Here is a 138,073-nt window from a genome sequence, read left to right as displayed (position 1 = left end):
TAAAAGCACACACAAAAACAGGAAAATATAGTAATAATGTTTGACTGAATAAATAGAATTAAAAATTGTTTGACAAATACTGTTCATTATCTGCATATCAGAAAAAAAAGATATTTATAACCATTCCATACACACACCCGATTCAACAAGATTAAAGTAAATGCAGCTGTTAAAGTACCGTATTTGACGGACTACAAGCCGCGACTTTTTTTCAAAAAAAATCACATTGCGGCTTATAAAAAGATGCGGCTAAAACGTTACCTAAACTTGAATAGCATTCACCTAATGGAAGTCGCCGCGGATTTTCATTTCGCTCGATTAGCGATAACCGGTACTTTATTAGCTCTCTTCTCAAGACTCGGCGCTTTTCTATTTCTTTCGCGAATCTTCGTTTGTCAACAAGTCGTCGTGACAAGATAGCGTACAGAGAAACACCGGATGTATCAGGATCTCGCGCGCGCGAGATTTCGGTTTTTTGTGTCTCGCGAAAGTTGGAGGAGCGAGAGCCGCCATGTTGTGTTTTCGTCTGCTCGAAATGTGCGCAAAAGTCGTAAATCATCCCAAAAAAGCTTATTCCGGGCGGGACTACATGTGTGTGTTGGTTACAAATTGTGTGTGTGATATTTTTCTTCAAACTTTTTTCACTTTTCTTCTTTGTTTCACTTGTTTATTCTCGGAGCCGATTTCGCCAAATACCGTACTTTCGTTTGCCTGGTTGTTTTGATTGATTGACATGATCTGATATTTTTTTCGACGGCGGCTAATATAGTGACGCGGCGTATACGTGGCTCGTCCCAATTTTTTTTTAAAAGTCAGGGGTGCGGCTTATAAAACGGTGCGTCTTGTAATCCGTCAAATACAGTACCTAATACAAAATAAGAGATTATATTAAATGCAGCTCTTCTCAAGAAACTTTAACCAAATAAAGTGATCACTTAGGTTTAAAGTACATAATTGAAATATCTGCCCATTAAAATCAACAAATTGAGGATAAAATTTACAAAAATCTGAATTAAGCCAAAGAAAAATTTACAAAAATAAACACTAAAATACCATGTAGCTGACGGGCATTGATCCCATTCATACATTTGAATGCCAAAAGATTTGTGCATGTTTGCAAGAATAAGCTTTCTCATTCAAGTCAAATTTTGAAAGCGTTTTTTTGACTCTTATTTGCTTTAATCAACAGAACCTAAACCAGGAAGGTCACTTGAAAGAGCTGACAATGTTAAAGGCACAGTAAGGCTCCCGTAAACCATCACAGATACGGTCAGGCTTTTACACACAGTTCAAACACCCTTTCATTTAAACACCCACCGCTTGAGAACATCCTAGGTGCCCTCTGTAAAGAGCGAACAATTTTCAAAGAATTTATTTTTGCGTGGTTTATCTTTTCCACAATGTAGTCGTCAGTTAGTAATTTGAATGCGACTCGATGTGAGCTTATCTGCAATAGCACGTTTTTATGCACGAAACAAACGGCTTTGCTTCACAAGAACTCTAGCGATGGCTTTTGACTGTTGAGAGGAACTGGCGATATGCATAAACCGTCGTCTGCTACGACCCTTGCGTGACCCTGCTTCCGGGCTTTTCTTTTTTTAAACTTTCACAACTTTGAATTGTACTGATCTTGTCTTGATGAAAAAAGAATTATTTTATGATTAAAGAATGTTTGTGTAACAAGCTGTCAATTTATTATTTAGATTTTAAAAGTTAGGTCTAGCGCAAAAACGCACCACGGTCCAAAAACATTCTTCGGTCCACGGCTATCGCCAGTTTAGAATGAGACCCGAAGGGAAGTAACTCATTTTTTACCTGAGTTCAGGATGGGTCCAAAAAGTGTCCGAGACAATCTGCAAAATTAATTCTTTGAAAATTGCTCGCTCTTTACGTAGGGCACCTAGGATGTTCCCGTTTGGTGAGCGTTCAAATGGAAGGGTGTTTGTACTGTGTGTAAAAGCCTGACAGTATCTGTGATGGTTTACGGGAGGCTTACTGTGCCTTTAACATTTCAAAATACTATTGGTTGGCACTACCGTCTTGAATTCCAAGCGGAAGAACTTGAATGTCTTTCTTCTTTGAAGAGGCCCATCAAAGATTATTCTGCATCCAGTCAAAGGAATATTCATACACCAAAAGCATTATGGCACCACCTGCACAATTTAAACAAAAAATAAATAAATAAAATTCAGTGCTGAGTCCAAAGGTCAACACAAAATATAAGAACACATTTGAACATGTCCATAATATGTATGTAAATATGCACAATTTTAATTAAAACACAAAGTAGAAGAGAAAAAAAGCTAACATTTCATACATGTGTTTGTAATTATGCACAATTTCAATTAAAGACTTTTAGGTGATGTGTGCAATTGTCATCACACAAAAAAGATTTTTTTTTAACTTTTCCTACATTAGTTTGTAAATACACAGAAAAACTGTGTCTCTTCATCACTATACCTATAGCGGTAACAGAAAGTTGTGCCAGAAACAAAATGGCAATTACTTCACTCAATGTACCTTCAATGTGAAATCTGAACACTTACCAGGACCTAGCCGAAGAATCTTTGGTAGCAAACCTTTGTACAATGCGAAGTACCTGAAAGTTAGAATTTCAAGAGAAAATTTTAATTAAAAAAAAAAAGTTTAAAAAAAACTTCACAACGCATCCTTTTCTATTCATTCATACACAGATATTTGGGGACACACACACACACACAACACACACACACACACACACACACACACACACACACACACACACACACACACACACAACATGACCCTCAGGAAGAAAAATCACACAACACACTTGACCCTCATACTTCCAGAAACTAGTCATCTCAAACTCACCCTTCTTCTTTGTAGACCAATGACAAAGTCTGAAAACAAGTTCTGTATTTGATTCCCTCTGGAGGTTGCGGTCCCTGTATCCTGCTCTTCGCCACATCAAAAGGGATGTTCACTACAGATGACAGCGTGCCAGCACACAGACCAATCAAGAACCGCCTGAAGAAATCCATAGTTGGATCCTGCAAAATCAAAGGAAAATCTGAGTCAACATTAAATAAATCCAAAAACAAAGAGACTGCCAACGTTCCAAAATTCAGAATAAAAAAACAAGAAAGGTTTAAGTTGTTGGAACGTTTGTTATTGACAAAACAATACGTTACAGTCATACATAGTCGATATATTTTGTAACGTATTGTTTTGAGTCAACAAAAGTTTAGTGTGGCAACATACCATCTAAGCAAGCCTGCTCACAGTTAGCTCAACAATAAATTGGGTTACGACTTTGTATGCAACCTATATTGCCAAAGCAGAAAACAAACTGAGCCTGTTCTGTTGGAAGATTAAAGAAAGAAATCACAGCACCAAAACGGGGGTAGCTTTACCATAGTTTTAGATAAGAAAAGGCACAACATATCTAGTCAGAACTAAATTTAACAAAACACAATCTAAATCTGCGTTGCACTAGAAAACAGGAATGACAAAGTAACAACATTCTCCAATACAAAATTTAAATAATCTTTTTTGAGGAATACATTTACAGGGATCGCGTTAACGCATGTTTTTTGCGTATTTGACGCGTTTTAAAATCCGCCCACGCATTTTCCCGGCGCTTATGCGTAACGCGTACGCAAAACAACTTCTATTCAAAACGGCATGCTCAGCAGCACATCCCAATACTGAATCAGACTATAGCACAAGCGCGCGAGTTTAGAATCTCTAGTCTGTTCTGAATCAAACATAGCGCGAGTTCAAATCTAAAGTCTGTTTTGGATAAAACAAAATGAGGTGACTCGGCATTAGAGTGCCGCAAGCGACGCAAAGCAACACCGGTCGGTTTTCTGAAACAGAACATACACCCAAAATGCACTGGGCGTGTGGCGCCAAATCTAGGCCGAGAGACGCTTTCAGTTCAAGCCTGTCTTTGATTCATTCAAAACGGCATGCAGCGAAAGTTGTCCTCGTTTTTTCGCACATCGTCATCAAGCCGCAGTGATGATGCGCCGGAGCAGCCTCCGAGTTCTACTCCTGTGCCGTGTGCATCTTCAACATCAGAAGAAACTGATTTAACTGTGTTATAGTAAGACGCAAAATTGGTTCTGCTTTACGCGTTTTTTGGCCGACATTGCGTAAGCTGTACGCAATTTGAAAAATCCTAGCGCGATCCCTGCATTTAACCACCCACACTTCAAAATGTACTGTTCTCCTTCCGCTTTTATGCACACAAAAAATACATCACAGTAGCAACTATTTCTTACAACAAACTAAGTACATACACACAGGAGTATGTTGTTTTGCGTTACGTAGCAGTTAACCAAACGCCGCAATTCATTTCAAATGGTGTAATACTTTGGCGTCAGTTCAGGAGAATTTCCAAACTTTTGAGGAAAGGCGACACCAACGAAAAAGCTAAGTAAAACTTCTATCAACATCCCTGGGGGCCTGGTAGCTTAGTTGTTAGAGCACTTGTCTAACTTGCCATCCTTGCGTCACAGGTTTGAATCCAGGCCGGGATGGACACAGGTCAACTTTATGTGCAGACTCATAGACGGTATCCATCTCCCAACCCTGTGTCATCACAATGACTGGGTGGCCGAGTGCTAACGCACTTGCGCTCGGAAGCGAGAGGTTGCGAGTTCGACCCAGGGTCAGGGCGTTAGCAATTTTCTCCCCCCTTTCCTAACCTAGGTGGTGGGTTCAAGTGCTAGTCTTTCGGATGAGACGAAAAACCGAGGTCCCTTCGTGTACACTACATTGGGGTGTGCACGTTAAAGATCCCACGATTGACAAAAGGGTCTTTCCTGGCAAAATTGTATAGGCATAGATAAAAATGTCCACCAAAAATACCCGTGTGACTTTGAATAATAGGCCGTGAAAAGTAGGATATGCGCCGAAATGGCTGCGATCTGCTGGCCGATGTGAATGCGTGATGTATTGTGTAAAAAATTCCATCTCACACAGCATAAATAAATCCCTGCGCCTTGAATATGTGCGCGATATAAATTGCATAAAATAAAAAAATAAAATAAAATAAAAATAAATCCCTGCGCTTAGAACTGTACCCACGGAATACGCGCGATATAAGCCTCATATTGATTGATTGATTGATAAAAGATCTCAGGGATTCTGCCATAAGTGCAGGTGGCTGATTACACCTAAAACACACACACACCTGGATAGCGCAACTCTTGTTGCTGCTAGCTTTTGCACTGGGACCTGAATTTCCCAGCAATGGGACAATAAAGTAAATGAAGTGCACATACCTTAGCCTCTGGCACTATGCCTTTGACATTGTGGTAGAAACTGAAGTAGATCATGTTGAAGACTCCATGCCGGCCAAGCGTGGATGACAAACCCTTGTTCAAACCCTTCAGTCCCAAACCATCTGCAGCCACTATCTCCCGTGCTGTCTGGAAGGTGCTTTTTTGCTGAAGAGAGAATGTTTGAAATGCATAAAAATCTACAGGTTTCAACACGTTTGGGTAATCATTTGTAAACCACTATCATTTAACATGTTACAGTCAATTCACTTGGGTACAGAACACTGTCAAATGCGCTCAGACAAGGGAGAATACCTGGTTGATCATTCACTACTGTTATTTCCTTTGTTCATTGGTAACATACCAGAAATACCCAACACAATTTCTGGTTTATTTCTACAGACGAACACTCTGCTTTGAGGCCCTCCATGTTAAGACTCCTTCTGTACCTTAAAACCTGTTTTTCTCAGACACAGTGAAGTTATGGTCATTTCAAGACTCCATCTCTGTTAAAACCTTCATTTTACAGATTTTTTTAGGTTTCAAAATAGACATACTGTACTTCTGTACTGGTTTATTTCTCATGCATACCTGTGCAGGGAGGGTCCCAGATAGCCATATCAGTGGAAGCTGCGTTAAAAAACAATGACAAACCTGTGCAATGGATCTCCTTTCTGATTGGAGCCGAACCTTGATCACTTCAAATGGGTTGATGACAATGGCTTCTGTCATCCCTGCGGAAAGCCCAGCAAGTGTCAGCACCTGTAATGAAGACAAAGAACAACAAGTCGCGTAAGGCGAAAATACAATATTTAGTCAAGTAGCTGTCGAACTCACAGAATGAAACTGAACGCAATGCCATTTTACTCGTAGCATCGTCAGGCCACCGCTCATGGCAAAGGCAGTGAAATTGACAAGAAGAGCGGGGTAGTAGTTGCGCTAAGAAGGATAGCACGCTTTTCTGTACCTCTCTTTGTTTTAACTTTCTGAGCGTGTTTTTAATCCAAACATATCATATCTATATGTTTTTGGAATCAGGAACCGACAAGGAATAAGATGAAAGTGTTTTTAAATTGATTTGGACAATTTAATTTTGATAATAATTTTTATATATTTAATTTTCAGAGCTTGTCTTTAATCCGAATATAACATATTTATATGTTTTTGGAATCAGCAAATGATGGAGAATAAGATAAACGTAAATTTGGATCGTTTTATAAATTTTTATTTTTTTTTTACAATTTTCAGATTTTTAATGACCAAAGTCATCAATTAATTTTTAAGCCACCACGCTGAAATGCAATACCGAAGTCCGGGCTTCGTCGAAGATTACTTGACCAAAATTTGAACCAATTTGGTTGAAAAATGAGGGCGTGACAGTGCCGCCTCAACTTTCACGAAAAGCCGGATATGACGTCATCAAAGACATTTATCAAAAAAATGAAAAAAAAGTTCGGGGATTTCATACCCAGGAACTCGAATGTCAAATTTCATAAAGATCAGTCCAGTAGTTTGGTCTGAATCGCTCTACACACACACACACTCACACGCACACACGCACGCACATACACCACGACCCTCGTTTCGATTCCCCCTCGATGTTAAAATATTTAGTCAAAACTTGACTAAATATAAAAACAGCAAACATTACACATCAGTTAGCAAAGGAATCAAACAGGCGTCCCAATGACTTATTTGCATCGGTGCTATGAAAATGAATGCTTACAACAGCTGAAAGATGCAATCTTTACATAATGTTTTGCAACGGGCACTCCCCATGAACTAAAATAACAGGGAAACATGAAATACTTCCATAAGAACCAAAACACGGTTATTTAGGGTGGGTCAGAGGAAGGGGGGGGGGGGGGTTGATCAATAGTACTTTAAACAAAATCAATGAGGATCTGTTAATGAATGATGAAAATACATTGATATCTACCGGTATTAATTGAAAAGCAAGCAAAAACATCCAACTAAAGGGAAACAATCACCTAGAAAAAATCTACTTAGTTTGTGTTATTATCTCCCCTAAATTGTGACTTAATCACAATCATAATTGTCTATTTCAGATTGTTCTGCACAAATGTTTTTTTCTGTTCAACTAGCAACAACAAAAATGAGATGGGGAAAAAAAACTCATGCCAAAAGATCATGTTTTTAGAAGAAAAAATGGCACAAGTTAACAGAATATTTGAATGAAACTATGAAAACATTCCCCTTTATTCTCATAAATATTGCATGGGCAGTTCTAGCTACCTTTGTATCAATATTTGAAAATTAACACATACACACACAATTATGAGACCAAAATACAATTTAATACCAATTATGCATCATTTAAAGCTGTACAATAAATGTACACCAAGTAATAAATAGAAATAAGCAAACATGAACAGCAAGCATTGAAGAAAGGGAAATAACCTTAGCAGAGACATTTCATCCATTCATCATTATTCCCCTTTAACTGCAGCACATGCATCTCTCACTATGTTGTACAAAATGTAATTTGTAGCAAAGATGTTTGGTCACTTCTAGCTTTAGCTGCAACTGAAAAGGCAACAATAAACAAAACAAAATAACAATTATTAGAAGCACTGGTGGAAACAATACATTGTGCCATGTGCATAAAAAATGTCACCATGACAAGAATCATGAAGCACCTACACGCACTAGCACACACACACACCCAGACAAATTGGATAATTCCTAGGCCTAAAACAAGGGACTGGACATCTAAAATCACAAGCATGATCTTTGTAAATGACAATTCTGCAGTGGCTTCATAGCTTTTGCCTTACTGTTTTGCAACAAACAGGCTCACACTATCACAACAAATACAATAATTGCGACAGGTGCACACTCCCAAAAGTGCAACAAAACAAACCAGCAAAAATCTTTTTCTCTTAATACCTGTAGAAATCCAGATTTTATACCCACACCAACTCTAGAAGTGGTACCTGTGATGAAAGGACACCCTTGGGACCAGCCAAAAGTGTCCCTACATTGCAGGTGGCCTGTCCTGACAGGTATACTTTGGTAGAGATAATAGACAAAGGAACGGCAGAAGGTGTCCTTTTAAGGGAGGTGTCCTCTCATCGGATGGGCCTCACATCGCAGGTACCACTGTATAGTCAACAAGTGCATGAGGATACATACCACTGACTGTGGAATGTAGTTCCCATAAGCAAACAAGTTTTTGTAACGTTCAAATGAGAAAAACTTTGTTGCTCTCTTTGGAGTCTCAGCAAGCAAGGGTGGCAGGATCCCTTTGTAGAATGACAGAAGCCTGAAAAATTATAAAAATGTTCACAACAGAAAAGCCACATAAAAAATAGATATATGAACACATACATAAATGCCCTGTCTTCCTCCAGAGAAGCAGCCATACTTTGATGATAATAAGTAACATGATGATGAACAACAAATCTTAACTACATTCATCTTTGTACTCGCCATTATCACCCCCACCCCCAACTGACACAATGCCAAAATCTCCCCATTCCCATCCCCTCAACCCCTTTTCTTTATCCATCAATTTCTACACTCCAAAATTCCCCAGTCAATTGTTACACTCATAGAACCCCTATTCCCACCACCCACACCCCCCCCCCCCCCCCCCTCTCCCCCCACTTTCCTGCCCCATCACCCCATGTCTCTGACCCGTACCCCCACCCAACACAACACCACAAACCCCCTTCATCCCCCATTGGAACAACAGACTTTCTCTGGCTTTTTAACCGATGAACTGAATGTGCCCTCCCTAGCATACTAACCCTTCTTGTCTGTACATCTTTTTGAAGCAGTCTGCGATGGAGCTGTAGTGGTGAGGGTCACTCGGCCCACCCTGAATCTGGAACCTTGTCTTTATTAAGTCCAGTGGGTGCATCATGGACACCTCTATAAATCCTGCACAGGTAAGTCAAATCGTTTTTTCAGTGTGTTATTCTCCATCAATTATTACAGGCAAACCCATATATACAGTAATTTGGCCATGAGGATATAGCAGTTTATTTGAATTTTTACATGTGTTTCACTGCACACGCCTACTCTAACTTAACGCAAACTTCTACTCCTTCCATGTCAGCCTATTGTATGGCTTGAGGGTCAACAAACATAATGGAAAATTTCTAAGTAAATTTTCATTTGATTAATATACTTACCCAATTTTCATAAATGCATTGACTTCAGTCTCACATGCTAGATGTCGAAAAACCACTCAAATTACCTGCCCTTGGAAGGGTGGTAACCAAGCTAAAAAGAGACGCCATAGCCGTTGCTATGTACTGACCTTGCTCGGTTACCCATAACACCCTGCACACCACGTGAGCGTCAGCATCCGGAATAATCATTCGAGACTACTCAAACACCCCAAGGATATAAAGTAGCGGGGATGGATGGGAGGGTATTAACTATGAGAATTGGGTAAGTATATTAATCAAAAGAAAATTTACTTAGAAATTTTCCATTAAATTACATATTCTTACTCCAATTCTCATAAATGCAGATTCCTCCTAAAGGTGGAGGGAACTTACTTATGTCCTTGAAAGAACCTGCCCTGCAGCGATCACCCCATTGACATTAATAGATCTGCCTATCTGCCTCAAAGTAGCAGATATCACTGACCGCCTGACTCTCAAAGAAGAGGCCGAGCTGCCCTGTGCGGACAAGAAAGAGAGGTGATTCGCAACCTGAAGAGAGCGAGGAGCCAAGGCGTTGACCCCAGACTCTCTACACCACTTGGCCCAGGCAGACCAATGCGAGGCATAGACCGAGGAAGTGGAAGACCTATGCGCTTTATGGACTAAATCCAGTGTCAAATCCGAAGCGCCAGATTTACGTAGCTCCGTCCTCACAACCTCCAGCCGTGTAGGCAAAGGGCCTGCGGGGCGTTGTGTGGAATGCCTGTTCTTGGCTGAACGAGCTCTCCCCGCACCAGGTTTAGAGGAATCGGAGGACCTTTGGCCAGAAGCAGCAGATCTGGAAACCAATGCTGCGAAGGCCACATGGGGGCTACCAGCAGAAGATCCGGACGCTCCAGCTCGGCTTTCCGCACCACTCTGCTGAGCAGAGGAAAGGGGGGGGAACGCGTAGGCCTGAAGGCCTACCCACGAGAACTCCATTGCATTGCGTCGCCAAGCCTCCGTGTCCGGAAAGGGGGACACAAAAATCGGAAGCCTCCTGGAGAACCTGGTTGCAAACAGATCGATCATAGGCTTTTCCACCTGAGCCCACAGGCGCTGGAGAGCCCTGTGTGTGATGGTCCACTCCGTGTGCAACACCTGAGAGGACCTGCTGAGCGAGTCCGCCAGTGCATTGAGCCTGCCCGGGAGATATTTCGCGGAGACTATGATCTGGTGCGAGTGGCACCAGATCAGAATCTCGCAGGCTCTGTCTGACAGGGAAAAAGACGGAGCTCCTCCCTGTTTGTTGACATAGGCAGCCACAGTGGTGTTGTCGGTATGCAACCTGACATGCCTGCCCACCACCAGAAGGAGAAAGGCGCGCAGACTGTCAGGGCTACTGCCTCCAACTCCAGGCGATTGATATGCCAAAGGAGCTGCGACTGAGGCCACCGACCCGAGACCGTGTGACCACCGATGTGAGCTCCCCATCCGGCCATAGACGCATCTGTAAAGAGGTCTAAGTCCGGAGGGGGCAGCGCAATGGAAACTCCCTTTCTTTCTTTCTTTCTTTCTTTATTTGGTGTTTAACGTCGTTTTCAACCATTCAAGGTTATATCGCGACGGGGGAACCCCCTGAGAGATCCAATCCAAATCCAGCCACCGACGCGTCGTGTGACTGCGCCATCCCTGGACGGGGACACTCTTGTCCCAATCCTGAGAGGCCGGATCCCAAAGAGACCTGAGAGCAGCCTGAAAAGGCCTCTTGTACACTCTTTCTAAGGGAACCAACGTCGCCATCGATTCCATCTGACCTAGAATCGAGGCAAGCACCCTCACAGACGCCTGCTGTCTGCTCAACACAGCCGAGATAGGAGCGTGAAGTCTCTGAATTCTCTCCTGCGTAGGACGAACCGTCCAAGAGACGGTGTCGAACGCCATTCCAAGGTAAACAAACCTTTGCGAAGGAGTTAACTCCGACTTTGCTTGATTCACTGAGAACCCCAGGACCAAAGCCTGGTCCAACACAACCTGTGTGTGCAAACGGCACGCTGATTGACTCTGATTCAAGATCAACCAGTCGTCGAGGTACGTCCTCAACCGTATTCCTCTCTGCCTGATCAGAGCGGACAACTGTTTGATCACCATCGTAAACACCCATGGCGCCAGAGAAAGTCCAAAGGGCAGAGCCCTGAACTGAAAAATCCGATGACCCCAGCGGAAACGGAGCCACTTCCTGTCTGCTTGATGCATAAGGATGTGAAAGTAAGCATCCGTTAAATCCACCGAGGTCACCCAATCTCCCCGACGAAGAGCCTCCCTGACCGAAGCCGGGGTCTCCATTCAAAACTTGATCTTCCGAAGAAACTTGTTCAGCAATGAAAGATCGAGAACAGGTCTCCAGCGGCCTGAAGCCTTGGGGACTACGAACAGCCGTCCGTAGAACCCGGGAGAGGCAAGATCGACAATCTCCTCTATTGCCTTCTTGGCCAAAAGAGAAATGATCTCTGTCTCTATGACAGTCCTGGCCTCCTGACTGGCCGGGAAACGAAAGGGAGGAGGCTCCCTGGTCAAGGGAGCCTTGTCTTCCTCCCACAAAAGCCGGAATCCCGATCGCACCACCCGCACTATCCACTGGCTGTGCACTGACGCCTGCCAAGCAGATAGAGCCCTGGAGGGGCCCCCTGCCACAACAAGAGTGGGGGGTACAGGGGTGATGTGATCGGGAGCGTCTCATTGGGGGGGGGGGGAGGGCCTTCGCGCCCCCCCCCCCCCTTCCCTTTCCGAATGGGCGAGAGGAGCTGTGCTGCTTCTTGCTCCTGAAAGGCTGAGAAGACTGAGACTTCTTTGGGATTTTAAAGGAAAATCCCACAAGATGTCTGTCTTTAGCCTCCTGAACTTCCTGCTGCCTTGCGTCAAGGGCCACTCTCCCAAGAAGAGAGCCCTCAACGAAAGGAGAGGAACGAAGCGAGTCCACCGTAGACTGGTGTGAGAAACCTGCTTGAGAGAGAAGCAGATCACGCCGGGAAAAGACAGCATGAGCATACAGCTTTGCTGACATGCTCATCCTCTCAGAGTTCACCATCCCCAGAGCAGCAAGCAGTGAGGAGATGTCACTGGCTGAGGCATCTTCTCTGAGCCTAAAAGGCTCCAAAGAAGCTGCAACCGCTCGTGTGAGAGCCCGAAGCAAAGTCTCAGCCATAGAAGCCAACTCAAGATCAAGCCTACCCATCTCCTCAAGTGAGGAGAGAGAAGAATCCAAGAACGAAACTCCCTCCTTTGCGGAGGGTTGTTTTGGCAACAAAGCAACCAACTCAGGCGGAATCGAAAATGTCGCCCTTGGCAAAGCAAAAGTCTGAACAAAGTTCCTAGACTTCACACTCCAGTCCAACTTTTTCTGCACTAACGGAGAAAAAGAAGTGGACTGCGCGCTCGAAGCCAGCCATGGGCCAGCAGAAGGAGGCGCTGGACCATGCGCATGCAACAAAGGAAAGGAAGTAGGCAAAAGACCGCTCCCCTGAGGAGCCGGCCGAGCCAACAGTTGCGACATGTAATAAGCCACGGCTGGAGATTCCACAAAACGAAACGATTGTGATTCATCCCGCGAGGGCCGAAAATCGTCAGCAGCAGAAGGGGGGAAAGAGACACCCTGGCCTGAATCCACCACCCCCTCCGGGAAATAATTCGCTGCCACTGAAGCCGCTCTCCTCATAGCTTGTCTAAACCCAATAGGCAAGGCTACAAACTCCTCTTCTTCCACAGAAGAATCAGAGTCCCCACCATCCAATGTGTTACCACACAAAGGAGGGGAGACAGGAGAATCAAAAGTGTGCTCCGACTCCGCTTGCCAACCACCACCACCCCCTTTCCCCAAAGGGGAAGAAGAGTAGACAGCCAGCACAGCGCACTGCCGAGAAGGAGGGAGGAGGAGGGCGCCGAACAAAGCCGCATCAGGCCCATTGTTCCCCGACTGCTGTGCGGGAGCTTGGCCCCAGCTGACAAAACCGGTCTGGCCAGCTTGAGCTACCCCGCACCCCGCGTGAGGAGGGAGGTGGCCCGTCGCTGCAGCAAACGACCCCTGAGAGGGGTAAGACGGAGTGTGAGACGTGACCGTAAACGGCCGCCCCCACCCATCAACTTGCTATAGTCCTGTAGCCCCACCACCCCCCCATCCCAACTGGGGAGGGGGGCGGCTGCTAGCAGAGGACAATAGCGGTACAGACTGAGATGCCAGTCCGACAGCGCCCACCCGATCCTGCACGTAGGGCGGGAAAGAGTGGGTCGCTACCCCAGCCCCCACCCAATCCCGCCCCGAGGGCGGGAAAAGGTGGGCCGCTGACACAGCCCCCTGCCCCCAATGAGGCAGAGTGGGAACAAGCCCAGGCTGTGACTTACCATGCCCCCCCTCTCCCTCTCCCAAACGGTAAGAGGGCTGACTTCCCGACTCAGCTGTGCTAAAAGCAAGGTGAGCGGGAAGAGACAGACAGGGGGCAGACCCCCTCTCCTTACGGAGAGAGTGTTCCAGAGCGACCGCCGCACTACCAGAGGCAGAGAGGGTTGAACCGAACAGGTCAGGTGCACTAGGCCAGTGCGAAGAAGGAATGGCCGCGCGGCCACCCCCACCATCAGTCGAAGTCGCAGACGACGACAACCCCAGCCGAGCTAGGGAGGAAGGATCCCCTACCGCCGGTGGCAGAGGAGGGACCCCAAAACGGGACGCGAACTGCTGCGAAATAAATTCAAACAATTCAGTCTTTAAGGAGCCTAAGGCTGAAGGCCCAGGCTGATTAACCCCATCAGGGGAAGCGAGCTGAGGAGGACCTGAAACCGCCCTTGGAGGGATAGGAACATCAAAAGAAGTGCTATTCGACGGATCTTGGACCCGCATATGATAGGCAATTCCACGTTCTTAGGTTTACTCTTTGGTTTAGCTTTCTTAACCGGGCTAAGAGCCTTGTCTCCTTCCAGTCTCGCGCTAAGTTTAGCTTTGTTGTCGGCCATTTTAACACCGACGAAAAACAGTCACCCAGAACGAAAAATTCTGCGTGCCTGTTCAAAACAAAAAGCTATCAACCAAACAAAAACAGAAAGATCTCACCAAAAGGTAGATGGACAGGTAGACCCACAAGAAACAGCTAGTCTCACGGACAAGCCGGCATGCGAAGGCCAAAAGTGAGTGACAAAAATCGACACGTCCACCGTGTGCTGTCGAAAGTCGAGAATAATTATTCCGGATGCTGACGCTCACGTGGCGTGCAGGGTGTTATGGGTAACCGAGCAAGGTCAGTACATAGCAACGGCTATGGCGTCTCTTTTTAGCTTGGTTACCACCCTTCTAAGGGCAGGTAATTTGAGTGGTTTTTCGACATCTAGCATGTGAGACTGAAGTCAATGCATTTATGAGAATTGGAGTAAGAATATGTAATTTAACATATAACTGTACAAGGTACAATACCAATTAACTTCTGCGTCTTATGGAAAAAGTGATGCTAGCAGTGCAAAGTGTGCATGCATGGTCGGGGGTCTGTTTGCTTTCATTACATCTTTGACGGAAAGCACATTTTACGTGTGCGCTCTGGTTACTGTTTCCAATGGAAATGCAACAGGGGGATCAAGGTTCAGATTTGGCTTGAACTCGTTAAACTTATTCACTACACCTCTCTTATTACCTGCACAGCCGCCAGCGGCAAACTGCATAGCAGCTAAAGAAGCAGCCGAGAATTCCTTCGGCGGTTTGGCTGTTGGTGTCGCCATCTCAGCTGCTGTAGAGTGTCAAGGTTCTAGGATGAGAAAACGAACACGAGTTCGAGCGTCTGCTATCATGACAGACAACTCTAAACACGCTGGGGAGGGGTCTGACTAAATGCTACGCGACCGCACGCGACCGCACACGGCCTTGCACTACCTTGCGCTACCAAACTAAAGCATGTACATGTACTATTTTTTTTAAATATATATAGTATCTTCACAACATTATCTGACTTTATACCAAGTTTGAAGTCACAGAAATAAAAAAAATAAGGGAGTTATGATGTATTTTGCGACGAGCTATCGAGCGAAAGTGAAAGCATCGCGGTTTAGCGTCCGACCATGTTCGCATTGATCGAAGAACGCAGGCTCAACCTCAAAATAAAGAATGTTCATTTAATATTTTTATATATCTAGAATCTTCACAACATTATCATACTTTGTACCGAGTTTTTAGTCACAGAAAAAAAGGAAGTTATGGTGCATTTTCGAAGAGCTAGCGAGCGAAAGTGCAAGCATCGGATATCTGCGTCCGACCATGTTCGCATTGTTTTTAGAATCGCAGGCAAGACCATAAATTAAAGTACGGTTGTTTAATATTCTTATATATCTTGTATCTTCAGGACATCATCTGCCTTTACACCGAGTTTTAAGTCACAGAAAAAAAAAAAAATAAGGGAGTTATGATGCATTTTGGAAGATCTAGCGAGGAGGATCATACACACACACACACACACACACACATACACACACACACACACACACACACACAAGCACACAAGCACACATGACATTGACTTGATGTTGTTGTTGTTGTTGTTGTTGTTGTTGTTGTTGTTGTTGTTGTTGTTGTTGTTGTTGTACGTGCTGGCCGCTCACGCACACACACACAGACACACACACACACACACACACACCCACATATGACACACATACACACACACACAACCACACACACACACACACACACACACACACACACACACACACACACACACACAAACACGCATATATATACTAATTTAGATATATAAAAAAAAAAAAACATTTACATGCATCATAACTCCCTTCATTTTCATTTCTATGCAAAATTCGATACAAAATCAGGTAATGTTATGGATATACTAGATCTATACGAATATTGCATGAACATACATGGGTGGCCGAGTGGTAACGCACTTGCGCTCGGAAGCGAGAGGTTGCGAGTTCGACCCTGGGTCCGGCAGGGCGTTAGCAATTTTCTCCCCCCTTTCCTAACCTAGGTGGTGGGTTCAAGTGCTAGTCTTTCGGATGAGACGAAAAACCGAGGTCCCTTCGTGTACACTACATTGGGGTGTGCACGTTAAAGATCCCACGATTGACAAAAGGGTCTTTCCTGGCAAAATTGTATATGCATAGATAAAAAATGTCCACCAAAATACCCGTGTGACTTGGAATAATAAGCCGTGAAAAGTAGGATATGCGCCGAAATGGCTGTGATCTGCTGGTCGATGTGAATGCGTGACTGATGTATTGTGTAAAAAATTCCATCTCACACGGCATAAATTATAGATCCCTGCGGCCTTGACTTGAGTCCGAGTCGGTCTGGAGATACGCGCGCGATATAAGACTTCATATAACACACCGGGCACACACACACACACACACACACACACCGTGACACACCGGGCACGCACTGACACACACACACACACACACACACACTGACACACACACACACACACACACACACACACACTCACGTCACATAGTCATATACACTAACAAACATTCACACGCAGACTGTTGTTGTTGTACATGCTGATGTTCATTTTTATAGTTATCGCTCTCTTTTGCTCCATTCATTTCGAGTATCATCACCATCAGTGATTATCATCATTATCATAATCATCATTATCATAATTTTCATCATCATCAAGTTACACAGTGATCATCCTCCTCCCTAGAGTCTTCCAAAATGCATCATAACTCCCTTATTTTTTTATTTTTGTGACTTAAAATTCGGTGTAAAGGCAGATGATGTCCTGAAACTACTAGATATATATAAAGAACAACCGTACTTTAATTTATGGTCGTGCCTGCGATTCTAAAAACAATGCGAACATGGTCGGACGCAGATATCCGATGCTTGCACTTTCGCTCGCTAGCTCTTCGAAAATGCATCATAACTTCCTTTTTTTTAATTTCTGTGACTTAAAACTCGATACAAAGTATGATAATGTTGTGAAGATTCTAGATATATAAAAAATATTACATGAGCATTCTTTATTTTGAGGTTGAGCCTGCGTTCTTCGATCAATGCGAACATAGTCGGACGCTGAACCGCGATGCTTTCACTTTCGCTCGATAGCTCGTCACAAAATACATCATAACTCCCTTATTTTTTTATTTCTGTGACTTCAAACTTGGTATAAAGTCAGATAATGTTGTGAAGATACTATATATGACTAAGTGCCAAAAGGTGCTCACAGAACAGAAGACGACTTTGTTTTACAATAAAAATGTTTCTAAAAACGTGTGTCTGCTGAAAATTGGTGTGTGTGTGGATGAATGTGCGAAGAGATAGTGGACATAATTTCGTGTGTCTGACTTGAACGGTTTTGAAGTTATCTTTGTTTAAAGTCAAAAATAACGCCAAAACCGGCCATCTGAAAAAGGACATCGTGATACCTCGTGTTTTGAATATGCCACAGAAAAATAACAAGAAGCACAAATGAATTGCATTTAGTTTGATTGAATGCCTGAAACATCGCTTTACAGACGAGACCAAACGTCAAATCTAAATCTCGAGAGAATTTTTTTTTTTCGATAACCGAATTTTAAGGTGTCGCACGCAAGATGATTCGTCATCACGGCATACATTTTTCAATCGCAGATATTTACTAAATTTCTTTTTCAAAAACTCTGGAATTGATGTCGACACGTCAAGCGATAACGGTGTATCAAACTGCTGTCTTTCAAGTAATCCAGCAAAGACTGCAGAACTTTTGAACAGCATTTTTGAAAACGATTTGAAAATTTCGTCATATCTTGCGTGCGACAAAATGTTCGGTAATTAACGGTTATTTTCTTTTAAAAACAAAATTTACATGTACAAAGATCTACTTCATTTACGGAACCACGTGACACATTCTGTGTTCAAAATTTGTGAAGAAATCACGAACCACGATTGCGCTATCAAGTGTTGAAATTATGTCGTCAACATCTTTTCAGATCTTGCGTGCGACACCTTCTTGCGTTCAACATAAAATGTCACTACCTTATCGAGTTTAATGGGTAAAACTAACTATTTGTTGTCTTAGTTTAATCTTCTTAATTAAAAGCGTAATAAAACCGAACTTCTAAGATGAATTTTAATTGAGATTAGCGAAAGAGCGGGCACGCAAGTCGACCTTAAAGTAAAAGAATGATAACACGAGCGTTTGTCGTGTTGTCTTGCGTGCAACACATTGTCCAAAAAGGAAAATGTATATTTTTCTCAGACGTTTTTTAAGTTGAAACCTTGAAACTTCACACACATTTGGGGTTTAATCGCCCCCATGCATGGTAAAAGTCTTGTTGACCCTTGTCAGATTTCAAGGTCACGGCTGGGTCACATGTGGTTCAGAAAACGGATGAAACATATTTTTTCAGAGATTTTTGAAGCTAGAACCTTCAAACTTCAAACAACGCTTTTGCTTAATGATTGTTCAACATGGAGAATTCAAGGTTGATCCTTGAGAAATGTGAAGGTCATAGCAGGGTCTCGTGTGGGTAAAAAAAAAAACATAACCTTTTTCTCAGAGTTTTTCAAAGCAAGAACCTTGAAAGTTCACATTTTTGGGCTTAATAGCCTCCATACACGGTTAAAGTCTTGTTGACCTTTGTCGAATCTCAAGGTCACATGGGCAAATCAAAAACACGAAAATGCATCATTATCTCAGTTTTTTTTAAAGGGAGAGCCTTCAAACATCACACAACTCTCAACTCCGACTTAAAGAAGTTAAGGTAGATCCTTGTCACATGTCAAGGTCACAGAAAGGTCTCGTACGGGTAAAACAAACAAAACAAACAGATAATATTCATTTTTTCAGCTTTGTTGTTAGCTAGAATAGAGGCACATGCCACCATTCCATTCTACATGACTCATAGAAATGTATGATGTATGACGTAATTGCATTGTGTGTAATGACGCGGCTGCCTCTGTAGTTATTCCAGCCTTTGAAGAAATGGCGTTTTTCCTTGCTTGGACACATTTTTCCTTTTCTTGGATGTTTCAGGAGTTTGGGTGAGTTTGGTGTATATGGTTGAACACAATTTAAAATTTGCATAAAAGTGTATTAAAATAAACAGTGGTAGCCAGTCTCATCTGTTGTGTCGACAATTTAATCTCTTTTGTGTGACCTCAACTTGACCCCTCTGAATGCTCTCAATCATGGAAATTGACCACACTTTGATTATAACCAAACAACATCAAAACTTTGGAATGTGTGAAGTTTCAAAGGTGTTGCTTAAAAGGCGTTCGTGAAAATGACAATTGTATGTGTCTGACTTCAATGCGACCCCGCTGCGACCTTGACGTTTGATTTTATCAACCAGACTTTCATCATGTGTGAATGACTTCAAACACTATAAAACTAGTTGAAGAAATTGACAATTTTTCAAAGTTTAAGCCAGATGGCACTGCTGTGACCTTGAAATTTGACAAACATTAACCAGGCGGTCACCTTTTTTAGAAAATATCCTTAAAGGATCTTTAACCTTACTGTGACCTTGGAATTTGATGAGGTTTAATTTAACTTGCGTAGTGTGCCAAGTTTCAAGGCCCTAGCTTCAAAAACATATGAGAAAACCTCATTGAAAAATGTATATGTTTGACCTCAACGCGACCCTGCTGTGACCTTGACTTTTTCAACCAGACTTTAATCGTGTGTGAACATTATACACTAGAACTGTGTGTATTTTCAAAGCTCGTGCTATAAACGCGCTGAATAAATTGAAAATATTCCACATTTGGACCAGATGTGACCCCGCTGTGACCTTGAACTTTGACAAAGATTAACAAGCAGGTCACTTTTAATGAGGTTTTATAAAAATGCTGAAAGTATGTGAAGTATGTAAAGTCTAACTGATCTAGTATTAAAACATGTAAGACGTGACAACGACAATTTTCCAGTTTGCAAAGGAAATTTAACCTCGCTGTGACCTTGAAATTCAATGTTGTTTAGTGTGATGTGCACCATACCTGGAGGTCATTATACTTTGGTTGTGTGCCAAGTTTCAAAGCCCTAGCTTTAAAAACGTGCGAGATAACCTTAATGCTATGACTCAGTGCCGTTTTGAATGATATAACGAACAAAATTATCGTTATTTGTAAAATCATTTGGGTAAATTTATCTTTTCTTTTCGTAATTGGGTTCCAGCATCTGTTGTCTTAACAAAAATCACAATATCAGTCGTGTTTGTCAACTTTTATTTTTTAGCCCCTTTGTCCGCTTTTCGTGCGCACCTTTTGGCACTTAGTCATATAAAAGAAAAGTACATGTACATGCTTTAGTTTGGTAGCGCAAGGTAGTGCAAGGCCGCGTGCGTCCGCGTGCGGTCGCGTAGTATTTAGTCAGACCGCTGGGGAGTATGCTTTACTTGGACAAAGATATCCTTCGTTTGATCATCTTAGCTGTTCATTGCCGTTATTTCTCACTAAAATGTTTCCTTAGTTGTTTTATAATACCTTAAATCTGAATATAATTATGATTCATGCAAATATTATGCAATTAGTATTTTTAATGAAAGTATATTGCAGTTATGCCCCCTCTAAAGAAGGGAACTTACTCTGAAGCCGAATGCACCACTTCCTGTATGGCGAGGTGTGCTGCAGACCAGTAACCATGTAAAAATCGCTTTGCGTTGATTTGTTAACCGAAATCGGTAAGTTTCTTCCAGTTGTGATTACGCACTTTATTATTTAAGAGGGATCTGGTTTGTTTCCTACTACAGTCAGTCTGTAAAATGTTGTATTGGTTGATTGCCCTTTAGTTGTCATTGCGTTGAGGTTCTTCCACAGGCGAAGGTATCGTCCACTGGACTACTACTATCAGTATCACAGAAAGACTACAAGGTCTGTCACTCGAGTCTTCTGTGTTCTTGGAGTCGCTTCCTGGGGGAAAATATTGTTCAAGACGGTTTGCCTCTTCCTACAGTCTGTGTAAGGTCAAATAAATACAGTTGAATGATTGTTTGAACTGTATGTGTATACATGTACCTTTAATTTTCAGCTTACAAGATACAAGATACAAGAAATTTTATTGTCCTCATCAATACAAGGAAATTTGGCATGTGTGTGGCAAGACATAATACACTGATACATAGACATTTACAAAGCAACAACTGAAGACAGTGAAGTTCAATATCAGCACACCCTTACGCACACATACCCACTACTTCGGACACACAGGCTACATGTGCCCCTCGGACGTACGCAACCCACAATTCACCCAGCCATACAACTCCACATGCACTTACTCATTCATGCAGCACTCTAGCGCCCGGCCATGCACAACTCACACACTGGAACCCTCGTACGGCTACATATGACACCCGCACAAACATTACAGCCTCAGACATCGTACTAGATCTACAACTAACAAGCATACATCCACTATCAAACACCGAATACATCATCACACATTACATCATAACATATTGCATTATAACACACGCACAAACATTACAACATCAAACATCGTAACAAACAATCATACACTATCAAACACCAAATATATCATCGTACATTAAATTACATCATACCCCCCAACCCCACCATACATTCACAATCGACACAGAATACATCATCATACATATACATTACATCATAACCCCCATACATACGCAATCAACACATACACATAACCCCCCCCCCCCCCCCCCCCATCATACAAAGTAAACAGACGTCAACATTTCCCTCTTACCCCCCCCCCCCCCCCCCCCCCCCCCCCCCGCCAATCACACGTCCTCTACTCTACCATCGCTCACACCTACTACACATCACCCATAGTCCTCCAAGTCACAGTTCACAGCACTCATTGTCCTTCCGCAGTCACAGTTCACATCACCCATAGTCCTCACATCACAGTTCACATCACCCATAGTCCTCACAGTCAAATTTCACAGCACTCAAGTCTATCTAGCATACTGTCACATTCACAGGGACTGGTTGTAGAGTCGTACAGCCATCGGGAGGAATGAGTCCCTCATCCGGTTCGTCCTGGCCCGCCAGCACCTCAAACGGCGTGATGACTCACACGTGGGCTCGCACGATGCGAGCGCCTGGTGCAGAGGGTGGCGGTCGTCAGAGCGGATCATGCTCAGCTTCTTCAGCGCCACACTCGGGAATCGAGTGCTGAGAGGCTGAAGCTCAGAGCCAATGATGGAGCCTGCTCTCTTCACAATCTTCTCCAACCTTTCCATGTCGCCTTTCTTTGCACTGCTGTGGTAGCAGAGCTGGTTGAAGGAGACGACACTCTGAATAGTCGCCTGGTAGAAGAGGTGGAGGATCTGTGGGTCGACGTGGAACTGCCGCAGCTTCCTCAGGAAGAAGAGCCTCTGGTTTGCCCGCTTGCACACGGCGTCCACGTTTGGCGACCAGTCGAGCTGGTTGTCGATGATGGTGCCCAGATACTTGTAGGTATCCACCATCTCGACTGGTTCGCCCTTGATGATGATGGGGTCGACGGCGGACTTGGTTCGTCGGAAGTCCATGATGAGTTCCTTCGTCTTGCTCACGTTGAGCTCCAGGAAGTTGTCGTCGCACCACTGCACCAGCTCCTCCACTGCGTGTCTGTACGCCGATTCGTCGTTCTTCAGGATGAGACCTGACAGGGATGTGTCGTCTGCAAACTTCAGCAGCAGGTTGACAAGATCCCTGAGGCGACAGTCGGCGGTGTACAGCGTGAAGAGCGTGGGAGACAGCACGCAGCCTTGGGGGGCGCCTGTATTGGTGGCGACAGCCTCGGACAAGACTTGTCCAATACGGACCCGCTGGGTTCGCTTCGTAAGGAAGCTGAAGACCCAACTGATCAGCACTGGATTGACGTCGAACTCCAGCAGCTTCCTCATCATGAGATGAGGCTGGATGGTGTTGAAGGCGCTGCTGAAGTCGATGAACAGGACCCTGGCGTAAGAGGAGGGCTTCTCCAGGTGGGCGGAGACGTTGTGGACGAGGGTCAGGATCGCTGCAGGTTGTTATTAACCATCATTTGGACGAATCTTCGTTTGCGAGCCGCCAGGTTCCACCTTGCGTCAAATCATGCGTCAAATCATGCATCTGGCACCGAATATGCATACCAGCGCTCATTGGTGTAAAACATATGTAAATATTGTGCAGCAAAGGGAAGCTACCCACGGGAAAATAATCATCGAATATCCTGTTATTAACCAATGAGCGCTGGTATGCATATTCGGTGCCGGATGCATGATTTGACGCAAGGTGGAACCTGGCGGCTCGCAAACGAAGATTCGTCCAAATGATGGTTAATAACAACCTGCAGCGGACGGAAGCTGAAAATTAAAGGTACATACAGTTCAAACAATCATTCAACTGTATTTATTTGACCTTACACAGACTGTAGGAAGAGGCAAACCGTCTTGAACAATATTTTCCCCCAGGAAGCGACTCCAAGAACACAGAAGACTCGAAGGTGAGTGACAGACCTTGTAGTCTTTCTGTGATAGTAGTAGTCCAGTGGACGATACCTTCGCCTGTGGTTCTTCACAGAGAGATCAACAAAATCGGGTACAAGAAGTTCCTGGTATTAACCAGGGCATTAACCCTTTCGCTGCCAATCAAAACTTACTTATGTGCATTCCTGATTGCCAGGGAATTTTGGAGTTCGGGGTGTAATAATTCACAAAAAATTCTAGCTCCAAACTGGCAGTAGGTAGGTAAGTAAAACCTATGTTATTTTTAAAGGAAATTGAACCAAGAATCTGTTTGTAGTGTCTAAACATGGAAATGATAATTAGTTTGGCTTATAATGATGTTTAAATATGAACTTTTGAAAAATCAGTCCGGCGCATCTTCCGGTGCCTGTGGATCAAACACAGGTGGCTGTTTTGCTTGCTCCAAGAAAGGATCATAATCACTTTCATCTACCTGTTTCCAACGAATCGTCTGAAAGAAGATCTCCCCCTTCCCCTGTCAGTATCCATAATCATTTGCACCGCCTGTAGCGTCAGTCCGTCTTTGTTTTTCCCTACTAGGGCCCGGTCGACTGTCACCGTTAGCCATTTTGACGAGTCGAGCTTTCTCTCCCCTTTCCTGCCCGCCAAGGCCGAAAATAGCTTTCAGACGCAAAACCGCGTCACCATTTATGTTTATTCATGAGAATGGGGTATCCTACCAAGCCATTGGCTGCTATTTGTGTGTCAGCAGTGACGTAGCATTTCTGGAAAATTCCTGAACGGAGAAGACGGGTTTACCCGTCCTAAGGCGCTGCGGCTGCACAAACGCATGACGGGTATACCTAAGGCAGTCAAGGGGTTAATGAGACGTCGATCGTACCAGCTTTGTGTGTGTACGTGCGTGTGTGTGTGTGTTTGTTTGTGTGTGTATTTTTCTGTTCTGATTAGTGGCTTAGACTTAAGAGTGGTACAGGAGTGTTCTTATTTGCTTTCAGTTGTACCAGTTTCAAGATGTCGCAGCTACTCAGTGGACTGGGGCGGCTTGTATGTAGTTGCACCAATGCAGTTCCGTGCTTGCTGCCGAGGCTTCAGTCTCCTCAGCTTTTCAAAGGTGACAGTATTTGATGCTCTTGTTTTACAGAGCCGGAGAGAGAGCGTATGTGTGTGTTACAATGTGTGTGTTTCAGGGCTGAATATTGGCGGTCGCCCGATCGCCCCCGGCGGGTTCAAATCGCGTCGGGCGGGTTCGAAATTCCTCTGAAATCACCCGCCGGGCGGGTTCAAATTTCGCTGAAGCACAAAGTCGTTAGGCAACATAGTTAATCGGAACGGAACAAATATCTCTCACGGGCGATCTCAAAATCTGTCACTTCTCTACTGCCCACTCATCCCCCCCAGAGGGACTCAGGACTACCGCTGATGGGGTCTATGTCGACCAAAAGAGTTGGTTCCCTGTAGGTGGAGTTCGTGGAGGGGGATTCCCTGTATACAGGGAATACCACAGGATTTAGTTCCTGTAGTGTGTCGCTGATATCGCTGAAAGTCACGTGATGCTTGGCGACATCGGTAGAATTTGATGTTTTTCAATCTTTTTTTATATTTCTTAGAAATTCGAGTATGGTTTGCAAGTTTTATTGAAAAACTCCACCCTGTGGGATTCCCTGTATACAGGGAATCCCCCTCCAGGAACTCCACCTACAGGGAATCCCACTCTTTTGGTCGACATAGACCCCATCAGCAGGACTACCACCAATCAAGGCCAGACACATTGGCTAGACAGCTACCCCCCTCCGCCTCACTTGACCGTGTCATCACCCCTCCAGTGCCATGAGCCGCTGGCGATTGCATCAGCAGTCAAAATAGCTAACTTGACTAAATGTAAAAACGATCCAATATATGTGATAAAGAAGAAAAGACAGACCTTCAACAATAGGATAAGGGGTGCAACTCTGCAACTCTTCTGAATCAAAAGCATAAAGATCACCTGTAAACAATTCTAGGATCAGGAAATCTGAACATCTGTTTGTTTTCATTAGGAAATAGAAATGAAATATAATGCTTTTGATTATTTATGACTAGTTAAGCTGTGGTAAATTTGGCTGGTATGCAACTTTTATACTTCTGCTTGATCTAACAGTGATATTAATATTAATAACACACACATAAAGATTAAAGAAAAAGAAACAAAACAAGAAAGCAACTTAGAAAAAAAGTTGTAGTCAGCTTTTTATACGTGGTTTTACACAACAAAAAACATAATTTAAATTAAAAAAAATTGCTGATTTACTCTTTTGTTTAAAGTGTGTGTTTATGTGGTAAGTAAAGTTCCATAGTAAAGTACTTTGTAAATTGTGTGGTAGGGGGTACATAAAGGGGGTAAGTTTCAGTGAGGTTTAGTGTGTGATTGTGTGACAGGGTGTGAATGTTGTTTTGATTTCTTGTTTCTTTGTGGCGGCTTTTATTTTAAATTCTTTATTAAAACAAGGTTAATTATCATTATATTAAAATATAGCATTTTAGTCATCAAGTTTTGTGTGTGTTTGTGGTAGTTATTAGTAGTGCAAATCCACATGTATGCATAATAAGTATGAATGTACGTCTTTTGTGTATGTGGTTAGCACGCGACGAGCCACTGGGGCGGTTGTAAGAAATCCCGGCCGGTTGGGATTTTGGGGGGCCGGTTCAATTTTTGACTTACCGGCCCCCTTGGCCGGTAGCAAAAAAAGTTAAGGTACACCCCTGTGTTTGTATGTATATATATATATGTGTGCGTGTGTGTTTGTACTCATACCAGAAGCATGTTCAGTGGGCAAGGTTTATAGCTGCACACCTCACACAAGTGGCAACTACATATTTATTGTCACCAAAGCAGCCCATTAAGATCTCCATCACTCGGACAGTGCCTGTTTAAATATCTGAATGTCTGTCCATCAGTCTGCCTGTTGGTGTCTGTGACTGTCTGATTGTTAGGTGTGTGTTTGTTTCTGTGCAGTAAGCTTTGCCAGTGTTACAAAACTTACTACTTATGTGAATCAGTTGGACTTGTAGTTTTCATTTTAATTTATATCCTCTGTCTTTTTGCCTTACTGCAGGTGCAAATACAGGTTTCAACACAGCCACAACATCCAGTACCTTAACAAGCTGGATGATGTCACCGCTAAACCGCACCATGGCAACGCTGAATCAAATGCATCGCATGGGACCCTGGCGGCCCAGGCTCAAGAAGAAAGGCCCGATGGACGGCCGACCACAACTGAGAGGTGTTGTTCTGAAAACTTTAATCAAGAAACCCAAAAAGCCAAACTCGGCCAACAGAAAGTGTGTGCGTGTTCGTCTGAGCACAGGCAAGGAGGTGACAGCATACATTCCAGGCGAGGGGCATAATCTGCAGGAGCACAGTATTGTGTTAGTGCGGGGAGGGCGAGTGCCCGATTTGCCTGGTGTCAAGATCAAGTGTATTAGAGGAAAGTACGATCTGGCTCATGTAAAAAAATAGTTTGTTTCTATGTGATTAGATTAGGAACATGGATAGTGTATACAAGATGCTAGCGAGTGTATGTGTTTGAACAATAAATGTGCCAGTCATTGTTTGTCATTTTGTGTTTCACATCTTTGAAGAAATGATTTAGACATCTATATTCTCACTCTTAATTGTGTGTTTATGCCAATGTGTGTGTGTGTTTGTGCACAGGTGTCCGTGCCGGGATGTCGATGTCTTTGTGAGCCTGTGCATGTCAGTGTGTGAATCATGATGAGTTTGTGAAAACAAGAAGCTGTGAAAGAGTTGCAAGCAAACCAACAAGCACAACTGAGTTTTCACTGAAATGCATCAGTTGCAAAATTTATTTCCAATTATCCCACAGAAAAAAAAAGATCTGTTGACAGACATATAGTTGGCAGATCTGGTCTGAGGCAACTGCTAAGAACAAGTTGAACCAAGTCAAGAAAGAAACTCCAACAAAATAATAATTATAGGCACATCACGTGAGAAACTGAACTTTTCTTCCTTTTCATGGGTCACAAGAACATCACAACCACAATATGTGATGCACTGTCACTTGATTCCACACTAAACAAAACTAAGATGTAAAAGGCAAGCAACAGCTACCAAAATGTATCACTAGAAGGTACAGTTACAACACTGTCGAGCTTTGCTTAGTGATAGTTAAAAACAGTGACCATTATATGTCTAACTTCATAGACTTGTCGACCATGCAGTATGTATTTCACTGACATATATGCACTCACGACACTATAAAGCTTTGCAATAACAATGGCATGTTTTTCTACACCCAATGGCCGATGACAAAATGTTTCCAACGAAATCAATCATGATCATGTGATTTCTTTCAATATAAGAGATTTCTTTCAATGTAATGCTATTTATGTTGAAGGCAAACAAGTTCATGACACTGTTGTTTGGTTCAAGATAACAATGGTCGCGCCATGTCGTAATGGTTATGGTCAAAGATGACAAAAATGGCACGCAATGATCACATTTTCTCTGACTGATGCTTTACATCAATGAACTGGAGCTGAACACAAACATTTACTCTTGCACCTTAGCACAGTTTGTAGCACACTAACAAGTCAGTCCATGTTGCAACTGCTGTTGGCAGTAAAACTGATCACGACAAACTTGTATTTTTTACAAAAATAATCATTTTTGATTTGACAGGTGAGGTTCACATATAAAATGGCTGGATAACACTTGTCTAATCATGAAATAACCAAAATAAAGGGTAATAAACCAATCTCTAATGTCAGTCTTGATTTAAACTGATTTAACTAAACAGAAGATGATGTGTCAACTCAAAACAAGAAACTTTTCTTTATTTGGTGTTTAACGTCATTTTCAACCACGAAGGTTACATGTATATCGCGAAGGGGGAAGATGGGATAGAGCCACTTGTCAATTGTTTCTTGTTCACAAAAGCACTAATCAAAAATTTGCTCCAGGGGCTTGCAACGTAGTACAATATATTACCTTACTGGGAGAATGCAAGTTTCCAGTACAAAGGACTTAACATTTTTTACATACTGCTTGACTAAAATCTTTGCAAAAATTGACTATATTCTATACAAGAAACACTTAACAAGGGTAAAAGGAGAAACAGAATCCGTTAGTCGCCTCTTACGACATGCTGGGGAGCATCGGGTAAATTCTTTCTCGTCCCAACCAATATGGGACTCCCCCTAACCCGCGGGGGGTAAAACAACAAACAAAAGTAATTCTATACTAATAAAATCAAAAGTATGGGATATTATTCTCACACCCTGCAGTAATTGTAAAGGTCAAGGTCAGAACAAACACAAAATGTAAGTGCATTATTATGCTTTTGAAATTTACTTATGTGGGATAATATGTAACCAACTAGTCAGATTTGCTGGTAACAACAAATCTTTTCTCAAACTTCCAAGTAAAACTGGCAATGTAAACAACTAAACACTTTTCGCATCTTAAAAACTGAAACAGATAAACAGTAACGTTTCTAGGAACCACAACACTGAATTAAAAGAAAAGACTTGCATTTTGTCCAGCAAGCCACAATTACCTCAGGCTCTTGCTGATTACTTTATAATATACACAGTTAGAATAAAAAATCTGCAACATCTTATAAATCTTCAGAACCAATCGAGCAATGTACCTCTTCTTTTCCTTGATCACACACAAGATGCTTGTCATTTGCAGACACACACACTTAACAGTAACACAAATGTAAAAGACACTGGTGAGCAGATCTCTCTTTCTTTCTTTTCTTTATTTGGTGTTTAATGTCGTTTTCAACCGTTCAAGGTTATATCGCGACGGGGAAAGGGGGGAGATGGGATAGAGCCACTTGTTAATTGTTTGTTGTTCACAAAAGCACTAATCACAAAATTGCTCCAGGGGCTTGCAACGTAGTACAATATATGACCTTACTGCGAGAATGCAAGTTTCCAGTACAAAGGATTTAACATTTCTTACATACTGCTTGACTAAAATCTTTACAAACATTGACTATATTCTATACAAGAAACACTTAACAAGGGTAAAAGGAGAAGAATCCGTTAGTCGCCTCTTACGACATGCTGGGGAGCATCGGGTAAATTCTTCCCCCTAACCCGCGGGGGGAACTGGTGAGCAGATAACAAATTCATTCTGCTATACTTCCATCCTTTCTGAAAAAATAAGAAGAACACTGGTAGCTTTGCTCTCACATTGTCATGTAATAAATGACACATTTTCAGGTCTCTGTGCTTTTATGCACGAAATCACAGCACAATTCACCAAAAATCACACAAAAGCTTCTTAGCTCTGAGTGTATGCATAACTATATTAAGTGTTTCATGTCCGATTGTTTCAACAGCTAGGAAGCTTAGGAGCAATGCTGTAACAAAATTACCAACGTTCCTTGAACAAAATTACCAACATTCCTTCAAACAATGAAGTTTAAGTTCTTGTCTACCTGGACAACATTAAAACTCAGAAATAAATTCTGTCTACCTGGACAGATTTATATTCAAATGAAGAGAGAATCCTTGTTGTTTAAACCAAAAGAAAAAGGTTAAAATTCTTGATCATATCCTGATCATCACATGGTGAAAGTCATAACGTAAAAATAGTTTAAACTGATCAATCGCCTGATCATCACAAACACAAACTAAACAACATCAACAACAAAAGAAAAACTGTCCACACTTGGCAAGTCTCTTCCTTGTGCAGACAGGTAAAAAACAAAAAAAAGTATTAAGCATCACTGTTTGCTTTCATTTCTATGCCCAGAATACCTTCTGTATCTGACAATAGAAAATGCAAAATAAAAATATAAATAAAAAAACTGCATTGCTGTCTTACCTTGACATGCGCAATGCCAACAGAAAAAAACCATGATAGGACTTCTTCCTTTCTCTAGCTTTACTACTTTTGTTTAAACTTCCAACTCAGAACCATAAAATCCTCAAACAAAATATGCAGCCCCCAAAAAGTTAAATAAATAAACAATAAAAAAAACATTCTGTTGTTAAGAAGAGAAAAATGTATAACTGAACCCTGTGTTTATTTTCTTACTTACTTACTGCCTGTTATGCCGGTTGGCATGTTGGGCAGCAGTCATTATCTTGCATCCATGATATTTCCTACACTTTAGTTCTGGCCTCAACAGCTAAGAGACCAGTAGAAACTCATTTTAATGTTCTTCTACGCACCGTCAAACTCGAATCATAAGAAGTGACAAAACATTTCCTTCAAAAGAGAGAGAAATCAAAAGAAATGAGCTCATCTGTCTTTTTTGCAGTGTGAAATTTTCAGACCTCAGAAAAAATTTTAAAAAAGAAGAATTTTATTTTGTTCAACTTCAGAAAGGTTTGTGCCACACAGTTAAATCATGCAGACCAGTAAGAATGGTTCCTCTCAGAGGAATTAAAAACAAGTATAAAACACAAGCTCCAATGATAACTAAACAAGGGCCATTAGAATCAGTTCTGCTTTCAAGTAGAACTGTCTGCTCTCAGTCTCAACTGCTGTCAAATTTGAACTAAAAAATGTATTTCTCACCCTGACAAGAGATGCCAGGCTAAACCCAGTTTGACCAATGACCGTACCAATAATCATAACAATCATTTTTTTGTCCTGATGTTTTTTGTGAAATGACTTTTACTTTCAAATTTCTGATCTTTCTTTCTTTATTTGGTGTTTAACGTCGTTTTCAACCACGAAGGTTATATCGCGACGGGGAAAGGGGGGAGATGGGATAGAGCCACTTGTCAATTGTTTCTTGTTCACAAAAGCACTAATCAAAAATTTGCTCCAGGGGCTTGCAACGTAGTACAATGTATTACCTTACTAGGAGAATGCAAGTTTCCAGTACAAAGGACTTAACATTTCTTACATACTGCTTGACTAAAATCTTTACAAAAATTGACTATATTCTATACAAGAAACACTTAACAAGGGTAAAAAGAGAAACAGAATCCATTAGTCGCCTCTTACGACATGCTGGGGAGCATCGGGTAAATTCTTCCCCCTAACTCGCGGGGGGTAATTTCTGATTTTGTTATATGATTTTTGTGTAAATACTTTCACAACCAGTGGCAGTCTTTTCTTTAAAAACAAACTTGATGTCTCAAAGACTATAATTGTAAAACATATTTTGAAATTGTATAAAGGAAACATCTGTGCCTTGTGTAATTATTTCATTCCATGTGCACATCATGTGCTTTCCTTACCTAATATGTACAATTCGAAGTATGTTCCTACCGGCAGAGTCTTAACGCAATAAAATCCAACAGCTGATTAAAACCAGAAGGCTTTTGTAAAAATTTCACTTCCTACGATAGACCAGCTTTGGGGGAAAAGTTATACCGTCTGAAAACTCAAAGAACCAAAGACTGGTGATGCTAACTAAACCTAAATCATAAGTTATCCAATCACAACTCTTGTATTTTACGTTTTATCCGATGAAATTCAATTCCTCTTGAAATGTAAGACAACAAACAAGAGTTTGAAAGAACACTGCTGCATTATATAAAACAACACATGCTTGCTACTGCTAAGATGTTGCTCATATCCTTTAGAACAACAAACAAGTCACGTAAGGCGAAACTACTACATTTAGTCAAGCTGTGGAACTCACAGAATGAAACTGAACGCACTGCATTTTTTCACAATGACCGCAGTCCGCCGCTTGTGCATAACGGAGTGAAACTGACGAGCCTGTTCAGCGCGTTAGTGGTTTCGCTGTGCTGCATAGCACGCTTTTCTGTACCTCTCTTCGTTTTAACTTTCTGAGCGTGTTTTTAATCTTAACATATGTCTATATGTTTTTGGAATCAGGAACCGACAAGGAATAAGATGAAATTGTTTTTAAATCGATTTCGGAAATTTAATTTTGATCATAATTTTTATATTTTTAATTTTCAGAGCTTGTTTTTAATCCAAATATAACATATTTATATGTTTTTGGAATCAGGAAATGATGTAGAATAAGATGAACGTAAATTTGGATCGTTTTATATAAAAACAAAAATTATTACAATTTTCAGATTTTTTATGACCAAAGTCATTAATTAATTTTTAAGCCACCAAGCTGAAATGCAATACCGAAGTCCGGCCTTCGTCGAAGATTGCTTTACAAAAATTTCAATCAATTTGATTGAAAAATGAGGGTGTGACAGTGCCGCCTCAACTTTTACAAAAAGCTGGATATGACGTCATCAAAAGTATTTATCGAAAAAAAGAAAAAAACGTCCGGGGATATCATTCCCAGAAACTCTCATGTCAAATTTCATAAAGATCGGTCCAGTAGTTTGGTCTGAATCGCTCTACACACACACACGCACAGACACACACACACACACACACATACACCACGACCCTCGTCTGGATTCCCCCTCTATGTTAAAACATTTAGTCAAAACTTGACTAAATGTAAAAAGTGTAACCTGATACCAAGCGTAAGTCAAACGATCAGGGTATTCAAACACAACAATCATACAAGAGGAATAAGACTGACATTCTTGTACATGAACGCATTACATCTTTACATAAATGACATGCACAAATGACTAGGCAAATGGTATGGAGTTTACTGATGTCTGTTTTGCATGATTATGATGTAAATACCTACTACTTCCCAACTAACTGTCATGATCTTAGCTATTTTACCACAACATAATATCTATGCAGCATGACAAGAGTCTCATTCGCTCTTAAAATATTCACACAAGCAGAACGTGGACTGTTTCATTCAAATACCATAGATTACACGGAATAAAAACTGGTACTGAGCCTGCAGTACCAGGTAAAGTGATGTCATGCAAACATATAAAAGGTACGCTGCATCAGTAACAAAGCTAATTCACCAATACTGGACCAATATTTTTGCAAAACGGGTGCGGGTTCAAGTGAACATAACAGTGGAAAGATTAAATCTATTTCATGTTCAAATTAAAATAAGGTTGAGTTGGTTTGTTATTTTACAACCAAAAGAAAGAGAAACTGATGAATCAAGGCCTGTTATTATTCAGTTAATTGTTTTTCATCAGCAATGTTACAGATGCAATGTCCTTTTACGTGTCTGATTACACATAGACAAAAACTTTTCAATATTATCTGATTAGCACTAGCACGTACGCACTATGATTTGACACCGAGTGGAATATGAAAATATATATATATGCATTCATCAATATATATGACCATCTTTTGACATTGTTTTAAAATATAATTTTTTTCTAAAGTTGTTTATCTTCATATAATTGTTCTATCCACATGAGAGGCAGTTTCAACGCTTCTGTATCAGGTAAGGCACACCAGTTTTGTTCAACTCAGTTGAATCTGTGACAAAAAAAGGTCCATTCCGGAGAAGTGATTTCCGTCCGCTGTGGAAAAAGTCTGTCATCATTGTGCAACAATGCTGATTAAGTCCGTCAGTGATCAAATGTACAGGCCAGAGTTGCCGCATAGTTTCGGCTGATGGAGTCTGTTTTGTTTACACTTTGCACACACATTTTGTCACAAAGGTTTCAGACCAAGCTTCACAAATTCCACAGAATCACACTCACACTACAGCAGGCAAAAGGGTAGAAGAAAGAACCTCCGACACTTGGTAGAACACAACATTTCATATGCAGTTTGTTAAATGGGGGGGGGGGGGGGGGGGGGGATTTGTTTGTTTATTTGGTGTTTAACGTCGTTTTCAACCACGAAGGTTATATCGCGAAGGGGGGAGATGGGATAGAGCCAATTGTGAATTGTTTCTTGTTCACAAAAGCACTAATCAAAAATTTGCTCCAGGGGCTTGCAACGTAGTACAATATATTACCTTACTGGGAGAATGCAAGTTTCCAGTACAAAGGACTTAACATTTCTTACATACTGCTTGACTAAAATCTTTACAAAAATTGACTATATTCTATACAAGAAACACTTAACAAGGGTAAAAGGAGAAACAGAATCCGTTAGTCGCCTCTTACGACATGCTGGGGACTCTCCCTAACCTGCGGGGGGCGGGGGAGTGATATATGAAAGGGAAAGAACTATAAGAACAAACTCTGTCTTTGCAACCGAGAGTAGAAACTTGAATCTCCTGTCCACAAACTCTAGCCGAAAGCCACAAGCACATCATCATTTCTTCCCACCGTCCCTACTACAGCTTTACAACATTATTAACATGGAGATTTTTTTCTTTTCAAAATCTTGATCGATTCCCTCGTAGGTCCTGTTTGCTCATTCAAAAACCATCAGAACGTTTCTGTTGAATTTTTCTGAAAGCATGATTGTCTTCAGAATGTGTTCCTTTTTTTTTTTTTTTGCCCTCCTTTTATATAAATGTAATTCCTTAAAATATACACAGTAAAATCAACTACACATGTCTTTTCTGAATTTTTAAAAAAAAAAAATCTAAACAAAATAACTTCAGAATTTCAGAGTTGAATCTAGTTTCATCAAACAAAATTGTCCACAACTGTAAGACAAGCAAAAAATAATCTCCAAGCGAAATTCGAAAAGTTGCAAAGCTGTAGAACTGCATGTTTTTCTCCCAGTTTCATTTTTTTTAGCACCACCTTTTGCTGGGGAGGTACTCATATAAGAAATATTCTGCTCTTTTCCCAAAGAGATTCTGTAAACATGACTGCAAAGTTTCGAATTTTCTTTCAACAGCAGCTTTGTCCCCAAACATTTAACATTATGTGAATCGGCATTCTTCTTCTTAGCAACTATCACCCAGAACTTTCAGACCCTGATGGAAACATGATCGGTGCGAAGGATTTGTGTATGTTTTTTTTTCATGATCGTAAAGCAAGATGACATCCACTGAAAAGTAAACAAATTGGTCTTTACAATGAAGTTTTAGCAACATAAATTTCTTTCTTCCAACCCATGCACATCATGCACAGTCCATTTTTAGCACATAATTATTCCATGAGATTTTGCTTGAACTTACAATTTTCATAAACAACACATAATCGCCACAAAGACAAAAACGTGTATTTTACCCTTATCATACACTAAAGACAAAAATAAATCTGGTAAACCAAAACAAAACAGCCTTGTTTTGCTTTGATACATGCATGCCCAATGTCACCACAGAATGTGTGCTGTGTAGCAATACAAATATCAAACAGTAAAAAAAAAGCCTTAGCTATTCATAATCAAGAATTTACAACCACATATTCCTGTACTGATTTTGCTACGTCAACTGGGCTTCGTCCTCAACACTGTTAAATAAGGTCCATAACTTTTGTTGCTCCTACTCGATTTTCATACTCAGTTGCTCCCCTTGCTAAATAAAGTTGGCAATGAACAATGCAGACATTATAGAATCACTATTAATCATACTTGATAATTTACACGATTTTTCAAACACATTTTTTCACCAATTTAAAAGCACAAATGTCCACAATTTTGTAAACACTTTCCATTCTTTAGGGGGCATTCATGGGCGAGTCTGCTAGTGCAAAAAAGAATTAAAATCTGGATTGATAAAATAAAATAACCTTCTGGCCCAAAGACTCAACAATATTATAAGTTTTAGCTTTCTTAGTTAGACAACATTATCTCAGGACAGTCAAACAGCCTGCAAACATACACTTTCTGTAATCAATTCTCTGACACAGAGAATTATGGTGCAAGGGTGAATGACGCTTAAAACAATAACAAATGTGGAGAACACCTGGCCAGACAATACAGAGAAAAACTGTGGAACGTCTGTCGGTTGTGCAATAACTGTGGTGATGATCAGCTGATGATGTCGTCATGGTGATAGTTGGTTGATGGAAATGTGGAGGCACGGAACGATGCACCGCCATAGCACCAAAGTCAGAATGTGGAACCCTTGTCGTTGCCATCTGGAAACAGCAAGAAGGCCAAAAGTTAATGAGAAACTGGACAATGCAGGAAGTAACTAATTAGCAAAATGTTTGCTAGCCCCCTTTAACATTACAACAATGTCTATAATCAATGCATGAAGTAACTTAACTAATGGGCAAAATGCTTGCTTGTCCCCCTTACGTTACAACAGTGTCTATAATCAAAACTCCTTAAGTTTTAAAAGGCTGTTAGAGCTTTGAAAATTGTCCATTGTGCAAAACACATGTAACCTTCAAGTACGCTGTCAAGTTGCTCAGAGACAAGTGGCTCTAAGATTACAGTAAATTAAAAGTATAATTTGCTACCTTCACGATTAAAACTATGTCTCTCACCATAAACCGTTAAAAAAAAAAATTCTTCTATTACAGTAAATTTAGTGGCAGTATAGCTACCTTCATGGTTAAACCTGATGTTCTTCAGCATGAACTGGGTTCCATCCAAATAAATGAATATTATACCAATTTACATGCAAGACTAGCTCACAACATACTCCACAACACAAGGAAACCCGTGTTGAAAATTCAAATATATTCCACAAATACTTGGATACAAAGCTGAGCAGAAGGCTCCTTCGCTCAACACTTTGTTCATGCTGTTCTAATCTATATAAAGTTCAGTGGTACCTCTGTTTTAAGACCACTTATGATAAATGTAGGTCTTTGTGAGGAGGGAGTCTTAAAATGGAGGTTAATTTAAAGAGAGGTTCCACTGTACTGTCTATACTGCGTACCTCCACCCAAAGCATGCTCCGTCATGCTGAGGCAGAGGGAATCCAGACGAGCGTTGATCTCATTGTCTGTGGCCGGCTCGGGCCCCTGTTGCATGGACTGGGTCAGAGCTAGCTGACAGCCACGTAGTGGTGCGGACTGTGTTCTCGTCACCGGTTGCTTGGCCTGTGAGATCATGAATGGTAAGTGGTGTGAGTAAGTCCACACCTGCCAACCCTTGTCAAAACTAAAGTGTAGCAATTAATTACTTCTCTTTTTTTTCTCTTTTTTTTTCTTCAGCGTAGCAAATGGTGTGATAAATTTAATATCATTTTTATTTTTCATTATCATTCAGACACCGTTGTGTACTCTCTCCCTGGAGTGTTTAAAATGTAAGAGAATTGTGCGTTTAGGCTGCAAACAAGCACAAACACACACACACACACACACACACACACACACACACACACACACACACAAACACACACAAACCTGAGCTGCAATGAAAAACAAGACAAACAACGACTTGAGATACATGTACCCACCACTCAATCCTCTGACCCGCCCCACCCCAACCCTGATATACATATTTTTGTAGTAAGGGACTTACAAAATTGATGTGGTCAGTAAAAAAATACCTTTCAAATCATTGAAAAGAAAATGAGGTGTACATGTACCTGTAAGACTCAAGAGGTACCAGTGCATGCAGTACTGTCGCACTAGAGTGCACACGCTCAATACACAAACAAGCTCACATTCTACACACTGGCAATTTCAACCTATCTCAAAACAACTCACTTCCAGCAGGCCGGGTTTCAGCATGGAGGTGTTGAGGGAGTTGTTGCGCGAGACTGGCGTGTGAGCAACCGATCCTAGTACAGATCGCCGCGAGCCGAAGCTCCACTGCTGCAGCGACGGCCCGGGCGGCAGGCGTGTCCTTGTCCCGCTGGCAGTTCGTGCAGCCACCGTGTGGAGAGGGAATGTGTTGCCCCAGCTAAAAATTGCACAAATATTATAAATCCCAGTGAAGCTGAAAGCAGACCCTCTGTTTTGCACTTCTAAAAACATGCTTCACACACGTCCGCCGCACCGTTAATTCAGTTTACCAGTACATTTAAAACAAATGCTTATTTCAATGTTTACTGACAAAAACTGTATTCATGTCAAACGCTACTTCAAGAACACGTCAGGACAGCTAGACAATCCCTTTTAGGATTTAACAACTTGACTTTTTATGTTGTCTGTGTCTATTGTTGTGCTTTCCCTGGTCAAGCGTTGATTATTGTGTGACAGTTAATTATATGTGACCTGAACAGGCAATCTAATTGGCTCTTCCTTATTGGCTCTTCCTTATCAGACAATTGTCTCTCTCTAATTGGTTTTTGATTACTGTAACCCCCCTCTAGGCCAAAATAACAATTGACCCGTGCCATCATAAAAGTTTTTGTGGAACCACAACATTTATTTATGCGAGTTATAATTATTCACACACAAAAATAACTCTGTGCAGTACCTTTTCTGCTGTCTCCTGTCATATTTGTGCGGAGGTGGCTGCCATATTTTCTGTGCTTGCAGCTTCCACGATGACAGGAGAGACTTCTGTCTGAACGAAAAGGCCTGGAACAAACACAGAAAAGAGTATTCATGTTCAATGCCATGTGAATTTTCAATAAATAAATAGAACACTGAATAAGTGAAAGTTCTGCATGACATAAATCAGTTTTACTAACTACAGGTTACATGAGCACATCTGCTGATCTAAGCAGACCTTCTAATAAACTTTTAACAAAGAGCATCTTTTCTCCAGGTAAGGCAGAAAACAGAAATGGAATGTTTTTCACAACTCATAACATGTGCAACAGTGCGGCCCGCAAGCACACATACACACAAACACCCCTGGGCATTCTTCTGACCGACACTTTCTCTGAAACTTAAAAAGTTCACGCCACATTCAAATTACATTTCAGGTTCTGTTGCAAAAAAACACCTTAGCAGCAGCCACATTAGCTTTCACTTTCAAATACAGTCGAGCCCCCCTTTTAAGACCCGCCAATTTAAGACTTCCCTTTTGGTTTTTCACAATTTCTTTTCATAACATCTGTAAATGTGAGGGGGCCCAGGTAGCTCAGGTGGTAGAGCACTGGACTTGTGATCGAAAGGTCGCTGGTTCGAATCCGGGCCGGGACGGACACAGGTCAACTTTATGTGCAGACCCAGAGACGGTATCCATCTCCCACCCCCGTGTCACCACAGTGGCACGTAAAAGACCTCGGTCATTCTGCCATAAGTGCAGATGGCTGATACCACCTAAACACGCATGCACTTGTGTATCTCACCTAAAGTCGGGTTAAAACCGGGAACATGCCCCTAATGGCTTTGCCGTGAGGGCGTAAAACTTGAATTTCTCTCTGTAAATGTAACCCCATTTTAATACTCCCTTTTTTTTTTTAACCTCATTTTCTCAGATTTATAGAGGTCTGAAAAAGGGAGGGGGGGGGGGGGGATCTGGATCTGGATGCCCCACTTGATGTAGTTCGACAACTAAGTCAAGAGGCCTGGTATTTACAAAACGTTTAAAAACCGGGCCCAGTGACTAGTTACACTGTAAAGTTTCACATGACTGTTATTGTCTCACCTCATGCTGCACACACTTGTCGATGAGCTGGAAGTACAGCTGTAGGCTGTCATCGTCCGGGATGCTGGCAGTGAGAAGTTGTGTGCACACTGAAACACAACACACACATTTGTGCCTTAGACATGCTGGGTGAAGAGAAGAGAAGAAGCAGGAGCGAGTTAGAAGACACCTACTGTCTTCAAACCTACACCGAAACTGAGGATAAAAGTTGCTTGTTCCTTTCAATAATTGTTCTTCTCTCAGGTGCCACATTACTCTTGCTTACTCTTGTTGCATATGTCGTATGTACTGAGCGCTTACGTCCCTTTGTTTCTCAAACTGAAATGCTGATAAATCGCTTTCATATAATCCAATTGTTGGAATAGCAAGGCTTCTTTCAGTTTACATATCAAAAGCCCATTTCAGTACCCTTTCATTTGCTTAATTACATTTGCACTGGACCTCCAAAATCCACATAATGTACACCTCAAAACTGAGATAAATTTGCAGGTTTCGTCAACAGAAAGTCTTGGAAAACCTGATCTTAACTCTAACTCTAAGGGTTTCTCCACTGATGTTAAGCTATTAATTCATCACTAGTTTTTCTTTTTCAATTCTTGCAATTTTCAGCAGCAAACAGCCTACACAAAATGAGGCACAATGGAAAATTACTAATTAATCTCACTATCATTAATCCCATCAACGACAATATTTAAGCACACCAACCTTTTCCCATAAGACGTACAAACTGGCCAGGCAGGTTCCCCTCAACGATCTCCGTATCTGAGGTACACGGGGACTGTGGGGCGGTGAGGTGGGCGGGGTCATTGGGGGGCGGGGTGTAAGCCTTGATTGGCGAGTTCAGCATGCTCTTCATCTCCCCCAGGACTTCTCGGATTGGTCCCCCTTCCATGATGTGCTGAAAGACGAACATTTTTGGTGAGAACAAGAATGAGGAACATAATTATGAGCTTGTACCACACCCTTCTCGAAAACCTTAAGGTCAAATCGCAAAGGTAGCACTTCGGTGTCATTCCTTTCTTGAGGATCAAATTCCATTTGTTTATTCAATGCCTCTTATTCCCTTGGCTGCCAGAAGACTGGTTCCATATAGCTCTTGGTTATTGCTGGTGTCTACATCGAGAGCGCTAACTTTCATTTGTTACATCAACAAATGTCAAACAGGCTATTGAGACTAGCCTAGAATATCGGTAAAACTGCTTCCTACGAAAATCTCTTTTTCTGTGACAATCAGCACAAAGCCCCATCATCCACTCAGCTGCAGAATAATGAAGACTTAGAACGAGAAGCTTAAAACGTTACACTGTGAAAAAAGGCTGAATGGGATAATAACAAATAAAGTACAGGCATCAGTACTTCATTCTGATTAGCTACTGTTTGTTGTGGTTTTTGTTGTTGTTTTTGTTTTTGTTGTTGTTGTTGTTGTTTTTGTTGTTACAGCAGCAATTAGCATTACATGTGCTAGTATCTTAAGAATCTCCATTCCAAATAAATTGATAAAACCAACTCGTTTTCCAATCCAAGATCATCTGCACTCAATCTCTACCACACCCACAATCCATACCGCAATTTACTTCTGGCCTTGACCTACCTTACCTGCAGCATTACCCTATCTTTCTACTCATCCATCCAGTGCTTCTGTAATTCATGTGTTTCACCACATCCCACCCCTGCCCCCTTCCCCATCCCAAAGTAATGCTTTGCATGACTGGAGGATGGAGATACATGTAAAGCCATTACTTTCATACCCACCCCACCGCCTTATCCGCCAGGCTGCCCTCCAATCAAAGCATCACTTTCATTCATAAGGAAACCTGACAAGAAACTCATGATAATGATGAAGATACTTTCAAGCCATTTACAAAAAGCCACCCTTGGTGCATAACCACAGTGAAAAGATCAATCTCTTTAACTTTAAGCTTTGCCATTCTCTGTGACAATATTTTTTTTTTTGTTTTTTTTTTACTTCTTTGATCTCTGGTGATAAAGGTACATTCCTTGTGGAAGAGGTTTGGCTCACCATCTCAGATCTGGCCAGGATCTTAGACGGGATAATACCATCCCTCCACTTGGACACATACTAAAAATTCAACACCCAGACTGCTTGTTCTGTTAGCTGGAATTTTTGTAATGAATAAATTATAAAAAAAATTTAATCGTGGTTTTTAATGAATATTTTTACTTGTGTGCTACATGTATGTATTTTGAGATTCATGTATGTATGTTGAAAAGTACCATGATTGTGTAAATTGTATTTGGATGTGTATTATTATTTGACTACAAATTATGTGGGTTAAATCTTTGCAAATTTAGTGAAAGTGTATTTCGATGTGTATTATTATTTGATTTGGAATTGTGTACAGAATAATGTATTTATGTATGTTTTTGTGAGGCGCTTAGAACTTTTTTAGGATTAACACCAAATAAATATATCCTCATTATCATTATTTTCAAGAAATTAATTCATCAAAACATTCCTTCTGTGCACAGAAGGATGGTGATTGAACTGTTTACACAGGAAGCACTGCGTGTTTAACGATCAAATGCTCATCATAAGCTGCTGACGCCAGAAGTCAAGAGAATATAAAAGGTCAAAGAAGTAAGATTACCAAAATCAATCCTACATTGCCGACAAATTAGCATCATTGACATTTTAAATCGCAACTTTCAATTTTTTAAAAATACAATTATAATTGTCAAAGAGCTGTCTAAAGTAAAACACAGGCAATAACATAAGGGGAGGGCGCAAAAGTCCTGTTCAGCAACAAAGGATATCAAATTACTTCACTTCTGGATGTGTTTTTTAAGTTTTGTTTCATTTGTCTGTTTACTTGTCATTGGTATTGTTTGCTCTGTGTTGTTGTTGTCAGTATTGTTTCTGCTGCGGTGTTCTCGTAGAGTATTAACATTGTGCTGATGCTAACAAAGGCTGAGAAAAGACACTACTGAATTGAATTTGTTTTTAATCATGTACAATAGAATCCCTTCTGTAGACTCACTCACTCACACCCCCCCCCCCCCCCCCCCCCCCCTCCCTCCGCGCCTTTTTCCGATCGTATGTATTACATAACTTCTGTAATTTATATACTACTTTTTAAGGCAACCTCCTTTCCTGATTTTCTCAGACTTTTTCTTGTTTTAAAAGGGTATTCCAATGTATATGGTAACATTTGTTTCATCAGTTTCATATTTGCTGTTGAAACAATATCCGCTTTTTTCCCAGATTTAATAAATCATAGTTTAGCTACAGTTATTAATTCAAAGCTGAACGCCTAAAGGTCTTTCATGCAATATAATACCTCTACTAAATTCTTTGGGTGATTTATTTAAAAGAGTTTATAGCTGAACTTCAGAGAGTATGTAGAACCTACATCTATGTTGAAACCTGATCTAACCCAAGTTATACTCATCACAAACAAGAAGGGCAAAGCCCATACGACTCACATGCTTGACCTTGACCTTTACATGACCTTGACCTTCAGGGTCAAGGTCAAATAACTAAACCTAGCAATGACATCATACACTAAGAACTGCTGTACACATTTTTCCTACCAAAATACATGTGACCTTGACCCAAGGTCAAGGTCATCCAAGGTCATGCAACACAAAGCTGTTAATTCAAGACATAGGAAGTACAATGGTGCTTATTGGCTCTTTCTACCATGAGATATGGTCACTTTTAGTGGTTCACTACCTTATTTTGGTCACATTACATAAGGGTCAAAGTGACCTTGACCTTGATCATATGTGACCAAATGTGTCTCATGATGAAAGCATAACATGTGCCCCACATAATTTTTAAGTTTGAAACAGTTATCTTCCATAGTTCAGGGTCAAGGTCACTTCAAAATATGTATACAATCCAACTTTGAAGAGCTCCTGTGACCTTGACCTTGAAGCAAGGTAAACCAAACTGGTATCAAAAGATGGGGCTTACTTTGGCCTATATATCATATATAGGTGAGGTATTAAATCTCAAAAACTTCAGAGAAAATGCGAAAATGTGAAAAATGGTCGTTTTTAAGACAACAATTACGGCCCCTGTGACCTTGAACTTGAAGTGAGGTCAAGTTGCCGCACATGTTTTTTGAGATCTTGTAACCATACACCATCAGGCCACATCAGGTGTTGATAGACTTAATAGTGTCCAAGAAAATCCAACGTTAAAGTTTTCCGGACGGACGCAGGGACGGACGGACGGACGGACGGACGACTCGGGTGAGTACATAGACTCACTTTTGCTTCGCATGTGAGTCAAAAAATCAAATTGGTAAGTACAAAACGGAAAACAATCTCCCTCTCCGACTTGTGTGAACAATAAAACACAAAGCAAAGCAAAATAAACTGCAAGAAAAGGATCATATAACAGAACAAGAGGCGAAGCCTTCAAGGCTCACGTAAGAAATAGACAAACAGTAACACAAACTCAATCACTCCGTCACACATACACACCCACACACACAGTAAGCTTAGGTGACGACTGTGCAAGAAAGAGAGACACTAGATCTAGATCTGTCTGTCTGCATGTAGCCTACTTACAGGGACACGACTGCCAAATAGTCTCGGCCCGCTCAAAATAACAATGACCGAGACCACACACACCACGCGAGAGAGAAAGACTACAGGGAGGCATGCCGTCATGATGCATTAATTGACGTCAAACACTTTTGACCGTGACGTAATCTTATGCGAGCTTTATCCATAGTCTTGGATAACCACTCACACATAGACTCGGAAATGTTAAAGTTTCTACCACAGACATACACACACACGCACACACGCACACACGCACAAACGCACGCACAGACAGACAAAGTTACGATCGCATAGGCTACACTTACGTGAGCCAAAAACAGCGCGCTAATGCTGACTAAAAGCATTCACTGAAAACGAACCAAATGACTGAAACTTCCTAACATAAAAAAAAGTAAGTCTGAATCTTTCATAAGGCCCTCCCCTCCCTTCTTGTGTCCCCCCCCCCCCCCCCACTTTTTTCATTAGGCCCTCCTTTCTTGTACCCCCCCCCCCCCCCAACACACATGAGTTCCTTCATTAGGCCCTTCCTTCTTGTACCCCCTCCCCCCAACACACATGAGTTCCTTCATTAGGCCCTCCTTTCTTGTACCCCCTCCCCCCAACACACATGAGTTCCTTCATTAGGCCCTTCCTTCTTGTACCCCCCCCCCCCCCAACACACATGAGTTCCTTCATTAGGCCCTCCTTTCTTGTACCCCCTCCCCCCAATACACATGAGTTCCTTCATTAGGCCCTCCTTTCTTGTACCCCCTCCCCCCAACACACATGAGTTCCTTCATTAGGCCCTCCTTTCTTGTACCCCCTCCCCCCAACACACATGAGTTCCTTCATTAGGCCCTCCTTTCTTGTACCCCCTCCCCCCAACACACATGAGTTCCTTCATTAGGCCCTTCCTTCTTGTACCCCCCCCCCCCCCCCCCACAAAAAAAAAAAAAACCACTTTGCCAAACCCAATACACAATTTCTGTCTCTGTTTCTCCCTCTTTCATGTTTCTTTTCAACACAAGTCTTGACAGCAGAAGCAAACCATCTGTTTGCTTATACTGTTATAGACCATTGCTCGACAGGTTCAGTGCAACATCAATCTCTGTGCGACTCTCTCTGCATGTGCCCGTGTCTGATAATGTGATATATATATTCATTCACGAATTTCTTTGTCTGCCAGTCTGCCTGCACCTTTGTCCTAATTGTCTGTTTGTTTGCATGCTTTCTTTGTCTACACATGTACAAGTGCACTAACTCCTTTATCTGCCCATCCGTACCTGTGTCAATTACCTGTGCATGTTTCTTCCTGAGTGATCTGTATGCCTTTGACTGCCTCTCTACGTCAGCTAAACCTGTCCAACTGAAATACACACGTAGCTGACATACAAAGAGTGTCAAGTCTTACCTTTTCAAAGTCACGCAAAACTTGTTGCCTCTCGCGTAACTTTATTATGCTAATGACGATCTTGTGCCGCGCTCCCTTCGTCACTTTCTGAGAGAGAGAAAAAGAAAAAAACCAGAACAGCATTACAAACACACTTAAACAAATCAACTGAACAGAGTACGGTTGATTTCTAAACTGGCAGGCGTTGGTTTTTTTAATGCAGAAATAAGATTTCTGTCTTTAACATTTTACACTCGCTACATACCACATGTAGAATACACTCCAATATATTTTTATTTTATTTTTTTAACGTCATCAGCATTTCTGAGCTGAACTCAATAACCCCACAACCTGAGGGGTTGGCCTACATTTCTCTCAACCTGAATGACAATTGCAGTCTGAATAAACATTGTGGGAGAAAAAAATATGTAAAGTCTAAAGGTATATAAGGACCACACCCTACAGTGTATTCACAATGAATTCTGTAAATAGCCCCAGTAAATATTATCTCTGGTCTTAAAAATAAATGATAATTAATGACAATCTAGCGCAAACTCATAAAGTGTTTAAAAATAGACCATTATTTTACCGTCAATCATGTGAAATCTTACTACTTCAGAAGTAAAACACAAAATATTGTTGCAGTCATTAAAATACAGGAAGCATTGTTACTTGATTTTTCTGGTTACGGAATAAAAAGTGCCTGTAGATCTATAAAAGTCGTTACGATTCATGTTCATGTGTAACAGAAATATTAAGTACTGTTACAAATGTTTGACATTTTATTTTTAAGACTAAAATGCCAAGAGAACTTGAGAATTCACAATGTTTTAACACAGAAAGTGAAAGTGATATACCTCTAAGGATAAGGTGTATAACTAGGTGTATCATGTGCTGTGCAACTACCTACATGCAGGGTTCTTGCAGGGCAGAGCTGATATAATTCAAGGAGTTTTCAAGGACATTTCCAGGACCAAATAAATGCTTTTCAAGGACATGATTTTCCCCAAATTAATGCAAAGCACCAAGCTTACCTTCAGGAAGGGAAGCAACTACAGGTGACTAGTAATAGTTAGTTCGTCTGCTTTTGTTTTCACTCGATCTTTTATTCTCCCAAAATGTGTGTACTGTATTTGACGAAAAAAAAGGGGGTTGCATTTTTTTTTTAAATAAGACAAGCTGCTGACGAAATGTATAGGCAACAATTTGGAAAAATCAAGTACTTTTCAATGACTATTTAACAAAACTCTATTTTCAAGCACTTTTCAAGGCCTGGAAAAGGTTTTCCAATTTTCAAGGAGTTTTCCAGGGTTCAAGGACTCTGTACGAACCCTGTACATGGTGTGCAACTTACACATAAAAGGTGCATGACTGCCATATCAAACCTGTCAAGCTTCACAACCCACACAAAAGGGACACTGTCAACAAGAGTCTGCGAAGCTTTTCAAATCAACAACAACTTTAATTTACTGAGGCAGGGATGTTGCTACAAATTCATACCTATAGGACAAATGTCCTAAGTTCTTCAGCATCAATAGGACATTTGACCGCTTTCAGAAAGTGTAATAGGACATTATGAATTTGCGCCAAACAGCTTATAACACACTCCATGGAATTGTTCCAAAGTCATGCACCCACACACACGCACACACACACACACCCACGCGCGCGCGCTGTAGAACACACACATAATATAGTAAATACATCAACACAGTGTGCGTATAATGTTGTATTTGTTTAGTTTCAAAGAAACCACAAAAAAGAAACCAACATGAACAACTTCAGAGCTCTTACTTTGATTAAATACAACATGATTTGGATAAAAGTTGAAAAACAAAATGATCGGTTTGATCTAATGCTGATCTTTTGCAGGCTTTAGTTTTTTTTCAGCGGCATAATTCAGTGCTTCGTCTCGTATCGAAAACAAAAGCAGACTACAAATTTAGTCAGTTGGAGTTGTCTCCCGTACTCCTGTAGCATGCACTGATCTAAAAAGAATCCACTATTTTTTAGATCAGTGCGCTGCACCGAGACGGTTATACCCAAATGGCGCATACCGCAAACGGTTCGGGAATTCCCGACAAAAGAAAAGATCCGCACGCGGCACTGACAACTTCAGTGTCAGCTGAACACGAGAGCGTTCGGTCTTTTAGAAGTTTTGTATCTTGAAATGAAAATTAACGAATATCGCGCTGTCCGAAGGAATGGAGTACATATCGGACAATAACCACGCTCAGGCTAAAACGATAGGACATCAGACCGACATGCGGCAATGTGAATCGGACATTTGGGGATTTTCATCGTTATTTGTCCGATGTCCGACGCCTAACGACATCCCTGACTGAGGTGGTGGGTCGAAGGATGGGAAGGGGAGAGTAGAATTCAGCAAATTATTGTTTTGTGCTCTCAGTTCTTTCTTTTAAAAGAGCTTTGTTTTTCAAGAAAACTAGCTGTCTCTGGCACATAACCTTCAACCTCCACACAAAAATATATATATGACAGATTTTCTCAAAGAGCAGACAACTCACCTGTGCCTCTAACCATTCTTCTGAGATGTTGAGCATCTCTTCGTACGTCATCTGACGAAACAGATAGGAGTATTTGTGAAGTCTTAGAGTTTTCAGCCATACTGGAACCTCTGTAACAAAAACAATCACACCAAAGATTAACGACTGAATCAAATTGTTTTCAAAAATAGTCATAAATTACAGTAGTCGCCGCTTATAAAAAACACCTTGGGACCGAACAAAAGTGTTTTTAATAAGCGGCGTTTTTAATAAACGGCTGGGTGTTGAACATGTGTTGTACATGTCCATCAGTAACGAAAGGTAAGAAGACCGACGCACGCATACAAGCTAAACTGATTACACCGTACAACCGTTTTGAAACTTTACCAAAAGCATTTTAATGACAAATAAAAACGATTCAGAATATGTACATGTATACAGGTGTGTTGCGTGCTTGGATAGAGTCGAACCACCGCTTTAAGCCATCCTCTGTCTCCTTATCCTTCCCGCAGCGCCGACGCTTCCTGTGGTCTTGACTGGAGCCCTCTGCGATGTCAGTCCTAAGTTCGTCTTTTTTTTTAGTGTCTGGCACAGAAATGATGCCGACACACCCACAATGTCAGCGCCCTCCCTCATACTTCTTGCATTCAGCTTTCGGTAGCGATCAAGCAAGTCAACTTTGTCTTTGGATGTCAGATCCATTCTTTTTCTTTTCTTTGAAGCTAAAGCTGAAGTTGAAGCCATTTTCAGTTTCGCTGTTTATCCAGTGAGAAGAAAGACCAGACAGTGTTGAATTGTCATCTGACGGTTTACTGACAAGGGTGTGAGTTGTCATCTGATGGTTTACAAGGGTGTGATCACTGTTCACACAAACGCTGAAGTGAGTTGTCATCTAACGGTTTACTGACAAGAATTCACGACCAGAAGGCGACTACTAACCCTCTGAGCAGAGAGAAAATGAACAAAAAGTGTTTTTATTAAACGGCCCCTGTATTTAATAACCGGCGGAATTTTACATAAGTTATATAGTGGTAAATCCGGACCGGACCAGACTGTATTTAAAAAAACGGCTGTTTTTATTAACCGCATTTTTTATAAGCGGCAACCACTGTAGTACTAACCGAATGTTTTAAAAAAAAAAAGTAAAAAAATACACATTTCCTGAATGTGAATAACTAATGTTTCTTCCAACAAAATCACAGGTACACAGATAAAAGAATGAGCATGCAAACAAAACGGACCTACACAGGTGAGAGGTGTTAGTCTGTTACACTCACAAAGTTACAGTCAAACAATAAAAACTGTCTCTCAAATACACACGCAAGACTCTCACACACAAGCACACATAAAAGCAACATTTTGTCTTCTTTGTGTCTAATAGCCTTTACTTTGCTGTTTCAACAAACACACATTCTGCTAACATTGGAAGTTTGTTTGTCTGTTTGTTGACAGTCTCAACAAGCCAAGAACAATCCAAGCAATGCTAGTACTTAAACACAGACCATACACAGTGTACAATGTCAACAATTTTCTTCAAAAACGAAAGATGACTCTTCTTAACTAAGTACTAAAGACAGAAGAAAAAAAATGCTTCCCCTTTAAAAAGTGTTTCCTTTCATCCAAACACCAGGATAGTCTTTCTCCAAGTACATAAAATGCATACCAATGTAGTGTTGGAAAATGTCCACTTTTGGAGTGTTTGAATTGTGTTTCTCTTGTCAGTGGAAGAAAGAAATTGTTCCACTCACATTAATCTCAGTTACCTCCTCACAAAACTTTCTCTCTGTCCCCCACCATCCTCCCCCTATCAACTGTATTCTAATAATGCCTCTCTGTCTCTCTTTCTCTCTCTGATCCCACGACTGCCTTCTTGACCCCTTCTCCAAACCTCTCCCTCTCTCTCTCTCTCTATCTCTCTCTCTCTTTGTCTGTGTGCTCTCTCTCTCTCTCTCTCTCTCTTTCTCTTCGTCTGTGCTCTCTCTCTCTCTCTCTCTCTCTCTCTCTCTCTCTCTCTCTCTCTCTCTCTCTCTCTCTCTCTCTCTTCGTCTGTGCTGTCTGTCTGTCTCTCTCTCTGGTATATATATGTAAACCACTGTCATAAAATAAAGTTCCATCATCAACATCATTATCACCATCACCACCCCTCCCCATCCCCCGCATAGGCACACATGCGAAAACACTCGCTCACCACCACCCTCCCCTCAACCATACTACAGTGGAACCCCCTATTTATGACCTCCAAAAAATCTGAGAAAATCAGGTCTTAAAAAATCTTATAATGGAGGTAAATTAACCTAGGATATGAAATTATGAACAGGAAATCTGAAAAAAAATAAGGGAGGAAGTCAAACTGGGAGGGGGTGTCGTAAGAGGGAGGGGGTTCCACTGTACAGATAAGTGAAGCCAATGTAACAGCTCCCTGAGGGCGATGGTACACCGGGCGAAAGGTGAGGACTTTGATAGTAGGGAGGAAATGAGGGCGCGTGCTTCAGCTGTCAAGCCTGCATCACGCGTCGTGCGACCTCCAGGTGTAAACAGATAAATGCACAGCTCGACAGCCCAACCGGCCACTTTGGCCGAGAGTTGCCCCTGAAAAGAGCCCAAGAAATAGATGTTGAACGCATTAATGACTATATGTATTTCTTCCTGTTAATGTATGCTGACGATACTGCTATACTCGCCGAAATGCAAAAAGCCCTGGATGGACTAGATCGTTATTGTAAAAACTGGGGACTAAGCGTAAATATTGAAAAGACAAAAATAGTTGTTTTTTCACGGGGGAAAATACGGAATATCCCAAATTTTGTCTTGAATGGAGTACCTGTCCAAGTAGTTTGGGACTATGTGTACTTAGGTATACTATTTAATTATAATAACAAATTTCATAATGCCATGAAACGTCAATGTTTGATTGGTGACAGTGCAATGTTCTCGTTAATTCGATTTGTTACCTTTTTTTGTTAAAGTTATATCTTTGTTTCAAAGCCCTCTGGGCCCAAAACAATAAAATACTTGATACTTGATTGATACTTATGGCTACTGTACGCTAACAACTCCTTAACCCCATACCTACCCCATTTCTTGAGAGAAACAATTTAAATCATACAAAACATTTTTTATTGACAAACGTCACAAAGCCCCCTCCCCTCCCCCATCCCCAACCAAAACCGACAATATGATTGATGTCACAATGACAGGGAATCGAGACGAGGGTCGTGGTGTATGTGTGTGTGTGTGTGTGTGTGTCTGTGTGTGTGTCTGTGTGTGTGTCTGTGTGTGTGTCTGTGTGTGTGTCTGTGTGTGTGTGTGTGTAGAGCGATTCAGAGTAAACTAATGGACCGATCTTCATGAAACTTTAAATGAGAGTTTCTGGGAATGATATCCCCAGTTGTCTTAGTCTTTTTTTTTTATAAATGTCTTTGATGATGTCATATCCGGCTTTTTGTAAAAGTTGAGGCGGCACTGTCACACCCTCATTTTTCAATCAAATTGATTGAAATTTTGGCCAAGCAATTTTCGACAAAGGCCGGACTTTGGTATTGCTTTTCAGCTTGGAGGCTTAGAAATTAATTAAAGAGTTTGGTCATTAAAATTCTGAAAATTGTAATTAAAATTATTTTTTTTATAAAACGATCCAAAAACAATTTTATCTGATTCTACATCATTTTCTGATTCCAAAAACATAAATATGTTATGGATAAAACACAAGCTCTGAGTATTAAAAATATGAAAATTATGATTAAAATTAAATTTCCGAAACAGATTTAAAAACGATTTCATCTTATTCCTTGTCAGTTCCTGATTCCAAAAACATATAGATATGATATGTTGGACTAAACACAAGCTCAGAAAGTTAAAAAGAATAGAGATGCAGAAAAGCATGCTATCCTGCTCAGCGCAACCACTGCCGCGCTATTCTGGCTTGTCATTTTCATTGCCATTGCCACGAGCGGTGGACTGACGATGCTACGAGTATACGGTCTTGGAGAAAAATTGCAGTGCGTTCCGTTTCATTCTGTGAGTTCGACAGCTTGAATAAATGTAGTATTTTCGCCTCACGCGACTTATTTAGTTAAAATAACGGCTGATGGTTGGTGTGTGTGCTCAGAGTGCTTCGTGCGCTCGCGGTCGATGCATTGACTTCCTGGTCGGAAGATAAAACGATGCAGCTGAGAATGGGATGAGGGTGCAACGCTGGGGATGGGGGGGGGGGGGGGGGGGGGGGGTATTGATATGAAGTCTGTGACTATCTCACTCACTCACTCTCTCTCTCTCTCTCTCTTTTTCTCTCTCTCTCTCTGTCTCTCTCTCTGTCTCTCTCTCTCTCTCTCTGTCTCTCACACACACACACACACACACACACACACACAGTGACACACACACTCTCACACACACACACACACACACACACACACAGGCGCGCGCGCACGCATGCAGGTTACATGAATAAGGCACTCCATATTCAACCTCGCTCTCAGTATCTATGACAAAGAATGTTATAAAACATGACAATTACCATTGCCACAAAAGTTAACACGAACTAACAAGTCAACGCACTGACTGACCAACCTATCCGGTACCGGCAAAACTTTCTCCCTCACACACACACACACACACACACACACACACAAACACACAGAAATGAATTCATGAACGCGATCACAGCTAATTCAACTAGTTCAGGATCGTGACCACCGTCATTTAACACCTCATCTAATTCACAGCTGGCCAGCCCAGAACCCTGACAGGGGGGGTGGTGATAATTGTGTGGACTGTCAACAAGTCAGCCGCACACGATTCCAGCCCCAGGGTAATATAGCTAAGGGTGGTTTGGCTCGCAGCTAAAAATATTACTTTTAAAGGGGCAGTGTCCGCCCTCAGAGGGGTAACCTTCAGAGGTGCTTATTGTGAACTTAACACTATGGTCTGCTCAATAAAGCTTAGAGGCGTTTGGCTCATAGCCAAAAATGGGAATTTTAAAGGGGTAGGGTCCGCCTTGCAAGTGCACATTGCGAACAAAATACAATAATCAACAAGAAAATTGGTTGATTAAAATCAACATGGCCGAAGCAATGTTTTTATAAAAGAAGCGCGGTATGGTACGGGCACATGTTGAATTTGGGTTACATGTGTTGCAGAGTATTTGAAAATCCGTAGGCATAAAAACATGCAAAGAAGAGTGATAGGTCCCTGTTGTGGATATAGTCAAGTGGATAAATTGATTACTAATATGTTTCACACTAGTTTTGCTGTTACAGCAGTCCCTCTCATGAACGGACACCCTTGGCCAGTGCAAACTTGTCCGTACATTGCAGGTGGCCGGTCACATTGCAGGTGGCCGGTCACGGGAGCCCCCCCCCCCCCCCCCCCCCCCCCCCCCCCCCCCCCCCCGATCACACACACTCAGGCACACTGACGGACTGAGTGAGTCTTTGCTACTGGTGAATGAGCTCTACTTGTTCTAAAACAATAAGGTCAAACTACTACAACTAATAACTGAAAGGAAAAAAACTGTCCTGTAAAAATGACGTTAAATCAACGGTGTCAGAAAAAGAGCGATAAAACTTAAAAGAAATCCTCAAATTCCTGAGGATACAGGCACCCCATGAAAGCAGCCACGAACATACTCACAGAGGCACACATGCTTGTGCAGATACTTTGCAAAAATATGAATTGAAAACCTGCATATGTGGTAATTTCTTTTTTTGTGTGTGGCTTTATTGAATACTTTAGGCAGTGACTTTTCCCTGTCCAGTTTTCTCTTTCGTCTCTCTTACCCCTAGCTTACCCACCCCCCACCCCCTTACCCTCCACTCCCTTTACCCAGCCCCGACAGCACAAATTTGTAATCTGCAAGGCAGAGTACACATTTTCTAAAAGGAAGACTACTCCTCTTCAATTATATCCAGAGATCTTCCAGCTGTCTCCACCATAAGCCAAGTGGTCGAGTCTTATACCCCCTTTCCACACAACCGTTCTAGGTCCCGTTCCCGTACCGACCAAGGAACGGTGCGGGCACGGGAGGGATCGGGACAGAACCGCAATGAACGTAACTGATTGTTAACGGAACTGCTTTGAACGGTAGGGTCTGAGTTTGGGCTGCATGTTCACAATTTTAGCCGTTCCCCTCCCGATCAGAATGAACGGTAATGGAACCTCAACCCATCGGTAACGGAACGCTTGGATCGTTAAAGGAACTTAAAACAACGGTAACGCAACGGTAGCGCTCTCACACACTGAGTTGTCATACCCGCATTCCACACATCCATTCTAGGTCCCGTTCCCTTACCGACCATAAGGACGGCAGTGCCACTATGGTCAGACGTTGTTGAAAGATGCCAAAAAACGTCCGTTTGCGCAGCGTTCCATTGTTGTGGCAGCAGTCCTTGGTTGGTACGGGAACGGGACAAAGAACGGTTGTGTGGAATGGGGGTATAACTTTTGACACCGACAAACTGAAGAATGAACAGATCTATGAGGTAACCGTCTCAATGGTCCAGGCTCAGGAAACAAAGAGTATATATATATATATATATGGCCTGGGGCCATTGTAGCTTCCCTTCTTCGTGTCCGATAGACAGGGACAATAAATAGTAGAGCATAGTGCAATTTCATGTTGGCATCTTCTCCACTGAAAGCTATAACCCAAAAACTGAAGACCAAAGTGCTTTACCCCACTTCTGACCCGAATCACCCCCCTCCTGCTAGGTCCACGTGTACTCAAGTTAACCTCTGCTTTGACCTGTGTGCCAGGAGTCGGATGAGAGAGAGAGAGAGCGAGAGCGAGAGAGAGAGAGACACACACACACACACACACATAGACAGAGACAGACATAGAAAGACAGAAGCGGAGAGACTCAGAGGGAGACACAGACAAAGACATACATACAGAGAGAGAGAGAGAGAGAGAGAGAGAGAGAGAGAGAGAGAGAGAGAAAACTGTAACTGATCTCGTGAGAACGGTAACAAAACGAGACATGTCACCTCTCCAAATGCATTCCAATAGATGACCGCTCTGGGCGGGGATGTAGCTCAGTCGGTAGCGCGCTGGATTTGTATCCAGTTGGCCGCTGTCAGCGTGAGTTCGTCCCCACGTTCGGCGAGAGATTTATTTCTCAGAGTCAACTTTGTGTGCAGACTCTCCTTGGTGTCCGAACACCCCCGTGTGTACACGCAAGCACAAGACCAAGTGCGCACGAAAAAGATCCTGTAATCCATGTCAGAGTTCGGTGGGTTATAGAAACACGAAAATACCCAGCATGCTTCCTCCGAAAGCGGCGTATGGCTGCCTAAATGGCGGGGTAAAAAACGGTCATACACGTAAAATTTCACTTGTGCAAAAAACACGAGTGTACGTGGGAGTTTCAGCCCACGAACGCAGAAGAAGAAGATGACCGCTCCTGCGGCCATCAATAAAGCTTTGAGGAGTTTGGCTAACTGCTAAAAAAAAAAAAGACTTTTAAAGGGGTGCTTATTGTGAACAAAACACTAGTATGATTTTGCAGAGTAAGTGGACTAATAATCGTGTAGTGTTGGCAATTTCTAAGTTTGTATGCTTTTGATTATTATTTATATGTATCTTCCTTTAAAAACTCGACAAAGAAGAGAGTAGAGCTTGTGGTAAGAGAGTTCTATACCGGATAAGCGTCAAATTTTGGACCGCTATTTCCCTTTTTATATATATATATATATGTGAGCATGTGTTTTCCAAACTGATGAAACAATAATTTCATTGTTGAAATGATAATCTCAGTATTTGAACCAACGTGTGTTATTCTCAAAACTGAAAACATCGTTCGTGTTAACTCACCGTGGACAGTACACTTATAAACTTGACGGTTGTTTTTTCTCAGTCTCTGCGGCTGTCCGAGTGTTTGTGTCCTTGTGAGGATTAATTAATCAATTCGCAATGATGTGAATGGACAGGTATAATGTATTGTAAACACGCTCGCGATGAAAAGGTTGAGAGAGTAAGATTACGCATTTCTCTGCCACAAAACCTGTTCTGCGACCACGTTACTGGTGCCAAGGTGTGCTAGAAGGAAAGAGAGAGAGTCTTGTAAGTCCGTGAGTCTGTCTGATAGTCCAAATGTTAATCCGTTCGTATCCTACCTCTCTGTAAAAAAGAGACTGTTTTTGTTGGGTGGGTGAGATTTTTTTATCACCTACCGTACACCTCATCAACAACTCGATGCAGCTAGATGCCAACATTAAATGAAGACAAACTGTTGTAAAACAAATATTCACCTGACTGCACATTTCTGTGGTCAGAAAGAAAAACAGAATGTAAAGGTGAACCATAAAATCACCGGAACAAAGAAAGCTGATTTGCTTAAAAAATAGACAAAATAGAATGGAATCATTGCATCAGTGCTTAAGGGGGAAAACAGGACAGAGTATTCCATGAAAGGGCATGTCACAGACACAGGACACTGACTTGGATTTGAAGGGAGTACCGGTAGGAAGTACCGAGTTATAATATCCACTAAAAAACATCTCAGCGATGGGAAGTTTGGCCTTTCTACAAGACAGGCAATAGCATAGCAAAATCCTTCGCAGACTTCCGTTTGCTTGTTGTTGTTGTTTTGTTGTTTTGGATGTTGTTGTTGTTGTTGTTGTTGTTTAAGTTGTTGTTGTTGCTGTTGTTGTTTATGCTGCTCAACTGCTGCTGTTGGGGGAGGGGTTCTCCCCAAATCAATAGCATGACTTGTGCATCTATAATTCACGCATTTACTGTTTCTTCCCTTAAAAAAAAAACATTCCTCACTCAATAAAGCAACACCAACAGTAACGCTCTTAATTTCTTAAAGTGGAACCCCGCATTCCCCCCCCCCCCCCCCCCCCCCCCCCTTAAGACCCTGAAAATCTGATTTAAAAAACCAACAGGTCTTAACGGGGAGAGAGTCTTAAAAATGTGCATGAAAACAACATCTTTGGCCTTAAAAGGGGGTGGGGGGGGGGGGGGTGTCTCAATTCGGGAGTGGAGTGTGTGTGTGTGTGGGGGGTGGGGGGTGGGGGTTCTAAACACGCAAAACGTGACCCAACCAGTTCACTGAACGCGAGGCGTGACACGGCCAGCCTTGAGAGGGCACAGACATTCACGGCACTGTAAAAGGTAAAACCGCAAATATAGCTGTTGGCGAATTCCACGGGTCACTAAATTGAACGGAAAGCTGTTAGCAATCTTCAGGGGTCACTGCAGCGAACTGGGACAAGTGTAACACCGGGTGAACAGGTTGGGTGACCCAACTCATCAGGCAAGTAGGTTGTGAATAGCTCCAAGTTTGCCATTAAATTCTGTTTTTAGAATCAAGTTTTTAGTACCAATTTTTGATTTTTTGGAAAAAAAAATATATACGTAATTATATGGTTGAAATTTGTTAAAAAAATTGATCTGTTGAGACAAACAGGAAAATGTAACTTGTAACACAATCTGGTTTACTTTCAAACATATAAGTTACAAAGGCTCACCAATAAGAATTGCCTACTTAAGTTACTTTCCCATGATCTCTTACAATGAGTTTTAAAAAAAAGTATTAAAAAAAAGAAGAAGAAAAATAAGGCTCAACGCAAAGATTTTTCTTTGATTTGTGGGTTAGAGGTTTGGGTACCAGCCCAGCTCCAACCCTTGCTTAAATTTGGTAAATATAGTTCGAAGATTACGAATACGATCAGCACAGTGACATTCGAATAGAGAAAAACTGAAACGGATGCGCAAAGTTCAGATCTAGAGCGGTGTTCTTCGCTTGACTTGAGCCAAAATCTGTTCTTCTTCTGCCGTATAAAATCGAAGGAAAATCAAACAATTCAGGAGCACTGTGCCTTACTTGAGCAGAAAAAAAACCACCTGGCAAACGTTGATTGTCCTTCAGAGAAGAGCACGTTTCAATGTGCTTCTTCCTGCGGAGATGGTCAGTAACAGTTAGTAGGTGTTGCAGACGATGCACCATGCTGAACCACGGACATCAATTTTTCTAAATCGGGTGCAGACGCGCTGTTTGTCTCTATTCACTTCCACAACAGCCGACACCCACTCCCATTTCCATTTGTTTGCGCATCCAGTGTCATCGAATCTTTGACCACGTTTTACAACACGCGCGATCGACATTTTCACTGGTACACTGCGTTCAATGCTGTCGCGTGCCCGCGAATCCTATAGCGTGCCCGCGAATCAACAGCGAGCTGTTTCACTCAAAGTTCAAGTAACTGAGGCGGGCGGTAGCAGTGCGTGAACAAAGTTTTCGCGGGCTTTTGCGCTAAGGCAAAAGTAACCGGTGCTTTTTTTGTGTGCCTCCCCCCTTTATTTTTTCGGCGGACACTTTTGCTTTTCCGGCGGAACAAACAAAAATTTCGGCGGACAACTCTCTCTCTCTCTCTCTCTGAAACACATTTCATAACACACAAACACAACCAAAGGTACAACAAGAGCACATTAAGAAATACCAGGGGGAAAAAATAGAAATGAGAATCACCCAATGACCCACTTATGACATAAAAAAAAAAACTCCTGCCAAAATAATCACATGCAAAATAACCGTTTTTTTCAGACAATGCATTTTTCCCAGACAAAACCCCCCAAAAGAAAATGCCAGACACTGAACAACAACGAAACAAAGCACACACAAAAAATGATAATGCCGGTAATAATTCAAGTAACCGGAGTCCAAAACGCCATCATATCAGATCAATACCAGACCCTGCAGCTGTGTTTCACGAGTTTAGACAGTGTCAGCAAAGCCAGACAGTCCACGGCCGACAGCACACACAATTCTGGTTACTAGCCAGAAATGTTTTCTCCACATGCAACAATTTGTGACCTAGGCCTCAGGGCATGTGGGTAATGAGTAATTAAAGTGATTGCTCTTTTGCTCTGGATGCTGTAGAATTTTCCTCCGCTGATCTGTCAAATCTATCAAAGGTTACCGTCTGTTTTGAACATTTTGATCGTGAAAAATTCACATCTGAACATTTTTTAATGCTATATCAGTATGTAATTAGTTGTACTTTGAAGTCTTTATAAGTTTATAGCATGCAGCTAATGAGCTATGCTTGACCCAAACTATGGATAAACAAATATTAAAAAAATGAATGAATAACCTGGTCTGTTCTATGTTGTGTCCTGATAATGATCAAATTCACAGACAAAACAACTGAAAAACTTCTTTTTTTTTAAACAACAATCCTGGTACAGATTTCAACATTTATTTAGAGATGTTACGATCAGTTACCTTTGAAGAAGAAACAAAATTTTCGCAATCAAAACAAACATGTTTACTTTAACATGATCTTAATTTACTTAAAAGTTAAACCCCTTTTTTGAAATCTAAGACACATAACTTCCTGAATCTAGCAATTGAATGCAATAAAGTATACCCCTGGCATTCTCCACGGTTTCCTTTCAAAGTTTCCAATACTGCCTCTATGTATCAAAATGCTCAGGTCAGCCTAACTTCCTTAAAGGAATATTGTCTGTATGAAAAAGCGCTTCTTTTCACCAAAACACTTGCACAATACATGTATTGCGGAGTAGGTCAAATCATGCTGCCAGTGTAATGTTGCAATTCTTTTGGGTTCAGGCGTTTGGATTTATGCCTTTTCTTTTGTAAGTCAGGGGCAACGAAAATAGGTCATGTTTAGCAAGTTTCCTTCCACATCAGGCAGCATTGGTTTTCAACCATGTTTCACTTTGGTTTCTAGTAAGTTTTCCCAAACTCATGTCACACTACTTCAAACATATTTGGAAACATCAAATCTGTGTGATAGCTTTCTAACTCAAAACACATCATTGCTGCTTATTGTACACACTCCACAGACAATTTCTCTTTACTATCACTTATCAGCTTTAAAATCTTGAAAAATATCCCATGAAATGAATTTTTCAGGGCTGTTTTACTCAAAGTTAAGTATATATTATTATTAAGTATTTCAGTAGGTAACTTGAAGGTGAGCTCACCTTCTCGGTCTAGGCCTTGAATCTTATATTTGCAAGGAAATGTCCATATGTTGCCATTCAAAACTGATCCTTTTCACTTTCAGCACAACTTCCTGGTATCGTATGGTGCACATTTGCTGGCAAGGAAACAATGGCTTTCTTCTCAAAAGGGGAATTCTCATGGGAGAACCTTCCTACTATGGAAAGCGCCGCGCGCCCCGCTTCAAGTAGAAACAATTCCAAAATTATGTGGCTATGATATTATTATGATCTGTCAGGTGGATCAACACCTAAACATTAGTCATTACATTTACAAATGGTTTTTTTCTTCTTCTTCTTTTCTTGGACAAAAATTCAGTCAGTGTTAATGATATGCGCTAGTCTCAAAATATGTACAATAAAAACATGGAGACAGTTTTAAAAAGAAGGAATGTATGCAAACTGTATGTTGCAATAGCCTTAGAAGGTGTTGTAGCTATGTAATCATATCCTTGTGTGAAGACCTGGAAGTTCGCAAGAGTGACAGGCATACATAAGCACATGGCAACAACAACAACAAACACACACACACACACACACACACACACACACACACACACACACACACACACACAAAAAGAAATAAACTAATGCATACATGGAAACGAAACTCTTGTCAACCAAACCCTTCAAAAATAAGAAATATCAAAAAACACTGGTTCGTAAAATCACGAGCAATATCAATCCACTCACCTCTCATGCCACTGCCTTCTTCCAGAAAGCTGTCCCGGATAGGCTGCGGCCCATCGTCGTGATGCTGAGAATCGCTACCACCACTTCCTGAGGAAGTCACACTACTTTGCGGGGACAAGGGAGCGTGTTCCGTTAGGGAGGGGGAGCGTCCTCTCCCCACCACGGGACCCCCCGACCCGCCTTGTACGGCAGGGTGCATCTGGAGCCAGTCTGTCACAGTCTTTTCTGGGTTTTGAACCCGTAAGGGGAGGGGGTTGCTGGGAACGATGGAAGTGGTGCGTCGGAGGGGTGTGTGCATGTTGGGCTGGTTGTTGGTACCTGTAAGAAAAAAAAGAACAAGTTGCGTTAAGCGATATCAAAACTTTCAGTCCATCTTTCGGCCTAAACATGATATCTGAACTGAAAAGTCTTCACTTAGACTCAGTCCTTTTGTATTTAGCAACAAATCAAGAATGCAATGGAACCACTTCTGTGTCTGTTATTGCAATTTTGATTAACAAATAACAAATTAATGAAACTATTTCTAAGCTTCCACGCTGAAATTGAATCCCATAGTCCGGACAGAGTCTAACTCAAAGAACGTTTGACCAAAGTTGTTTTCAATTAGATCGAAAAAAATGCAGTCACTACAGTGCACCCTCAACTTTTTTAATAGCCGGATATGGCCCCATTAAATACATTTCACAAAACATGTTAAAAAAAAAATGTGTTGGGATATCATCTGGAAAAATTCTAATGTAAATTATATGCACACGCACTCACACCTTACAAATCTTTGACAACAGACATGGGATTTTTCCTACCAGCAGTTTCATTTTTAAGTCCCTCAAGAGTAAGTCCTTCAAAGCAGGAAAAAAGTGAGCCATGCAGCTAAGTTTTATTGATCAAGGGTGACGCTAGACACCAGACTCGTTGACATTAATTGCTGATGTCATTAGCATGCATGTGTACGTGCTCATTATCATGTGTGCTGCACAATTAATTAAGTTGCAACAACTGTCTGACATTTTTTCTATGGCATGACCACAGAAATAAAAATTTAAAAATAAGACAGAAAAACTACAATTGGTCTCTAAAACTTCCTGCACTCAAACAGTAGTTCCTAGTACCCCTCACATCGACATGAACCACAACTCTCTTTCAAGCATGCATGAAAAGTGTATTACTTGTCAACAGGTACTACTGACTTTTTTCCTGCTGAGAACTGCAACTACACACACATGGGGGATTTTTTCCTATTCTTCCTGCCAGAGCAAAAATCCTGAACTTTACAATGTGATAGGTGTTTCAACTTTACAAGCATGAACTTGCACATGACGTGTGACTATTAAGCGCTTTGTTGTATTCTATCACTAGCTGTCAAACTACTGTAAATCATGCAAACAAAAAAGTGACTAAGTTTGATAAACAAACAGATAAGACCCCCGTTTCGGATGTTCTGTTTGTAACCTCTGTAAATTTACCCCCATGTTACGACTCCCTCCTTTTTAAGACCTGATTTTCTCAAGTTTATTGAGGTTTTAAAAGTGGGGTTCCACTGTACAATAAAATAAATTAACACCAAGAGAAACTGTCTTACCCTGTGGAACTGAAGCTGCCATGGTCTCGAACTGGGGAGGGGCAGAGGATGTGGCGTGCAACGCCATGTGTCCGTTATGCTGCTGATGATGGTGTACACTGAACGCTCCCGCGTGACTGTTCGTGGCCCGCAGGCCCTGGTGTCCGTTACTGGACCCCCCAGCCCCACCCTCACCCAGCCCCCCAACCCCGGACACAGCGCCACCGTCGGGTACCAAGTGTCCCTGCCCATGGTGGCCGTGCCAGCCGTTGCCGGCCGAGATACTGGGGCTGGCGGCCTCCGTGCAATGGATATTGTTCAAGGCTTCGTGAGAGTGGGATTGAGAGACCGGGGTGAAGGTGCCGGTCAGACTGTTGTGCTGACCGCCCGTGGGGGTGGGGCGGCTGTGTGAGATGTGGAAGGTGAAGCGTTCCTCCAGGTAGCCCAGCCACATGCGGAACTTGGAGCGCTCTTCCTGCGAGATGGCCGGGTGGATGAGGGAGTAGGAGAGGAGCTGGCGGCTCTCCTCAATGTTGACGCCCTTCTCGATTGTGTGGGAGAGGACGTCCGGGATGAGGTTGAGGTACTCGGCCTTGGCCTTCTCGTTGCCCGCCTGCAGCAAGGGCAGCAGCTGCAGCAGCTGCACAATGACCTTGCCCTTGTCCTCCCCAAACAGACCCGCGATGAACACTGAAACACAGGCAGTCTCTGTTACAAGCTTATCAAAGGTGTGCAGAAAGTTAGGAGGAAGTCTTGAAATGTCAGTAGATTCACAGAGAAAATGAACAGAAATTCGTTAAAAAGCAAGGTCTTAAAAGGGGTGAATTAGGTCTTAAATCAGGGGGTCTTAAAAGGGAGGTGTCACTGTATTAGGTTATGCTCTTTGCACAAAGTTTTTTCTGTTCACAGCCCCAGAGGACAAAAGGTCAGTTGGACCTGGGTTGAAAATATGTACAGGTCCCAATGTGCTGGCTTTGCCGGCTTGGAAGAAGACCTCCTTCACATGTCAAAACTATCAGATTCAGAGGAACAACCGGCCAAGGATCGCCAAGGGTCAGCAGACCAATGCGTTAGATCAGAAAAGTATGCATCCATGACCGGAGACAGAGGCATGGGAATAACACTGGTTTTGCGACGGGCGCAGTGGCGTGGTGGTAAGACGTCGGCCTCCTAATTGGGAGGTCGTGAGATCGAATCCCGGTCGCTGCCGTCTGGTGGGTTAAGAGTGGAGATTTTTCCGATCTCCCAGGTCAACTTATGTGCAGACCTGCTAGTGACTTAACCCCCTTCGTGTGTACACCAGACCTGGGAACCCCTGTTTTGCGCTTAGAGTATTCTGAAACAAACTTGGTGTATTTATAGAAAAATGAGCGTACTCCACACATCATTTGAACGTCCATGATTCAAACATGCTTCCCACGCGTCCGTCACACTGTTAATTAATTTTACCTATACATTTAAAACATGATTTTTACAATGTTAACTGACAAAAACTGTAATCATGTGTCAACATACTGCATCGGCACCTGTGAAGAAAAGTAGTGTAGGAATTTTTCTCGTCGTATTTTTTCCCCACTGACCGTACTGATCGTATTCTAGACAATCATGCGTACAAAATACGGCGAAATCGTATGGGTTCCCAGGTCTGGTACACGCAAGCACAAGACCAAATGCGCACGGAAAAGATCCTGTAATCCATGTCAGAGTTCGGTGGGTTATAGAAACACGAAAATACCCAGCATGCTTCCTCCAAAAGCGGCGTATGGCTGCCTAAATGGCGGGGTAAAAACGGTCATACACGTAAAATTCCACTCGTGCAAAAACATGAGTGAACGTGGGAGTTTCAGCCCACGAACGCAGAAGACAGAAGAAGACACTGGTTTTGCCACCCAACCTTTCAATTATTAGTAATATTAGTTATTACCCCCGCTGCCTAACCTTGCAATCACACAACCATCCATTTCAATAAGAACCACATGTACTGATGTAGTTGTACCTCAATGGATTGTTTTTTCTTCATATGTTTTTGGTGCAAATCTACTTGGGCATGGCTACAACTCTGACATTGTTAAAAGCACTTGAAAGTAGGCCGATGAGGCTCCAGTGGGGTGTAAGGACAACGCCCTTCACAGAAGATTGGGACCCAGTGTGTGTACATATACTGCAGAAAAATGTTTGCTTCAACCCCCCTTTCTGTAAAGTTCAACATAAAAATTCTTTTCTACAGTCGATTTGGGTCCCGATATTAAAAAAACATAGCATGTAAAGTCTGTATATATATGGACTGTCAATCAAAGAGACAGAGAAAGGGTGCAAAAAAGGGGATGTCTACTGCATTAGTCGTCCTTGAAACCGTTGTTGCCTTTATTTACTTTTTTCTCTCCCCCCACCTCCCCTTATTTATTTATTTTTTTTAAGTCTTGTTTTTCTTCTGTTTGTTTTGTTGGTCGGTAGTTTTTTTTTTGTGGTTTTTTTTATAGAAACACAAAGACTGAAGATTTTACTGGTCAAGAGGATTCTGGACTGAAGCAAGTACAACAAAGCTGATTAAATTATAGAACTTGCAAAGTAACCAGCATTTTATTAACACACGGTCTCTACATTCCTGACAAAAGAAGTTAAAGCCAACCAACGAAAGTTAAGAAGACAAGAACCAGACACAGGTCAAAAGACATAATTTATAGGTTGTGGCTATATCCACGGATCCGTGCCTCTAGTCCCCATGCTATATCCACGTTACTGACGTCATGTCCGCTCGGAACTACTCGGAATCGTTCGGAATCACTCGGCAGTTTAGTCGTAGCCTCGCGTTGGCACACTTGGCGCCATATTGTTGAGATGGAGGTGGAGGAAGAAACGATTAGTGTCGGCGAAACATTCAACTCTTTTGACAACCTACAAACCAAACTGAAAGCCTTTGAGGAGCGCACCCTTTGAGGAGCGCACTCATGTGCAACTTTCGAAACGTTCTTCGAGATCGATAGCACTTAGCAGCCCTCCGAAAGCGCGCTCCGAAAATTTTAAATATGGTGAATTAAAAATCATTGGAGTACTGTGGGGAGTTCTGACTAACGGCGTTCGGCCCATCAGCACCAATCTAGCGAATAGGGAAGACTAATGCATCATTCTTCATCTTCCGGTTGGTAGCCTTAGTCCACAAGTTGACAACGACAACACTCACTTTAAATAGAAAGCGTTTCAGCAAGCGACACAATTGCATCACACTGCATCAAAAATCACCGCAAACTAGGAAATGCAAATCCCGAATAAACATTTAAGTTTAGCTAACGAGGTACAAATTAAGGAGGGGAAACTGCTGCTGATCGATCTTTGGACGCTGTATACCACTCATGAAGTCTAACTTGTGATTAAAAGTGGAATTTTGACTTTGATATAAATTTGATAGCTGACGTCCTAGTAATGTCAGTGAAGTGCCGAACCGAAAGCAGGAAAATGTTGGCCGAGAGTAGCGTCCCTTGAGTGCGATGACGTCAGTCACGTGGATATATAGCATCGGGACTCGAAGCACGGACCCGTGGATATAGCGGGAGCATCTCGTTACTCCCCCGTATCGTTACTCCCCCGTATCGTTACTCCCCCGGCTTGTTACTAACCCAAACCCTAACCCAACCTTAACCCTAAAGCTGCGGTCATACATGCGACTCAGTCGTCGCGATTCAGTTGCGTGATTCAGTCTTTGGCCGATCGCACATCACATCGTAGACCATTGACCCGTCACACGATGAACGATAGACGAACGACTGACGAACGATAACTCCACGCGAGCGGGGCGGAAGTGACGTGTCACAGTGAACACGGCAAGCCCGCTTTGCGAGAGCAGACGCTAAATGTTCGAACGTCGCTCTACCTTTCTGAAAAATTCCTTTCAGCATTACGCCTTTGCAAGAAATAAAGTTCCCAGACAGCTGCAATTAATGTTTTCCGACCGCTGTACACGCCTAAAACGTCTCCTTTATATCTGAGTAAACAAGAAGAGCAAACGCTCGATCGAGTCACTTTCGCAGTTCTGAATATTATATGAGGCATCAGATGGACAGGAAGAAATTGCTATTCACAACACAATGAGTCACGTTCACATAAAATTTGAGCCCGGTCACTTTTATAGTTTCCGAGAAAAGCCCAACGTTAAGTTGTGTGTTGCCGAACAGAAAAGGCTAGTTATCTCCCTTGTTTTTCTGATAACGTTCGTAAAAGGCTACAGATGTAAATACTTTGATGTAAAGAATAATCCTACAAAGTTTCAATCACATCCGATGAACTTTGTCAAAGATATAAAATGTCTAATTTTTCCTTTGACGCTGACCTGTGACCTTGAAAAAGGTCAAAGGTCAACGAAACCATCGTTAAAGTGTAGAGGTCATTGGAGGTCACGACTAAACAAAATATGAGCCCGATCGCTTTGATAGTTTCCGAGAAAAGATATAAAATGTCTAATTTTTCCTTTGACGCTGACCTGTGACCTTGAAAAAGGTCAAAGGTCAACGAAACCATCGTTAAAGTGTAGAGGTCATTGGAGGTCACGACTAAACAAAATATGAGCCCGATCGCTTTGATAGTTTCCGAGAAAAGTCCAACGTTAAGGTGGTGTCTACGGACGGCCGGCCGGACGGCCGGCCGGACAGACTAACACTGACCGATTACATAGAGTCACTTTTTCTCAAGTGACTCAAAAACTGTTCTTCCAAAAAGTTTTGAATCGACGAAGAGACACTGTACGCCACTGTCCGCCATTATTTTACGTCACGGCGTCAAGGCCGCAGCAACGCGTTCTGATTGGCTCTGTTGGCTCTGCCCCTGCGATTGACCGACGACTGGATTGCAGGAATAGAACATGTTCTAAACCTCAAAGCTACGAGGGAATCGCATGAGACTGAGTCGCAGAGACTTGTCGTAGCTGTTTTCTACGACTGAGTCGGCTGTGTGACAGGGTAAATCGCGCGACTCAGTCGCATGTGTGACGGCCCTCTAAGGGGGAGTAACGAGCCGGGGGAGTAACGAGCTGATCTCGATATAGCCACAGCCTAATTTATAACACCTCTGACACACACACACACACACACACACACACACACACACACACACACACACACACACACAAAGAAAGAGAAACCTCTCCAAACAGATCTAGTTGAAGTATCGGTCTCTCATTGTAAGACTAAGACATAACCCCGATCCTTTGAGAAAACACTCACTGGTTTCGTGGGGTTACCTCACCCACCGTTATTTTTGTCAAGAAGTCAGGAAGCCGCCGGCCAAAGCCAACCAACAGTACAAACAAAGAAAAGGTATTCTGGAATCAGCCCCAGGTTTGGGGAGAGCTGGAGGGGGGATATGGAGAAGAGGTTAAAAGTTCATGTGCAGAAATGTGAATCAACATTTTGCAACAATCAATCACATCATGATCAATATATAGCACACAGACTTGCACATTACGTTTCATGAGCCTAGATTACAATGCAGTGACAAGAGTTTAGGCTCAGTCAGTAAAGGGAAGTAATGTTGTATCTGCAGTGTTGCGACCCATCTCGTCATCGGCGCTTTTCTGGAAATGACCTGCGCTTTGTTGGAATTCCAACAATGGCCGCCATTGTAGGAATTCCAACTTTGCGCTACGCGATTCTAGAAATGTACCGCGCGCATCGTGAGAATTCTGCTCTTTCTTAGAATGCGATGTAAAATGATACAAGTCATGATGGCCTATGATGATCCTTGTGTTTTAAAGTGATCAATGCTTAGTCTTGAAAAAGCAGATGCATTGTATAACGCACCAAACCAACCGAATTACAAAAAGCAAAAACACTTTTGATAACTTCGGCGGGCTGTAACAACACAGTTCAACGACCCATCCCACTCGACCAAAACGCACCAATTTTACGTAATTTTTCACGTTTCAGATCTTACATTTTACAACAACAAAAACACAACAAGAGTGTTCCGATATAACTTTTCACTGGTAACTATCGATTGTAATAATTTTTTACTCAGTCTTAACTGATTATATATATTAAACTCACACAGCCAGTCTCTCGGGGCTGCAGAGACAGCATTACGTCCCTTTACTGAGTAGGCTCTTGTCACTGCATGGTAATCTAGGCTCTTGAAACGTAATGTGCAAGTCTGTGCGCTATATTGATGTGATTGATTGTTCCAAAATGTTGATTCAAATTAAAGATGATTTCAGCCTGTTAATACAAACTAACACTCTACTCTGAGAAAAAAAAAATCATTGTGTTCAAAATAGATCAAGACAGCAGCAACTAGCTAGCTGCATGCGCTGAGTGTCACTGAGAGAATTGTTACACAGTGTACCCCCACACCCCCAATTGAAGACTTCCCCTGTATAAGACCTTGCTTTTTCATATATACCTTATTCATGACCTGTGAAAAGGGTATACTTTTTTGTGCCAGTCGAAGGGTTGCCATTTGTTGGAAATCAAATGAGGTTTTGGGAAATCCCGATTATTCCAACTCTGCCCCGGATTCTTACTTTGCGCCCAACATGCAGTCCAGAGAGACTGTGTGAGTTTAATATATAATCAATTAAGACTGAATAAAAATTATTACATCGATTGTTACCAGTGAGAAGTTATATCAGAACATTCTTGTTTTGTTGTTTTTGTTGTTGTAAAATGTAAGATCTGAAACTGTGACGTTAAAAATTACGTCAAATTGGTGCGTTTTGGTCGAGTGGGATGTGACGTTGATCTGTGTTGTTCCAGCCCGCCGAAGTTTTCAAGTGTTTTTGTTTTTTGTAATTCGGTTGGTTTGGTGCGTTATACATCTGCATTTTCGAGACTAAGCATTCATCATTTTAAAACGCAAGGATCATCATATGCCAACACGACTTGTATCATTTTACATCGCATTCTAAGAAAGAGCAGAATTCTCACTATGCGTGCGGTACATTTCTAGAATCGCGTAGCGCAAAGTTGGAATTCCTACAATGGCGGCCATTGTTGGAATTCCAACAAAGCGCAGGTCATTTCCGGAAAAGCGCCGATGATGAGATGGGGCGCAACAAGAACTATTAATTTTCCCCGAAAATTATTCATGATGTGACTCAGCTGGTGAAATGAACACCCCCGGGGGCTTTTTCAGGACTAAATCAAGTCACAAGCGTAAGTGCAAATTTGAACTGCATCACTGGGCACACTGAAAAAAAAAATCCCGTGATTCACAATGTCGTGAACAGCTCAATACCTGAATGAGTCTGACTCAACTTGCCTGGTGAAAATAGAAAACAAACTTGTTCATACAACATAGCTGGCCAGAGCTCTCAGTAAAAACTGTGTGATTCTTTTTTTGTTTTTGTTTTGAAGGGTGTGGTCTTTTCTTCTTTTTTGATGGTGGGGGGGAGGGGCTTGAAAATAGAGGAATATTTGTAGTTATCTAAAAAAAAAATTCCATCTAATGCAAGGTAGTTGTCTGTAAAATGTACTTGTCTTCCCGCTTTTTTCTTTTCTTTTCTTTTCTATCTTTCTTTCTAATCATTAACCCTGCTTCAGGCTGAAACTTTCCGTTTCCTTTAGTTTATTCACGCAGTGTCATCTCTAATATTTCTGCAAAATGAAACAAAGAAACAATAACATTAACAATACAACAATACCGGATGGGCGGAAACCATAATTTGTCAACACAAGCTAGCACAATCAATACTTGTCTGACATCTTAATTCATAGCCAGCCTACCGAGTTAAAGCAGGCAACCACCATCAGGTAGATGATAATTTCCTACTCTATCAAGACATCATTTTCCCTGAATGGATTTTCACCCCCAAGAACTCCCACAGCACTACGCCAGTGTATTACTTTCAGAGCTAAGAGGATTGAAGGGGGATCTAGTTCTCAACACAAACCCCTGGTAGACTAAATCGATAGATAAGGGCTGCAGAACGACATAAACCACAAAACAAGGTCACACTGGAGGCTTTCTAGCACAGTCGGATTCAATAAGAAAATGGGTGTGACCCACAAAGAGAACTTTGCAGATAAGTAGCTTGTCACCGTTGGAACAAAGGAGACAGACTCGGACTTAAACTGCTGTATAGTCTAATCAATAATAATATCTCTAGGGCCGTGTAACCTAGCACCATCATTTCCCTTTTTTTTTTAGAAGGTGGGGCCCCCATTGGGACTGGGAGATTCTCTTTTTTCATCACTTCTTTAATTTTCATTCCAGCAAATGTTTCCGCTTTCATTTATTCACAGACGTCAATCTGAACAGTAATGCTTCGCCTCAGCCAAGGAAATTAATCCCAGTCTTACATTTGTGCGGACATGAATGTCACAACAGAGTGTTCAACTCTGTATTCCCTATCACTTTATGGTTATGACCCCTGAAGTTGTCAATCACTCTTTTAAGTAGTTGTAGGGACTGAGCAAAATATTCCTTGTCACATTGTACACCAACTGTTGCTGACAACAAAGCTCAACACTGACAAGACTGCAGCCAATCAATCATGCCCATGACCCGACAAGGACACACGATAACACTTAAAAAACAAGGAAACTTTTATATATATTATATATAAATAATATACCACATAAAAAGTCTAAGCAACTAACGGTATCACAGCCTGAAACTTTATTTTGACTTAAATCCATTCGCGGAACACCCACAACCGGAACACCCACAATCGATGCCCTCTCCCAGTCCCAGGCCTCGAACCCACCCCCCCCCCCCCCCCCCCACTTTGTTATCATGGCATTCAATTCATGTCTGTTTGCCTCTTGATCTTATTTGACCCATTTCCCCCCACTGTCCATCCCCACCCTGCTCCCTATCTTTGCAACAATCACTTCAAATCAAAGGAGTCTTCAACAATAGTCAATAATGTGTTGTTTACATCAAGTAAAAATTCAAACAAGATCACACAAAAACATATATCCCCAGGAACACTACAGAATACCAATCATATTCAGAGGTTTCCGCAATAGCAGCTTCCCACACATCTCCTTGTTTACAGTTCTAACCTTAGGCCTAAAAAAAAAATAGGTGTGGTTACGGTAACCCGACCTACCCTATTTTTAGGGGCCGATCCTATAACTTTTTATTACATATGTCACAAACCAAAAAAACAAAACAAAAAAAACGAGTGCAAAAAACGCAATGAAAGCGAAAGCGCCCGTGTCGCACACTTATTTCCCTGTCAAGTAGGTTTAATTTGTACACATTAGAAAAAAAAGTTAAAAAAAAAAAAAGTGATTGCCTACCTACCTACCCTATTTTTTTTGGCTATGTTACCGTAACCACACCTATTTTTTTTTTTGGCCTTATGTTAAATACAGGATAGAACTATTGAAAGTTCAGTGGTACCTGCCATGAAAGGACACTCTTTGGATAGCCGAAAGTCCCCAATTTAAGACCCTCCCTAACCTCCCCTCTGTTAACAGTAACACCTTGCCTTTTCAGATTTTCTGTTCCCAACACAGATCATAAATTTACCTCCAATTTAAGACTCGGTTATAAAGCACTGATTTTTTTCATTTTTTTTAAAGGTCTTAAAAGGTGGGTTTCATGTTACACTATTCCTGTATTGAATTTGAAAGTAAAGTATACATTTCAACGAGCCAGTGAGACCCAGGTGCAGCTTTTTCAGTCTCCTCAGGACTGAGCCCTCCTTCCCTCCCGTCCTATTCTTTCCTTTTGTTCTTCACACACACACAGTCACACACACACACACACACACAGTCAGTCACACACACACACACACACACAAACAAGGAAGTCCTGACAGCAAAACTGCCAAACAGCTATTATACACACTACTAGTGACTGGCTCTGTTTCCACAGCAGTTTCTATTAAGAACATGGGTCAAAAGAAGAGGGGAAAACACCTACACTTATGGCAACCTACCAGGTTCTTTGGTCTTTTTTTCCTGTCCAGGATAATGAGCTTGTTTAGAGACATGGCAAAGAAAGTGTTTACAAGTCACAGCTTATTTAGTTGGTAGCCAAAACATGTTGTTTTTGTGGGTTTTTTCTTTCTTTTGTATGTTTCTTTTTGTTTCTTTCTTTTTTACCATCTTGTTCTTGCGGTGTGTTTCTTCTTGGAGCTTTTATTTTCTATTTTCTTTTGCTAAAACACAGAACAGAATACATGAAAATATGTTCTTATAAAAATTATAACAGATGTTTAAGCATTTCCATCCTCACATTCTGATTCAACAACAAAAATGTGTAGTACTAGTAGACGTGAATAGATACACATCATGCGTAACAAATTCTGATCACACGTCTCGCTCTCAATGTTAATTGTCAGAAATCTCTTTTTAATGTTACGTCCCATAGAGATACACTTTTTTTGTGTTAAAGTTTTATGCCATAACAGCTTGCATAAAACTCCTTTTTCAATTTCACTGTGTTGTGTTGTTTGCTTTTTTTGCGTGTGTGTGTTAGTTTCTTTGCTTGCTTGCTTATTTTCCTATGTGTTTGCTGTTGTTTCTTTATTTTGATATCTGTTGTGGGTTTTTTGTTTTGATGGTGATGACACCGGGGGTCCTTGGTTTGTGAGTTTGGGTTGTTTTCAGAGATTTTCTTGGGCTCAACTATGTCAAGCAGAGTACAGCCAGCTAGTGTTCAGCTAGTGTCTATCCATCTGTCAGTGTCTGATAATTACAAGCACAGAGAGGATTTCGATTATGAGAGTGTCAGACCTGCCATTTTTCTTCTTTGTATTGCCCACTGTTCTCCCAAATTGTGCATTTACCTTTATCAATTCAATACCTTACAAAGTTACATGTTACAGTAATACCAAGGCAATGAGCAATGCGCTCTCCCCTGTTTTCTCCTAAAATCGCAAAGTCTTCATTAGTTTTAATCAGAATAAAGATGAGATAGAAATGAGAAAAAAGCTCTTGCCCAAAAAGTATGGAGAAAATATGAAATAGTAATTTGAGTTTGATTAGAAACTAAATTGACATTCATTCATTTAAAACATTTTTGTGTGCCTCCTTTTTACTGATTTGTTTGTTCTTTTTCTAACCAGTCAGTCTATCCTACAACAAGAGGCGAAGCCTTCAAGGCTCACGTAAGAAATAGACAAACAGTAACACAAACTCAATCACCCCGTCACACATACACACACACACACACAGTAAGCATAGGTGACACTGTGCAAGAAAGCGAGACACTAGATCTAGATCTGTCTGTCTGCATGTAGCCTACTTACAGGGACACGACTAAGAGTAAGACTGAGTAATACCTAATATTCTGGACTCGCAACGAAATATGACAATGAACAACGCTTCGACCTAATGGTCTTCAACAGGTTAAAAAAAAAATGAAAACAACAATACAAATATCAAAACGACTTATCAGAGAAGATGATGTCCTCCAAGCGCAAAAGAAGGGGGAAAGGGAGATAAATCAAAAAGAAAAATGAGCAATGAAAAATGAAACCAAAACGAAACAAACCAGAATAATAACGCTTGAAGGGTCTGAAGTTGAGAGAGAGAGAGAGAGAGAGAGAGAGAGAGAGAGAGAGAGAGAGAGAGAGAGAGAGAGAGAGAGAGAGAGAGAGAGAGAGAGAGAGAGAGGAGAGAGAGAGAGAGAGATAAGAGAGAGAGAGAGAGAGGAGAGAGGAGAGAGAGGAGAGAGAGGAGAGAGAGGAGAGAGAGAGAGAGAGAGAGAGAGAGAGAGAGAGAGAGAGAGTCAACAATCTACGACACGACTGCCAACTAGTCTCGGCCCGCTCAAAAAACAATGACCGAGACTTTCAGTAATTCCTTCGCGTGACGTCTAACCCTCTTACGCCATAATGTGACGTCTTCAAATGACGAAATGTTAAAGTTTCTACCACAGACATACACACGCACAAACACACGCACAGACAGACAAAGTTACGATCGCATAGGCTACACTTCGTGAGCCAAAAACGTAATACTGTACAGTACCCACTGTGTAAATATGTTCCATTCGCCCGAACACACGAGCAGTTGAGCTTTCACAAAGTCAAATTTCAAAGTCCATAGATGAATCAGATTAAAATGATTTTCCTGCCTACCTGCGTTTACTTTCACCAAAGTAATTAACTGTCGATTTGAACTCTTATGCTTGAAATGGCTTTGAATTCTCACAAGTATATCCATCTAAGTCAAAGGTACCTTCATCCTTGACCTTCTTGGCATAAAATGTCCATGTGGCATGTATAATGACTGTACAAATGTATCAGTCCATCCAACTCCAAGTCAAAGGCTAACCTTCTTCGCTAGCTTTGTTGCCCTAGAATTTCCATGGACCAGTCAAACTAAGTCAAAGACTTACCTTCATCATTGGCTTTCTTCTGCATCTGCTTGACATCAGTGCACTCGGCGAGACTTTGCTGCAGAACCTGGTCCAAGAATTTCGCCTGAGGAGGGGTCAGCTTCTTCAGCAGAGAGTACAGCGCCACAGTCTGTTCACACTCGCTCCATTCTTTGAACCAAGTGGTCACCTGGCCGACTTGTTCACGAAAGTTGCTGTTAGCTTTCATAGTACTAGTAGTATTGTCACTTCCAGTCTACAGAATTCCGTTACGTCCCCATGGGAGACGAAGAAGTTTTGATTGTTTTTCTTTCCCCAAGTTCAAAATCAGAAATCTTGGTCCCTGTTCTGTATTAGAAATGGACCAAAACTTTTAAACTATTCAACTAACCACAGACTAAATTGCATTAATTAATGCATGACTACTTTCCTGATGCGTTTCAAGTTCTACATTTTCTTTAGCCACCCAGGCAGAGAATCACTGCACTTGAAGCCTCAAAGCTCTGCAGCCTTTAACCTTTGCAAGACTGAACTGCTGACGCTGGGAGTCCAAAGTCACAGACTTTTTTCTTCTTCTCCCTTTTGCTGGCAACGTTGCTAGAAGCAGCAGAAGATCAAGAACGTTCCTGAAGATGAACCCTGTCCAGAACTAGAGGAAGGCAAAGCTGTCCCTGACTCACTTACTGTTGAACTTGAAGAAGATTTCCACACCTGTGTGAACAAAGAGAAAGTCCATTAACAATAACTAAACATAGCAATCAACCGCGGGTGGAAATCAAGTCATTAAAATTATCCTGGCTTTGTAGGTTAGCAACTCGCTCCATGTAGCCACTAGGTGAGTTATGGTCCACCTTTCATAATTTCACTGTGGAGAATGCTAGTTGAGTACATACATCATTTACTACATGTACGTCACAACTTTGTGTTAAAACTTAAACAAATACTTGATTTCCACCTTGTGTAAACCACACAGATTTTTGTAAACCTGTCAACACACTTCTTGACTATCACAGGCCACAGACTGAAACATAATCTTCAACACTTTCATTTTCTGTCTGCAGTGTTGTTTGTTCTCTATGCGACATAAAAGTCAGTAAACCTTTAACATGACCCATACTGTCGCTCGACCCTGTCACTGTGTCACTCACTCACTGTCACTCGACTCACTGTCAGAGGTATCTTGAACTTTCCAAAAACGTTCCCCCAAAGAAAGCCAAAGTTTAGTGCCTGTAGGCTCTCACTATCTGTGTGTGCATTCAAGGCACCAAAAACACCCTTGTCAAACTTGTTCACTTGCTTTCAGAAAGCAGGGCCGCTTTATGAAGACACACCCAAACTCCCGTCTAATTGGAACATTTACAAAGCTTCTTTCAGCTTCAAGTTTCAACACACACTGAACTGTTTAGTATATAATATATATGCCACTCACCTAAAGTTAAAGCAAGTAATGACAGTGATACAATCACTTTAGCAGACAAGCACATAAACCTTTGAATTCTACTGTTCTACATCACTAAATGTTTAGTTTAACTTTTAACATTAAGTGTGAAAATGGTCTTCACCATGACCTGGACTCTCTACAACTTCTGTAACTTATGAATGTATTCTGTATGCGTACTGTTTCTTCATCAACTCCAGAGAATCCTACGTTGCATTCAAACTTACCAAGTAAAATTAGAACTTAGTTAGTTGTTGCTTTTTGGGTTCAGTGGACCATATAGGCCAAATCAGGACCCCTACCAAGTACAACTAAACAACAGAAGATCACAACACTGCAAAAGGGAAGTTACAATTTCTCAGTATAAAGCATTCAAGAAATATAGATATCTATAAGTATAACACTGAAAACCCCATGTATAACACTGAAAAACCCATGTGCAATACACTATTTTCCAGAAGGTTGTTTATACACACACGAACAGCACCTACAAAAGCAGATTCCTTATTAACAACAATGGGAAATTCAGCCCATTAAGTGTTTCTAAAACAGAATTCTTCTTACTGCCAGAGCAATAACAGACAAAATAGTTTCCACATGAGTGTATAGATCTCTTTGAATTCAAAAAAGCCATCTCTTATCATTTTAATTTCAGCAACTCAAATAAACTGATAGTGATACTGATGCTGATGGGGTCTATGTCGACCAAAAGAGTGGGATTCCCTGTAGGTGGAGTTCCTGGAGGGGGATTCCCTGTATACAGGGAATACCACAGGATTTAGTTCCTGTAGCGTGTCGCTGATATCGCTGAAAGTCATGTGATGCTTGGCGACATCGGTAGAACTTGATATTTTTCAATCCCCCGCCAGGAACTCCACCTACAGGGACTCCCACTCTTTTGGTCGACATAGACCCCATCAGCGATACTGATAGCTAGTAGTAGTATTGCCAGCTCCATCAAATTCATCACAATACATCTTTTTTTCATTTTCTCACTCAACAGTACTTCATCTACACCTTTCTTGACCTGGATCAAGAATAGACGTGAGCATGTGAATAACTCGAATACCAGGGTCTTGTTTTCTTGCAGCTGTCACAAAGCAACAAGACCTGAGTTGACTGTTCCTAAATCGAGACCGCAAACGTCACAGCAGTTCATAGCAGACGACATTAAGTGGAGTACAAGGTGTTCCGTTCGATGTTTTGTTTTAGACTTGAGTTTACTCTCATCACCGTAACCCGACCAATACCCATTAACAATTTATGAGGCAGCTTGCAGAATATAACACATACAGTCTAATTTTAGTCACAAGCCTTGCGTGTTTACCAAAGTTGGGCCGAGTCTCGTTAGACTTAGAGCAGTGTTTGGTGAAAGCGTACAGCAGGACAACAAAAGGCCTTGTTTACATTATTGTTTCTTGACACTCGCTCATAGTTTATTCGCTGAACTCGAAGTCAAAACGATATGTGTTCATGCAGGAAAAGGTCATCAGTAAGCTGCACTGAGGCTGGCAACACTAAGACAACGTTAGCCGTTCGTTAGCTAGTCAAAACGCAACAAGAGCAACACACAGGTCTCCGTCCATTTGTTATCGGACTTGTTCGTGACACACCAGTCGGGAACACAGTCGCGACCGATTTTGCTTCCCTATTCAAATCTAGCCCAGTTACCGACAAAGACCTATCGTCCCCTCGCAAAGATTTCTCCTCAGACTTACTTGGAGCATGTGGGAATCCGTCACAGTTCCATAAATCCATGGTTTCGTGGCGAAAAAGGTTATGGTTGCCTTCCTCTAGTTACGGTTCCACATGTTATCCAGTATCCTTTATGCTAATAATGACGTCATGTATGATGGCGGGCACTCGCCGCGCACGCGTGTCTCGCAACCAGCCGTCAGACCAAAACATCTCTCTCTCTCTCTCTTTCTCTCTCTGAACATAACAGGCTCATTATCAATGACGGGAAAAACCAGGCAGGGTAGGGCAATGCATGCTGGCATTGGTATTTTTGTGGCCACGTTATAATTGCAGACATTGTGGAATAATCGGGAAAAACTGATAGGCTCAGACTGATACGGGGACGAGTTAGCAACCAGTCGACTGTGAAACATCATCTCGGGGCAAAGAGTATGTGTCATTGTATGTGACAGGAACACACAAAACATTCTCAGGGTATCGGATAGGAACCACAGGCGCCAGAATCGTTCCGCCTTGTTTTTAATAACCTACTCAGTGTTATAGTTTCTGCTGATACATTATATGTTATCAACAAAGGACAAACAGTTGTTGTTGTTGTTAACAACTCCCGTCTTTTGCTTCTTCTCTAATATTTTTGTTGTAATAGTATTTAAAGTTTGTCACGTCACCCACCAGAGGTCGTGTACTGAGACTGACAATCAAGTTAATGGCCATTACATCATAAATGTCAGTGTTTTTTGATGATAAATCTTTTTACTCATGTGTCACGTACGTTACCTGGAGATGTACGAAAAAGACGACGCTAACAGCAAAACACGACAAAACAAAAATGTATCACAATTATGGTGACAAATTACTGGTCCTTAGACAGCAATACAGCTGTTGACATCTTTTGTATTCCCGCATTTACTTAATAAAAAAAAAACCTGGACATTACAAAAGTGTATGCCACGAATGACGAATGGTCGGTTGAAATCACGTTAGAAAACCTACATCATAATGACGCATGAAATTTAAGAGATCATAATTATGATGTCAGCCGGTGCAAATTGGCATAACAAAATGATAAAATGCTGTAAGTACAGCGAAACATAATACGTATCCTGCTATTTTTTGTTTAGGAGCAAATTTCCGGGCATTATATGCATGCGTGCGTTGGTTTGCCGTTCGCGGCAGCTGATCAATCTTTTAAGGAGCTTCCCGGCTCAGAAACTTTTCTCGGAAGATTTTTCTTCCAAGTCCGTCGCGGCGAGTCAAAAAATGCTACAATTGTTTTTTGTCGTTATCTCTGTCGGTCCGTAGGTCCTACATGCCGCCGACGTCCGGTAGATTGATTGGCTCACAAAACTTCCAAAGTAAGGGGATTTTTGCATCAAATGTACGGTATTAATGGCAATTAGTGAGCCTATTTTTAGGGAAGTTTGTTTGCTAGCAAAGTGTATCATCACCACAGGGGCCAGAAGCAAACTAGTTGAACACAAGCATCAGAGATGACGACCATAACCATTACTGGGTCCGCAGAACAAAGTGGCTAAATCACCAGTGTTTCAACAGACATACTAACTACTATGACAGGAGCATAGCTGTACCTATACCACAAGGAGTGTTGGCCAAACTAACTCCACCCATAGAGGACAGGAGCAATGTTGTTGGCCATTCTTACTTAATCAGTCGAGGACAGGAACCTACTACGCTATACCATACCACAAGGGGTGTCTCATAGATATACCCATTTCTCAGGGTCGTTGGCCATACTAACTCCACCCATAGAGGACAGGAACATAGACTGAAATACCCATACCACAAGGGGCTTTGACCATACTTACTTCACCCATATAGGACAAGAGAATAGCAAAACCCATACAACAAGGGGCGTTGGCCATACTAACTCAACCCACAGAAGGCACGGGTATAGCAATACCCATACCACAAGAGGCGTTGGCCATACTAACCCATTCCACAAGGGGTGTTGGCCATACTGACTAACTCAACCCACAGAGGGCACGGGTATAGCAATACCCATACCACAAGGGGCGTTGGCCATACTAACTCAACCCACAGAGGGCACGGGTATAGCAATACCCATACCACAAGGGGTGTTGGCTATACTTACTCAGTGGACCACCCATATAAGACAGGTATACATAGCTATACCCATACCACAAGGGGTTTTGGCCATACTTTCTTTCTTTTCTTTATTTGGTGTTTAACGTCGTTTTCAACCACGAAGGGTTATATCGCGACGGGGAAAGGGGGAAGATGGGATAGAGCCACTTGTCAATTGTTTCTTGTTCACAAAAGCACTAATCAAAAATTTGCTCCAGGGGCTTGCAACGTAGTACAATATATTACCTTACTGGGAGAATGCAAGTTTCCAGTACAAAGGACTTAACATTTCTTACATACTGCTTGACTAAAATCTTTACAAAAATTGACTATATTCTATACAAGAAACACTTAACAAGGGTAAAAGGAGAAACAGAATCCGTTAGTCGCCTCTTACGACATGCCGCTGGGGAGCATCGGGTAAATTCTTTCTCGTCCCAACCAATATGGGACTCCCCCTAACCCGCGGGGGGTTTTGGCCATACTAACACCAACCATAGAGGACAGGTGCATAGCTAATACCCATACCACAAGGGGTTTGGGCCATAATAACACCAACCCGCATAGAGGATTGGAGCATAGCAATACCCGTACCACAAGGGGTTTGGGCCATAGGCTAACACCAACCATATTTATTTTGATTTATATTATTTTATTGTATGCAATTTATATCGCGCACATATCTCAACCACGGATTCAAGGCGCAGGGATTTATTTATGCCCTGTGAGATGGAATTTTGTACACAATATATCACGCATTCACATCGGCCAGCAAACCTCAAGCCTATTAGAGCGAGCATTCACCTTTCACGGCCTATTATTCCAAGTCACACGGGTATTTGGTGGACATTTTTATCTATGCCTATACAATTTTGCCAGGAAAGACCCTTTTGTCAATCGTGGGATCTTTAACGTGCACACCCCAATGAAGTGTACACGAAGGGACCTCGGTTTTTCGTCTCATCCGAAAGACTAGCACTGGAACCCACCACCTAGGTTAGGAAAGGGGGGAAAAAATTGCTAACGCCCTGACCCAGGGTCGAACTCGCAACCTCTCTCTTCCGAGGCAAGTGCGTTTACCACTTTGCCACCCAGACCACATAGAGCACAAGTGCATAGCTATACCCATACCACAAGGGGTTTGGGCCATACTAACACCAACCATAGAGGACAGGTGCATAGCTATACCCATACCACAAGGGGTTTGGGCCATAATAACACCAACCCGCATAGAGGATTGGAGCATAGCAATACCCGTACCACAAGGGACGTTGGCCATACTAACACCAACCATAGAGGACAGGAGCATAGCTATACCCGTATCACAAGGGACGTTGGCCAAACTAACTCCACCCATAGAGGACAGGAGCATAGCTATACCCATACCACAAGGGACGTTGGCCAAACTAACTCCACCCATAGAGGACAGGAGCATAGTTTTACCTATACTGCAAGGGACGTTGGCCATACTAACACCAACCAAAGAGGACAGGAGCATAGCTATACCCATACCACAAGGGGTTTGGGCCATACTAACACCAACCCGCATAGAGGATTGGAGCAAAGCAATACCCGTACCACAAGGGACGTTGGCCATACTAACACCAACCATAGAGGACAGGAGCATAGCTATACCCATACCACAAGGGACGTTGGCCAAACTAACTCCATCCATAGAGGACAGGTGCATAGTTTTACCTATACCACAAGGGACGTTGGCCATATGAACTCCACCTATAGAGGACAGGAGCATATAGCTATACCTTTACTACAAGGGGCGTCTGTCATACTTACTCCACCCATAGAGGACAGAAGCATAGCTATACCCATACCACAAGGGGTATTGGCCATTCTAACTTAATCAGTGGAGTACAGGAACCTTCTGCGCAATACCATACCGGAAGGGGTGTTGGCCACACTAGCTCAACCCATATAGGACAGGAGCATAGCTATATATATCCATATACCACAAGGGGTGTTGGCCACACAAACTCCATCCATAGAGGACATGATTACAGCTATTCCCGTTCCACAGGGGCGTTGGCCATATTAATTAATAACTTAATTCAAAGCTACCATTCTAACAGGGGCGGTGTCCATCATGACAAGTGATCCAACCACCCCTTAGATAAGAGCTGTGTTTATGACCACACCGTCCGTAGAGGGGACGGGAACAACCACCCATTCACAACAACAAGTCGCGAAAGGCGAAATTACTACATTTAGTCAAGCTGTGGAACTCACAGAATGAAACTGAACGCACTGCGTTTTTTCACAATGACCGTAGTCCGCCGCTAGTGCAAAAGGCAGTGAAAGTGACGAGCCTGTTTAGCGCGGTAGCGGTTGCACTGTGCTGCATAGCACGCTTTACTGTACCTCTCTTCGTTTTAACTTTCTGAGCGTGTTTTTAATCCAAACATATCATATCTATATGTTTTTGGAATCAGGAACCGACAAGGACTAAGATGAAATTGTTTTTAAAACGATTTCGGAAATTTAATTTTAATCATAATTTTTATATATTTTTAATTTTCAGAGCTTGTTTTTAATCCGAATATAACATATTTATATGTTTTTGGAATCAGAACATGATAAAGAATAAAATAAAAGTAAGTTTTGGATCATTTTATAAAAAAATAATTTTAATTACAATTTTCAGATTTTTAATGATCAAAGTCATTAATTAATTTTTAAGCCTCCATGCTGAAATGCAATACCGAAGTCCGGCCTTCGTCGAAGATTGCTTGGCCAAAATTTCAATCAATTTGATTGAAAAACAAGTCGCGTAAGGCGAAATTACTACATTTAGTCAAGCTGTGGAACTCACAGAATGAAACTGAACGTAGTCCGCCGCTAGTGCAAAAGGCAGTGAAAGTGACGAGCCTGTTTGGCGCGGTAGCGATTGCGCTGTGCTTCATAGCACGCTTTACTGTACCTCTCTTCGTTTTAACTTTCTGAGCGTGTTTTTAATCCAAACATATCATATCTATATGTTTTTGGAATCAGGAACCGACAAGGAATAAGATGAAATAGTTTTTAAAACGATTTCGGAAATTTAATTTTGATCATAATTTTTATATTTTTAATTTTCAGAGCTTGTTTTTAATCCAAATATAACATATGTATATGTTTTTGGAATCAGAAAATGACGAACAATAAGATGAAATTGTTTTTGGATCGTTTAATAAAAAAATAATTTTAATTACAAGTTTCCGATTTTTAATGACCAAACTCACTCATTAGTTTTTAAGCCACCAAGCTGAAATGCAATACCAAACCCCGGCCTTCGTCGAAGATTGCTTTGCCAAAATTTCAATCAATTTAATTAGTCAATTTAATTTCGCTCTAGCTTCATCCCCCATGCTGTACTGACAACTCCTGTAGTGAAGACGTTGTAATATACTGTAGTTATAGGATTGGGGGGGGGGGGGGGTTCTTTTGTTACTTAGTCCTTTCACTGCATTCCATTACTGTTCTCAAAACTTGTGGTAGTGGAAATATGTGCAATGTGGAATGGTCCTTAATTTTTAGGTGCTGGAGTAGTTCTGTGATGGTAGTAGTTTTGTGCAATGCGACTCTAAGTTCAGGTGCTTGAGTAGATCTGTGATAGTCTGTTAATACTGTTGTTTTAAACTGTCTAGATCATGATTATATAATTTTATGTGATGATCTGACTAAATGATAATAATTACATGTACTACTTACTTTTAAATGGATTATAAATTTTAGGTATTGTTCTAGTATTCACTAATGTTGTATTGAAATTACTGGCACCCCTTTTAAACTGATATGGTTTTTACGTTTACAAGGCGACGATGTGAATTTGTGATGTAGATATGTGGCTGGTTATGTGTGAGAATGTAAATAATTGTGTGTGTGTGTGTGTGTGTGTGTGTGTGTGTGTGTGTGTGTGTGTGTGTGTGTGTGTGTGTGTGTGTGTGTGTGTGTGTGTGTGTGTGTGTGAGTTGTGTCTGTGTGTGCATGACAGTGTAATGTACGTATGTATGCATGCATGGTGATGTGTGTCTGCATATGTGTCTGGTTGGTTTTTATTTTATTTTTACCGTGCCGTGCCAAGATGAAATCCTTTTGCAAAATTGGTGAATAAATATCTTGTATCTTGTATCTATCTTGTATTGAAAAATGACCGTGTGACAGTGCCGCCTCAACTTTTACAAAAAGCCGGATATGACGTCATCAAAGCTATTTATCGAAAAAATGAAAAAAATATCCGGGGATATCATACCCAGGAACTCTCATGTCAAATTTCATAAAGATCGGTCCATTAGTTTAGTCTGAATCGCTCTGCACACACAGACAGACAGACAGACATACACACACACACACACACACACACACACACACACACACACACACACACACACACACAGACATACACCACGACCCTCGTCTGGATTCCCCCCTCTATCATCTATGTTAAAACATTTAGTCAAAACTTGACTAAATGTAATGAAGGTGTGACAGTGCCGCCTCAACTTTTACAAAAAGCCGGATATGACGTCATAAAAGACATTTATCGAAAAAAGGAAAAATACGTCTGGGGATATCATACCCAGGAACTCTCATGTAAATTTTCATAAAGATCGGTCCAGTAGTTTACTCTGAATCGCTCTACACACACACACGCACAGACACACACACACACACACACACACACACACACACACACACACACACACACACACACATACACCACGACCCTCGTCTCGATTCCCCCTCTATGTTAAAACATTTAGTCAAAACTTGACTAAATGTAAAAAGGCTGTGTTCATAACCGCTCACTCCATGATTGTAAGGAGAGGAGATGGGCCTTAACTACCCATTTCAAACTCGCGATGTCCATATGCCTACTCAATTCATAGAGGGGCGTGACATAACGGCCTATTTCATTGATGCGATGTCCCACATGTGGCTCCTGTCCCACATGTGGTGATTTTTGTCCTTACGGTAATTAATTGTCTTATGTAGGTTGTACATTTAATTGTTCTATTCTAATGTTCTTTTGTAAAGGGCCTAGAGCCATAGGTTAGGCACTTAAAAATGTCCAGTTATTATTATTATGTATTAACTATAAAGGGGGAGAGGGCGCTGGGATGGGGATGGGTACTTAATCCAAACGGGCTGAGCTCACAACCACTTCGTTTTAACATTAGAGGCAAGAGGAATGGGGTTGGAGGTCCGCCTTTTTTTTTTTTTTTACTGTACATATATATATATATATATATGGCGAAGGGTAAAAGATAGCATACGTTACGTAAGGTAATTTCGTAGAGTCCTTGGGGTTTGAATGGAAACTTTAATAGGTTTTTTTTTCCGTGAAGTCCGCGAAGAAAGCATGCAAGCTCTGATACCGCGGCTATAGCTTTTTTTATTAACATAAAAATATAATACAATATCTACCACGTCAGTCTTAATGTCAATGAATAAAAACACGAGCAGCATTTTAAGTTGCGGTCAGTAACCGAGAATAACCGTAGGTGAACGCTGGGGATGCTGGAACCAAATTAAATGAATTCCGATTATTAGCCTCGCCGTCAGTGAGCTCTATATATTAATAAACTAGATGAATACCCGCTTCGCCGAGTACGGCTTCGCCGGGAAGAAGTTGAACCGAATACCCGGCTGTGCCGGGGACCCGGCTTTGCCGGGTGTACGGCGGCTTTGCCGGCGCACCGCACGAAGGAAGGGAGATAAACGCGCAAAACACTGGAGAAGAGTAATACCCGGCTTCGCCGACAGTGACCTTCTAAAAATAGTATAACGGGAATATGGATTGAGCGTTGTCGACAGTGACCTTCTAAAAATAGAAACGGGAATATGGATTGAATTTGACGCCACACGAAGGAAGGGAGATAAACGCTGAAAACACTGGAGAAGATAAGGAAGAGTTACTGGGAATGGATCCAGAGAAAAACCAAAATCGGTTCAGCGCTGCGCGCTGAGAGCACGTGTTGAAATATCTCATCGACCAGGTTGTGTCCCGGGTGTACCTGAATATGGCCACCAAATTTGAAACAGATCCATCGAGAACCTTGGCCGTGCATCGCGAACACACACACACACACACACACACACACACACACACACACGTCGTATATAGATAGAAGCTCAAATAATGTCTTTTTCGTGATACATTCTCGTAATGTGCGACCGAACTGAACCGGCCGCATGGCAATAAGGGCAACACGAGCTGGTTATTTCTGGAACCATCAAAGCACGATTATGCTCCATCATGCCTCAGGTTTTCGCCTTCATTTCAAGACACGGAAGAGACACTGAGAAATATAGTGGCTCGCGGCGAGCACGTGCGAGCTCTAATGATGTTAGCCAACCAACGGAAAGTAAAAATAGGTGAATCACACACACAAACACACACTGATCTCGCTTTTGGCCCGTAGACTCTGGCTAATAAATAGACTTAATCATTCTGTACATGTATCAGTTTTGTCGTATATATCGTGACTGAACTTTCCGGGTCAGTTTCGTGACTGGTCTGCTGTCTCTGTCTCTCACTCTCTGTCTGTCTCTGTCTCTGTCTCTGTCTCTCTCTGTCTCTCTCTCTCTCTCTCTCTCTCTCTCTCTCTCTCTCTCTCTCTCTCTCTCTCTCTCTCTCTCTCTCTCTCTCTCTCTCTCTATGTCTGGCAATAAACACATGCTCTCTCTCACCCGCGTAACTTTCTTTCTCGCACCGACTCTCTCTTTTTCTCGCCCTATCCCCCCCCCCCTCTCTCTCTCTCTCTCTCTCTCTCTCTCTCTCTCTCTCTCTCTCTCTCTCTCTCTCTCTCTCTCTCTCTCTCTCTCTCTCTCTAAACTTAAACTAAAGGATAACTGGTATAGGCCTAATTGTCTAATTTTGGCCATGCAATAACATTGTAGAGAATTTTTGTGCGCGACCAGTGTTAATATCATGAGCCATTTTCAAGTTACTTAAAAATGTTGATATATATCTTTCCTTGGGTGTGGAGGTTTTATATTTGCCCTTTTTGAACACAATTTAAATATTTTCGGCCTGCATAATTATGGTTTAAACAGTACTTTATTCAGATACAAGTTCACAAAGCCATGGAATGTATAATACAAGAAATTCCTCCGAGGTAGGAAAAACACCCCCGTCCTTACCATTCTCACTGCCACCAACTGAGAAGGTTATTTCCCTTTGACCATTAATATGTCCCTCTATAAGTCCTTGTAGAATCTTAATCCACCAATAACTCCCTAACCGTGTGTTTGACTGGTCCCAATTTTTGTAAGGACCGTCTCAGGAATGTATAGAACCTGTTCACCAAGTTTGGTGACGATCGGTCCGTTCATTCTTGAGATCTATATGCGAACACAAACACACAAACAAACAAACTAACAAACAAACACATCGACCGAATCCTATACACACCCCTATACCGGGGGTGTAATAATACAGGAGCACAACAAGATATAAACTTATGAATGTGCTCTTACGGACACAAAATAATAAAGTGGCGGACGATACTGTAAATTCATAATTCAACCAATCAAAACAACAACAATAAGAACAACAACAACAAATCTTCAACAACAACAGCACAGAAGCACCAAAAATGAAGGACATAAAGAGAGAGGAAAAAAAAGAGGGAGAGAGAGCGAGAGAGAGAGGGGGGGGGGGGGAGAGAGAGAGAGAGAGAGAGAGTGCATATTTTCGGCCTGTATATTTCTCGACGAATCAGTGGCCGGTCAGTGCGCAAGGCATGACGGTCAAACACCACAAACCATTTGATGAGTGCAAAGTTAGATTTTGACATCTAAATTCAAAACCCCATCGATAAGGAATCGATTAAGCGGCTCGTTAAAGGGGGGGGGGGGGGGTGGGAGGGGGGTATTTGATGAGTGCAAACGTGTGCTTAGATTTTGACATCATGTACCAAAACCCAATTGACAACTGATTAAACGCTTGGCAAATAGGGAAATATTTTCAAGTGTCCTTTTGATAATAATTATGCAGTCACACGAGATTCATTTTTCTCGTCAGAAGACATTAGCTTTTTCTTTTATCCTCATGCACTGTTCAATGCCCATTGCGAGCGCGTTTGTGTTCAAAACATTCGAACACATCTTAAACTGAGGAGAGACCATGTTTATTGTTTCTTGTAGAAACAAGAAGTTGGTGTCCTTTTCGGTGCAATGTTTATGCCACGTGCAGACTAATTATGAAGGCAAACCAAAAAATAGTTCAACAACATCAACTAAAACTGTGAGCGCCGTGTCTGATTAAAAAACATTGACAAACATTTTTGGCCTAACAGGCAAAATAATTAATGAGGTCAAATCAAATTTGAATTTTGTACGTGACAAAACGCACTAGAAGCTAGTTGGCCTACTCACCGTTTCACGTTCCTGTCGAGAATTTCCAAAGGACACTTCACGCTTAAGAATCTACAACTACACGCAATCTTGTCAAAAGTCTTTAGGGACGCAACAATAGATATAATTTATGCGGTCGTTATTGCGTACTATGTACCCACGTGCTGGAAAACTTGGATTAATCAAAACAAAGTGGCAATTTCTGATTCTGTCCTTCGAGCATTGCCGTACACAGTGCAATATGTTTTGAGAGGGCTATTATGAAACGATTTTACGTAATTATACATCTGGGTTTTGTTTTTCGAAAATCAACTTAAAACAGTTGGTTGTTGTTGTGGTTGTTGTTGTTGAAACAGTTGGTTGTTGTTGTTGTTGTTGTTGCTGTTTTTTTTTATAGGTGGTAGTGTTGATGATGTGAAAGCGCAATCAGTAGGCTAACTATCTGTTTCAGTCTTTGCTCAGTCGTTGATTTGTTTTCTACTAGGACGAAGTTTTTATTTGAATAATGTGGATAACGGTCGTAATCGCATCGACGCCTGGAAAACATACCACGAAGAAGCTGCTATATGAATGGTTATGCAAATAGTAAGTATATGTGAAGTTTCCATGGCGTCAATCACACAGCAATTAAGTTTAGTTTCTTATTGGTATGAATATAGGGCGAACGACTTCTAAAAACTTAAAGCAATTGCACACTGAATTTTGAATGCATAATCACTCTCCATTCTGTCTGAGTGTTTGTGTGTGTGTGTGTGCGTACGTGCGTACGCGCATGCGTGCGTGCGTGCGTGCGTGCGTGCGTGCATGCGTGCGTGCGTGCGTGCGTGTTTCAGACAGATAGCCAATCAGACAGATCCGTGATCCTTGCAGGACAAAAGTGACGTAAGCGCACAGTGTTACATTGTTGACGTGTCAACGTGTAACCGTGGTATGGTTACTTCCCCTGTACGCACCAATGTAATCTTTTCGCGCCATCTTTCTCAAAATGTCGATTATTTTTTGTTTTATATTATGTTGTTACTTCTTCGAATTGAGCTCTTCTTCTTCTACTACTACTTATTCTTCTTCTTGCTTTCAGAATTCTGTTCAAATTACATCATCTGTGTCTGTCCTTTAGTCTACCCGGATTGAAATCGAAAACATTTAATTTCCTATTCGTGCAATATGATACTGTCTGTAAAGTGTGAAAACTTGTGCGCTCGCGCGCACACACACACACACACACACACACACACACACACACACGCACGCACACAGACCAAGCTCTTTGCATACACACACACACACACACACACACACACACACGCACTAAGCTCTTTGCACACACACACACAAACAAACACACACACATACAAACACACACACACAAACCGTGCACACACACACAGAGACACTCAAAAACACACACACACACACACACACACACACACACACACACACACACACACACACACACACACAACACTGATCAGGGTCGGATCATTTCATTTTATGGGGAGGGGGGATTCCAAAAGTATATTGTGAAGATATGGGTGTGAAGGCGCGAAGCGCCGAGCTGACGGCGCGAAGCGCCTAGCTTGCTAAGGGGGTCTGGGGGCATGCCCCCCCGGAAAATTTTGAAAAAAAGGATGCAAAATGGTGCAATCTGGTGCATTCTGAGGATGATCATTACCAGTTTCAGGCAGCAGATTTTGTCACTGATTAATGCCCCAAAAATATGTTTATTTTTTGGCTAGGGGGGGGTCCGGAAACCCCAGAAACCCCCCCCCCCCCCCCCCTCGTCCGCCCCTGCTGATATGGCAATATAGACATTCAACTCGGTCCTGAGCTAATTATATGTATTCTGTGGTCCTGAGCGCGTTTAGAACAGGGGAAACAACCCTTTACTTGTGTAAAGATATATAAAAATCCTTTCCAGTTGTGTTTCTTGTTTATCTCCAATGAACAACAAATGCAACAAGAATCACACACAGAGACTTGAAAAAGGCTAACAGTTTATATTAGAAAAAAAATGTACGGTTACACTATGTTTGGTAACACTCAACGCATGCTAATGGGCATTATAATAAGTCAGTAATATTAATAACACTCCATACCGCGACTGCAACAGAAGAACCTGTCTATAACAACCATCGACGGACCGATCAAACGGTGGTCGTTATTAACAGGTGGTCGCCATGGAAAGGTAAATTAAGTAGAGACCCTTGTCAGCGATTCTTTTGGGTAGTCGTTATGGACAGGTGGTCATTATAGAGAGGATGTCGCCGAGGCAGGTTCGACTGTAGACTACTAACCAGGGCTGGGCTCAAATCCTAGATGCTTAAATTTGCCACCAGTGGAATAAGGCTAAACTGGAAAGCATGCTGCATATCGCAAAATCAGTCTGCTGTCTCAATATGTCGCAAAATACGTCGGCCGTATGGCAAAAAACATGCGACAAGTGTGACAAATGTCATGCTCTGTAACCATGTGACTCTTTTTGAATTCACGTGCACCAACGAAACGATAAAACATGCAGGTATTAAACTGCGAAGTACGTGCAGCAGATGCTAATATTAATGTTATAGTCTTATGTTTGTCTTTATGTTAAATGTACCACCACTGCAATTTCTCCATGTGAGATAATAAAGTTAATTTGATTTGATTTGATTTGATTGACTAATGACCGTGCATTTTCAGTTGATATTCGGTTGACGAGTCACATATGTAATGACAATCAGCGTTTAAAAACCAAAGAAACGTGGTGTCATAAAGACAACATCAAAAACTCACAGCAGGAAATTACTATCAGAATGTGCTAAAATAATAACGAACAATAATGCATCGTATTTCTAAAGCGCGTGTATCCAGGGCTTAAATCCTGCTCAAAGCGCTGTGCAATCATTGGGGGAAACAACAACAATAACATAACATTAGTTACATAACATTATAAACACACAGAGGATATACTGACGTTGCAAAAACTCTGATTACAAATTCTGAGAGTATCTATTTTGTGAACAAGAACCAGAATAACTGTAATTTAATGATATACCATACCGAAACATACACAGCCTGGCGGTGACCGTACTATTGCTGATACAGTATGTTGAAGTCACCGAGACAAAGTTCGTGCTGGAAATTCTTTGTCACTTCTTCAAAAGACACGCAGAAGAAGTGACGTCTATTCGAACTTTATTTGGCTTTTGGCGTCAAAGAGTGCACCTCGAAAGAAAAGGCCTAAAGAGACGTCGTGGTTGTTTTCAATCGATATCGTATATCTTTAAGAAATCAAGACAGAACCGTCTGTAGAAAGCCGTTTCCTTTCTCCAAAACTGGGACACAACTCTTCATGTGCATGTTCAATCTCCACGTGATCATACTGTAACTCTGAAAACAGTTTTCAGGTGGGACAAACGGACACTCGGTCATCAACATGCGTCAGTTCTGAGTCGATCATTGCTTCTTCCAGTGTCAAATTACAGCATTTACTCATGGTAGGCTGTATATAGCAGTTTAAATCAACGTGTGTCGATTTCAGTCAAATTAAGTATCTTCTTCTTCTTCTTCTTCTTCCGAGCTCTTCTTCCAGAATGTTCTGTTTACGTGTGAGCTCGTTCGCCCATTTGGGTTCCCCACACTATTCACGACTTTCCGACCTTGACATTGTAGTGGGGGTCAAGTGGGCGTCGGCATCATTGTCCAATCAGAAATTTTGATGCGCTTCCGCTTCCTGTCCCGCCCAGTCTGCGCAAAAGAAATGGCGCAAAACTGTTTGCGCGGAAAAAGGTGATGAAAAAAAGAACACAACCTGGTTTGATAACCAAATGATTGCGATCTTGCATTCTAGCATAATTTAATGTGGAACAACGACACATCTGATAAACAAATAGCCAGTTTGTTACCAGCATGAGAAACTAGGGTTTAGAATCGAAGCGGTAAACCCGGACGCTGTTTGTACACGTAAATCCGGAGAAGCTATCGAAGTAGGTGACATGTCGTTTCACTCCGAGTGTGCCAGCACCGGCCCTCTACCCGCCAAACCCCCACTAGGCAGGGAAAGTGGTTCGACCTTGCATGAATGCAGGGCAAGTTCGAGTTTGCTTGCTAAAATTGCTGCTAGTGCTTGCCTTGTCTAGATCTGGAACTTTTTCAATTGGATTTTTTCTCTCTATTATACTGGAATAAGTGGGTGCTTTTCTAGATCTAAGCATCGACCGAATTAGATAATGATGTTCCTTGCATTGCATTCTCCTAAATCTGTTATTCTAACCAGTTTGTTTAAGAATATAATTGTTCGTTTTTTGTTGATAAGCTTACAAGATTTTTTCTTTTTTAAGTAAGTGGTTTCACACGTACAACATGAGACCCACATGCACTAGACAATGGAAGTTGAGGTCCTCGTTCAATACCACAAATGCCAGTATTATACTTCAGACTCCTTTTGGAGGAATGTGTGGGGTTTGGATGTTGAACTTGAAGTGGCAGATTGTTTGCACAGGTATGAATGTTCGTACGTTCGTACGTGCACGCATGTATGCAGGCATTTGTTTGTCAAGCAGGAACATGCAACATTTTGTTGACCGTATGTGAGTGCGTGTGTAATAAAACCAACGACAAACAATACAAAAAGCTCCAGCTCTGCTTCTTCACCAGTCACAGACGCATTGCGTTGTTCAGCTTTCCAGAAATATATTAACTCGGTCAGAACCGGCTTCATGAATATTTTATTTCAGGAAAAAGTCAATCGAATCTACACAAAAAAAGGTTATTGCGTTGTTCTGTCTTTGAGACTGTACCACGTGATATTGAGCTTCTAGAAGAAACATGTCTGTGGCATAGTTTGACCCAACAGATAGAGAAGTCAACAGAGGTATTCTGCCGTCAGCAGCTTTATTGCTGTTTTGAATTTGATCTTGCATAATTTTATTACATAATTTTGCAACACACAAAGAAATCGTAATTGAATATTTTACGCAAAATTGAATAATTCGCAAACATGTTTGTATGAACAAATATTATTTTAAGAAAATATGAGTGTGAGGATGGACGTATTTTGAGTGAAGTAGCAGAAATTCTTTTTAAGTTCTTTAGCTACATGCACACGTTCTGTTAATTACGTTCATAGCAGGGAGATCCAGATTAATAATACTGCTGTGACAGGTTGTGGTTTCCATACACACTTTGAATACAGGAAAACAAAAACAAAAACACAGTTAAAAAAAAATGTGCACATAGGATTAAATCATTAAAGTTTACAGAATAAAAGCAACATATGTACAAAAACAAATCTCGTGGTTCTCTTGTCAAACCCACTGTAGTAAGCACAGAATAGGAGAGAAGATTTTGGAGAAGGTGGCTTTACCTACTGAAGTAAATGATCAAGAGGATTCTAAGCATCCAGTGCTAAAGCTCTCAAATCACAAGACATACACACTTGTTGTGGCTATCCGAACTGTTGATTTAAAAAAAACCATACCTACATTCAAATTGAAAACATCTATTACAAAATTATATATATTGTATGGATCTGTCTTTGTAAAATATACTGTACAGAAAATTTTAAATAATCTGCACAAATCTCGTGGTTCTCTTGTCAAGTAGTAGGCACAGAAAAAAAACAAAAAAACATGTGTTTTGTCTTGTAAATTATACTTTACTAAATGTGTACAGTATTCTAAGAAAAAAAAATTCTTCCTTTTTATCATATCAATTGCCTCCCTTGAATTTTATTTGTAAAATAATTCTGAGAAAAAAAGCTTTCTACTTAAAAGCAGTGCAATCAAGAAAATGGGTACAACCTGTGTGTATACCTTTATTCCTTAATCTTTTTATTTAATTGAGGATGTCACTACGCAGTTTTACTGATTTAAAAAAAATTCGCTTCAAATTATCTCCCTTGAACAAACACTTCTTTTTACAATTAAATTTTGTTTACACGAAGAGGTAGTTTTAAGGGTATATATATACAAAAAAACAATATTGCAACCTTAGATGTATTTACATTTGGACTAATTCCATTAAAAAAAAAATTCAAACTATAAATGATAAATCAAAATAAAACAGATTTTGGGGCTGTACACAAGCTAATAGGATTAAACACGAAAGTCGTACCCAAGAATCGTCAAATACTTTTGCTAACAGCTATACTTAAACATAAGAAAATATGATCTGCATCTCTTGTTATGAAGATGATGGCACTGGTCCACCGAAGTGCATGCCATATATGCTTTACTGTGCGCTCTCCCTCTCAATGGTCTTTCTCTGGCTGACTCGATTCTGAGGAGATAAAAGAAAACACATTCAGTACAAGCTGTAAAAAATAACAACAAAACTAGTATTACTTAAAGTAGCTGCTGGTTTCTGAGTATTTGATTGAAGGCCCAATCCGACTTTTAAGAAGTTTGCCCGACTGTCGCAGATTTGGTCAGGTATGGAGTAAAATCATGCCTCAATTTGGTAACATACAAACTGCAATATTCTAAGGCTGTGAGTGTGAGAATACATCGGTGCCACTTTTTAAAAACTTTCTTTTTGTGTGTGCGCATGTTTTAGTGCCAAAAATGAAGAGGCCGAGTGCTCTCTCTGCAAAACTTGTGTGAAGCTTCAGAGCTCTATCAATGGTTTGAAAGAAAAAACATACTTTTCCATTTTTGACGTTCTTGTTCCCTTCCCTGTGAAATTTACTGTCCGTAGGTTACCGGATTTTGTTAATGTCCGTGAAAACCTCAACTATTCATTGCTGAGTGCCTAGTGATAGCTATCCCCCCCAACGACCTAGCACTGCTGAATCCTGATTCTTCCCATTGTTTGATTCTGTAATGAAATTGTGTAGTTGGTAGTTATGTGAGCTTCTTCTTGGAGGGGTGGGGGGGGGGGGGGGGGGTGCTGGTTGGTTGGGTTTTTGGGGGTTATTAAACCATCAGATTAAAAAGTAAGACTTCATTGTAATGTGCAGATATTTGTTCAGGTGCCCACCATTTTCTATGTGAAAACATGTTGCTAACTAACATGAACCCAACCATAAAACGTGATGTAGGTGAGTAGCCCATCTAGAAAAAAGAACCTGTTCTAATTCGGAATTAGAACAGGTTCGTTTTTCTAGATGGGCTACTCACCTACATCACGTTTCATGGTTTGGTTCATGTTAGTTAGCAACATGTTTTCAAATTCTCATCAGGCAATCACGGCTGACACTAAACACAGAACAGGTGGGAGAGACATAATTCAATTTACTCACCTTCCTTGCATTGTGAGACTGGCCATATGAATCTGCTGAAGTAGTTCCTGCACATATTTAATCAAATATTCATCTTAATAACGTGTTAATATCGCTTGTTCTAGCAAATCAGACTTGACAGTTTTCTGATGGCTTGCACAATTTCGAAGGTTTTAATATAATGTCGGTTCTTCTGGGGGCATGGAGAAACACCTTACACAAAGTAGAACATACACAACAAATTTCAAACAATTGAGGTCACACCATAGTTTTACTCACAAACAAACAACAGCAATACAATAAACAGTCTGCAAACGCCTACATGTTGTCTACACTAGGTATAAAGAAACAAAGAAGCACATGAAGACGGGCTTTGTCAAGTAGACCATTATAGCGAATGAGCAACAGCTGATGATCCAGACCACCAAATTGACATGATTTCCCCTTATTCAGTTTGTGATTGTAGTCATATTGACGATGCATGACTTCAATTTTTCAAAGTAAGTCTCTTGGTGCGTTTACGGATACATTCATTGTCACAATTACGACATGCTAATGTCTAACCTGGGTAAACTTCAATTCATGACTTTTTTCAAACTGGCATAGAAATTATGAGCATACCAGAATTATTTTCCTGTTAGACTGTCTTCTTCTTTTTCTTCTTCTGCGTTTGATATTCAATTCATGGCTGTCATATCGTCAGGTCAGTGGCTGCCATGAAGTCTGCAGTCTTCAGTGTCGGACTGTCAAATTAGATGATATTGTAAAGAAAGTAAGTAACATCTCATGATATTCTAACTTCAATTACATCACCTGTCTCACAGTCTGCCTCTTTAAAAATTAATGAATAATTTCAGTAACATAATTTTTGGGTAAAAAATAAAAAGGTATGAGAAATAATCCTTACTTTTTTTGTAATAACCCTCACCACCAATTGTTTTATTTCATTTCCATTTTAACAGATTTAGCACCTCTCCGAAAGCCAGAAATACACTTTAAATCCCACGCCCCCCCCCCCTCGGCCCCCCCTACATAAACTAATTAAATAACTAATTAAGGAAAAAAATCCTTACATCATAAAAAGTCAGAACCACCAAAACCACCCCCCCCCCCACCCATCCAATAAAACCTGAATACAAAAACACTTCAAAATAAAAAATGAAAACATTTAATTCCACTTACAAAATATAAAAGTTGTTATGCTTTATTTTCATTATCTGTTTACAAACACATAAATTGCTGTGCAAATCTTTTTAAAAAACATCAATGCCTGAGACACCAGTAACCTGTTTATATTGTTAACCTTGTAGCTTTTCAGTTTAAGAGGCTGTTCTGGAATCTGCACTAAAGTCAAACATAACCATGAATACCGTGGGAAAAATATTACATCACCAAGACCGAAAAAATAACACCAACCGACACTCCTCACCCTTATTTCACCCACTATGCCAACCCAAAGACTGGAAAATAATAATCAAATACAGAATGAACAAAAATGCTTGATTTCATTTCTTCAATGATAAGTTGAAAATCTTCATTCTTCATAATAATGTTATTGGCATAATGTGTAATTGCCACAATTTACAGAGTTTAATTAAAAAAAATGATGCGATAAAAATCAAAGTGAAAACATTTGTTTTTATACTGATACCTTATTTACCTTGTGGCTTGTGTGCCTCAGGTTTAGGAGCGGCTCAAACGTCCTCTGCTCCTCAGTCTGCAAGAAATTAAGCGATGGCCTGAAGGAGAATAGAAAAAGATCCTTTGTCAGCACCCTGTGTATGTGTGTGGGTGGGTGTGTTAGATCAATAGGCGGGGGGGGGGGGGGGGGGGGGGGTGCAATAGCTACCACGCCTAATGCAGTCTGCAAAACAAGTGCAACACTTCTACAGAGCTTTTATGATACAAAGCTTCAAATAAGAAACACATTACAATCAAATGAAAGCTGAGCCTGTCATTGCAAAATAAGGAATATACAACAATCTAGTGGCATGTAAAATATTGTTCCTTCAGAAAGATGGCTCTGACAGCAGAAACAATTTAACTTGAAGTTTGAGTCCAAAATTATTTCTCTACATTAGTGAACGTACTTGCAGTAATACCCCTCACACATGAACTATTCACAGACTGAATAACAGTGTGTTCCCAATGTTGCTTCCGTGTATCGGTTAGATCCATCTCGGTTAGATCCATCTGCAGTGTACGGATTGTCATCCGTTTAATATTAAAAAGGAAAAACAATCAGAACTTGTCATCAGTGATCAACCTACCTTGCAAGAGTGGGGTGAAACACTCACTTCCTGCCAACATGTCTGCAAAAAAAAAGAGGAAACAATACCAATGGAAGCTTAAAATGGTTCTTTTGTTCAATATGTGTACACGTGCTTCATTTCTGGGGTGAAAGTGTAAAATATATTGATGGATTGATAGAACAATATTGCCTCAAGTTCACCGCACCAAAAAATACTTATCAATCAACATTGTCATCACTCGATCAGCTATTCCATCTCTTTCATAAGTGTGTGTGTGATGGTGTGAGCGTGTGTGTGTTTGTGTACGTGTGTGTGTGTTTGTGAACAAGCGTTGAAAAACGTATGTTTACCTTGCTCTAGATCTACCGACTTTCGTAGGCGGAGACTTCTCTGCCGTGACAGCGGCTTCGTTTCCCTGGCAGAATTCAACATCTTGTACAGATCTGCCGGTGATTTTCATTTCCTCCGCTTCTAGAGTCACTTGATCCACAGATTTAACGAACATTGAATGTTCTTTTAGTTCTTGTGACGGAAGTAAAATCAAGGAATTAAGTGGGCATTCCTGAGCCCTCTGCTGGCTTCATGTCCACAAAGTAAATCGCACAAACTTGCAGGGTTTGGGGGGTAGTTTATTACTTTGAAGAAGAACAGCTAGTCGTCGCTGCCCGTTCAGCATTCTTCGAGCGACTTTTGTTTTGCAGAGGAAGGCATATGCAGTTTTTTTCCTGATGAATGTTGCCAGGGTGCACAAACTGAGAAAGCATTCCCGATTTTCCACAATTTTCTACTTCTTTACAGTCTTTTGCACAACATGATTTATAACTGCCGGTGTACGTCTAATTCATGATGCCAACCAGCTGGGTCAAAAGTTACGTTCGAGAAAATACTCGTTGAACTAAGTTCCAAACGAATGTCAAGGCCAGTTCTTGACTGGTTTTGAACTGAAGTTGGGCTCCAAATGAAAATAAACACTTCCTCCAGCTGCGCGACCCATTGATAACAACAGTTGGAACTGGTAGGAAGATGAACAGGTCTTGCGAACTGGCTACACACTGTTACGGTTCAAGTTTAAGTTCAAAGTAAACACTCAACTGAGGTTGCAGGTAATGGCGGACTTGACTTCCTTCATAACCAAATATCACTCTTCTGACAAAAAAACGCAAATGCTATGTTAAACCGGAAAATACGTAAACCGGAAAAGGAAGCGCATCAAAACCAAAATGGCAGCCCCCATGAAATCCGAAAGGTCACGGAAAAAAGTCGTGAATACTCTGAGAGCATAGTCAGCTTCACTCAGCTTTCGTTGGGTAGGCATGCTTGGTATTGTTGTGTTTCCATAACCCACCCCACTCCGACATGAATTACAGGATCTTTTCCGTGCGCACTTGGTCTTGTGCTTGCGTGTACACACGAAGGGGGTTAAGTCACTAGCAGGTCTGCACATAAGTTGACCTGGGAGATCGGAAAAATCTCCACTCTTAACCCACCAGGCGGCAGCGATCTGGATTCGAACTCACGACCTCCCGATTAGGATGCCGACGTCTTACCACCACGCCACTGCGCCCGTCAAGTATCGTATTCTCATCGCGAGTCGATCTGAGCCCTTCACCAACAGTTTTCCTTATGACAACAAAAAAGGAATACTCAACAGATTCTCGGGAACTGCATCACAGTGAAAGTTGACAATGATAAAATTAAAAAATCTCCCATATTCTCGCAGGATCTCGCGTGCCATAACATTCAGAGGTTGAATATCCAACGAAAACTTTTAAAACTTCCATTTCGTGATAAACCAAACGTTACTTGGCACAACACACAAGACCTATACAGTGATATTACTGGCAACCGATTTCTAAGGCATGGACGTACAAATCCCCATCTATTTCAATTCTGTTCATGGCTGTGACGTCATAATGTGGTTGTGAAGACAGCTGCAGCATAGTCATCAAGAAATTGTTGACCCGATCTCACTTGCACCTGGAAAAAAATCAAAATTGATACGAATAAGGCACGTTACTATTCTGCGGAGAAAACAACAACAAAATTATAATTACAACAACAACAAACAACAAAATGTTGCTCGAATTTCCTGGCTGACGTGGGCGAGAAAGTTACTGATTGGGTGCAAACAAGAGCGGGGTCGGATTGGTTGCAAGTGAAATTTGTTTGTGCTTTCAAACAATCCGACACCGCAGCATGGTTCCCATCCAGGTAATAACTTTCTCGTGCACATCAGACCACAGGCGGAAGGGTATCGTCCACTGGACTACTACTATCACAGAAAGACTACAAGGTCTGTCACTCACCTTCGAGTCTTCTGTGTTCTTGGAGTCGCTTCCTGAGGAATAATATTGTTCAAGACGGTTTGCCTCTTCCTACAGTCTGTGTAAGTAGAGGTTACATGCCGAGTCTCAGTGATTATTAAAAATAATGGTCGAAGTTAGCGGATCATGAAAAATGCGAACTGAGACCATCATTTTTTATTATCACTGAGACGAGGTGTGTAACCTCTTTATTCCTCCTTTCTTCAGTTATTCAAAGAAAAGAGGAGGTTTTTTGCGAAAGTTTGATCGAATCCTATTCACTCAACCAGTCAACCTGCGCAGGCGATCGATTAATGCGCGGTTGTATAGTTCCGTGCAAATCATTCCATTCTGTTAACACTTCTTGTCAGTTTTCCTATTTTGGACTAAAATCAAGTACACAGATATGCTGTTATTCTGCTGTGGCGGCAAAGGCAGATATTGTGTGTTCTGTATATGTTTTGGTATCGCTTAGGATAATGTTCTTTCGTCAAATGGGACTAGCAGACGAACTTTTGCACCCGTGTTCCAAAGTTAAAAACTGTATGAAGTTCAGTTTTCTGGGGAAAATAGTGTATGAAACCGCTTTATGTTGTTTAAATTGATGAGATGTGTGCATTTGGTTGCGTGTGATCTGTTTATTAAATGAAATATTGTTGAAAACTGACCGTCGGATTGCAGTCTGTTGTCGAAGAAACTGAGTGAAAAGAAGGGGAACTACTCTTGTCGCTAGACAAAGTATGAGTTACATGCCTTGCGGGAAATTGCTTGTGATGAACGTTTGAGCACGGCAGATCTAGATTCAGAAAACAACCGAACTCATGGATTTTACATGGAGATTCATGTGTTCAGGCCTGTAGTTGTTAATTTAAATGCGGTATGTTTGTATTGTTTGCTCCAGAGATGTATACTTCGTACATTAGAGCGTTCGGAACTTTTCAGTCGCAAAAAGTAGTACCGAAACAGAACAACTTCTCAACCCATTGCACTATCGAGGATTCAGGCTGTTGCTGGGTCGTTATTTGTTTGGTTGCTGGGTCATTATCGAAAAATAACTACCCCTACAAGTTTACAGAGGTAAAGAAGCAGAGGGGGGAATAAGGTCAAATAAATACAGTTGAATGATTGTTTGAACTATTATGTGCCTTTAGTTTTCAGCTTCCGTCCGGTGCAGGTTGTTTTTAACCATCATTTGGACGAATCTTCGTTTGCGAGCCGCTAATCCACTTTGGGACAATATCATGTATCCGCACCGAATATGCATACCAGCGCTCATTGGTCTAAAACATATGTAAATATTGTGCAGCAAAGGGAAGCTACCCACGGAAAAATAATCATCGAATATCCTGTTTTTAACCAATGAGCATTTGACAGCTAAAGGGGGGCATTTGACAGCTAAAGAGCGATATTGTAATCAAAGGTTCTAATTAAAGAATTAACCTCGCCTGCGTATCCATGTAAAAAGCCAACCGACACGGCCAAACACAGACACACACACCGTACACACACACACGTGACACACACACGGAGAGAGCCTGCACGCTTATTATGATAGCATTTGCGAAAGACAGAGTGAGGTAGAGCGACTGAAGGGCGTGAATAAGTGTGAATGTGTCAGCCTATCACTTTATCTAATTTTTCGTCCGTCCGTCCGTCCGTCCGTCCGTCCGCCCTACCGTTTACACTTCCATCTGCCTGACTCTCTTTCTGCCTGCCTGTCTGTCTGCGAGCTGCCTGTCACTGTTTGTCTGTCTAGTCTGTCTGTCTGTTTGCCTGTCTGTCTGTCTGTTTGCCTGTCTGTCTGTCTGCGAGCCTGTCTGTTTGTCTGTCTGCCTGTCTGCCTGTCTGCCAGCCTGCCTGTCTGCCTGCCTGTCTGTCTTCCTATCTGTCTGCCTGTCTGTCTGCCTGTCTGTCTGCCTGTCTGCCTTCCTGTCCTGCCTTTCTTCCTGTCTGTCTGCCTGCCTGGCTGCCTGCCTGTCTGCCTCTGCCTGCCTGCCTGTCTGTCTGCTTGTCTCAGTGTCTGTCTGACATTGTTCGTACAGGCTCACAGCCGTCAACGAGGTCTAAGCATGTGTCTGTTTCTGTTTTTCTTGGCCAGGAAGCGGGGACGCATATCTTGTCTGCGCTGCATGGTCTTGCCAGACATCCGATCTGCCGCGAATCTGAAATAAAAGTTGTACAAGTGTTGCGCCGACTCTTCATACTGAAGACACTACCATAGAACTGAGTTCTTCATGTGTCAAAAATGTGTACGTTTCTTGATTTACTGAAGAGATCACCACACAATTTCCATTGTCTGATTTCCTTTCAAAGCCACAATTTTGCCGGTGTCGGAAAACAAAACTTATTCGTGCACATTCTCCCCTCTTCCTTTTTTTACGGTAAGAGATGCACACAAGCAAATGCGTTATAAAGGTGTCAAAAAGCTACACGCAAACTTTAACGTACACATATTTCTTCTTCCCCTGTCATTCCTTCTGGCCCGGTGTAACACGAGAAAATTACTCCCACGAGATTTTTACTGCGGAGTAAACATTTCGTACGAAAAACTTACTCCCTTTACGAAAAAAGCACTCCCCCATTGCACGAGAAAATTACTCCCCAAGACAGGTGAGTTCCGAGTAAACATTTCGTACAAAAATGTTACTCCCCTGACGAATAAATAACGAATAAATTACTTCACCCCAACACGAGCAATTTAACTTCCCATGCCAGGTGTACGACATTTTTACTCCCTTGTCCCCTGTTAGTCTTGGTGGTGGAAGGGATGGAAGGAGGGTAGCGCGACATTCGTGTGCGCGAGATCACTTATTGGCATTATACCTTCGCCCGCATCCCATTTTTGCGTACGATATTTTTACTGGAAGTAAAATAAAATGGGGAGAAAAAATTTCGTGGAGGGAGTAATTTTTTCGTGCCTTGGGGAGTTCTTTTCTCGTACGAAAAGTGTACTCGGAGTAAGAATTTCGTACGAAATATTTACTCCAGAGTAAATTTTTCGTGGAGTAAAAATTTCGTGTTACACCGGCTTTCACATTTCCCAACGTACCAAATGTTTTCTATGTCGTACGTGAAAATACTGACAAGTTAAAGAGATATTATCTAAACAAAACAAATAACAAGAACAACAACACTTAAAATAGCAAAAATAAGAAAAACGCGTTCAGATCGCGTTCACATCTATATAATTGAAACATACCTGCTTTATGCTGGTTTCGTGCAGATTAACGAAAACCTCGCCTGGCATTTCAACGAGACTTCTTATGATTTCCATGTGCGACGCTTTGTCGAACAGACGACATGTCTGAGAACCCAGATCGTAGCTAATGTCTGCACAGTCAGAGGAGTACCAGCACAGACGGAGGCACTGTCTGGCATTGGGCAAGAAGACGGTGCTCGTTGCTGAAAGCTGTCTTGGGACCCCTTCATTCATTTGCCACTCGACGACATCGCCAAAAGGAAAGTTTGCGTAGACAGCAACAGGAGGCTGTATTGTCAAAATCATGATTGAAACGACGATGCAAATGTTATCCATAATGGCAATGTGATTCATAGTTTCTGCCTGCCTTGTTGTCGGTGTTGTTGATGGTTGTTATTGTTGTTGTTGTTGTTGTTGTTTTTGTTGTTGTTGTTGTTGTTGTTGTTGTTTTGGGAATGCCCGTGCTTAACACTCGCGAGGCAAGTTGTTGTCGTCGTCGTCGTCGTCGTCGTCGTCGTTGTCGTTGTTGTTGTTGTTGTTGAGCGTACCCGCGCTTAACACTCGCGAGGTCAGTTATTAGCACAGAGAAGAGGACTGTCATCCAAGTGGGAAGATGGTGTGTATACGTATGACCGTGTCAAGTTCAATCACCACGTCATAGCCAGCCGTTTGCCAAAGAATGTCATCTCGGTCCCTTGCTGACAAGCGAATAATATTCCATTCCATTCAAAGTGTATCTACCAAAATCCGACACACCCTCGATCATCTATGACTGGCACTCTGTGCTCTAAGTGAGCATAATTATTGATTATTTATAATTCATGCGGTCAGCAATACTTAGTACCTCAAACCTTTGATGGTGCTATTATATTACAAAGGACTCCGGAACTTAACAACCCTTTGTCCTGACTGGTGGCCGGTAGCACAGGCGCCAGAGAGAGGGTTTGGAGGGTTGTCGCTCTTGCTAGTGCATCTCCCCCTGACAAATTGAATTGATCCCGAATAGGCAAATAGGCTGAAGGGATATATATAGATAAAATAAATTTTAAAAATCAAGCAAAGTTCTACCCTTGCAAAGAATCTCTCTCAAACGTACGTACAGTACACGTAACAAGTTTCAAGATTTGTTTCTCAGTCTCTGATTTTGCCTGCATGAATTTGAAATTTGAAAATATCAGTGACAAACAAAGAAACACGAACACCAACAAACAAGCAAAACACAGACAACAAATAACTTTGATCAGCAATTTACACGCCAAAAAAAAACACCGGCTCCAATCAAGTGACAGCATTAAACCCAGAATAAATCACACCAAACGACACCTTTATTTTTTTTATAAAGACAGTACATGAAAGCATAAGTATATGCACCTATACGTACCTATAGACACACAGGAATAGCACGGGCCGTCTACTGCGTTTAAATGGATGTGGAGAGTATTGATTTCAGATACATCTTTGCCGTACTAAAACCATATCAACAAACAAAACAAAAGATAACAAGTCGCGTAAGGCGAAATTACAACATTTAGTCAAGCTGTCGAACTAACAGAATGAAACTGAACTCACTGCATTTTTACAGCAAGAGCGTATACTCGTAGCATCGTCAGTCCACCGCTTGATGCACAGGCTGTGAAATTGACAAGAAGAGCGGGGTAGTAGTTGCGCTGAGAAGGATAGCACGCTTTTCTTTATCTCTATTCTTTTCAACTTTCTGAGCGTGTTTTTAATCCAAACATATCACATCTATATGTTTTTGGAATCAGGAAGATGAAATCGATTTCGGAAATTTTATTTTAATAATAATTTTTATATTTTTTAATTTTCAGAGCTTGTTGTTGCCAAACCCACCAGACAAGTTTATAAATGATTTACAGACTATGATTTTTGACTTTGTGTGGAATCGAAAACGTGATCGGATAAGTAGAAATATTGTAGTTAAAAGTGTTAAGGATGGTGGCCTTGATGTTCCTCACGTTAAGACTTATATGTTAGCCCTGAAATTGACTTGGATAAAAAAAAGTTGAGGTTTACGGTCCACAAATGGAAAGTTATAACAACTGTTTTATATCCCGATGTGGACAACATTGATGTAAGTGGTCCTAGTCTTTATAGCGGTAAACAACATGGTAATAGTTTTTGGAAGGATGTGTTTAATGTTTATGAACAGTTTCGATATAAAATAGATCTAGAAACCTCCAAAGAAATATTAGCAGAACCACTTTTCTTCAATAATAATATAAAGATTGGGAAGAAGACTTGTTTTTTTCAGAATTGGATTGATAACAACATTTATTTCATTGGTCAGTTGGTTAATGACAATGGAAGTTTTTATACCTATAACGAGTTCTGTGAAAAATATCATATCAGAACAAATTTTTTGAGTTATTTAGGATGCGTGGGAGCAATTAAAAAATACATAAAAACGTTTAATATTGTTTTGGAGAATAATAGTATGATTGATAGTAATAAATCAGTGTCAGTCATTCACTCCCAAATAAAAGGTGCAAAATTGTATTATGAAAAATTACTACAGGATGGAAAGCGTCCAAATTGTTGTACAAAATGGGAAGATAAACTAGAAGGCGATATTGATTGGAAATTATGCTTTAAATATGTAACGAAAATTTCTGAAGTAAAACTTAAATGGTTTCAAATTCGAGTATTACATAGGATTTTGGCAACAAATGTGATATTAAAACAAATGGGAGTAGTAGAAGACGTGATGTGCCATTTATGCCGAGACGAGAGGGATAGTATTCAACATTGTTTGTGGGCATGTCAATATGTACAGTCATTTTGGAATGATTTGTTAAACTATGTTAAAAATGAATGTCACAATGTTGAGAACATATTTTTTAGTGAAAAGTTTATTTTGTTTGGTATTGATACATATTTCAAAAGTAGTACAGTTTTTGATTTTATAATATTAAATGCCAAATTTTTTATTTACAAGTGTAAGTATGCAAAAGCTGTTCCTACAATGGCTGCATTTAAAAGAGATCTGAGAAAAAGGTATTTGGTAGAAGAATATTTAAGTAAACTTAATTTTACATATAATAAATTTCTCCTGGAGTGGTACCCATTTAAACCTCTGATATTGTCAAATGATTGATTGTCTTTCTGATTGAGCTTGTAAGGATGAAATTTGGTTTTTGGAGGTAATAGGAGGTTAAAGATGTTTCTCAGTTTAGACTCGAACACAAACATTGTCTGTTTATTTTGCAGCAGCTAAACGGGGAACAGGACTTGGTGTTTTACAAAATTATCAAATAGAAACATAAAAAAGAGACGTTTACATAATTTATAAATGTATTGAATATGGGCTGTGTGATTGTATGCTTTATTGTGTTTTCCCCGTTTTGTTGTTGTTGTTGCCTCTTTTTTTTCTTTGTCTTTGTTGGAGATGCATAGTTTTGTATGGTTGATGTTATTTGATGTTGCTGTGTGATGTTGATGTTGTGTAACAAAAAGAAATAAAAACGTGTTAAAAAAAAAAAAAATTCAGAGCTTGTTTTTAATCCGAATATAACATATGTATATGTTTTTGGAATCAGAAAATTATGAAGAATAAGATAAACATAAATTTGGATCGTTTTAAAAAAAAGTATTTTGTTTTACAATTTTCAGATTTTTAATGACCAAAGTCATTAATTAATTTTTAAGCCACCAAGCTGAAATGCAATACCGAAGTCCGGCCTTTGTCGAAGATTGCTGGGCCAAAATTTCAATCAATTTGATTGAAAAATGAGGGTGTGACAGTGCCGCCTCAACTTTTACAAAAAGCCGGATATAACGTCATCAAAGGTATTTATCGAAAAAGAGAAAAAAACGTCCGGGGATATCATTCCCATGAACTCTCATGTCAAATTTCATAAAGATCGGTCCAGTAGTTTGAATCGCTCTACACACTCACACAGACAGACAGACAGACAAACAGACACACACACACACACACACACACACACACACACACACACACACACACACACTGTCACACACATACACCACAACCCTCGTCTCGATTCCCCCCTCTACGTTAAAACATTTAGTCAAAACTTGACTAAATGTAAAAAGCATGGCATACACACACCTGTATAGACGCACAGGAAATGTACGGGACTTTCTACCGCCTTTAAAAGGCTGTGAAGGTATTGATTACAGATCTATACATTTCCGCAGTACATGTACTAGAATCCCAAGGGCATCCTTTGGCGGGGTACTCTGGCACAGGCAGCATCGGAATAACTTGTAACTACCTTATTGGATACCTGCAGTTATACACCCGAACAGAACGTTGCTCTAATCCACGCTGAAACTTACAACTTATCTGTAGAGATATTCACACACGAGGAAGAAATATGAATACCTATAATTATACACCCGTACAGAACGTTGCTCTAATCCACGCTGAAACTTACAACTTATCTGTAGAAATATTCACACACGAGGAAGAAGTATGAATACCTATAATTATACACCCGTACAGAACGTTGCTCTTATCCACGCTGAAATTGCAACTTATCTGTAGAAATATCCACACACGATGAAGAAGTATGGATACCTGTAGTTATACACCCGTACAGAGCGTTGCTCTAATCTAATCCACGCTGAAACTTGCAACGTATCTGTAGAAATATTCACACGAGGAAGAATTACGGATGAACAGACATACCGACGGGCGGGCAGGCACACAGACAGAAAGACGTTGGGAAAGGGGCAAAAAAACAGACAGACAGACATACAGACGTAAGAAACGCTCAAAGCTTACAGACATGAAATTATAAAGAAGAGCTCACGAGTATACGTACACGCATGCACACACACACATACATACACACAGTGAGTGCCACTGTATGCATTTTTTTCGTTTTGGGGTTGTTGTTTTTGCCTGTTTGTTTCATTCTTATTTTCGTGCCTTCTTTTCTGTTGTTTTTCTTTAGTTAATTTGTTTGTTGTTCTGTTCCTTTGCTGCTGATACTATTTTCATGTAACTGGTACATTTATCAACACTTTCAACACATTAAAATTGTGAGATATCACACACACACACACACACACACACACACACACACACACACACACACACACACACACACTCACCCACATACACACACGCACCTAAAGTGTGGATGGTTACCTAAGAGGCGGCACTGGGTGCAGTGCCTTTCTAGTGCACTTGCACTACAACAGCACTGGGTGCAGTACTCGCTCCGGCATCGAAGAATTTTGCACTAAAAAATGCACAAAATTTGACCTATTTCGTCGCCTATAGAGGACGGAAAGAATGTCATTTTGAACATTGTTATGACATTCTTTCCGTCAAAAAAGTCAATTTAACGGTGTTAAATGAAGCGACCATCCACACATTTATGGTTGCCATCCAGAGTTTAGGTTGCCATCCACGTGTGGATGGTTGCGTTATGGTGATTTAGGCAACCAAACCTGTGGAAACGGGGGTACACACACACTCTCACACACACACACACACACACACACACACATACTCACACACTCACACACACACACACACACACACACACACACACACACACACACACACACACACACACACACACACACACACACAATAGTAGCAGCAGTGTGTTTTAATAAGATTGTCACACAATACAAACATAAAAACACAAAATGGAAAGGACAGAAAGGATTTACATTTGATTTAGTGCTCAAGACGATTTAAACAGTACAAGTGTGACAGGGTAAACATACTGTCACCAATTATAGAGTAAAGTTTTTGTCATTGTCCAGTCTAGTGTTTGTATTTCATGTTGCCGATCGCGTTATGTTTTGTGTTATGCCATTATCTGTTCTGAGTTATTTTGAGATGCACATGTCCAGTCACAGGTAGATCCTAAGCGCGCCGTCTGTGTCCATGTTCTGACTAGTCTTTGAGCCTTTGAACCTAAGAGACTGGCTTAGTTATTGCTAAGAGTTGGCGATGATACAGGGGTTGGTAAATGCACATGTAAGGATAAGAGCGTTGTTGATTATTGCATCCTGTCAAAAGATTTGTTCTCGAAAGTTAAATATTTTTCTGTGATGGAATTTTGTGAAATGTATTCTGACGTACACTGTCCTGTTGTTTTGCATTTATTAAAACATAATGAAGTACGCGCTAATGATTGCCTAGCAGACGATGTGAAGAAAAACAAGTCGCGTAAGGCGAAAATACAACATTTAGTCAAGTAGCTGTCGAACTCACAGAATGAAACTGAACGCAGTGCAACGCAGCAAGACCGTATACTCGTAGCATCGTCAGTCCACCGCTCATGGCAAAGGCAGTGAAATTGACAAGAAGAGCGGGGTAGTAGTTGCGCTGAGAAGGATAGCACGCTTTTCTGTACCTCTCTTCGTTTTAACTTTCTGAGCGTGTTTTCAATCCAAACATATCATATCTATATGAATCAGGAACCGACAAGAAATAAGATGAAAGTGTTTTTAAATTGATTTCGAAAATTTAATTTTGATCATAATTTTTATATTTTTAATTTTCAGAGCTTGTTCCAAATATAACATATTTATATGTTTTTGGAATCAGAAAATGATGGAGAATAAGATAAACGTAAATTTGAATCGTTTTATAAAAAAATAATTTTTTTACAATTTTCAGATTTTTAATGACCAAAGTCATTAATTAATTTTTAAACCACCAAGCTGAAATGCAATACCGAAGTCCGGGCTTCGTCGGAGATTACTTGACCAAAATTTCAACCAATTTGGTTGAAAAATGAGAGCGTGACAGTTCCGCCTCAACTTTCACGAAAAGCCGGATGTGACGTCATCAAAGACATTTATCAAAAAAAAGAAAGAAAAAGTCTGAGGATATCATACCCAGAAACTCTCATGTCAAATTTCATAAAGATCGGTCCAGTAGTTTAGTCTGAATCGCCCAACACACACACACACAGACAGACAGACAGACAGACAGACAGACAGACAGACAGACAGACAGACAGACACATATACACCACGACCCTCGTCTCGATTCCCCCCTCTGTGTTAAAACATTTAGTCAAAACTTGACTAAATGTAAAAATGAAGATTTGCTGTCTAAAAGTAGAGAAAAGGATAACAAGTACACAAAACCAAAATGGGATAATAACAATGGGACCAAGTTAGCTTTTGTAGTTAATCTGAATGAGGATGATATTTATACTGTTGAAACTAAATTACAAAATATGCTAGCAACAAGTGAGAGTACGACAACAGATGACGTTGATAGAGTTACTAATAAGATTTGTGATATTTTAAATTGTTCTGCTGAGAAAATCGGTGTAATTAAAGAACAAAAATGTATGAAAAAGCCACGTTCAAAGAAATTCCAACTGCAAAAACCATGGTTTAGTGCAATTTGCAAAGAGAAAGGAAAAATATTTTTACGTGCGAAAAACAAAGCAAGACGCTTTAAAAATGTGTTCAATGAACATGAAAAAAAGAGTGCTTTTAAAGAATACAAAAAGACAATAAACAAGTCGCGTAAGGCGAAAATAAAATATTTAGTCAAGTAGCTGTCGAACTCACAGAATGAAACTGAACGCAATGCAACGCAGCAAGACCGTATACTCGTTGTCCACCGCTCACGGCATAGGCAGTGAAATTGACAAGAAGAGCGGGGTAGTGGTTACGCTATGCTGCATAGCACGCTTTTCTGTACCTCTCTTCGTTTTAACTTTCTGAGCGTGTTTTTAATCCAAACATATCATATCTATATGTTTTTGGAATCAGGAACCGACAAGGAATAAGATGAAACTGTTTTTAAATTGATTTGGAAAATTTAATTTTGATAATAATTTTTATATATTTAATTTTCAGAGCTTGTTTTTAATCCGAATATAACATATTTATATGTTTTTGGAATCAGCAAATGATGGAAAATAAGATAAACGTAAATTTGGATCGTTTTATACATTTTTATTTTTTTTTACAATTTTCAGATTTTTAATGACCAAAGTCATTAATTAATTTTTAAGCCACCAAGCTGAAATGCAATACCGAAGTCCGGGCTTTGTCGAAGATTACTTGACCAAAATTTCAACCAATTTGGTTGAAAAATGAGGGCGTGACAGTGCCGCCTCAACTTTCACGAAAAGCCGGATATGACGTCATCAAAGACATTTATCAAAAAACTGAAAAAAACGTTCGGGGATTTTATACCCAGGAACTCTCATGTCAAATTTCATAAAGATCGGTCCAGTAGTTTAGTCTGAATCGCTCTACACACACACACACACACACACACACACACACACGCACAGACAGACAGACACACATACACCACGACCCTCGTTTCGATTCCCCCTCGATGTTAAAATATTTAGTCAAAACTTGACTAAATATAAAAAGGAATGTAAGTTGTATCATAATGAGTTCGTTAAAACTTTGAGAAAGTTAAGAAGTACTGACCCGAAAGCATACTGGAATCTTCTAAATAAAAATAAAAATAAAAATAAAAATTCCAAAACTAACTATCCAACTTGTTCGGAGTTTTTCGAACATTTCATTAAACTACAAGAGTGTGATGAAAATGAAATGGATGATAGTAATGAACCTTTAAATGAAGCAAGTAATGAATTTCTCAATGCGCCTTTTACAAAGGAGGAAGTTATCAAATGTATAGACACGCTGAAAAACAACAAGGCATGCGGTCAGGATAAAATAATTAATGAGTATTTAAAAGCGTCACATGATCGAATGATTGATATTTATGCATTGTTGTTTAATGTTGTTTTGCAGTCAGGAAAGGTTCCAACACAATGGGCTGTAGGTGAAATTATTCCATTGTACAAAAATAAAGGCTCCCAAGCTGACCCCACAAAATTAATTATAGAGGAATTACTATACTCAGTTGCTTCGGAAAACTTTTCAGTGCAATTTTAAATGCTAGGTTATCAAACTTTTTGGAGAGTAATAATAAATTAGGTCAAGAACAAACAGGTTTCCGCACAGGTTTTTCAACACTAGACCATGTTTTTACTTTGCATTGTATATTAAACAATTTTCTCAACAAAAAGAAGCGACTGTTTTGTGCATTTGTAGACTATGAAAAAGCGTTTGATAAAGTTCGCCGTGCATTTTTATGGGAGAAACTAGTTAGTTCTGATGTTAATGGGAAGTTTTTAAAAACTGTAAGAAATTTGTACGAAAATGCCAAGCCTTGGTTAAAGTTAATAGTGAGTGTTCTGGATATTTTCCCAGTTTGTGTGGAGTTAGACAAGAGGAAAACTTGTCACCGCTGTTTTTTGCTCTATTTTTAAATGATCTAAAGCCTTTTCTGTTGGAAAACAGTAATGGTTTACAATCTATGTCAAGAGAGGCTATTGTGGTTGGAATGGATGATACTGATGTAAATGCTTTGTTTCAAATGTTTTTATTACTGTATGCGGATGATACTGTGATCTGCTCAAAGTCTGAAAAAAAATGCAAGAATGTTTAAACAAAATGCACGAATACTGTTTAAAATGGCGTCTAAATATTAATGTAAACAAAACGAAAGTTATAGTTTTTTCCAGAGGTAAAATTAGAAATAAACCATTGTTTACGTATAATGGCAATTTAATCGAAGTAGTGTTTGATGTAATGTACTTGGGCCTTTAGATTAATTATAACAATAAATTTTCAGTCGCACAGAAGAATCTATATGATCGTGCCTCAAGGGCAATGTTTGTTCTTTTGCGTACTTGTAGACAATTGTCACTGCCAGTGGACATACAAGTTGACCTGTTCGATAAAATGATTGCTCCAATGTTACTATACGGATGTGAAGTATGGGGTTTTGGTTCCTGTGAACTTGCTACTAAACTTCAATTGCGTTTTTATAAAATTGTTTTCAAACTAAAAAAATCAACTCCAAATGCTATGATATTTGGTGAACTTGGAAGATATCCACTAGATGTTAATATGAAATGTAGAATGCTTTGCTATTGATATAAACTGATTAGTCCTATTCATAAAAATAAATTTTCAAATATTGTGTATTGCTTTACTTATAAATAGTATATCAACAAGATGATTGAATCTAATTATTTATGTTTTATTGAAAAAACCTTAAATGAAATTGGTCTCTCTGGCCTTTGGACTTTTCAAGAAAATGTTCAATACTCAAGCGCATGGTTTAAAAAGAAAGTAAAAAGAAGCTTGTATGACCAGTATATCCATAAATGGTTTACAAAAATTGGAACAAAAAATATGTTTTGGAATTATCGAATGTTTAAAGATATTTTTGCATGTGAAGACTATGTCACACACCTGCCATACCAGCAATGTGTTTCAATGATGAAGTTTAGAACATTAAACAACAATTTGCCTGTACACAAAGAACGTTATCTTAACATCCCGAGGTCAGAAAGAACCTGCACCAAATGTGTATCACAAGACATACCTGATGAATTCAATCATTTATTTGTCTGTGATTTTTTCAAAGAAGAAAGAGCTGAGTTGTTACCACCTTACTATTGGAAAAAACCTAATGCACTTAAATTTAAAAAGTTGTTTGCTACTAAGAAAAAGAAATTGCTAAAGAATATTTTGGACTTTATTAATAGAATTTGTAACAGTTTTTCATAATTTTTTTGTGTGAGTTTAGATAGAGCGGACAGCGTCAGATAAACTCTATTTAAACGAGACAGATTAGCCGCGGGTGGAGGAGGAGGATGTTAGATACTTGAGGTAGGCCTAAAGGGATCAGTGTTGGCAGGTAGGGAAGAGAGGGTAGTAAAGCAGGATATCAACACTTAGGCCCGTAATTAGAAAGAGAGGGGAGAGGAGGACTTGTGAAAGTCAAGGAGAATAGCCCAGCCGCAATGTCCATGTTGCCGGGGGGCTTGCACGTGTGATGCATCAGCGGGGGTCTATAAGAACGGGAGAGCAACACATTGTGGTCAGTCCTTACCAGCGCGGCGCAGCGGGCATATGCCAACTATTTCTTAGAGCAATATGGACTTCGAATTTGGAGCGTGGGCAACAGATCTGCCTTTAACGGTGGTTAAAGTTCTCCAGGATGAGGAGTTGAACACCCTCAATGTGCTGAGAAATGCGACTGCCCAGGATTTGGAGGGCCTGGGTCTCAAGCGTGGCCACTACGTAGCGCTGAGAGTAGCAGTGGCGGCCCTGCAAAAGCGAAGCGGGGGAGGGCCACTATCCCAGCGGGTGACTGAGGAAAAAAGCGTGGAACCACTCCAGGGACTGTTAGGCGGCTTGTCACTGCAGCCAACAGGTGAGACCTCCTATCTTTCCATTCTGGATTTTGTGCCGGGGTCGATGGCGGCCGAGGAAGAGGTGACACTCGGGGGAGGTGTCATCCTAAAACTCAACCAGAGACCAAAACTTGACAAAGTCTCCCCCTGCCACTGGATTGTGGCAAACGCACGCATCATGGCGAAGTTGAGTGCTGAGAAGCCCGGGTTTGACTCGACCGCCTACCTCCGGTACACAGAGATGATAGGCGAGCTGGGGGCCAGATACTTGTGGCAGTCGGTGCTTCTGTACGACGACGAGTACAGAAGGCGCCAGTCGTCCAGCGGATTCAAGTGGGGAACCCCCAACCCCCACCTGTCCACGGTGATCCTGCGGGACCGGCTCCAGCATGGCGTCCAAGACAACAAGGGCGGCAAGGCTACGACGGCCAGCGGCGGTTCCCGGCGACCAGCGGGACCCAACGGGAAGGAAGTGTGCTTATTGTATACCAACAAAGGCGACTGTCCCTATGGGTCCCGCTGCAGATTCCTCCACGTCTGCGACACCTGCGGCATGGGCCACCCCGGCAAGGACCACAAAGTGACAGCTACCACCTCCCCAGCCTAGGACACAGCGCAACGAATTGCCGACAAAACGGTAGGCCCCACCTTCAACAGCCCGTTCCCTCAGCTAGATTCCAATAAGTGCGAATTTCTCGGAAATAGTGATTCCATTAATGCTAAATCTCAAATGTGGCACAAGGTGCTAGAAGGCGATCACGACAAAACCTTTTTATTAGATGGCATAAGAAACGGTTTCCGTGTAACAGAAGAGAGTAGGGCAGGCGTACTAGACGTAGAGCAAACAAACCATAGGTCATCGAACGAACACCATAAAGCTGTGGAAAAAGAGCTATTAGATCAGATAGAAAAAGGTTATTACATTGTAGCTAGTAGAAAACCAACTGTGGTAAGCGCTATCGCTGCGATTCCCAAGGATGATGGCAGCATCAGGTTGATCCATGACGCTAGCAAACCCACAGGTAGGGCAATGAACGACTATTCTATATGTCACAGCCGCACAAAACAAGCCTGGCAGAACTGATGAGTAGTTGAACTTGTGATGTTTAATCAACATACTGCACCGTCAAACTGAAAACAATGTAACATAACAATCACTCGACCATACTAATAATGAACAACTACTAACATTACTGACACTACAAAAACAAAGGGAAACAACCTGTGAAACTTGTCATTTTAAAAACTGTTCTGTAACACTTAAAGGGAGATAATAAGAATTCTACCAACTTAGAAAAAGAGCTCTGATCATTACCTTTATCTCTTACACACTTTACACAAAAAGGGAATAACAAAACAAACCAAAAACTTATTCTGAATCACAGGTAAGCACACTGTTGACTGGGAAAATGGTTAAAAACAAAATAACTATGAAACGTTATCCTTTGGCACAAATGCATTTCCATACACTACCAACATTTTAGATGAAAGGCAAACATGTATAAAATACCACTCTTACTTGAATTTGACACACTGAACACTAATTAAACAGTGAAATAAACTTTGTAAAAGTGCACACATCATGGCGAATACTGAAACACCACATGGTGAAAGACTGTACCAAAAAACGTACAAAACAATAAACTTTTCCTTACTACAAGACAAATATAATTATTCCTGAATAGAAAATTAACAATAGAAACAATTTGAACAATATTTACCCAATGATGACCTTTGTGCGTCATGTTTATGGCTGATGTTAATGGAACAAAAAACTGTGGCTTATACTAAGAAAAATGGCAGACAGGAAGCGCCGGAACAGGAAGCGCACCTCATTCTTACAGCAAAATGTTCCTGCATATTCTGAATAAACCTTGAATCTATCTTACACACATTTAGTGTAAAATTAATGACTAAATAAAATCTAAAAACTATCAAACTTGTAGAACTTTACTGATCAAAAAGAACAACAACAAAAAGCTGGATCTGGAACAGATTTAAAGATGGATATGGCTTAGGATTTCGCGTGGCGCCTTTCACACTCCCACCAATTTACAGGATTCGTAAAAGTACTTGTAATACAAGAACTAAAAATTAAACATGAATCATGGAAATTTCTATGCACATTCACACGGGCGCAACAATGATTGTCACGAATACTGCTCATGGTCACTGATCCTCCACATAAAGTCAGTTGCTTTCCAGGATGAGGATGAGCTTGTGGACAGGTCGCTCGACAACAGAAAGCTTGGAACGTCTTTTGCCATTTTTGTCGAGATCTTTGGCTGCAATGTTCAAGGTCACATGGCGAACAAGACCGTCGTCATCTGGTGATGCTGCAACCACTCTTGCCAGTGGCCACTGGTTGCGGGGCAGTTCTTGGTCTTTCACCAGAACCACGTCTCCCACCTTGAGGTTCCTCTTGGGGTGAAGCCACTTCTGTCGTTGGGTGAGTGCCAAGATGTACTCCTTGCGCCATCTAGACCAGAACTGCTGTGCCAGGAACTGGACGCGACGCCAGCGCTTTCGCAGAAACAAGTCCTCTGTCATGAACTTGCCTGGTGGGGGAAGGGGAACACTGGATTTCATGGTGAGGATGTGGTTTGGAGTGAGGGGTTCTGGTGAGGTTGGGTCACCTTGATGAACAGCAGTGATGGGTCGACAGTTCACGATGGCCATGGATTCGTACAACATTGTACGAAGAGACGAGTCGTCAAGTCGTCCGGGGCAGAGTGCAGTCGTGGCTCGTAGCACCGATTTCACGGTCTGTACTTGTCTCTCCCACACACCCCCTGCGTGGCTTGCGTATGGAGTGTTGAAGACAAACTGGATTTGGTGGTCTCTAAGCCGCTGTTTGAGTTCATCTTCATCCATTTCTTTCAATGCACTCCTGAGTTCATTGTCTGCTCCCACAAAGTTGGTACCTTGGTCACAGAAAATCTTCTGCGCAGCACCCCTGATTGCGATAAAGCAGCGAATGCCGTTGATGAGCGAGTCTGTGGTCATATCGTCGAGCATTTCAAGATGAACCGCTCTGGAGCAGAAACAGGTGAAGAGAAGACCGTAGCGCTTCACTTCCTTTCTTCCGTTCTTCACCAACATAGGGCCGAAGCAGTCCATTCCCACGTACGTGAAGGGAGGGGATGGTTCGACTCTTTCTTTGGGTAGATCAGCCATCTGTTGACCTTGGGCGTCACTTCGCAGCTTTCTGCAGACGACACACTTGCTGAGAACCTTCGCAACCTGCTTGGAGCCTCCAGGTACCCAGAAGCCTTGGGAGCGGATTTCGTTGAGTGTCATTCCTCTACCTTGGTGCTTGATTTTCTCGTGACAATGGAGTATCACGAGTCTTGTGACGTGAGAGTTCTTGGGGAGAATGATGGGATGCTTTTCACCCATGGAGAATGAACCTTTCTTGAGTCTCCCACCAACACGAAGAATTCCGTCTTGCAGGAATGGCTCGGTGCGATGAAGCTTGTTCGTTTGAGGCAAACTTCCCTTCTTGGAGAGACATGAGATTTCTGCTGCCAAGAACTGAGACTGGACACCTCTGATGATGGAGAGTTTGGCATTGTGAATTTCCTCCACAGAAAGTTCTGCTGTTGAGCTTTTGTCGCGAGACTTGTTGAGTCGCAAGATTCTTGTCATCACACGTGCTGCCACATTCCAGCTTGAGAAACGAGATAGTCTGTCATCCAAATCTACTGCACAGGACGTAGTTTGGGTTGTCAAGGCAGTGCGAACTTCTGGGTCTTCAGGCTTGAGAGCTGATGACGTAGCCGAGGGTAGGGAGAGCTTAGTTTCCCACAGAAACTTGGGTCCGGAAAACCATTTGCTGTGCATCAGCTCAGCTGCTCTTAAACCTCTTGAAGCGTGATCTGCAGGATTGTCTTCAGATGGGACGTAATGCCATTGACTTGGGTCCGAGAGGTTTCTGATCTTCTGCACTCGATTGGCAACAAAAACATGGAACCTCCTTGCCTCGTTATTGATGTAGCCCAGCACTACACGAGAGTCTGTCCAGAAGAATTCTTCACTGATGGTGTAGCTGAGTTCTTGTTTGATGGCGTGACCAACCTCTGCAGCCACAACGGCAGCTGCCAGTTCGAGACGAGGAATGCTCACAATTTTCTTGGGAGCCACTCTTGCCTTGGCAGCGACAAGAGAACAGTGCGTTTGACCCTCAGCATTCACCAGTCTCAGGTAGGTGCACATTCCATAGCCTGTGGTGCTGGCATCTGAGAAGTGATGAAGCTGGACGTTGGTGATAGAACCAAAGTTGGCTGGGTAGTAACACCTTGGGATAGAAACGAGTTTCAGCTGATCCATGTCTTCTTTCCAGGTGTTCCATGCTGACTGCAGTTCTATCGGCACAGGATCGTCCCATTTGGTGCCTTTGTGACAAACCTCTTGCAGAATCTGTTTGCCCGTCAGAACGTATGGTGCGATCAGCCCCAAGGGATCATACAAAGAGGCAACAATGGCTAGGATGCCTCGTCGTGTGCATGGCCGTTCACTGGGCATGAAGGAGAAATGGAGAGTGTCGTTGTCTATAGACCACTGCATTCCAAGAGTTCGTTCCAGCGGCAGATCATGGAAGTTGAGGTCCATCGTTTGCATGTTTCCGTTGCGTTCTGACATTGGAATCGACTCCATCACCTTGTGACTGTTGGATGCGAATTTGTGGAGTCTCAGGCCTCCTGTGGAGCAGATTGCTACCGCTTCTTTGATGAGGTTAATGGCTTTCTCCTCTGTCGGCTGGCTGGATAGCCCATCATCCACATAGAAGTCCCTTTCAATGAAGTGAGACCCTTCTGTGAACTTGTCCTGGTTTTCTTTGGCTAGATGTTTGAGTCCGTAGTTGGCGCAGCCTGGAGAGGAAGCAGCTCCGAACAGATGTACCTTCATTCGGTACACAGCGGGGCTGTCTGTGAGGTTGCCGTCTTTCCACCAGAGGAAACGTAGGAAGTCACAGTGTTCTTCAGTCACTCGGAACTGGTGGAACATTTTCTCCACGTCGCAGGTGAAAGCGACAGAGTGCTGTCGAAATCGACTGAGGATGCCCACCAAGTTGTTAATGAGGTTTGGGCCGACAAGTAGATGGTCGTTGAGGCACGTGTTGTTGAACTTTGCAGAACAGTCAAAGACAACTCTGAGTTTCTTCTTCTGAGGATGGAAAACACCATGATGTGGTATATACCATTCTTGGCCTGTGGTTTCTTTGGCTTCTTCTGCATCACCTCTTCTTATGATGTCGTTCATGAACTCGTTGTACTCATTGTAGTACTCTGTGTTTCTTTGTAGCTTCTTCTTCAAGTGTTCCAAACGTTGGGCTGCCAGTACGTAGTTGTTTGGAAGAACAGGTTTTTTCTTGAAGGGAAGCGGCATCTGTAGGTGTCCGTCACTGTCTCTTGCAACGTTTGCGCTGAGAATGTTCATGAACAACTCATCTTCTTGTGAAGTGGGCTTGCCATCTTTTTCGTCCTGCTCAAAGTCTCTTTCCAATATACGACATGCGTCCTTTGGTTTGATGACTGGGAGTTCTTTGGTTGTGACACGATTGCAGACGCTTACGTTCTCAGATGAAGAACCTTGTGACGTCGGCGAGGTTTTCCCAACGATGCCCCATCCTAGATCTGTCCTCACTGCAAACGGCTCCGAGTCACCACCGACTATGTATTGTCTGGGCAGGAACGCATGAGAACAGTTGAACCCGATGAGAACGCCAGGATCACAGTTGAGTAGGGGAGGTAACTCATGCGCAATCTGCTGCAGATGGCTCCAGCTTTTTGCAGTGTTGCAAGTGGGTATGGTGCTTTGTCGCAAAGGAATGTAATCAATGGAGTAGGCAGGTGGTAGCTCAACAAAAGTGTCACTGTTGTAGGCTCGCACACGCAGGTCCGAGACTCTGTCGCATACAATCCCTGACTGGATGTCGTCTCTGAGTGTCTCTATCTTGAGACGCGTGGTTTCTCTGGAGGATGGATTCAAGAAGTCTACGACTGAACGTTCAACGAAGGTTGTGTCGCTTTGTGAGTCTATGAGGGCGTAGACTAATCTTTCCTTGTCAGGATCTTGCTTTGTGGATATCCACACTGGAACCGTCAACGCACTGTGTGAGGAAGCGTTGCATGACACCTTGCAGGTTGTTGCTGTCGTTTCTGTGGCTTGCGTACCTGCAGCGTCTTTGGTGCGGTCTCCTTTCTTGTTGACAAAATTATCGTCATGGAGCGCTGTGGGGTGTTTGCCTTGGCATTTCTTGCAGGTGTGATGATTTTTACAGTCTTTCGCATGGTGACCTGTTCGCAAACACCTGAAACACCGTCTCTGCTCCTTAACGAAAGTTCTTCGTTCTTCAGCAGGCCTGGCTTGAAAGGTTTGACAGTTTGGTAGAAAATGGTTGGTCTGTTTGCAAAAGACACAAAGCTTGCGAGTAGATTGTGAGTCGACATCTGGAGTGTTTTGTGTGTGGTTCACCTGCTGATCTGTAGTCGTTGCCATGCTTACGGCTGTACGGTTAGGTCCTCTGTACTTGGTAGGATGTGATGGTTTGGTCTCTCCTTTGTCCTCTTTTAGAGCTTGTAGAGAGCACACTGGCCTAGTCGCGACTTTGGCCTGTGAGGCGAGAAACTGGGTGAAACAATGGAAGCTTGGGTAACTACGGCCGTCTGTATCATGTTGTGCTACCACGTTTCCCCACTTTGTGATGATCCAGTCTGGTAGCTTCTGTAGCAGCTTCTTATTCTCCTCTTCATCATCAAGATGCTTGAGACCCGGGATGTGGGGTGAGGCGTTATCCACGGTGACGAGAAAGTCTGAAAATCTTCGCAGATCGTTGTACTCTCTTCCTCCCACCTTTGGCCAGTTGTTGAGTTTCTTTCTGAAGGCGTTCAGTATTACAGATGGATGTCCATAGCGTTCGTTCAGCGTTCTCCATGCGTCGTCGTATGCTTCAGTGTCGAACCTGAAGAATGCTCCCTCGATACATTCATACGCTTCTCCGGCGGTGTAGCGCTCAAGCAGGGCCAGCTTCTCTGCGTATGAAATGTGCGTGTGACCAATCAAGCCCTCGAATGATCGCTTCCACTTGACGAACTGAAGTGGGTCACCAGTGAAAGTGGACGGCTCACATGGTGGCAAGCGACTGTAACTGACGTGAGCGCAAGGCGGCTGACGGTTGTCGTTGACGAGAGTCTGGTTATGGGTGGTCACGTTATCCTTATGGGCTCCCTGACGGACGGTGGGTCTTGCTTCTGGGTGCCCCAGCTCATCATAAGCTTTGATCATGGCCTTTGTAGCCCTGATGTTCTGTTCTGCCTCCAAGCGGTCTAGGCGTGCTCTCTCTGCCGCAATTTCTTGCCGTGTCTGCATCTCGACTTCCTGAGCTGCAAGCTTAGCCAACGCCTCAGCTCGTTTTGTAGCAATACTCTCTTGTGATGACCACAAGGAAGCGCTGCTGCTACAACTTCTGCCAGAACCAGAGGTTTTAGACCCATAGACTGAATGGGCATATTCCGTGTCCAACATGACACGCAGGCGTGCTGTTTCTTCTTCTTGGTTCCAAGCAAGCTGATCTGTTTCACTCATGCGTATTTGCGCTAGCGATACAATGTTGTTGGTGTTGGCAGAGCAGCAGTCCATTCTCCTTAGTGTCAAGTGGTCAGGAGTTGTAATGTTCGTGAAAGCTTCTAAAACACACTTCCGTAAATTTTCTGCTGTCTGTATTACGTTGGTGAGCTCTTCATCAGACAGTTGGTGTTTTAGGTTCTGACGTATGGTTTGCATACCCCTTTTCCATGCTTCATAAGTGTCTTTGAAAGTGTCTTCCTTTGGTGTGACTGTAGCACTTGGTGGTTTAGCATTTTGACCTTTCTTGGCGTCCATTTCTTCTTTGTATAGTTGGTACTTTTCTGTGTATCTGACTTCACGTTTTGGTCTGGTTGACTCCTCTGACTGACTCATGTTGATGATGCTCTGATTTATTCGTTGCTGTGGGTTGGAGTCAGACGTGGTTGTCCAGGCATGGGTTAGCCATTGGTTTGACTGTCACAGCCGCACAAAACAAGCCTGGCAGAACTGATGAGTAGTTGAACTTGTGATGTTTAATCAACATACTGCACCGTCAAACTGAAAACAATGTAACATAACAATCACTCGACCATACTAATAATGAACAACTACTAACATTACACTGACACAACAAAAACAAAGGGAAACAACCTGTGAAACTTGTCATTTTAAAAACTGTTCTATTACACTTAAAGGGAGATAATAAGAATTTTACCAACTTAGAAAAAGAGCTCTGATCATTACCTTTATCTCTTACACACTTTACACAAAAAGGGAATAACAAAACAAACCAAAAACTTATTCTGAATCACAGGTAAGCACACTGTTGACTGGGAAAATGGTTAAAAACAAAATAACTATGAAACGTTATCCTTTGGCACAAATGCATTTCCATACACTACCAACATTTTAGATGAAAGGCAAACATGTATAAAATACCACTCTTACTTGAATTTGACACACTGAACACTAATTAAACAGTGAAATAAACTTTGTAAAAGTGCACACATCATGGCGAATACTGAAACACCACATGGTGAAAGACTGTACCAAAAAACGTACAAAACAATAAACTTTTCCTTACTACAAGACAAATATAATTATTCCTGAATAGAAAATTAACAATAGAAACAATTTGAACAATATTTACCCAATGATGACCTTTGTGCGTCATGTTTATGGCTGATGTTAATGGAACAAAAAACTGTGGCTTATACTAGGAAAAATGGCAGACAGGAAGCGCCGGAACAGGAAGCGCACCTCATTCTTACAGCAAAATGTTCCTGCATATTCTGAATAAACCTTGAATCTATCTTACACACATTTAGTGTAAAATTAATGACTAAATAAAATCTAAAAACTATCAAACTTGTAGAACTTTACTGATCAAAAAGAACAACAACAAAAAGCTGGATCTGGAACAGATTTAAAGATGGATATGGCTTAGGATTTCGCGTGGCGCCTTTCACACTATACCTGAGTCAGCTAAATTTCAAACCGTATCTGACGCGTGCGCCCTAGCGAAGACAGGGTATTGGTGTGCAAAAGTAGACTTGCAGTCCGCCTATCGGTCAGTATGCATCAGTCCGGACGATTATTGTATGACTGGGCTGAAATGGCATTTCACAGGTGAAAAGAAACCTACTTATCTCTTTGACAGTCGGCTGCCTTTTGGCAGCAACGTAGGGCCATCACACTTCCATCGCCTGTCGCAAGCTATTCGCAGATGCATGGCACGGAAAGGCATGCCAGGTGTGTTAGCGTATATTGATGATTTTCTTCTGGTAGCAGCTACCAGACAAGAGTGCAATGACATGTTACTGTCTTTAATTAGATTATTGAGGGAACTGGGTTTCAACATTAGCTGGAAGAAGGTGGTGGGGCCTACTCAACGTATCACGTTTCTCGGTGTCGACATCGACACGCGAAACAACACCCTGTCACTTGGAAGTGACAAGTTGCAGCAACTGCGGCAGCGACTCCTCCAGATCCGAGGAAAGAAGCGCGCGACAAAAACTCAGCTACAAAGCATAGCGGGGTCCCTTAATTGGGCCTGTCAGGCTGTCAGAGGAGGAAAATTCTTTCTGCGGCGGATACTGGACACGATTAAACCCCTTCAGCAGCAGCGACACAAAGCGAAACTATCTGGCGAATTTCATAAGGATGTACAATGGTGGCTTTCTTTTATGCATGTATTTAACGGCACAGTATATTATTTTCACAATGCAAAACAGCATGTTCATGTAGATGCATGTAATATTGCAGCGGGTGCCTTTTGGCAAGGTGACTGGCAGTACACCATCTTTGAAAAAGACATGCAGGCAGCAAAGGAGCTACATATTAACTATAAAGAAGTGTGCGCTGTGGTGCAAGCAGTGACACGATGGGCTCCGATGTGGTGCGGACAAGAAGTGATTATTCATACCGATAGTACTGTCGCAAAAGCTATCATTAATAAGGGCAGATCGACTAATAAGTATGTGAACAGTCTGCTCCGTAAAATGGCGTGGGAATGTGCAAAAGTGAACTGCAAAATCGCGGCGATACATGTGGCTGGTAGTGTAAACATCATGGCTGACACAATTTCCCGCCTCCATGAGCCCAGACGGCGCGAAGACTTAGTGCGTCTGTTGACATTCTGGCACCGGGGGAGACCCCCCGACATCAACCTGTGTGACCATATGTCTGACCAAGCCCTGTTGTTCCTTGTTTTTCAGACCAGCAGCCCCCATTAGGGGCGCAACTGACGGCAGAAGTGTTGGATTACAGAGCAAGTGCCTTTTCTGATAACACTAGGAAGACTTACCGCATCCACCTTACCTCGTATTTACGTTTCTGTGGGGAGATGGACATAATGCCAGTGCCTGTGAACGAGCAGACTGTTGCGCAATACGGAGCGTACCTAGCCCGAGGTTTGAAACCGTCCTCCATCAAGCAATACATCAACATTATTCGCATTCTTCATCTTGAAAGCGGCTTGCCGCACCCATTCAGGGACTCGTGGTACGTCCAGACAACACTTAAGGGCATCGAAAAATGCAAGGGGTGTGCCACTGATAAGAAAACCCCAATCACCCCTGAATTACTACACATAATAAAAAGCCAGCTGGACCTTGAGTGTAGGCAAGATATTGTGTTCTGGGCTGCGTGTTTGGTGCTTTTTTTCGGAGTTCTCCGGAGATCGAACTTGTTTCAGGACAACGGGAACTTCGATCCTTGTAAGCAGCTCACAAGAGACCAGGTGGTTATTCTGGGTACGGGCATGTCAATAACGCTCCAATGGAGCAAAACGATTCAGCGTAAAGAGCGCTCTGTTGAAATTAAGCTCCCGGCAATGTCACTCCATCCCTTGTGTCCAGTGTCTGCCGTGACCGCTGTGTTACCTTTGTTGGGGCCGATGGACCCCAAGGCGCAGGTTTTCCCGATGAAAGGATCAGACTTTAATAAGAAACTGCGCTTGACTACCGCTGTTGCTGGGGGAAACTTCTCCAGCCACAGCTTTCGGCGGGGTGGTGCCGCGTGGGCGTTGAGTTGTGGTGTGCCGGGGGAAATTGTCAAGGTGATGGGGGATTGGAAAAGCAACGCGTACTTAGGCTACTTAGACCAGCTGCCACAAAAGATCATCCTGCAGATCACATGTAGCCCTAGCCCAGGCAACTCCTTCATGTATAACATCACAAAAATCCTAAACCTCCCACCTCTAACCTAGTATACTGTCTTTAGTTGGGCTGAATAACGAGTAGTACCTCTAATTTGGGACTTATCACTGCACAATGATATCTCTCATTGTCAGATGGTATTCTCTTGAATAAACTGCCCTCGTTATTTGCCCAAATCAATACATGACTTGGCTATGTGTGATGTATGTGCGCACGAGAGTGATTGCGTGTGTGTCAGGTGTATGTGAGTGTGTGCGCGCGCAGGTGTGTGAGTATAACTGTAAGTGATAAGAGGGAGAGAAAGAGGAGTGTCATTTCTTTGGGATTATCGTGTGCTCTTGATTTGCGCCAGGGGGGGGGGGGGGGGGGCGATAAGTGAGTAGTTTAAGTGTGAGTTTAGATAGAGCGGACAGCGTCAGATAAACTCTATTTAAACGAGACAGATTAGCCGCGGGTGGAGGAGGAGGATGTTAGATACTTGAGGTAGGCCTAAAGGGATCAGTGTTGGCAGGTAGGGAAGAGAGGGTAGTAAAGCAGGATATCAACACTTAGGCCCGTAATTAGAAAGAGAGGGGAGAGGAGGACTTGTGAAAGTCAAGGAGAATAGCCCAGCCGCAATGTCCATGTTGCCGGGGGGCTTGCACGTGTGATGCATCAGCGGGGGTCTATAAGAACGGGAGAGCAACACATTGTGGTCAGTCCTTACCAGCGCGGCGCAGCGGGCATATGCCAACTATTTCTTACCCCCCATCCACCCCCGGCATCCACCGTTGTATTTTGTTAGCAATCCGTTGCATGTTTTTAATTTTGAGGCAAATGCACGCCTGTTTGTGCCTTCACTTGAAGTGAGGGTGTGCATGAAGCGACTCGAACCTTGTTATGTAATCATTATTCACGGTGTTAAATCTTTGAGTGAGGGCTCCTTGTGTTTGTTGTTAGTGTAACCAAATGTTTGTTGTTTTTTGTTGTGGACTTATGGGACTTATCACTGCACAATGATATCTCTCATTGTCAGATGGTATTCTCTTGAATAAACTGCCCTCGTTATTTGCCCAAATCAATACATGACTTGGCTATGTGTGATGTATGTGCGCACGAGAGTGATTGCGTGTGTGTCAGGTGTATGTGAGTGTGTGCGCGCGCAGGTGTGTGAGTATAACTGTAAGTGATAAGAGGGAGAGAAAGAGGAGTGTCATTTCTTTGGGATTATCGTGTGCTCTTGATTTGCGCCAGGGGGGGGGGGGGGGGGGGGCGATAAGTGAGTAGTTTAAAATTTTTTATTTACTATATTAGCATATATCATGATTGTATTGATTGTATTTATTGTTCAAAATGCCCCCATGGGTTATGGACTAATAAAACTTGAACTTGAACTTGACTCCCAGGAAGAGACGGGTAGCCGTGGTCAGTTGCGTAACTTGTATGGCCTAACCGGGAGAAGCTTCCCAGAGGATGCTCTAGCCGTGTCTTTTGACGCGCCCCGATCAAAGCCTCGTTAAGAGGGTGTTAATTCCTTTGTCGGATCGGGTGGATCGCTGGCAGGTGGTCAGTGTTTAACCCCCCCCCCCCCCCCCCCTTTGTGCTCCTCCCCTTCCTCTTGCCTTACGTTTAACCAATGAAACACGGAACCTGCTTAGAGTGTCGTGGTTACGGGTGGTTACTAAGATGTTGATTGGATGTTTGTGACTCTAGCTAAAGTTTGATTATGTATGTACATGCTAGGGTGTGAAAGAGAACTTCGAGAACTTCGGAAGAGTGTGGACGTATTTTGTAGTGTGCTCCACTAACTCAGGAGATGTAGTTCAACTTTGTATTGTGGCTTGTATCCACCGGTTTCGGTCGGTAGGCGGAGAGGAGGAGGGAAGATGCTAAACACAGGAATAAAGTTTGCCATGCCAGTATTCTGCTGTTGTCACGCTGTCATCCGTTGTGGACAAAATGGAGACTGAGAAAGACGTGCATGTCTTTGTACTTGTGTCCGTGAGTGATAGTCCAGATAGTCCGTAAACACATCAGAGAAAGCAAAACATCAGTTCCCGAACCTTCTACACAAGTAACAAATTTCTAGGGTTGTTACGAAAGAAGTGTCGGCGTTTTGCCAACACCAAAGCACATCGATGAATAGTCTCCTGTCCGCCCAGCCGACCTTCCCCTTGACCCTGCTTGTGACCTCGATGTTTGATGCCCCCGCAATGGGCACGGTACTCTCTAAAGGCCCGTCCATACACTCCCGTCCGACCCTGTCCACACTTGACTTATGCTCAAAACGGCCCACGTGGGAGCGCCGTAGCGTGCTGTGATCGCGAAGCGTTATTTGCAGAAGAATAGCGCGTGTTCTAATTTCTATGACACAGACATAGAACGACGGAAATTTGACCAATCAGAGCAAACCAGAGCGGTGACGTCAGCTGCTCGCGGCGCGGCAGTCGAACGCAACTGAACCTTCTTGTCAGGTGACCCGCTCCACTGATATCGCGTTGTGAAAAAAATCGTCGATGTGTGGCCACTCGGCAAATCCCGCGCGACGCACAAAACGGCCTGCGGCGCATAGAGCGTAAAACGGCGGCCAAATGTGGTCCCCGCTTAAAGGCCCGTCCATACACTCCCGTCCGACCCTGTCCACATTTGACTTATGCTCAAAACGGCCCACGTGGGAGCGCCGTAGCGTGCCATGATCGCGAAGCGTTATTTGCAGAAGAATAGCGCGTGTTCTAATTTCTATGACACAGACATAGAACGACGGAAATTTGACCAATCAGAGCAAACCAGAGCGATGACGTCAGCTGCTCGCGGCGCGGCAGTCGAATGCAACTGAAGAGAGACCCGCTCAACTGATACCGCGTTGTGAAAAAAATCGTCGCTGTGTGGCCACTCGGCAATTCCCGCGCGACGCACAAAACGGCCTGCGGCGCATAGAGCGTAAAACGGCGTCCAAATGTGGTCCCCGCTTAAGCACCCAAAACCTCAAAGAGAGATAACTGGCGGAAAACCTTCCTATTGTAGTCTCCTGTCCGCCCAGCCGACCTTCCCCTTGACCCTGCTTGTGACCTCGATGTTTGATGCCCCCGCAAGGGGCACGGTACTCTGTAAGCACCCAAAACCTCAAAGAGATAACTGGCGGAAACCTTCCTATTGCTGATGACAGATGAGCGAGAAGGAAGAGAACTACTGTATAACAAGAGAAAAGCAGAAATCAAATTCTATGACATTAATCAAACAATTCTTTATGGGCAATTCCCCAAAAAGATTTCACCTACGCCGGAAATTCAAAATGGGATTTGCGACTTTTTTACCGTATGATGAGGATACCACTTCATGTCCTACAGGCCTAACTTGTTGGTGTGCCTATTAAGGACTAGATAATAACATTTGATGGCAATTTACGGCTAATTTGTCACCGTACCCATGTCATAAGAGATGTATATGGTTACTTCTATATATATATACGACTAGTGTCTGTCTGTGTGTCTGTCTGTCTGTGCGCGATGCGCGGCCAAGGTTCTCGATGGATCTGTTTCAAATTTGGTGATCATATTCAGGTACACCCTGGACACAACCTGGTCGATGAGATATTTCAACACGTGCTCTCAGCGCGCAGCGCGGAACCGATTTTGGTTCCACCTCAGCTATTTTGGTTCCACCTCAGCTTACCCGGGCCCCCATACCGACACACCATAGCCGCTACACCACATCACAACGCCAAAGTTCTCGGTGGTTCTTTTTCAAATTTGGACACCGTATTCAGCTACACCCCGGACACAATATCATCGATGAGATATTTCAACACGTGCTCTCAGCGCGCAGCGCTAAACTCATGTTCGTTTTTGTGTTCATTTCACCATTATAAGTAACTCTTCCTTATCTTCTCCAGTGTTTGGCGTTTATCTCCCTTCCTTCGTGTGGCTTTCCCGTTCAGTTGTAAGTTACTATTTATTTTTAGAATGTCACTGCGCTGTCCACTGAGAACGCTTCCCTTGCACCCGTAAGTTGTTCTTACTGTCAAAGTGAAAAGGTCGAATCAATTTATAGCCACGCGAAAAATACACTCTCACCTATCTCTATATATTTATAGATACAGATATGCATATATATATACGGCTTCTCAGTGTGTGTGTATGTGTTTGTGTGTGTGTGTAGGCAAAAACCTATGTATTATAGAGTTCTGTTTGTGATGGGGTCTAGCGGCTTTTGTCTGTCTGTATGTTCTGGCATGTGAGAAGCCACAGCAGATAATATAGGGCTAAGAAATAAGCTCTAAAATTCTCAATCCCGTTTGACAGGACTTCGCCTTTCAAAGGTGATTGTGGTGAACCACCACGCTGTCTGTCTCTGTCGCGCCGTTCACCCCAAATTCCCGTTTCTGAGAGTGACTATTTTTAGAATGTCACTGCGCTGTCCAGAACGCTTCCCTTGCACCCGTAAGTTGTTCTTACTGTCAAAGTGAAAAGGTCGAATCAATTTATAGCCACGCGAAAAATACACTCTCACCTATCTCTATATATTTATAGATACAGATATGCATATATATATACGGCTTCTCTGTGTGTGTGTGTGTTTGTGTGTGTGTGTAGGCAAAAACCTATGTATTATAGAGTTCTGTTTGTGATGGGGTCTAGCGGCTTTTGTCTGTCTGTATGTTCTGGCATTTGAGAAGCCACAACAGATAATATAGGGCTAAGAAATAACCTCTAAAATTCTCAATCCCGTTTGACAGGACTTCGCCTGCAGAGGTGATTGTGATGAACCGCCACGCTGTCTGTCTCTGTCTCGCGATTCATCCCGGCGAAGCCGGGTATTCCTCTAGTATACCATACATCGCTTGCCTCTTATTAACTCCCCTTGCATGCCACTATTTTGTTTTTGAGGTCATTTGGGGACGCTGGAATGGCCCTAAAAGGATTGGATTCTGAATGATATCGGAATAATAATATTTTTAAACTTAAATGAAAGTTATTTCTCAAACTTTAAGACAAGCCTCTTCGTGTCATTTCAAGTTTTACATCCCCGTAAACAGTATAAGCCTTCTGATGCGTGTCCACATTGAATCCACAATAGTAGCAGAATAATAGGAAATTTCAAAAACTCATCCAAAAAAATCAAAAATGCTTTCTGACGGTTTGATCATTGCATCCTAAAGTACAAAAACAAACCTTATAAGTATCCTTCCAGGAATTAAATGCGCAATCTTTCGCGTCCAAAGGACATTACCTAGGCCTTAAACACAAATTCTCTGATTAATTTACTTTTATTACTTCAGTTTTGGGGAAGGTCCGAAACTGGGGAATTTTTTTTTCAATTTTGAAGCTGTTTGGCGCCCTTCAACCCCCCCCCCCCTCTCACTCCCAATACCTCTATCACAAATACCCCCCATCCCCACCCCACTCCCCCCGATACCCCTTTCACTTTTAAATACAAGGACTCCGATTCGTTTCCACGTTGCTTTTATTATTCTCCAGTTTTCGGAAAGGTCCTAAACTGCAAATAACAAAAAGCTTTACCACACATTCGTTTTGTTTCACGCTGCATGCCCCCCTCCCCTCCCCCCCCCCCCCCCTCAACCCTCTTTTAAACACAAGTCCTCTGATACGTTTCAACGTCGCCGTTTCCATTTTCCAGCCAGTCCCCGGGATACTCCTGACGCGTGGAGAACTTGAAGTAGCACATGTTTTGGGAGGGGATCCTCGTGAAGGTCCGACACGCAGTTACGTTGTTACACCCCTCCTTGCACACAGCCACGTCTTCAGCGTGCAAGGAGAACGCGTTGTGCCCGTAAAAGTCGTTGTTGTAGTAGTAATCGTAGTCGGTTCCAAACTCTGCACAATCTGCGTAAAAAGTGCAATGATAAAAGGTCAATGACAATAGTGATTGCAGCAATTAAAACCCGTAAAAATTCGATGTTGTTGTAGTAAGCGTAGTAGTTGTCATGTATAATGATAAAAGGTCAATGACAATAATGGCTGCAGAGCCCGTAAAAGTCGATGTTGTTGTAGTAAGCGTAGTATTTGTCATGTATAATGATAAAAGGTCAATGACAATAATGGCTGCAGAGCCCGTAAAAGTCGATGTTGTTGTAGTAAGTGTAGTAGTTGTCATGTATAATGATAAAAGGTCAATGACAATAATTGCTGCAGAGCCCGAAAAATTCGATGTTGTTGTAGTAAGCGTAGTAGTTGTCATGTATAATGATAAAAGGTCAATGACAATAATTGCTGCAGAGCCCGTAAAAGTCGATGTTGCTGTAGTAAGAGTAGTAGTTGTCATGTATAATGATAAAAGGTCAATGACAATAATGGCTGCAGAGCCCGTAAAAGTCGATGTTGCTGTAATAAGCTCAGTTGTCAAACTTTGCACAATCTGCGTAAAACAGCGTGATGATAAAAGCTCAATGACAATAATGATTGCATCATTTAAAACCAGTAAAGATTCGATGTTGTTGTAGTGAGCGTAGTTGTTGTCAAACTTTGCACAATCTGCGTAAAACAGCGTAGAGATAACAGGTCAACGACAGGTCAACGACAGGTCAAGGACAGGTCAACGACAATAATTGCTGCAAAACCCGTAAAAGTCGATGTTGCTGTAGTAAGCGTAGCCGTTATTGTCAAACTTTGCACAATCTGAGTAAAACAGCGTAATGATAACAGTTCAATGAAAATAATGGCTGCAAAGCCCGTAAAAGTCGATGTTGCTGTAGTAAGCGTAGCCGTTGTCAAACTGTGCACAATCTGCGTAAAACAGCGTAATCATAAAAGGTCAATGACAATAATTGCAACAAAGGCCGTAAAAGTCGATGTTGCTGTAGTAAGCGTAGCTGTTGTCAAACTGTGCACAATCTGCGTAAATCAGCGTAATCATAAAAGGTCAATGACAATAATTGCAACAAAGGCCGTAAAAGTCGATGTTGCTGTAGTAAGCGTAGCAGTTGTCAAATTGTGCACAATCTGCGTAAAACAGCGTAATCATAAAAGGTCAATGACAATAATTGCAACAAAGGCCGTAAAAGTCGATGTTGCTGTAGTAAGCGTAGCTGTTGTCAAACTGTGCACAATCTGCGTAAAACAGCGTAATCATAAAAGGTCAATGACAATAATTGCAACAAAGACCGTAAAAGTCGATGTTGCTGTAGTAAGCGTAGCTGTTGTCAAATTGTGCACAATCTGCGTAAAACAGCGTAATCATAAAAGGTCAATGACAATAATTACAACAAAGGCCGTAAAAGTCGATGTTGCTGTAGTAAGCGTAGTTGTTGTCAAACTTTGCACAATCTGCGTAAACCAGCGTAATGATAACAGGTCAATGACAATAATTGTCTGTTGGTCTGTCTACTTTTTATATTTAGTCAAGTTTTGACTAAATATTTTAACATCGAGGGGGAATCGAAACGAGGGTCGTGGTGTATGTGCGTGTGTGTGTGTGTGTGTGTGTGTGTGTGTGTGTGTAGAGCGATTCAGACTAAACTACTGGACCGATCTTTATGAAATTTGACATGAGAGTTCCTGGGTATGAAATCCCCGAACGTTTTTTTCAGTTTTTTGATAAATGTCTTTGATGACGTCATATCCGGCTTTTCGTGAAAGTTGAGGCGGCACTGTCACGCCCTCATTTTTCAACCAAATTGGTTGAAATTTTGGTCAAGTAATCTTCGACGAAGCCCGGACTTCGGTATTGCATTTCAGCTTGGTGGCTTAAAAATTAATTAATGACTTTGGTCATTAAAAATCTGAAAATTGTAAAAAAAAATAAAAATTTATAAAACGATCCAAATTTACGTTTATCTTATTCTCCATCATTTGCTGATTCCAAAAACATATAAATATGTTATATTCGGATTAAAAACAAGCTCTGAAACTAAATATATAAAAATTATTATCAAAATTAAATTGTCCAAATCAATTTAAAAACACTTTCATCTTATTCCTTGTCGCTTCCTGATTCCAAAAACATATAGATATGATATGTTTGGATTAAAAACACGCTCAGAAAGTTAAAACAAAGAGAGGCGGTACAGAAAAGCGTGCTATCCTTCTTAGCGCAACTACTACCCCGCTCTTCTTGTCAATTTCACTGCCTTTGCCATGAGCGGTGGACTGACGATGCTACGAGTATACGGTCTTGCTGAAAAATGGCATTGCGTTCAGTTTCATTCTGTGAGTTCGACAGCTACTTGACTAAATATTGTATTTTCGCCTTACGCGACTTGTTTTATATTTAGTCAAGTTTTGACTAAATATTTTAACATCGAGGGGGAATCGAAACGAGGGTCGTGGTGTATGTGTGTCTGTGCGTGTGTGTGTGTGTGTGTGTGTGTGTGTAGAGCGATTCAGACTAAACTACTGGACCGATCTTTATGAAATTTGACATGAGAGTTCCTGGGTATGAAATCCCCGAACGTTTTTTTCATTTTTTGGATAAATGTCTTTGATGACGTCATATCCGGCTTTTCGTGAAAGTTGAGGCGGCACTGTCACGCCCTCATTTTTCAACCAAATTGGTTGAAATTTTGGTCAGGTAATCTTCGACGAAGCCCGGACTTCGGTATTGCATTTCAGCTTGGTGGCTTAAAAATTAATTAATGACTTTGGTCATTAAAAATCTGAAAATTGTAAAAAAAAATAAAAATTTATAAAACGATCCAAATTTACGTTTATCTTATTCTCCATCATTTGCTGATTCCAAAAACATATAAATATGTTATATTCGGATTAAAAACAAGCTCTGAAAATTAAATATATAAAAATTATTATCAAATTTGTTTTTTCGAAATCAATTTAAAAACACTTTCATCTTATTCCTTGTCGGGTCCTGATTCCAAAAATATATAGATATGATATGTTTGGATTAAAAACACGCTCAGAAAGGTAAAACAAAGAGAGGTACAGAAAAGCGTGCTATCCTTCTCAGCGCAACGAATACCCCGCTCTTCTTGTCAATTCCACGTGCACTGCCTTTGCCACGGGCGGTGGAGTGACGATGCTACGAGTATACGGTCTTGCTGCGTTGCGTTGCGTTCAGTTTCATTCTGTGAGTTCGACAGCTACTTGACTAAATATTGTATTTTCGCCTTACGCGACTTGTTTATCAGTTCTTGTGTGTCTCTCTCTGTCAGTTTCTGTGTGGGCGTATAGATGTGCGATAATTTACCCCGATGGGAATCATTCAATGTTTACTCTGCTACTAAGGCCAAACAAAAATACATGTTGGTTTAGGGTAACATGACCCCAAAAAATAGGGTCGGTAGGTCGGCTTTTTTTTTTTTTTTTATTCTCGGTATGGTTCGCAAAATGTGCCGGAGGTTGTTTTTGGGGGGATTTTTTGAGAAATGAAAAAAAGTTTTAGGGTCGGCGTGAAAAAATAGGGTCGGTCGGGTTACCCTAAACCAACATATATTTTTGTTTGGCCTAACGACTCACCTTGTACACAGTCGTTCTGTGAATGGGAGTAGTAGTAGCCACCATCTGCATCGCACACACACTCCCCATCACGACACTCTCTTCCCGAAGCTCCACAGGGATAACCTGCGTTGCACTGCTGTCCCAGCCAGGTAGCTAAATAAACACAAACCCGTAACTCGCAGTGGTACAGAGAATGCACAGTTTAATTGTGTGAAACATGATTAAAAAAACAACATGATAAAGAACTCCTCTCTTTGATATTCCACAGGGAAATGCCGTTTCGCACTGCAAAAAAAATACAAAACATTTACCAGCAGTGGTACAGAGAATGTGTGTGTCTGCCTGTTTGCTGTCTGTCTGTCTGCCTGTCTGTCTGTCTGTCTGCCTGTCTGTTTGTCTGTCTGCCTGCCTGTCTGTCTGTCTGTCTGTCTCTCTCTCTCTCTCTCTCTCTCTCTCTCTCTCTCTCTCTCTCTCTCTCTCTCTCTCTCTCTCTCTCACACACTGACACAGACACACACACACACACTCACACACACACACATACACACACACACACACACACACACACTCACACTCACACACACACACACACACACACATATATATATACTCACACACACACACACATACACACACACACACACACACATACACACACACACACTTTCACACACGCACATACATACACACACACACACACACACACACACAAACAGGCAGATAGACGAAAAGTCAACCAACAATTCTTTTACTCAGTTTTCACCCTCTCAGTACAGTTTCTGTAGTACCCTGCTTCATCATTGCTCTTTGTTAACTTCAAAGACGTCTTTGTGAGTTCAAGAACAATGACAACTTTGGATTCAGTGTTGAATTGAATGTTCCATGAATAACCCTTGGGTGTTAATTGAGTCTTCAGAATGTAACCATGTTTAACCTCCGTTGTTTTCTCGTTTAAAAACAAACACTTTCTGGTGTAAGCAATCATGTGGACCACCTCAGATCTGTCAAAGCGGATCATTAATTTTGAGGTACGTGGGTACTTTGTTTTTCTTAGGCCAAATAAAATATATGTTGGTTTAGGGTAACCCGACCGACCCTATTTTTTCCCACCGACCCTAAAACTTTTTTATCATTTCTAAAAAAACCACTACACTTTCGGTGTGTGGGTGTTAAACTTGACTCAGTGTGAAAATGCTTCAGCTGGGTTGGGGCCTTGACGGGGAGTGTAACCCCGCTGTTTGTAAAGCAGTCATTATCAAGACATTATTACCATCAAAGCTACAAAAGTATTTCATTTGCCAAATCATAGTGGTCTTATCTATTGTCTTGAATCGATTCTGAGCAAAGTACATAGCAATAAATGAACGGTTTTTTTAAATAAAGGGGAACATTCAAGCAGGCCCTGCCAGAAAAAAAAATCCTCAAAAAGAAAGAAGAGTCAAACAAAGCAGTATGAAGCGGCTGCAAAAAGCTTAGTTACAAACAATAAAGGAAGGAAGAAAGAAAGAATCAATGGGACTAAAAAGGACAGAACAGACACAAACAAAAACAACTAGAAAGGACTAGAGTTAAGAAAAAAAGGGGTGGGGGGGAAGCCTGATTACATTAGGTCGATTCGACTCTAACTAAAGAAAGACCAGGAGCGCCCAGAGTTTGCCTGCACTACAGTTAAAACAAAGAACACAAAACAATAGCAAAGAAACGAAATTCGATTCTCTTCTCAATCTGCTAGTTATAGCACTTCGTTTTCCGATCTCTTAGTTATCCTTATGAGGTTCCCTTTAAGTCGCCGATCTTAATCGTTTATTCTCATTTGGACGTTATTTGTGTACAATTCAATAGAATAATTATGTGTGTCGTTCACGACAGCATTCTGTTCCATAACCTGCTTATTGACAGAAATATATATGCAGAGCGGCCTACATGCCATTACAAACTGTTCCTAACCTTTTACACCGTACTTCAATTTCAATAGAAGGTCTTGTTGCCAAGATCGATATACATGTACTTGTATATGGGTGCGTCTCAGAAACTGAACCTTTTGTGTGTGCCATAATCAAATTAGCCCACAATTGAAACATACTGAATTTTAATTCATGATATTGGTATTTTTGAGAAGTAAAATGAATAAAGAAATAGTACAAACAAAACTGAGTATTTTGCATGATTATTATGAAGGTTGTTTTGCGAAAGAAATGATTAAATGCGTGAAAAATGGAGGTCTGATCTGTGACATGAACAGAGAATGTGTACCTCACTACAAGAATCGTTTAGAATGTCCAAGGACTGCTATTTTTGTTATGTGTGTTTGGTTTAAGTGTACTTGACAGTTGAAATGTTATTTTGTCCACAGAATTGTTTTTTTAAACGAAATTAATCGCTTGAAAGTTTGCCATCACTGTCGTAACATAGGTTTCCACACGCGTGCAACAGCAACAAGTCCTAAATTTGAACTTTAGAATTTGCATATTCATCTTCAACACGATCTTGACATGAAAGGGCATAGAAACTCGCTAAGTTAAATGTTATTTAAGTATTATTTTCTCAAAATTGCATCTGCAAACTAAGTTGAAAGTTGCGCAATATGACATGCTTCTTCAAAATTCCGTTACGATGGTGAACGGTTTTGCAAATAATGTTCAGAGTTTTGAAGAAAGATTAGAACTATTTTGCGCGTAGTGACTTAGAGGTGCGGGTGACTACGCATGCGCAGTTACAGAGAGAAATAGTTCAGGTTCCAGCAGCGAAGAAAGATTTCGAGAATGTTTCCGAAGTCTGTGATTTTGTTACGACAGTGATCAACA

At 41.6% G+C, this 138,073-nt stretch overlaps 5 protein-coding genes and 1 long non-coding RNA gene across 8 annotated transcripts in view; 1 reads left to right on the top strand and 5 right to left on the bottom strand.

The window, feature by feature from the left end:
- Positions 1–15,145, bottom strand: part of LOC138952090 (mitochondrial 2-oxodicarboxylate carrier-like) — a 17,081-nt gene extending 1,936 nt beyond the window's left edge. The window contains exons 1-8 of the mRNA XM_070323681.1: positions 15,061–15,145; positions 9,044–9,176; positions 8,427–8,556; positions 5,925–6,032; positions 5,274–5,438; positions 2,854–3,032; positions 2,547–2,599; positions 1–2,153 (exon numbers count right to left, since the gene is read on the bottom strand). The exon at positions 1–2,153 is cut by the window's left edge and continues 1,936 nt beyond it. Of these exons, the coding sequence (XP_070179782.1) occupies positions 2,092–2,153; positions 2,547–2,599; positions 2,854–3,032; positions 5,274–5,438; positions 5,925–6,032; positions 8,427–8,556; positions 9,044–9,176; positions 15,061–15,145 (915 nt within the window). The 3' untranslated portion in view covers positions 1–2,091. The remainder of the gene's footprint in view (positions 2,154–2,546; positions 2,600–2,853; positions 3,033–5,273; positions 5,439–5,924; positions 6,033–8,426; positions 8,557–9,043; positions 9,177–15,060) is intronic.
- An 11,821-nt stretch (positions 15,146–26,966) lies between these two features.
- LOC138953259 (small ribosomal subunit protein uS12m-like) lies at positions 26,967–27,293 on the top strand. Its single transcript, XM_070325059.1, has one exon. The coding sequence runs from the start codon at positions 26,967–26,969 to the stop codon at positions 27,291–27,293; it is 327 nt and encodes a 108-aa protein (XP_070181160.1).
- Positions 27,294–27,606: 313 nt separating this feature from the next.
- Positions 27,607–88,603, bottom strand: LOC138953829 (protein Smaug homolog 1-like). Of its 2 annotated transcripts, none has more exons than XM_070325775.1 (12): positions 88,509–88,603; positions 74,912–75,601; positions 62,648–63,316; positions 61,069–61,386; positions 48,426–48,535; positions 45,919–46,005; positions 40,698–40,890; positions 39,993–40,081; positions 38,871–38,974; positions 38,156–38,351; positions 37,381–37,543; positions 27,607–36,628 (listed from the first exon to the last, which is right to left on the bottom strand). In XM_070325775.1, exons 2-12 carry the CDS (start codon positions 75,117–75,119, stop codon positions 36,600–36,602), a joined length of 2,166 nt encoding a protein of 721 aa, XP_070181876.1. In that variant the 5' UTR covers positions 75,120–75,601; positions 88,509–88,603; the 3' UTR covers positions 27,607–36,599. The 2 variants fall into 2 exon arrangements, with proteins under 2 accessions (XP_070181876.1, XP_070181875.1); XM_070325774.1 differs by lacking the exon at positions 88,509–88,603 and adding an exon at positions 78,047–78,160.
- Positions 88,604–92,391: 3,788 nt separating this feature from the next.
- Positions 92,392–99,201, bottom strand: LOC138952461 (uncharacterized). Its single transcript, XR_011451377.1, has 6 exons — positions 98,288–99,201; positions 97,956–97,997; positions 97,346–97,424; positions 96,307–96,428; positions 95,707–95,753; positions 92,392–94,745 (listed from the first exon to the last, which is right to left on the bottom strand). It is a non-coding gene; the product is annotated as an uncharacterized lncRNA (long non-coding RNA).
- Positions 99,202–116,842: 17,641 nt separating this feature from the next.
- On the bottom strand, positions 116,843–122,614 carry LOC138953258 (uncharacterized). Its single transcript, XM_070325058.1, has one exon. It carries the CDS (start codon positions 122,612–122,614, stop codon positions 116,843–116,845), a length of 5,772 nt encoding a protein of 1,923 aa, XP_070181159.1.
- An 8,820-nt stretch (positions 122,615–131,434) lies between these two features.
- The window catches only part of LOC138953120 (fibropellin-1-like), a 20,642-nt gene continuing 14,003 nt past the window's right edge, over positions 131,435–138,073 (bottom strand). For both annotated transcript variants that reach the window (XM_070324909.1, XM_070324910.1), the window contains 2 exons: positions 135,288–135,422; positions 131,435–131,702 (listed from right to left, as the gene is read on the bottom strand). In XM_070324909.1, the coding sequence (XP_070181010.1) occupies positions 131,446–131,702; positions 135,288–135,422 (392 nt within the window). In that variant the 3' untranslated portion in view covers positions 131,435–131,445. The remainder of the gene's footprint in view (positions 131,703–135,287; positions 135,423–138,073) is intronic.

The sequence above is a fragment of the Littorina saxatilis genome, linkage group LG17, assembly GCF_037325665.1.
Source record: "Littorina saxatilis isolate snail1 linkage group LG17, US_GU_Lsax_2.0, whole genome shotgun sequence".
Lineage (NCBI taxonomy): Eukaryota > Metazoa > Mollusca > Gastropoda > Littorinimorpha > Littorinidae > Littorina > Littorina saxatilis.
This window is presented reverse-complemented; position numbering and strand designations above follow the sequence as displayed.

What these genes read in the sequence shown, in the direction of transcription:
- LOC138953829 (XM_070325775.1), bottom strand. Translation starts at nt 75,119, where the DNA reads ATGAAAGCTAACAGCAACTTTCGTGAACAAGTCGGCCAGGTGACCACT. An exon ending in AAGAATGGTTAGAGGCACAG is followed by an intron (nt 46,006 to 48,425) that starts GTGAGTTGTCTG and finishes TCTCTCTCTCAG; the next exon opens with AAAGTGACGAAGGGAGCGCG. An exon ending in ACAAGTGTGTGCAGCATGAG is followed by an intron (nt 38,975 to 39,992) that starts GTGAGACAATAA and finishes TGTTTGTTCCAG; the next exon opens with GCCTTTTCGTTCAGACAGAA.
- LOC138953259 (XM_070325059.1), top strand. Translation starts at nt 26,967, where the DNA reads ATGGCAACGCTGAATCAAATGCATCGCATGGGACCCTGGCGGCCCAGG.
- LOC138953258 (XM_070325058.1), bottom strand. Translation starts at nt 122,614, where the DNA reads ATGAGTCAGTCAGAGGAGTCAACCAGACCAAAACGTGAAGTCAGATAC.